Here is a 144,179-nt window from a genome sequence, read left to right as displayed (position 1 = left end):
TTTAATAAATAAATAAATAGATATATTAATTAAGTAATTAGTTAATTAATTAATTAAGTAATTAGAATAATTAGAGTATGACACGTGGGTCCCCAACTAAATTAATTTGATTAATTACAATTTAATCTTAATTAAAAACTTGTGTCTATGACGCATGGGACCCACTCGTCAGTTGACCAGTCAACTGCTGATGTCAGCATGACCTCATGCTGATGTCATAATTGCTTTTAATCAATTTATTTAAATCTGCTTTTAATTCCTGAATAATTAATAAAACTTTAAAAATTAATATAAATTAATCCGTAAGTCAAATCAAAATATTTTCAACATGAAAGTTGATCAGCAGAACGAGACGAACCCGGATACATGGTCCATTCGTTTGTCACGTGTCTGTAGCATAGCAAACATGGAACTTTTCCATCGTTTTCCGTCTGACCGGTAGTAGCCCGAGACCCGGAAATATCGTTAGATATTCTTCCGACCCGTTTATGACGGATGTTGCTGCGTTAGCTCATGTCTAGCCTGCATCTTGCCATGTCATGCATAGTGTTGCACCGTTGCTATTATTTATTGTTTATTCCCCCTCTTCTTACTGATACACCCCGAGACTGACGCTGCTGCCAGGTACATCTATGACCCTCCCAATCAGTCCTTTGCCGTAGAGCAGCAAGGCAAGCAAAACCCCCTTGATCATTCATATATCGCCTATGTCTTTCTTCCTACTGCTTGCATTAGTATTTTGCTACTATTTTAGTTAGCTCCTATATCTGATGCATAGCCTGTTTTTGATGAACTGCTACTTTCAGCACTGCACCTTTAAATCTGCTTAGTATAGGTGGAGCAGTCATCCCCTCTGACCCCGTAGTCCAGTTGCCCGCTTTGTTTTCAAATCTCGATTCCTGATCGACGAGCCACACCCGACACAGCACATACACCCCCCCTTAGTTGTACGACGCTACAGAGATACTATCGGGTACCGAGGTTGACACCTCGCTAAGTACTCCTGATGATATTTGTGTAGTATAGGTAGTCGGTCGTGGTTACCGAGGGTGATTCCTCTTTCACCATTCCCGACGATGCCTCTGTCGTGCAACCCCTCAAGTGTGGGACCCCCGAGGGTGATTCCTCTAAGCCCACCTTAACGGATACATCATTCGGAATCCAACGAGGGTGATACCTCAGATTCCCCCCAATGTTACAACCACACAGTTACTCGACCATGTTACTGGGATCATTGGTGATTAGTTGTTAAGACGGGTGGATTCCCGCGAGATTGTGTCGATGGCCTAATTAAAATGTTAATGGATTTGGGTATTTGATCTGGGTTGGTCAAAAGGCCTTATTACGCACTAACCGTCTGCATGGGAAGAATTATGGGTACTCGACATCGCAGTATCAGCCGAAGCTCTTCAGACGTCAGCGATGTAGCGGCGCGCGCCCGAGTGGTCCCGAGATGCATCGCTCTTGTATTAAGGGGTGCTAGGACTGACGCCGGCCGCCCTCGCATCGTGCAAGAGCGCGGAGGAGAACTGGGCCCACGAACCCTCTGTGCTTAGGATTTAGACCGACGGGTTGGCCTCTCTGCTGAACTTAGGTGGGGCTGGGACGTGTCGATATTCCGAGGCCGGGCAGGACCCAGAAAAGTGTGTCCGGCCAGAGTGTTATGGAGCGCGTCGGGGAATATGTTGTGTACCCCTGCACGGAAGAACTTATCTATTCGAATATCCGTGTCCACGGTTACAGGACGACTTGGAGTTGTGCCCTGATCTTATACAACTACAATTGTTACATAACTGGATTTAGTTGCCTCGGGATTGCTTCCTCGCACGGAGTCGAGGGAGGATCTTTGGGCGTGAGTTCACTTTAATATTGCTGCAACAATATGACTATTAATGGTGTTACCTGTTCTACTCTTATCTATTGCTGCAAGACCCTGAAGATGCTAGTCTTCGATAGGACTAGGCCTTCCCTCTCTATTCTCGCATTGCTGCAGTCAGTCCACATATAACCACCCCCTTCTTTGATACTGATGCATACTTAGAATAGTTCTGATGTAAGACTTGCGAGTACTTTGGATGAGTACTCACCGTTGCTTTGCTCCCCCCTTTGTCCCCTTGATCTGTGTTGCGACCAGATGATGGAGCCCAGAAGATGGAGGTCCCCGCCGACGACGACTGTTACCCCTACGGTGATTACTACTATGTGGAGGCCGCTGAAGACCAGGAGTAGTTAGGAGGTTCCTAGGCAGGAGGCCTCGCCTCGTTCGATCGTTGTATCTTTTGTGCTAGCCTTCTCTAAGGCACCCCATGTTTTATGTTTGTACTCAGATATTATTGCTTCCGCTGACTCGTGTGCTTATCGAGCTTCTGTATTCTAGCCCTCGAGGCCCCTGGCTTATAATATGAAGCTTGTATTATTTTATTTGTGTCTAGAGTTGTGTTGTGATATCTTCCCGTGAGTCCTTGAGTTTGATCATACACATTTGCGTGTGTGATTAGCATGCGATTAAACCAAGGGCGTCACAATATGATTAGCTTAGAGATGTTTACCACTGAAACAATACTCAAATCATGTGATGATCGGACTTGAGTTAGTGGATTTGGATCATGCGCCACTCTAATGACTAAAAGGGATGTATATTTTGAGTGGGAGTTCTTAAGTAATATGATTAATTGAACTAATTTTCATGAACATAGTCAAAAGGTCTTTGCGAATTATGTTGTAGATTGTGCAATAGCTCTACTGTTTTTATATGTTCCTAGAGAAATTTAGTTGAAAGAAGAAAGTAGCAACTTTGCGGACTGAGTCCTTAAACTGAGGGTTGTCCTCATTGCTGCGCATAAGGCTTATGTCCTTAATGCACCACTCGGTGTGCTCCACCTCGAGCGTCATTTGTGGATGTTGCGAACATCTGACATACACGTTTTTTGATGACTACGTGATAGTTCAGTGTGTAATACTTAACGGCTTAGAAGCAAGGCGCTGAAGATGTTTTGAACGTCACGGAACATAAGAGATGTTCCAAGAGATGAAATTGGGATTTCATGCTCATGCCCTTGTTAAGAGGTATGAGGCCTCCGACAAGATTCTTTGTCTACAAAGTAAAGGAGAAAAGCTCAATCGTTGAGCATGTGCTCAGATTATCTGAGTGCAACAATTGCTTGAATCAAGTGGGAGTTAATTTCTCAGATGAGATAGTGATGGTTCTACAAAGTCACCGCCACAAAGCTACTAGAGCTTTGTGATGAACTATAACATATCAAGGATAGATATGATAATCCTTGAAAGATTCGCAATGTTTGACACCGCGAAAGTAGAAATCAAGTAGGAGCATCAATTGTTGATGGTTAGTAAAACCACTAGTTTCAAGAAGGGCAAGGGCTAGAAGAGATACTTCATGGAATGGCAAACCAGTTGCTGCTCTAATGAAGAAACCCAAGGTTGAACCCAAACCCGAGACTAAGTGCTTCTGTTATGAGGGGAGCGGTCACTGAGGCGGAACTACCTTAGATACTTGGTAGATAAGAAGGTTGGCGAAGTCGACAGAAGTATATTTGATATACATGATATTGATGTGTACTTTACTAGTACTCCTAGTAGCACGAGGGTATTAGATACCGGTTCGGTTGCTAAGTGATTAGTAACTCGAAATAAAAGCTACGGAATAAACGGAGACTGGCTAAAGGCGAGGTGACGATATTTGTTGGAAGTGTTTCCAAGATTGATGTGATCAAACATCGCACACTCCCTCTACCATCGGGATTGGTGTTAAACTGAAATAATTGTTATTTGGTGTTTGCGTTGAGCATAAACATGATTGGATCGTGTATATTGCAGTACGATTATTCATTTAAAGAGAATAATGGTTATTCTATTTGCTTGAGTAAATACCTTCAATGGTTTATTGAATCTCGATTGTAGTGATACACATGTTCATAATATTGATGCCAAAAGATACAAAGTACTAATGGTAGTACCACTTACTTGTGGAACTGCCACTTGAGTCATGTTGGTGTAAAATGCATAAAGAAGCTCCATGCTGATGGATCCTTGTACTCACTCATTTTTGAAATGTTTGAGGAGTGCAAACCATAACTATTGTTATAAACGCATGAAGAAACTCCATGCAGATGGATCATTTGGACTCACTTGATTTTGAATCACTTGAGACATGCAAATCATACCACATGGGCAAGATGACTGAAGGCCTCGTTTTCCAGTGAGATGGAACAAGAAAGTAACTTGTTGGAAATAATACATTTTTGATGTGTGCAGTCCAATGAGTGTTGAGGCACGCAGTGGATATTGTTATGTTCTTACTTCACTAACGATTTGAGTAGATACAGGAGTATTTACTTGATGAGTCACAAGTCTGAAATGTTGAAAAGTTCGAAGCTATTTCAGAGTGAAGATCGTCGTGACAACAGGATATATTGTCTACGATATGATCATAGAGATGAATATCTGAGTTGCGAGTTTTGGTACACAATTAAGACAATGTGGAATTTGTTTCGCAATTCATGCCACCTAGAACACCATAGTGTGATGGTGTGTCCGAACGTCATAGTTGCGCCCTATTGGATATATCGCATACTATGATGTCTCTTATCGAAATACCACTATCATTTTTATTTAGGCATTAGAGACAACCGTATTCACTTTGAATAGGGCACCGCAGATTTCCGTTGAGATGACACAGTATGAACTATGGTTTGGAGAAACCTGAGCTGTCGTTTCTTGAAAGTTTGGGGCTACGACGCTTATGTGAAAAAGTTTCAGTCTGATAAGCTCGAACCCAAAGCGGATAAATGCATCTTCATAGGATATCCAAAACAGTTGGGTACATCTCCTATCTCAGATCCGGAAGCAAAGTGTTTGTTGCTAGAAACGGGTCCTTTCTCGAGGAAAGGTTTCTCTCGAAAGAATTGAGTGGGAGGGTGGTGGAACTTGATGAGGCTAATTGAACCGTCACTTCAACCAGTGTGTAGCAGGGCGCAAGAAGTTGTTCCTGTGCCGCCTACACCAATTGAAGTAGAAAATGATGATGGTGATCATTAAGCTTCTGATCAAGTTACTACAAACCTCATAGGTCGACAAGGTCACATAATACTACAAAGTGGTATGGTAACCCTGTCTTGGAGGTCATGTTGTTGAACAACGATGAACCTACGAGCTATGGAGAAGTGATGGTGGGCCCGGATTCCGACAAATGGCTGGAGGCCATAAAATCCGAGAGAGGATCCATGTATGAAAACAAAGTGTGGACTTTGGAAGAACTACTTGATGGTCGTAAGACTATTAAGTACAATTGGATATTTAAAAGGAAGACAGACGATGATGGTGAAAAGTCACCATTAAGAAAAGCTCGACTTGTCGCAAAGATGTTTCTGACAAGATCAAGGAGTTGACTATGATGAGACTTTCTCAATCGTAGAGATGTTAAAAGTGTGTTGGAATTATGTTATCAGTTGTTGCATAATTTATGAGATATTGCACATAGGATGTCAAAACATTGTTTCCTCGACGGTTTCCTTGAGGAAAGGTTGTATGTGATACAACTAGAAGGTTTTGTCGATCCTAAAGGATGTTAACAAGTATGCAAGCTCCAGCGATCCTTCTATGGACTGGTGCAAGCATCTCGGAGTTGGAATATACGCTTTGATAAGATGATCAAAGCTTTTGGGTTTATACAAGGTTTATGAGAAACTTGTATTTCCAAAAGGGTGAGTGGGAGCACTATAGAATTTCTGATAAGTATATGTGGTTGACATATTGTTGATCAGAAGTAATTTAGAACTTATGTAAAGCGTAAAGGGTTGTTTGAAAGAAGTTTTTCAAAGGAAGACCTGGATAGAGCTACTTGAACATTGAGCATCAAGATCTATAGAGATGGATCAAAACGCTAAATAGAACTTTCAATGAAGTGCATGCCTTGACAGGTTTTTGAAAGAGTTCAAAATAGATCAGCAAAGAAGAAGTTCTTGGCTGTGTTGTAAGGTGTGAATTTGAGTAAGACTCAAAGCCCGACCACGGCAGAAGAAAGAGAAAGGACGAAAGTCGTCCCCTATGCCTTAGCCGTAGGCTCTAAAGTATGACATGCTGTGTACCGCACCTGATGTCTGCCTTGCCATGAGTCTGTCAAGGGGTACAAAGAGTAATCCAGGATTGAATCACTATATAGCGGTCAAAGTTATCCTTAGTAACTAGTGGACTAAGGATTTTTTTTCTTGATTATGGAGGTGATTAAAGAGTTCGTCGTAAAGGGTTACGTCGATGCAAGCTTTGACACTAATCCGAATAACTCTAAGTAGTAAAATGGATTCGTACAGTAGAGTGGATGTTTGGAATATTTCCGAATAGCACGTAGTAGCAGCATCTATAAGATGACATAAAGATTTGTAAAGCACACATGGATCTGAAAGGTTTAAAACCGTTGACTAAAACCTCTCTCACAAGCAAGACATGATCGAACCCCAGAACTGTATGGGTGTTAGATTCATTACAATCACATAGTGATGTGAACTAGATTATTGACTCTAGTGCAAGTGGGAGACTCTTGGAAACATGCCCTAGAGGCAATAATAAATTAGTTATTATTATATTTCCTTGTTCATAATAATCGTTTATTATTCATTCTAGAATTGTATTGATTGGAAACTCAAATACATGTGTGGATACATAGACAACACACTGTCCCTAGTGAGGCTCTAGTTGACTAGTTCGTTGATCAAAGATGGTCAAGGTTTCCTGGCCATAGGCAAGTGTTGTCACTTGATAACGGGATCACATCATTAGGAGAATGATGTGATGGACAAGACCCAAATTATAAACGTAGTATATGATCGTGTCAATTTATAGCAACTGTTTTCTGCATGTCAATGTATCTGTTCCTATGACCATGAGATCATGCAACTCCCGGACACCGGAGGAATGCCTTGTGGGTTATCAAACTTCGCAACGTAACTAGGTGTCTATAAATATGCTTTACAGGTATCTCCAAAGGTGTCTGTTGGGTTGGCATGGATCACGACTGGGATTTGTCACTCTGTGTGACGGAGAGGTATCTCGGGGCCCACTCGGTAATACAACATCACAACAAGCGTTGCAAGCAATGTGACTAAGGAGTTAGTTACGGGATCTTGTATTACAAAACGAGGAAAGAGACTTGCCGGTAACGAGATTGAACTAGGTATAGAGATACCGACGATCAAATCTCGGGTAAGTAACATACCGAAGGACAAAGGGAAAAGTATACGGGATTATATGAATCCTTGACATAGAAGTTCAACCGATAAGATCTTCATAGAATGTGTAGGATCCAATATGGACATCCAGGTCTCGCTATTGGATATTGACCGAGGAGTATCTCGGGTCATGTCTACATAGTTCTCGAACCCGCAGGGTCTGCACACTTAAGGTTTGATGATGTTTTAGTATAGTTGAGTTATATGTGTTCGCGACCGAAGATTGTTCGGAGTGCCGGATGAGATCTCGGATGTCACGAGGGTTTCTGGAATGGTCCGGAAATGAAGATTGATATATAGGATGGTTTCATTTGGTCACCGAAAAGTTTTCTGGCATTACCGATAGTGTACCGGGAGCGACGAATGGGTTTCGGGTATTCATCGGGAGGGGCCCACCCACCCGGGAGTGAGCCCAGTAACCCTAGGGTGGCGCACCAGCCCTTAGTGGGCTGGTGAGGCCAGCCTAAGAGGGCTATGGTGCCACAAGAGAAAAATACCAGAGGAAAGAAAAAAAGGAAAGAGGGAGGTGGGGAGGAGGGAGTGGACTCCTTCCCCCAAACCGAATTGGGGTGGGAGTCAACCTCCTCCCAGTCGGTCGGCTCCCTTGGGGATCCCTTGATCCACAAGGCTATCCCCTCCCCTCCTCCTATATATATTGGTGGTTTTAGGGCTTTTGAGACACAACTTTTCCACGTGCAACTCAAACCTATACCACGTAGTTCTTCCTCTAGATCGGATTTCTGCAGAGCTCGGGCGGAGCCATGTACGAGTAGATCATCACCACCACCGGCGTGCCGTCACGCTGCCGGAGAACTCATCTACTTCTCCATCTGTCTCGATGGATCCAGAAGGCCGAGATCGTCATCGATTTGTACGTGTGCTAAACACGGAGGTGTCGTCCGTTCGGCGCTAGATCGGAATGGATCGTGGGACGAAGGTGATTTGAATCACGAAGTTGTACCACTACATCAACTGCGTTTCTTAACACTTCCCACTTAGCAATCTACAAGGGTATGTGGATCCAATCTCCCTCTCGTAGGTGAACATCACCATGATAGGTCTTCATGTGTGTAGGAAATTTTTTGTTTCCCATGCAACGTTTCCCAACAAGAACCCATTCATCACTCCCGATACTTTACTGGTAATGCCCGAAATCTTTCCGGAAGCCAAATGCAACAACCATATATATCAATCTTCGTTTCCGGACCATTCCAGAGACACTCGTGACGTCCAGGATCGCATCCGCGACTCCGAACAACATTCGGTTACCAACATCAGTAATTCAACTATACCTAAAATGTCACTGATCCTTAAGTGTGCAAACCCTGCGAGTTCGATAACTATGTAGACATGACCGAGACACTCTCTGGTCAACATCCAATATCGGGACCTGGACATCCATATTGGATCCTACATATTCTACGAAGATCTTATCGGCTGAACCTCTATGTCAAGGATTCATATAATCCTGTATATCATTCCCTTTGTCCTTCGATATGTTACTTGCCCGAGATTCGATCGTCGGTATAGACATACCTATTTCAATCTCGTTACCATCAAGTCTCTTTACTCATTCTGTAATACAAGATCTCGTGGCTAACTCTTTAGTCACATTGCTTGCAAGGCTTATTTGTGATATTGTATTACCGAGTGGGCCCCGAGATACCTCTCCATCACACGGAGTGACAAATCCCAGTCTTGATCCATGCTATCTCAATGGACACCTTCGGAGATACCTGTAGAGCACCTTTATAGTCACCCAATAACGTTGCGATGTTTGATACACACAAGGCATTCCTCCTGTGTGAGTGAGTTACATGATCTCATGGTCATAGGAATGTATACTTGACATGCAGAAAATAATAGCAATAAAATGACACGATCATCTGCTACGTTTATAGTTTGGGTCTTGTCCATCACATCATTCCCCTAATGATTTGATCTCGTTATCTCGTGACAACACTTGTCTATGTCTAGTAAACCTTAACCATCCTTGATCAACGAGCTAGTCAACTAGAGGCTCACTAGGGACATTGTTTTGTCTATATATCCACACATGCATTTATGTTTCCATTCAATACAATTATAGCATGGATAATAAACGATTATCTTGAAATAGGAAATATAACAATAACTATTTTATTATTGCCTCTAGAGCATATTTCAATATTATTTGAGGTGGTGATACGTCTCCAACGTATCTATAATTTTTTCTGGTTCCATGCAATTATCTTGTCAAACTTTGGATGTTTTGTATGCCTTTTATATCTTTTTTGGGACTAACTTATTAACTCAGTGCCAAGTGCCAGTTCCTTTTTTTCGTGTTTTTGACCCTTCTCAGAGCAGAATTTTGAACGGAGTCCAAATGGAATAAAACCTGCGGAATGATTTTTTCCATAACAGAAGACACGCAGGAGACTTGAGAACCAAGGCAGGGGACCTCGGAGGAGGTCACAAGCCCACCAGGCCCGGCCTAGGGGGCGGGCCTAGCAGGCTTGTGAGCTCCCCGTGGCTCCCCTGTCCTACTTCTTCCGCCTATATATTCCCTAAAATCTGAAACCACGGGAGAGATCCACGTAAATACTTTTCCGCCGCCGCAAGCTTCTATCTCCGCAAGATCCCATCTGGGGCACGTTCTGGTGCCCTACAGGAGGGGGGATTCGGATACGGAGGGCTTCTTCATCAACACCATGACCTCTCCGATGATGCGTGAGTAGTTCACCATAGACCTACGGGTCCATAGCTACTAGCTAGATGGCTTCTTCTCTCTCTTGGATCTTCAATACAAAGTTCTCCATGATCTTCATGGAGATCTATCCGATGTAATCTTCTTTTGCGGTGTGTTTGTTGAGATCTGATGAATTGTGGATTTATGATCAGATTATCTATGAATCTTATTTGAGTCTCCTCTGATCTCTTATATGCATGATTTCGTATCCTTGTAATTCTCTTCGAGTTGTGGGTTTTGTTTGGCCAACTTGAACTATGATTCTTGCAATGGGAGAAGTGCTTGGTTTTGGGTTCATACCGTGCGGTGACCTCACCCAGTGATAGAAGGGGTAGCGAGGCACGCATCGTGTTGTTGCCATCAAGGGTAAAAAAGATGGGGTTTACATCATTGGTGTGAGTTTATCCCTCTACATCATGTCATATTGCTTAAGGCGTTACTCTGTTCGTCATGAACTCAATACACTAGATGCATGATGTATAGCGGTCAATGTGTGGAGTAATAGTAGTAGATGCAGAAAGTATCAGTCTACTTGTCTCGGACGTGATGCCTATATGTATGATCATTGCCTTAGATATCGTCATGACTTTGCGTGGTTCTATCAATTGCTCGACAGTAATTTGTTCACCAACCGTAATATTTGCTATTTTGAGAGAAGCCTCTAGTGAACACTATGGCCCGGGGGTCTACTTCACTTCATATTTTCAACCTTACACTTTTACTTCGTTGCACTTTCCGCCTTCAGATCTCACTTTGCAATCAATCTTGAAGGGATTGACAACCCCTTTATAGCGTTGGGTGCAAGCTCGTTTGTGTTTGCGCAGGTACTCTGGACATTTGGCTTGATTCTCCTACTGGATTCATACCTTGGTTCTCAACTGAGGAAAATACTTACTGCTCCTGTGCCGCATCACCCTTTCCTCTTCAAGGGAAAAATCAACGCAAGCTCAAGAGGCCGTCGGGGATTTTTGGCGTCGTTGCCGGGGAGTATCGAGTCAAGAATAGTCTCCCTTCAACGTGCCGATTTCTGGCTCCGTAGCAGGTGGCTACCTTACGGGTACAAGAATAAAAGGGGGCTGATCTATGCATAATGGGACGGGAACTAATGATGATCAAATGAATGATCCTGAACACCTACTTACGTCAGACATAACCCCACCGTGTCCTGTGTCGGAGAAGGAGCTCACAAAAGAGATGGTCACACTTACGCGCACAGTTGGCATATTTTCATTAAGTTTACTTCGATTTTTCTAGAACCAGATGTTAAACAAAGTTTCCAAGTTGCCACATAACCGCGGGCACGACTTTCCGAAAGATTTAACCCTAGAGGTGTGCTCCAACTAGTCCACCATAAATTACCACAAGCCGCATAGAAAGCCTCGATCACGAAACTCATGATCTCCTCGGATTCCTTAATGGAAAACCTCAACTCTGAGATAACCCAAAGCACCACCGAAACCCCGATGCATAAGATATTTCGTCGAAGTTAAAACTAATCCAGCGAGGCCACCCGGCGTGCCGACAGACCTGATAGCAACCGATAGAAGTCCCTATGCAATTTTATTAGGTTATTACACAAATGTAGTACCAAAGTTGGACCTTTCCAGACTAGTTTAAACTAAGGAGAATTATCAAGGGAGTCCCCAAAACAACCCCGATCGTGTTAGGCACGCTCAATTATGGAATATAACACTAGTAGCCGAAACTAGGACGGAAAATATGGAAGAAAACACCAGGCTAGAAAGCCGAGCCTTCCACCTTTTACCAAGTATATAGATCCATTATATTAATTAGCGATTATATGGTGATATAACAAGGAACCCATGTTATCACATGGAAGCAACAACACCTGCAACTAGCAAAGCTAACACATGGTTAAGCAAGCAGTAACATAGCCAATCAGTGGTTTGCTAGGTTGTAGAAGGTTGAAGGTTTCATGGCAATGTTGAGAGGCTGACATTTAATAGCTGGTAGGCAACGAGACATAACGAAAGAAACGAGACAACTAGCATGGCATTGATAGTAATGGTATCTAGGGAAATGGTCATCTTGCTTGAGATCCCGCTTGGAAGAAGAACGACTCCGTGAAACAGACAAGCCGACGTAGTCGAACAGATCCTTACATTCCGACATGCTTGTGGAACTCTATCGAGAAAAAGCAAACTAGCAACAAGAATCAACACGCAATATTCACCACGGAACATGCATGATATGATGCACAACGTAATATGATGCATGTCAATTTTAATTATACAAGGCATGGCATAGCAATTCACAACAATCAAACACTACACCTTAAGTGAATCTCAATATGCAATGAGTTGCATATTGACGAAACTCCGCATAATTATTTAGTTCACTCTCGTTTAGGTACACGTCAATATTAAATATTGTTTAAACATGGCACGTGGTCAAGCATGTGATTTACACATCATACTACTCGGTTACACAAATAGAACAATTGAACGAAGCTACGGTTAAAAGATACGTGCACCACAAGATATTATGCCAGGAATTCAACATGCATGCAATTTTATGAAAACACTAGCAATAAGGATATGAAGCATGTGTCGCCACGGTGAATGAAAGGGAACCATGGCGATAAAACTGAAACGATGCCACAACAACATTCCGGTCTCCGTAACTCGATGAGGTACCGGTGCCAACGAATTGGGAGCGTGTGCGTGTCATGCCAAGAATGATGGCGTGATCCCAGTTACTGGCTTCCCATGTGTTGGGGGCACGGAAAAAGGGGACAACGTGCAGCTAACATGGCATCTATGAAACGGACAACATAGCCTCTCATACAACAATGTATTCGGTCCACGGGTGATTGTCTTGGTGATTATACCTTCGAAGCGTGCAATTCAGAACGGATCGAGTCGTTGCGGTGTAGATGTACATGGGTCATCATGGACGTATTGGAAATAGTCATTCCCGCTACGGTAGTTGGAGTAGTGGTACATGGGTCTTCGACGATGGTAGTCGTACACGGTTCGGCGAAGAACTTGACGAATCTAATGTCCTTTTGAATCGTAGTGGAAGTAGTTGTACTTGCAACCGTAGTCGTACACCGGAAGTAGTCGTCCAAGGCGTCGATATTGGAGGTTTCAAGTGCGGTCGAACTCAAGGTGGTCTTGGACTTGGGTCTTGGGTCTCCACGATTTAGACGCGTTCGGGGACATCATGGTCAACGGAGGAGCCGAACGAGGCACGCGGCCCAGGCGCACGACATGGCACCAGTCCATGATGGCGAAGGATCGGGTCAACACAACGCTGGATCGACCCAAATGCTCCTGGGTCAATGCAGCGTTGGGGGGGCTCGATGCGGTCGGCAGCCATGGGCAGCAGCGAGCTGTGACAATGCTGGAGTGCATATGGCGATGGAGATAGACATATCCGGCCGGTAGGTGCTGGACCTAGACAAGGAAGGTAGGCGGCGCAGCGGGGCGAGGGCGGAGGACCCTATGGTGGCGCTACACGGACGGCTTCGGCGCGGGGCCGCGAGCAGAGGCAGCTAAGCACCGACAGCGGAGGCTGAGGTGCTCGGGGAGCTGCAGAGATGGCCGGAACAGCGACATATCCAAAGAGGGGAGGTCAGATCCCCTCGACCTCGTGGAGGAGGCGGCTGGCACGGGCCACCGGTGGATAGTCGCGTGCACGTGGAGCAACGGCCCTCGGACGGGTCATGGCGGGGGGAGCACGAGGCACGGGTGTAGCTCGAGTGGGCGCGCGGGGCAGGTGACTGGGCAGCGCGGGGCGGCTAACTGGGTGCGACGGGCTGGCTCTGGTGGTTTCCGGCACGGGGAGGACAGAGGGGTTCCTTCTCTGGTAGCACACGAGGAGGGATCGGGCTAGATCCCGTGGCACTCGCTCGTGCATGGGGATGGGTGCGCGGTGAGTGAGTGCAGGTGGCGGCGGGTCGGGAGGAAACGAGGATGGTTGGGAGCAGGCTAGGGTTAGGGTAGGATTTGACCCGCATTCGTATATAAATAGCCACTATTTTTTCTAAATGGGGTCTAATTGGCCCTCCGATCTAAATCGAACTGTCATGGTAAAAATAGGTTAGGGGGCTGATTGAAAAACCGATGACGGTTGAGGGTATTACGGGGTTGATCCGAACCCAACGGTCATGACCACCCGGTTCGGGTCCGGGAGGATTTTCGGACTAGGTTGCGGGTAGGTCGGTGCATTGTGGAGAGAGGCTAGGCGGAGATGAGAGTGAAAACGGGCAGCCCCGCGACAGAGTTTTTAAATACCGAAAAACGTTAGATAAATAAACCGATGATGGTGCCGCTACACTCGACCGTTCGGGTATCAAACGGACTCCGATTGCGACGTAATTTGGCAGGCGGCCTACCTACATTAAAATAAGACCGCACGCCTAGTTTAAACCCAAACCGAGAATATTTTATATGCACTTTTAAAACAACATTTTAATGATGCTGCGGGCGCGGGCATGTGTGGTTGGTCTTGAAATGGTCAGTGCTAATAACAAAGAGAACCGACAACTAATACGGATGCAAGTTTTGAAAACTGGAGGCAACAGAGTGCCGATGCAATGTAGATGATGTGAATGATGCGATCATGAATGCGACAACCAAATAAAACACATGGCGACAGTGGAAGAAAAGGGGAATCTTCTCGTGTGTCGGTCTCGGGTTGTGACAACTCTCCTACACTAACAACAGATCTCGCCCCGAGATCTAAGAATGAAAAGGGGAAGAGCAAGAGAAAGAGCAATAGGTAAACTTAGTTTCTTCTTGACAAATGAGTGAAACTAATGAATCTTGAAGGTTGCGTAGATATGAATAATGACATGAGGAACAATCATTAATTCAAACAAAATTTTGGCAGCACTTTGGTATGAAATTGAGGCAAAATTGATAAGATGGAAAGATCTTGAAAACAAAACACAACAAACCAACTAAAATGATAAGCAAGGAAAGAACAAGATCTTGAAACCCGAGATGATTGATATAAAAAGAGCAACATCCCAACATCTCTGAACAAAAGAATAGAAACTTGAGCATTGGAAAGAAAAGAATGGAGAAGAAAATGACACATTCTACCACAACTGAACTAGAAAGAGCACCCTGAGAATGAATTGAATCTTGATGGGGCCACCATGAAGAACCTCTTGGAGAACACCGGAGTGAAAGGATGATAGAAAATAATTAAGGTTGAAAAGAATAAGATTAAATCCTTGCAAAGATTTAGATGAAGCTTCACAAAGAGATACTTGAGAAAACTTGGAACTCCGGAAAAGAAAGATGAAGCACTTGAGATAATAATTTGATATCATGAGCCACTCCGGAAGAAGAATTAAAATCACCTTAATGAACAAGAATAAGAATTGTGTTATGTTTATCCTTCATCAAGTTAAATTGTTGACAAGCAACGGATTTAGCATAGCTCATATTCTTCTTAAAATATTGAGGAGAGATACGATCACAAACTTGAAGAAGTCTTGGAAGCAACCCTGGTAAGAATTTGGAATGAAAGAGGATAGCACAAATGAACTAGGCTACGAGGACAAAGAGAGCACGATTCAATTAGAGCATGCTTGAACAAGGCACCGATAAGAATTCACAAATAAATAACGATACCAAGAATGAATGACGATACCAAGAGTGGATGAAGATACATGAGAATGAAGAGATCATGATCAACCTGAAGAATTTATAACACATGGGGATATTAGGAATGGATGGAATACATGAGAATGAAGAGATCTTGAGTCGCCTAACAGAAAACTTTGAATGGGGCACCAAAATACTTGAGAGACGAATGAAGAGACAACAGTTGAGAAGAATTTCAGAAAGAAAGCTCGAAGCTGAGAATGAAGAAATCTTCTGAAATTATGGCCTTTGAAGGATCAAGAAATAAAAACAACTCTGAAATGCACCGGTTAGATATGGAGGAATTACTCATGAACGAAACCAATTGAGAGAGACACACAAGCTGCGATGAAAATCTTCAAAAGAATGGAGAAAGATTTAAGAGAACCACTTCTTCGGTCTTCCAAGCTCAGAATGAAGACGAGAACACCATCAAGAATTGCCGAGACACTCCCGAATAATGAGCAAGGAAAGGTTGAGCCAACAAATAAAATTGATTTAGCGATCTTGGAGAGGGAATATGAATGATGGAATTCATACTTGCATCACAATTGAAAAGATTTAGAGATCTCCGGAATAGGTCAGAAGAGCCACGTAAGATCCTCGGAAAGAACCTGTGGGTTATGGGCCCACTCGAAGAAGCCATCGTTGAAACAATTGATTAGACAAGAGAGATTGCACCGGTACAAAAGAAAACTTGATGAGGCGAGTACCTCGAAATAACTGAAAGGATTGAAAACAAGAAACTTCTGAGATATCATTAGCACTTTGGATAGAAGAGAGAGAGATGAAAAACAAGAAAGACTTGATAGAATTTCCAACATGGGAAAGAATTTAAATGATGAAAAGGATATGATGAACACCTACTTGAATTGAATCCACCGGAGAAGAAAACAAGAATGAAGAATGATGAACTCTTACTCCTTAGAAACTTGACAATGAAACACCGGATACCATACACAAGAGAAGATAGCGGAAGAAACAATGAAAAAAGGCACTTGGATGACAATTTAATAGCTGAAGAAAAAAAGGGCGGGAGGGTGGGGAAAAACAAAGATAACTTCGGACTGATGAGATGAACTCTGGAAAGAAATGAGGGATTTCTCTTGCAAATATTGGGGAAGATTGATTTAACTTCAAGAGAAGCACTTCGGTAGGAAAAAATTGACATGACGACTCCGATTTAAAAGAATTGATAAGACAACTTGAATGAGCAAAATAATTTGCATTCCCATAAAAATATGAGAACACCTCTTGGAAAGATATGAATTCACCACTTGACATCGAAGCAACTCGAATTACCATATTTCAACAGAATAAAGGATGAGGCTTCCGAAACAAGCCAGAACAAATATATGACAAAGATTTCGCTCGATATTTTTGTGGATAGGATCGCATGGGCTCGATCGTACATTGGATTTTCATATTGAAATGATGCTCGAATATGCTCCCTAGGCATAGCAAAATATAAGGCTTGTCGAAGTATACCAATGACATATATCGAGACTATCCTCTATAAAAACGACTGCGAACAAATGAATCCACTCAATGTCGAACCCCAACCTCACATCATGCATCTTTTGGAAGATTGTCCTATAATGACTACTTGAATTCCCACCTAAGAACTCCCAAAATTTTCTGGTCATGCAATCGGGTCCATGGATACAAGGAGTAAAATACATCACCCAACTCCTAGCAATAACACTAACCCTTCCAATGTATCACATCCATCAACACACAACCAGAGATCTTGGAAACTCATCTACCTCAGATCCTCGAAAACACAATGATACTAAGTATGGCAGTACATCTGAATGGTCTCCACCAGTACTGGGGATGCCGGACTCCACTCGCCACTACTAGTATTGAAGAAATTTCAAACATCCTTCGTCCTGCGATACTAAGAAATCTGAATGATAACTATGTGCTCAAGAATCCCCTCAAGCTCAACTCCCCGGAAGAAATCAAGTCAGACGGGAGGCACCAAGACAGAACTCTGTCACATCGACATCATATAGATTCCAAAAATATATGCGTGATCCTAAAAAAATATTTGAGTGAGAAGAGGAGCAGAATTAAAATTCTTACGCCGGGATTCCTCACCAAAGCATAGAAGAGGAGTAAAAAAGAATCCTACTCTCCGATATATAACTAGACTCAAAGCAGTTTTTCACTAGACTCGACTCGGCCAAGTTCGATTAATCAAGGGGGCTCCTAGGTCGGTACTACTCTCATACCAACTTGTAACACCCAAGATGTGATCCTATCCTTATTTTGGCATGAGGGCCTCACCAGGGATAGAAGCGCATCTCATCATTTTGCAAGAATGGATATCGTTACAAGTACATGTACTGAAGAGATGAGTATATGGAATTGGCTTACACTCGCCACAAGCTACATCAAGTTCACATCAGTACAACAACATAATCAATCATCATGAAGAAGATCAGGGTCTGACTATGGACGAAAACAAATGATAAAAGAACGACGTCCATCCTTGCTATCCCAGGTCGTCGGCTCGGGACCCATCCTAGATTGATGAAGAAGAAAAAGAATAAAATCCAAATAGAACAATCACCGCACTCACATCAAAGTATCCCTTTACCTGTACCTGCAACTGGTGTTGTGGTAATCTGTGAGCCACAGGGACTCGACAATCTCATTTCCAAAGGTATCAAGACTAGCAAAGATTAATGGGTGAGGTATGGTTAAGTGGTGAGGCTGCAGCAAGCAACTAAGCATTTATTTGAGGTGGCTGCCGTATGAGTACAAGAATAAAAGGGGGTGATCTAAGTATAATCGGACGGGAACTAATGATGATCAAATGAATGATCCTGAACACCTACTCACGTCATACATAACCCCACCGTGTACTCTGCAAAAGAAGGAGCTCACAAAAGAGACGGTCAGGGTTACACACACAATTGTCATATTTTAATTAAGTTTACTTTGAGTTTTCTAGAAGCGGATGTTAAACAAAGTTTCCAAGTTGCCACATAACCACGGGCACGACTTTCCGAAAGATTTAACACTGCAGGGGTGCTCCAACTAGTCCATCGCAAATTACCACAAGCCGCATAGAAAGCCTCGATCACGAAACTCGTGATCTCCTCAATTTCCTTAGTGGAAAACTTCAACTATGAGATAACCCAAAGCATCACCGGAATCCCGATGCACAAGATATTTCGTCGAAGGTAAATCTAATCCAGCAAGGGTGCCCGACGTGCCGACAGACCCGATAGGAGCCACGTATCTCGTTCTCAGGGCACGACCGGATGGGCAAGACGTTAGGTTGGCTGAAACCTCGGGTGACCAGGGGGTGTCGTACATCGCTCGGTTTGTACCAACACTCATGCGGAGCACTGGCCCGGCGGTTCAATTATCCACGGGGTCCGGAAAGTCCTATGCAATTTTTTAGGTTGTTGGGCAAATGCAGTACCAAAGTTGGGCCTTGCCAGACCAGTTTTAAACTAAGGTGAATTATCAAGGGGGCCCCCATAACAACCTCGATCGTGTTAGGAGCGCTCGATAATGGAATATAACACCGGTAGCCGAAACTAGGGCGACAAAGATGGAACAAAACACCAGGATAGAAAGTTGAGCCTTCCACCTTTTACCAAGTATATAGATCCATTAAATTAATTAGCAATTATACGGTGATATAACAAGGAACCTGCAACTAGCAATGCTAACACATGGTTAAGCAAGCAGTAACATTGCCAATCAGTGGTTTGCTAGGTTGTAGAAGGTTGAAGGTTTCATGGCAATGTTGACAGGCTGACATTTAACACATGGTAGGCAACGAGACATAATGAAAGAAACAAGAAAACTAGCATGCATTGATAGTAATGGTATCAAGGGAAATGGTCATCTTGACTGAGGTCCCGCTTGGAAGAAGAATGACTCCGTGAAGCAGACGAGCCAACGTAGTCGAACGGATCCTCACATTCCGACACGCTTGCGGAACTCTATCAAGAAGAACTAAACCGGCAACAAGAATCAACATGCAATATTCACCACAGCACATGCACGATATGATGCACAACCTAATATGATGCATGTCCATTTTGATTATGCAAGGCATGTCATGTCAATTCACAACAATCAAACACTACACCTTAAGTGAAGCTCAATATGCAACGAGTTGCATATTGACGAAACTCCACATACGATTTATTTAGTTCACTCTCGTTTAGGCACACGACAATATTAAATGTTGTTTAAACATGGCACGAGGTGAATCATGTGATTTACATGTCATACTACTCGGTTACACAAATAGAACATTTGAACGGAGCTACGGTTAAAAGATACGTGCAACACAAGATGTTATGCCATGAATGCAACATGCATGCAATTTTATGAGAACACTGGCAAGAAGGATATGAAGCATGTGTAGCCACGGCGAACAAAAGGAACCATGGCAGCAAAAGGGAAACGATGCCACGGCAACGTTCAGGTCTCGATAACTCAATGAGGTACCGGTGCCAAAGAATTGGGAGCGCGTGCGTGTCATGCCAAGAATGATGGGGTGATCCTGGTTACTGGGTTCCCATGTGTCGGGGCACGACAAAAGGGGGACAACGTGCAGCTAATATGACATCTACGAAACGGACAACATCGCCTCTCATACAACAATGCATTCGGTCCACGGGTGATTGATACGTCTCCAACATATCTATAATTTTTTATGGTTCCTTGCTATTATCTTGACAACTTTGGATGTTTTATATGCATGAATATGCTATTTTATATCTTTTTGGGACTAACCTATTAACTCAGTGCCAAGTGCCAGTTTCTGTTTTTTCCGTGTTTTTGGCCCATTTTCAGACGAAGTCCAAATGGAATGAAACTTTACGATGATTTTTTGGACCAAAAGATACCCCCAAAGCTTTGGAAGAAGGCCAGATGGGCCACTAGGGAGTCACAAGCCCTGACGCCGCCACCCCCCCCTGGTGGTGGCGAGCAGGCTTGTGACCTCCTCGTGGGCCCAACTGACGCAATTCCATCGCCATAAATTCCTATAAATTCAGAAACCCCCCAAAAGAAACCTAGATCGGGAGTTCCGCCGCCGCAAGCCTCTGTAGCCACCAAAAACCAATCTGGAGCCCGTTCTCGCACCCTGCCGGAGGGGGAATCCATCTCCGGTGGCCATCTTAATCATCTCGACGATCTCCATGACGAGGATGGAGTAGTTCTCCCTCGGGGCTGAGGGTATGTACCAGTAGCTATGTGTTTGATCTCTCTCTCTCGTGTTCTTGAGATGTCTTGATCTCGATGTACCATGGGCTTTGCTACTATAGTTGGATCTTATGATGTTCTTCCCCCTCTCCCTCTTGTAATGAATTGAGTTTCCCCTTTATGGTTATCTTATCGGATTGAGTCTTTGAGAACACTTGATGTATGTCTTGCACGTGTCTATCTGTTGTGATCAACTTGCGGGTTTGTGACAATTGGGAACCTATGCATATGGGTTGGCACACATGGATTCATTTGAGTACTTGATGTATGTTTTGGTGATCAACTTGCGAGTTCGTGACATTGGGAACCTATGCACAGGGGTTGGCACACGTTTTGACTCTCTGGTAGAAACTTTGGGGCACTCTTTGAAGTTTTATGTGTTGGTTGAATAGATGATTCTGAGATTGTGTGATGCATGTCGTATAATCATACCCACGGATACTTGAGGTGACAATGGAGTATCTAGGTGACATTAGTGTCTTGGTTTATATGTATCTTAAGGTGTTATTCTAGTACGAACTCTATGATAGATCGATCAGAAAGAATAACTTTGTGGTGGTTTCGTACCCGACAATAATATCTTCGTTTGTTCCCCGCTGTTAGTGACTTTGGAGTGACTCTTTGTTGCATGTTGAGGGCTAGTTATATGATCCAATTATGTTATCATTGTTGAGAGAACTTCACTAGTGAAATTATGAACCCTAGGCCTTGTTTCCACGCATTGCAATACCGTTCGTGCTCACTTTTACCTTTTGTTACCTTGCTGTTTTTTTAATTCAGATTACAAAAACCTATATCTACCATCCTTATTGCACTTGTTTCACCTTCTCTTCGCCGAACTAGTGCACCTATACAACTTACCATTGTATTGGGTGTGTTGGGGACACAAGAGACTCTTTGTTATTTGGTTGCAGGGTTGCTTGAGAGAGACCATCTTCATCCTGCGCCTCATGCGGATTGATAAACCTTAGGTCACCCACTTGAGGGAAAATTGCTACTGTCCTACAAACCTCTGCACTTGGAGGCCCAACAACGTCTACAAGGAGAAGGTTGCGTAGTAGAAATCAAGCTCTTTTCTGGCGCCGTTGCCGGGGAGGTTAGCGCTTGAAGGTATATCTTTAGATCTTGCAATCGAATCTTTTTGTTTCTTGTTCTTTTGCTAGAAAACTACAAAAAAATGGAATTGAGGATGCCTCATATGCTCCATCTTTTCAATGTCTTTCGTGAGCATGATGGGAAGGAAAATTGTGCTCAAGTGCTGAAAGAAGAATTACATAGAATGCTTGGCATAGAATATGTGAATGATGATCATGATTGCAATGTTGTTAGCATGAATTCTATGAATACCCATGATGCTAATGATATGCAAAGCCACAAGCTTGGGGATGCTATATTTGATGAAGATGATCTTTTTAGTTCTTCCACTTTGAATGATCAAAATTATTTTGATGAAAGCATGCCCCCTATCTATGATGATTATTGTGAGGATACTTATGCTTTGAAGAAGAGGGATGATAAAGTTTGTCATACTTTCTAAAACCCCTTTGCTAAACCTTGCTTTTTCATTGTCGACACAATTTGTAGTGCTCAAGTCTTTTACGATACTCCCACTACTATTCTTAAGAATATATTTCCTTATGTGGAGAGTAGTAAAATTTCTATGCTTGTAGATCATGAAAAGAAAGCTTTAGGTGCTGGTTATATTGTTGAATTCATTCATGATGCTACTGAAAATTACTATGAGAGAGGATCATATGCTTTTACTTATTGCAATAGTATCAAGCTTCCTCTCCATATGTTGAAATTTTTGAAGCTATGCTTGTTTTGCCTTCCTATGCTAGTTGATTCTTGCTCCAATAAATTGTTCGATCACAAAATCCCTATTCATAGGAAGTGGGTTAGACTCAAATGTGCTAGCCATTTCCTCCATGATGCTCTCGTTGTGTTTCAATCCTTACCTTTTATGTGAGCATCATTGAAATCAATGCCTAGCTAAGGGCGTTAAACGATAGCGCTTGTTGGGAGGCAACCCAATGAATAAATTTTTCTTTGCTTTTTGCTTCCTGTTTTGTTTTCTCCACACCATCATAGTTCTGTTATGATTGTGTCTTTTGTGTTTATTTTTGTGTTTGTGCCAAGCAAAACCGTTATGATTAGTCTTGGTGATGATTGTTTGATCATGATAGAAAAAGACAGAAACTTTCTGCTCACGAAAATAATTTTCATTTCTTTTTCTGTAAGAGCTTTTGAGTTGATTCTTTTTTCTGCTGATTGCTACGCAAATTACACAGACTGTCGTAATTTTTCAGAATTTTTGAAGTAGCAGAGGTATACGAAATATACAGATTGCTACAGACTGGTCTGCTGTTAACAGATTCTGTTTTTGTTGTGTTGGTAGCTTATTTTGATGAAACTATGGATAGTATCGGGGGGTATTAGCCATGGAAGATTGAAAATACAATAACCCAACATCAGCATAAGTAGAATTTAAGTTTGCTACAGTACCTAAGGAAGTGGTGGTTTGCTTTCTCATACTAATGTTATCACGAGTTTCTGTTTAAGTTTCGTGTTGTGAAGTTATCAAGTTTTGGGTAAAGTTCTTATGGACAAAGAGATAAAGAGTGGCAAGAGCACAAGCTTGGGGATGCCCAAGGCACCCCAAGAGATTCAAGGATGCCGTAAAAGCCTAAGCTTGGGGATGCCCCGGGAAGGCATCCCCTCTTTCGTCTTCAATCCATCGGTAACGTTACTTGGGGCTATGTTTTTATTCACCACTTGTTATGTGTTTTGCTTGGAGCGTCTTGTATCGTAGGAGTCTTTTTTTTTTTGTGTCACAATCATCCTTGCTGCACACCTAGAGAGAGACACATGCACTCACCGTGATTTTGTCGAGCTTCACTTATATCCTTTGGTAGACAATTCAGCTCACATGTGCTTCACTTATATCTTTTGAGCTAGATACTTTTGCTCTATGTGCTTCACTTATATCTTTTAGAGCGCAGCGGTGCGTGGCTTGGTAGTTGATCTATGCTTTGAAAGTAGTCTCAAAAGGGGTAGTTATCCAAAGGGATACGAAAACTTCCACCTTCATGTGCATTGAATAGTTAGAGAAGTTTGATTCATCTCAATTAGTTTTGAGTTGTGGTTATGGTAATACTGAAGTTATGCTAGTAAGGTGTTGTGGATCTAGAAATACTTGTGTTGAAGTTAGTGATTCCCGTAGCATGCACGTATGGTGAACCGCTATGTGATGAAGTCTGAGCATGATTAGTCTTTTGATTGTCATCCTTTGCGTGGCGGTCGGGATCGCGTGATGGTTTATACCTACCAACCCTTCCCCTAGGAGCATGCGTTGAATGCTTTGTTTCGATTACTAATAAAACTTTTGCAACAAGTATATGAGTTCTTCATGACTAATGTTGAGTCCACGGTTTAGATGCACTTTCACCTTCCACCATCACTATCTTCTTAGTGCCGTGCAACTTCCGCCGGTGCACAAAACCCACCATTAGCCTCCCTCAAAACAGCCACCATACCTACCTATTATGGCTTTTTCAAAGTTATTCTGTGATATATTGCCATGCAACTACACCATGACATGTGCCACCACGTCTACATTGCCATTGCATGATCGTAAGATAGCTAGCATGATGTTTCCATTAATGTCTATGACATGCTAGATCATTGTCACGGTACACTATCGAAGGCATTCCATATAGAGTCATCATTGCTCTAAGTTTTGAGTTGTAAGTATGATGATCATCATTGATGGAGCATTGTCCCATGTGAGGAAATAAAAGAGGCCAGCGAAGCCCATTTACAAAAGGAGGCCAAAGATGCCCACCAAAAAAAGAGGCCAAAGAGCCCACCAAAAAATGAGAGAAAAAGAGAGAAGGGACAATGCTACTATCTCCTTTCCACACTTGTGCTTCATATTAAGCACCATGATATTCATGATTGACAATCTCTCGTTTTGTCTACACCATATAGCTAGTGGGAAATTTTCATTATATAACTTGGCTTGTATATTCCAATGATGGGCTTCCTCAAAATTGCCTTAGGTCTTCGTGAGCAAGCAAGTTGGATACACACCCACTAGTTTTCTTTAAGAGCTTTCACATACTCCTAGATCTAGTGCATCATTTGTATGGCAATCCCTACTCATTCACATTGATATCTATTGATGAGAATCTCCATAGCTCATTGATATGCCTAGTCAATGTGACCATTTTCTCCTCGTTTGCCTTGCAACCTCCACCACACTCCATTCCACTTATACTGCTAAAACCATGGCTCACACTCATGTATTGCGTGAGAGTTGAAAAAGTTTGAGAAAGTAAAGGTGTGAAAACAATTACTTGGCCAATACCGAGGTTGTGCATGATTTAAATTCGTTGTGCAAGGATGATAGAGCATAGCCAGACTATATGATTTTGTAGGGATAACTTTCTTTTGGCCTTGTTATTTTGAAAGTTCATGATTACCTTGCTAGTTTGCTGGAAGTATTATTGTCTCCACATCAATAGAAAACTATTGTTTTGAATCTAACGGATCTGAACATTCATGTCACGTGAGAGAAGTTACAAAGGACAACTATGCTAGGTAGCATGCAACATCAAAAATTCATTCTTTACCACTTCCCTACTGGAGGACGAGCAGGAGTTAAGCTTGGGGATGCTTGATACGTCTCCAACGTATCTATAATTTTTGATGGTTCCATGCTATTATCTTGTCAACTTTGGATGTTTTATATGCATGAATATGCTATTTTATATCTTTTTTGGGACTAACCTATTAACTCAGTGCCAAGTGCCAGTTTCTGTTTTTTCCGTGTTTTTGGCCCATTTTCAGACGGAGTCCAAATGAATGAAACTTTACGATGATTTTTTTGGACCAAAAGAGACCCCTGAAGCTTTGGAAGAAGGCCAGATGGGCCACTAGGGAGTCACAAGCCCTGACGCCGCCCCCCCCCCCGTGGTGGCGAGCAGGCTTCTGACCTCCTCGTGGGCCCAACTGACGCAATTCCACCACCATAAATTCCTATAAATTCAGAAACCCCCCAAAAGAAACCTAGATCGGGAGTTCCGCCGCCGCAAGCCTCTGTAGCCACCAAAAACCAATCTGGAGCCCGTTCTCGCACCCTGCCGGAGGGGGAATCCATCTCCGGTGGCCATCTTAATCATCTCGACGATCTCCATGACGAGGATGGAGTAGTTCTCCCTCGGGGCTGAGGGTATGTACCAGTAGCTATGTGTTTGATCTCTCTCTCTCGTGTTCTTGAGATGTCTTGATCTCGATGTACCATGGGCTTTGCTACTATAGTTGGATCTTATGATGTTCTTCCCCCTCTCCCTCTTGTAATGAATTGAGTTTCCCCTTTATGGTTATCTTATCGGATTGAGTCTTTGAGAACACTTGATGTATGTCTTGCACGTGTCTATCTGTTGTGATGAACTTGCGGGTTTGTGACAATTGGGAACCTATGCATATGGGTTGGCACACGTGGATTCATTTGAGTACTTGATGTATATTTTGGTGATCAACTTGCGAGTTCGTGACATTGGGAACCTATGCACAGGGGTTGGCACACGTTTTGACTCTCTGGTAGAAACTTTGGGGCACTCTTTGAAGTTTTATGTGTTGGTTGAATAGATGATTCTGAGATTGTGTGATGCATGTCGTATAATCATACCCACGGATACTTGAGGTGACAATGGAGTATCTAGGTGACATTAGTGTCTTGGTTGATATGTATCTTAAGGTGTTATTCTAGTACGAACTCTATGATAGATCGATCAGAAAGAATAACTTTGTGGTGGTTTCGTACCCGACAATAATCTCTTCGTTTGTTCCCCGCTGTTAGTGACTTTGGAGTGACTCTTTGTTGCATGTTGAGGGATAGTTATATGATCCAATTATGTTATCATTGTTGAGAGAACTTCACTAGTGAAGTATGAACCCTAGGCCTTGTTTCCACGCATTGCAATACCGTTCGTGCTCACTTTTACCTTTTGTTACCTTGCTGTTTTTGTAATTTCAGATTACAAAAACCTATATCTACCATCCTTATTGCACTTGTTTCACCTTCTCTTCGCCGAACTAGTGCACCTATACAACTTACCATTGTATTGGGTGTGTTGGGTACACAAGAGACTCTTTGTTATTTGGTTGCAGGGTTGCTTGAGAGAGACCATCTTCATCGTACGCCTCCTGCGGATTGATAAACCTTAGGTCACCCACTTGAGGGAAAATTGCTACTGTCCTACAAACCTCTGCACTTGGAGGCCCAACAACGTCTACAAGGAGAAGGTTGCGTAGTAAATATCAGTGATTGTCTCGGTGGTTATACATTCGAAGCGTGTAATTCAGAGCGGATCGCGTTGTTGCGGTGTAGATGTACATGTGTCATTGTGGACGTAGTGGAAGTAGTCGTTCCCGCGACGGTAATTGGAGTAGTGGTACACGGGTCTTCGGCGACGGTAGTCGTACATGGTTCGGCGAAGAACTTGATGAATATGATGTCCTTTCGAGTCGTAGTGGAAGTAGTTGTACTCGCACCTATAGTCGTACACCAGAAGTAGTCGTCCAAGGCATCCGTCTTGGAGGTTACTAGTGCGGTCCAACTCAAGGTGACCTTGGACCTTGGTCTTGGGTCTCCACGGTTTAGACGCGTTCGGGACATCATTGTCAATAGAGAGGTTGAACGAGGCAGGCGGCCCAGGCGCACGACATGGCACCGGTCCATGCTGGCGAAGGATCGGGTCAACACAACACTCGATCAGCCCAAAGGCGCCTGGGTCAACACAGCGCTAGGGGGCTCGATGCGGTCAGCAACCATGGGCAGCAGCGAGCTCTAGCAACGCTGGAGCGCACATGGTGATGGAGACGGGCGGTTCTGGCTGGTAGGTGGTGGACCTAGACATAGGAGGTCGGCGACGCAGCGGGGCGAGGGCGGAGAACCCTATGGCGGCGCTACGCGGACGGCTCTGACGTGGGGCCACGAGCAGAGGCAGCTATGCATCGGCGGTGGAGGCTGAGGCGCTTGGAGAGTTGCGAAGATGATCAGAACGGCGACACATCCGAAGAGGGGAGGCCGGATCCCCTCGACCTCGAGGAGGAGGAGGCCGGCACGGGCCACCGATGGACGGTCACGCGCTGGTGGAGCAACGGCCCTCAGACGGGTCATGGCAGAGGGAGCATGGGGCACAGCTGCAAATCGAGTGGGCTCGCGGGGAAGGTGACTGCACGGTGCGAGGTGGCTGACTCGGCACGACGGGCTGGCTCTGGTGGTTATCGGCTTGGGGAGGTCGGAGGGGTTCCTTCCCTGGCGGCACATGAACGAGGGATCGGGCCAGATCCCGTGGCACTCACTCCTGCATGGAGATGGGTGCACGGTGAGTGAGTGCAGGTGGCGGCGGGTCCGGAGGAAATGAGGATGTTCGGGAGCAGGCTAGGGTTAGGGTAGGATTTGATCCGCATTCGTATATAAATAGCCACTTTTTTCTTAAATGGGGTCTAATTGTCCCTCCAATCTAAATCGAATGGTTGCGGTTAAAATAGGTTAGGGGGCTGATTGAAAAATGGATGACGGTTTAGGGTATTACGGGGTTGATCCGGACCCAACGGTCATGACCACCCTGTTCGGGTCCGAGGGGACTGTCGGATTTCGAGCTCCGCAAAACCCTAAAGATTCAAACTCAGGGGCATGTGCGAAGATCTCTCGCGGGCTCGCCTCACCTAACTTGCTACTCGTTGGGGATGGCACAGAACTCACACGATGGTGAGGAAGACATAGAACACGGCAATTTACCTAGGTTCGGGCCGCTAAGAAGCGTAATACCCTACTCCTGCTTTGGTGGATTGCCTATCGTGGAGGTTGGTGGATGAACTAGTACAGTGTTCGAGGGCCTCCGGAGGCTGGGTGGCCTTTGTGTGGTGCCAGTGGGCGAGTGAATGAATCCGCTCCCTATGAAGTAACATACTCTCTATATATATAGTGGCGGCCCCGGTCCACTTCCCTTATCATTTCAACGGGGAGGGATCCCACAATGGCCAATTTTGAAGGGGAACAGGGGAACATGCTTCCCCTGTCCAAAGGTAGTCTTCGCCTACAAAGTGGCTGTCAGCGCAGCAGGGACGGGGCCAAGGATGACATGCGTCCTTCTGGCGGGCGGCGATGGCCATGTTGCACCAAAAAGGAAACCTTTGTATGCCTTGGGAAGCCCGGTTCGTCCTTGCCCCCATTTGCACTAAAGGGGAAACTGCTTCGTCCTGTTGTCTGCTGCTCACCTGTCCTTCCTCTGTGTCATTCTTGACTCCTGAGGTCGGGTCTCGCCTCGGAATATCCGCCACTCCAGAGGGGTCCTGATGAGGCTCCCTGCGGGTCTTGATGCTACTCCTCCTTGCTAGGGCCTTGCCTTGAGTGGTGTCGGGCCTGTTGGTTTTTGGTCGATGAATTGGACCAACCCTGGGCCACGGGCACGCAGGTCTGGGTACCCCCATTCCCAGAACACCAACATAGATTTTCGGACTAAGTTGCGGGCAGGTTGGTGCATTGTGTAGAGAGTCTAGGTGGAGATGAGAGGGAAAACGGGCAGCCCAGTGATGACCCACAAGTATAGGGGATCTATCTTAGTCCTTTTGATAAGTAAGAGTGTCGAACCCAACGAGGAGCAGAAGGATCTGACAAGTGGTTTTCAGCAAGGTAATATCTGCAAGCACTGAAATTATCGGTAACAAGTAGTTGTGTGGTGAGATGATTCGTAGCAAGTAGCAAGTAACAAAAGTAGCAACGGTGCAGCAAAGTGGCCCAATCCCTTTTGTATCAAGGGACAGGCCTGGACAAAGTCTTACAAGAGGTAAAACGCTCCCGAGGACACATGGGAATTTCTGTCAAGCTAGTTTTCATCATGTTCATAGGATTCGCGTTCGTTACTTTGATAGTTTCATATGTGGGTGGACCGGCGCTTGGGTACTGCCCTTACTTGAACAAGCATCCCACTTATGATTAACCCCTCTCGCAGGCATCCGCAACTACGGAAGAAGAATTAAGACAAAGTCTAACCATAGCATTAAACTAGTGGATCCAAATCAGCCCCTTACGAAGCAACGCATAAACTAGGGTTTAAGCTTCTGTCACTCTAGCAACCCATCATCTACTTACTACTTCCCAATGCCTTCCTATAGGCCCAAATAATGGTGAAGTGTTATGTAGTCGACGTTCACATAACACCACTAGAGGAAAAACAACATACAACACATAAAAATATCGAACGAATACCAAATTCACATGACTACTTATAACAAAACTTATCCCATGTCTTCAGGAACAAAAGTAACTACTCACAGAGCATAATAATATTCATGACCAGAGAGGTAATGAGTAGCATCAAGGATCTGAACATAAACTCTTCCACCAAGTAATCCAACTAACATCAACTACAAAGAGTAATTAACACTACTAGCAACCTTACAAGTAACAATCGGAGTCGTGAGACGGAGATTGGTTACAAGAGATGAACTAGGGTTTGGAGATGAGATGGTGCTGATGAAGATGTTGATGGTGATGAGTCCCCTCCGATGAGAGGAGTGTTGGTGATGATGATGGCGACGATTTCCCCCTCCGGGAGGGAAGTTTCCCCGGCAGGATCGTCCTGCCGGAGCTCTAGATTGGTTCTGCTCAAGTTCCGCCTCGTGGCGGCGGCAAATCCTCCGAAAAGCCTCCTCTTATTTTTTCTAGACCAAAACCCTTCTTGTAGAAAAAGGGGGAGCCAGAGGGCCAGCTGGGAGCCCACAAGCCCCCTAGGCGCGGCCAGGGGGGTGGCCGCGCCTAGTAGGCTTGTGGCCCCCTGCTGGCGCCCCTCCGACACTTCTTAGGCCCAGTATTTTTTATAAATCCCAAAAAAATCCACGTTGATTTTCACGGCTTTTGGAGTTGCGCAGAATGGTATCTCAAACTTCCTCCCTTTTCAGGCCAGAATTCCAGCTGTCGGCATTCTCCCTCTTCATGTAAACCTTGCAAAATAAGAGAGAAAAGGCATAAGTATTGTACCGTGAAGTGTAATAACAGCCCAAAAAGCGATAAATATCAACATGAAAGCATGATGCAAAATGGACGTATCAACTCCCCCAAGCTTAGACCTCGTTTGTCCTCAAGCGAAAGCCGAGCTCAATAAATATGCCCACATGTTTAGGGAGAGAGGTGTCGACAAAACAAGATACGAACATGCAGGCATCATGATCATGATCAGAACAGCAATACCATCATATGAACTCTTATGCTAAAGTGACAATTCCTTCACAAAGTAAAGCATGGATCAAGAACTCTACCGAGAAATAACAACCGATAGCCTTTAGTCATTGAAGCAATTGTAATTTATCACAACATCGGAAAGAGTCAAATAAGAGCTTGGAATGCAAATCCACATACTCAATCATCTTTTCGTTCTCTACAATTGCTACAACTCACGTGGTACTCATGAGATCAAAGTTTCAGTCGGACACAGAGAAAGATAGGGGCTTATAGTTTCGCCTCCCAACCATTTACCTCAAGGGTAATGTCAACAATAATAATTCATGAACACTTACTTCCAAGTTGACATATGAATATAGATCTTTCCCTAGCATATGACGTTAGCCAAGATAAAGGCGAAATAAGGAATTGGTGAAGATCACCATGACTCTTTCAGGGAAAAAAAGTAAAGGTACAAGATAGGCCCTTCGCAGAGGGAAGCAGAGGTTGTCATGCGCTTTTGAGGTTTGGATGCGTTCGTACAAAGCTTATTTTCCACACACTAATAGATCATACATATTAGGGAGCAATTTTTATTGCTTGCACCGATGACAACTTACTTGAGGGATCTTATTCAATCCATTGGTAGGTATGATGGACTCTCATGGCAAAACTGGGTTGAAGGTTTGTGGATGCACAAGTAGTATCTCTACTTGGTGCCGAAGTTTTGGCTAATATGAGGTGGAAGCAATCGTCACATGCTAAGGGATCTCTAGTCATATAACATTGTTCGGAACCAGGCAAACACAATTCATTATGTTGTCTTCCTTGTCCAACATCTACTTCTAAGCATGTAATAGTGTAGTGAGTGTTCACAATCATAGATGGTGTCAAAGATGATATATTTATATGTGAACCTCTCCTTCTTTATTACTTTCTATTAATTGCAACAATGACCAAGGTCTACGTTTGTCTATCCTCAACAAGTTTCAATCAACATTCTTTTTATATGTGAAGCCATCACTTCCCATAAGATCATTACATGATCTTTCATGCTTTTGTTCTTTTCTCAATCTCTTGATCATGGCAAGAGGCAAAGCCCTCAACTAAGACACTCTTTATTATATGGATCACAATATCGAATACATCAGGGGTGACACAAAGCAAAACTCAAGACTAAAACACTAAGACTTTTATTCTAATAGAGAAAGAGAAAACTGAAAAGGAACAAACTAAAACAAAGGTAAAGGCAAAATATGTGATGGTGATACGATACCGGGGCAACTCCCCCAAGCTTGGCACAAGCCAAGGGGATTTCCCATACCCATGCTTAGTTGTCTTCCTTTGGCGGTGATGGTGGTGGAGTTGTTTTGTCATTTGATTCCAAGAGGGCCATCAATCTTTGATTTATACCTTGGAGATTTGTGATATGTTTATCCAGAAAAAAAACTTCACGAGTGAGATAAGTATTGTGAGCACGAGTTGTTTCACAAAACCTCAAGAGTTCAATCAAGGATGGAGACAGTAGGTGGAGGTAGGGTTGGAGGAAATCCACTTCTTCAACTTCTTCCTTGTTGAGCACAGATTGTACCTCGTCCCACGCCTGATTCTTCTCCTTAGTTTTGCCCTTGGTTTCTTTAGGTAGCCTTTCCCTGACCTCAATGACCTCCATTCTTTTAAGATCATCATTTACTTCTCCATAGACTTGAGGGAGATTGTTCTCCCCCACAGATTCCTGAGACGACATCTTGCTCTAAATCTGCGGCAGAAAACAAGCTCGAAACGAAAACAAAGGAAATTTGCGTGATACGAGGGTCAGACCTTACGGGAGAATACATAATGATTTTTTAAGACCAGAAGGAGTACTCCGCAAGAAAACGGAGTCCGGGAGGCACACGAGGTGGCCACAAGCCCCCCAGGCGCGGAAAGGGGGTGGCCCGCGCCTGGCAGGCTTATCGCCTCCTCGTGCGCTTTCCGGACTACTTTAATTTTTTTATTTTTCTAAATATTCCAAAACGGAGAAAAATTCCTACTCGAAAAGTTTTGGAGTCTGTTTACTTATCGGAACACATACCTCTTCGTTTTCGGAGTCTGAAACAGGCTGATAAATATCCCTTAGGTATTCCTCTGGAGTTATGGTATTGATAATATTGCTTTCAACATTTATGGGAGTACTTGAGATATAATTCTTGATTCTTTGCCCATTTACAACTCTCGGACAATTACCTTCCATTTTGTTGATCTTGATAGCACCGGAACGATATACTTCCTCAACAATATAGGGACCTTCCCATTTAGAGAGAAGCTTGCCTGCAAAAAATCTTAAACGAGAATTATATAGCAAGACATAATCACCTACATTGAACTCATGATTCTGTATCCTTTTATCATGCCACCTCTTAACCTTTTCTTTGAACAACTTGGCATTTTCATATGCCTGATTTCTCCATTCATCAAGAGAGCTAATATCAAATAACCTCTTCTCACCAGCATGTTTGAAATCAAAGTTGAGCTCTTTGATTGCCCAATAAGATTTATGCTCTAGCTCAAGAGGTAAATGACATGCTTTACCGTACACCATTTTGTACGGGGACATGCCCATGGGATTCTTATAGGCAGTTCTGTAAGCCCACAGTGCATCATCGAGCTTCTTAGACCAATTCTTACTAGACTTGTTGACAATCTTTTGCAAAATTAGTTTAATCTCTCTATTGCTTAGCTCTACTTGACCACTGGACTGAGGGTGATAGGGAGACGCAATTCTATGGTTGACATCGTACTTAGCAAGCATTTTACGGAAAGCACCATGAATGAAATGTGAACCACCGTCGGTCATTAGATATCTGGGGACTCCAAATCTAGGGAAAATAACTTCTTTAAGCATCCTGATAGAGGTGTTGTGATCAGCACTACTAGTGGGGATAGCTTCTACCCACTTAGTGACATAATCAACAACAACTAGGATATGAGTATACGCGTTGGATTTTGGAAAAGGTCCCATATAATCAAAGCCCCAAACATCAAATGGTTCAATGACAAGTGAATAGTTCATAGGCATTTCTTGACGTTTACCGATATTACCTATTCTTTGACATTCATCACAAGACAAGACAAACTTATGGGCATCCTTGAAGAGAGTGGGCCAATAGAAACCTGATTGCAATACCTTGTGTGCAGTTCTATCTCCTGCATGGTGTTCTCCGTAGGCCTCGGAGTGACACTTCTGTAGGATCTATACCTGTTCATGTTCAGGTACACAACGTCTAATAACACCATCTACTCCTTCCTTATAAAGGTGAGGATCATCCCAGAAGTAATGTCTCAAGTCAAAGAAGAATTTCTTCTTTTGCTGGTATGTGAAACTAGGTGGTATATATTTGGCAACGATATAGTTTGCATAATCAGCATACCACGGTGCACTACATGAAGTAATGATGACATTCAATTGCCCATCAAGAAAGCTATCATCAATAGGTCGTGGGTCATCAAGAACATTCTCCAACCTAGACAAGTTATCTGCTACTGGGTTATCAACACCCTTCCTGTCAACATCATGCAAATCAAATTCTTGTAGCAAGAGAACCCATCTAATAAGTCTAGGTTTAGCGTCTTTCTTCTCCATCAGGTACTTAATAGCAGCGTGATCAGTGTGAATAGTGACTTTGTAATCAACTATGTAAGATCTGAACTTTTGACATGCAAACACTACTGCTAAAAATTCCTTTTTCGTAGTGGCATAGTTTCTTTGGACAATGTCTAGAGTTTTACTAGCATAGTGAATAACATTCAACTTATTATCAACTCTTTTCCCTAGAACAGCACCAACAGCATAATGACTAGCATCACACATGATTTCAAAAGGTAAGTTCCAATCAGGTGGTTGAACAATAGGTGCAGTTATCAAAGCCTTCTTAAGTATTTCGAAGGCTTCCTCACAATCATCATCAAAAACAAAAGGAATATCCTTTTTCAAGAGATTGGTAAGAGGCCTAGAAATCTTAGAGAAGTCTTTAATGAACCTTCTATAGAAACCAGCATGACCAAGGAAACTTCTTATACCTTTTATATACGTGGGGTATGGCATTTTCTCGATTGCATCAACCTTAGCCTTATCGACTTCAATACCTCTTTCAGAAATTTTATGTCCTAAGACGATGCCTTCATTAACCATAAAGTGGCACTTCTCCCAATTCAAGACAAGATTGGTGTGTTTACATCTCTGCAAGACTCGATCAAGGTTGCTGAGGCAATCATCAAAAGAAGACCCGTAAACGGAGAAGTCATCCATGAAAACCTCAACAATCTTTTCATATTGCAAACACACATATTCCCATTATTGAAATGCACAACTATTTTACTCACCTATATCCCGAGAGAGATCGTGCACGGCTAAATAAATAGCTAGATCTAGCTAACTAGTGGAGAGGGAGAGAGATGATCTAGGTAGATCTATATGTATGGAAGGAGGGAAAGCCAAATAAATATGAAAGATAGAGTTAGAAGAGGTCATTTATGGAGGAGAATTAGGATGGAGGAGGCATTAATGGGGAGAAAAAAGAGGTAGAAGGAAGAGAGAAGAATGACAACAATGTTGAACAAGTAAGGGGAGAGGGCAAATGGGGGGAGGAAGGGGGAGAGAGGGGGTGTGTGGGTGAAAAGCTGCCAGCAGCCACGCGTAGCAGTAGCTCTGTTTTCCAAGGGGCACTACTGCTATTAGTCTTAGTAGTAGCGCTTTTCTGGAGCATCGCTACTGCTAAGTGGGGCCCAGTAGCATTAGCGTTGATTCTCACCGAGCGCTACTGCTATTCTACTTAGCAATACCGCTTTTTACAAGGGCGCGCTGCTACTACGGCTACCGTCGGTGGACTCGTTGGGTCTCGTTTAGCAATAACGTTTTTTACATTTCTAGCGCTACTGCTAAGGCCTTATCAGTAACGCTTGACATATCGACAGCGCTGTCGGGACCCCGATCCTAAGTCATAAGAACCCAACCTGTAACACATCACATCACTTTGCAGCCTCACGGACGGTGAACTCCACGGCTTCCACCTTACCTTGGCCGGGACCGTTTGCGTCTTTTGGCTCACGTATATGAATATGTTGCTAGTGTTCAAACGACAAAGAACCCGGGTCGACATGACTAGTTATAAACCCAAGCGGTACATCCATACAGGGACAGACATACATAACCCAGCAAGGCAGGTGTCGATCAACAGCGTGTGTAGACGAGTCGTAGCAAGCTACAAGGACTCAATTACACCGCGTGACATTTCCCCGAGGGGACGGACACAACAGCAAAGAAGGATACACGCCGGTCAATCAATGTCTCTAGAGCAGTAGCAAGCTACCAAGGCTCGATAGAAGCACAAAGAGGCATTTCCCTGTAAAGAGTACTACTAAAGGCACACAACTAGGTGTAGAATCCCACACATATAATGCATTTCATAACATACACACAATATGCATGATATGTGTAGATACAACATGGCATCACAACATAACTCTATGACCCAAGCTTTTATTAAGGACTCATAAGAATCAACATAGTGTGTTATTACAAACAGGAGTCCCGTGACCCGACACTCAAGTCATACAAACAACAAGCGGAAGCAAAACATGTCTGGGTACAGACATCTACTAAAAGTGGTTGGAAGAGCCTGAAAGCTACTACAACCCTACCAAAGGAGCCAGACCTCTGTCTGGGATTCCCAAGCTATTCCGGTCAACATCGAACACATCGCGTAGAACCTTTTAATGAGTCTAAGTCTTCTCTGCAAAAACATAAATAAAGCAACCGTGAGTACAAAGGTACTGAGCAAGACTTACATCAGAACTATCTACATATGCATCATGTTTCAATGAAAGATTTGTGGGGTTTGATTGCAGCAAGCCAGCTTTGACTCTTGGCTAACCTGTACTACGACTACAAGTTCTTTCTTTGAGGTGGGATAGCGCACACGAGTCCACATATTCACCAATGCAATACACCACTATGGATCCACTCTCGTCTCCCTATTAGAAAGCCTTCCATAGCACTCACACTTATCTTGCATGTTTTAGAGTATCCATTTAAATTGTCTATGTACCACGTAATGCTTCCAAGTAGTCCATATCCGAGGACGCAGCTATTCAAACAGATTGATTCACCTTGGAGGGGTATACTTCTTCACACATGCTCTCACCACTTAGCACCATATGCACGTCATGCATCTCGGCAACCTTCAAGCGGAAGCACTGGCGTGGGTGTCGGCCACGACCGTTAACCACACAAGACCCTAGTCCAGGTTTATCGCCTATTTGAGACTGAACCCGCAAGGAAGTCCGGCTGAGGTTTCCTCTACGACCCCAAACGATGTGCGCAGGGTTCCCAAGCCCACCATCCGGGTGCACTTGGTACACCGTGCCACTATGTATCTACCGTAGAGAAGCCTACCCCGTCGGGCAGAGCTAAACACGGCCACAAACACTTTTCCTACAAACACCAGAAACTAATTGCAACTCCTGGACAGGGATCTAGGCAATTAATAAGCCGAGCGGGGTCATATTTCAGGGCCCAATGCATGGTAGTATCTTGTCTTGGATAACATACACAGAACTCAGTTCTTAAGGACGGTCCCAATGAGACAACCCACCATGTACTCCTACATGGCCTCTCATCGCTACCTTTACCAAATCGGATTCACATCTTTACTCTCACGTTGTAGGACATGAACACAACCATTTCGATTCATCATCCAGATGGATCAGACCCGACACGACTCTAAGCATAGCAGGCATTGTAAGCAAGCATGGATGAGTAAGCACAACAAGGCTCAAGCAGTTGCTACTCATGCTAAGTGGTTTCAACTATTGACTGTGACAAAAATCAGGTCATGCACAGGAATGGGTTCAACTACCGATAACAGGTACAGTTGAATCGTGATTGTCCTAATGCAGTAAAAGAGAGCAGGAGCGAGCGAGTGGGTTTATATCAATATGCTCAAGGGGGTTTGCTTGCCTGACACGTCTGAAGATAGCAATGAGTCTTCATCAATGTCAACGATCACATCATCGGAACCATCGTCTACCGAGAGGGAACATCACCGGCAAACAAGAAAGGAACAACAATTACTTCACGGAAATGCAACACTATGATGCATGATCAAGAAATGGAGATGAAATGTGACAGGGCCAATATAGCTACCATTTCTTAGGTTGAAGCTGGATTTGAATCAGGATTCAAATACCACTTCAAGAAAGGTATTTTCCGGATACCCTTTTAATTGATTCGACCTGATGCTCAGGTATAACTTGTTTTTAACATGCATGAAGATGGCAATTTGAGGTACTTGTTTTGCTAGCTCAATGTTTGAACATAGTAATTGAAGTGGAATTCAAATAGGAATCAAATTCCAACTCCAAACTATTTATTAAATTTACCCTATTCATCATTTTGCCTATTTGGTGTTGTTAACTTTCTCAAACCAGCATGATAATGCCATGATCAGATTCTTTGGATTTTTCTGATCATTTTTCATATATAAATTATTTTCATTGGACTTACAGATTGTTTTCTATGATTTTTAGAAGTTTTAGGCATTTTCTACAATTAAATTAAATCAAAAAAGCTATTACTGCGTCACTGTGATGTCATCACTGCGTCAGCAGTCAACAGCGCCTGGGCCAAGTCAAACCTGACCAGTGGGGTCCACTGGTCAGTGACCAGGGGCTAATCCCCGAGTTGACCAGCCCCTAAGTGGGGTTTGACCCACCCTGGGGCCCACTGGCAGTGACTGGGGGGGGGCTAATTAGGCTCTAATCACCAGGCCACGTCAACGCTCACCAGAATATGGCCAGCGACGACCAAAACCGCGACGGAGGGTCGCCGGAGACGACCTAAACGGCGCTACAGAGGGCCATTTGCCGCGCGCTTTGCGTCTACGGTTTGCTGGGGAAGTGGCCGATCTGGTAGGGGTGACAGGAGAGAGTGGAGTCGCCGGAGAAGGTGCCGGCGACGAGCTCTAGCGGCGGTGGGGTTCGGCCGATGCGGGGAGCGGGCTACGGGGCACGGTAGAGCATGGGAGGAGAGGGGAAAGAGTCAGCGGCTCACGGGGGTTTCATTTTTGGCCTCGGGGAGGTTGGAGGGGCTCTCTGGCAGCGGATCGACGGCGGCGGATCTCGGTGATCGGAGGTGAAGACGACGACGGTGGCAGCGCCAGGGGGGCTCCGGCTTCGATTCCTGAGGCGGGGAGGACCGGAACGTCGCAGCTGATCTCCTGAGCTTCTCGGAGAGGCGAGGGGAGGTCGGGGCTGCGTGGACAGCGGCAGCCTGCTCGAGCCAAGCTCGGCCATGGCGAGGGGGAGACGATGCTGCGCGAGGGAAGAAGAGAGAGGGGGGGGGGAATGGTCCAGGGGCTCATCCATATCGTCTTCATACGCGGATAGGGACGGAGGAGGTGCCTCCAGCGCGAAGCAGGAGGTGGAGCGCATGCCACGCCTCTCCTCCCGGCGAGAGGAAGAGGACGACTCGCACTTGGGCCACATGGGCTCCAAGTGCTGGGCCACGGGGTGGGCGACAGGTAACAGGTTCGCTCTCTCTCTTTTCCTCCTCTGTTTCATTTCTTATTCTATTTTGTTTTATATTACCGACATTTGTTTTATTTTATATTTGGCTTCAGGCATAAGTAAAAATATTGAAATTGTTTTTAGGGTTTTGTTTGGAATATTTCCAACCCCATATAAAGTTTTCAACATTTTATAAAACTAGGAAGTATTTGAAATCAATTAATTGATTGATTTCAGTGGCTTTTGAGTTTAAAAATAAAATGCCAAAAGTATTTTTAAAAGAAAACTAACCCTGGATTGTGTTTTCCAAGATTTATCAGAAATGATGGACTTTTATGAAGGCCATTTTGGGTTCATTGATTTGTCACAAGTTTGAATTGTTTTTTTATTATAGAGTTATTGGAGTTTTGCTTTGATTTCACTTCTTTCTTAAGTTCAAATCATTTACTTAGAATGCAAAGAAAGAAAACATGAGCTCACACTTGCTAGGCTCTACTAGAGATTTCAGGGATGTGACAAGCGCGTGCTCTATTCGGGCGCTACTAATAGGGTCCTACCTATAAGATTTTTTTCTACTAGTGTGTGAGCATGTGTGCAACTCACATATGACAACTAACTTGTAAAATAAAAAAGACAACAATTCACTCAAGTTGTTGATTCACTTGAAGTTTGCCGAAAACATCAGGAGACTTCAAGTTCAACCTGGGCATTTTTTGAGCCGTGCCGGGTCAAAAAAAGCCCGGTGTTAAAAACCGAGGCCCGAGCCCAGCTCGGCCCGACCGCCAGGCCTGAATTTTGGGTCCAAACCCGGCCCGAGACGAAAAAACCCGACTGGTCCGGCCCGACTACGATTTTATTTTATTTTTTGATAGGCCCGAGCCCGGTCCGATGTGACCATCGGGCTCAACTTTTCGACCCGAACCCGGCCCGATGGGACAAATAGGCCCGGCTCGGTCCGAGATTTTCGGGCCGGCCGGACCGAGCTGCCCATGCCCACGTATACTTCAAGTCTTTGATGAACTTGCTAATCAGATTTGTATTGAATGCATTGGCTCGGATAGGGCATGAGCTTATTCGCTCATCAACAACAACCGCATCCAAATAGAGGATCTGTCACACATGCGAGCAATGCATTATTAAAAATCACTGGGAAGAATTTAAAACAACAAGAAAATGGCTCAGGAAAAACTCTTACATCAAGTTAGCAATTACGTTTACCTACCATAAGATGGTACATGCGGTAGCAGACTGTTTGCTTGTCCTCACGCATGTTGTGAAATGCTTCATTTATATCCTCAGCAACGAGCAAACAGATGTCGCTCTTCATAAGCATTTCAGGTTCAAGCACAACCGCGTAGCAGCGAGGGCTCAGGCCATCTAATAAAGAACATGTCGTCAATTGCTCCCTTCACTGTTTTCATCATTTTGTAGGATGCAGTGACATTGGGGTGTTTTGACCCAGTGTGGTTGAATAGCTCGTTGAATCTCCTGACTGACACCTCAACATTGTAATTGAGACGTTGGCCTCTGTCCGGTAAACCGAAAACCCTGTGCACACTAGCAACATCGATTGGAATTGTGCCCCTCTTCCAGACTGAGGCAGACTATCTGGGTCATATCTCCATCCAAACACATGATGCCTGGGCAGGCAGACAATCTTTCAACTTTCAGGCAGGGTACATGCGTTACTTTTTGCCCGGCAACTTGGCAAGCAAGCAGGTGCGCGGCGCTCGAATCGCGACGCAGTCCGTCCAGGTAACACCTGGCAACCTTCGACCGCACAATCTGGAGAGGTCGGACGGACGAGGCGCGGCCGCTCGCAACGGGGCGCGGGTTTTTCTAGCATTTGGGAAAGAAATATACGGAGTATGTGCTCGGGCTAGAGATGGGCTTTGTCCGACTCCTTATCCTCGTTGTTCTTTCACCGACCTCGTTCCATCATCCACGGCCACAACAACCTATCGCCCATAGCACGCGGCGCCGTGCATGCCATACTGCACTAGACCACAAGCGAAGCGGAGGAGCTGAAGCCGGCACCAAGCTCGCGGCGTGATGGCGATGGCACCTTCGTCCACCGCCACCTGCGCCACATCCCTCCACTTTCCCCACCCGTCTCCGCCCTGGAGTATCAGCAGTGGCGTCGGCCACGTCCAGTTCTCCCGCCGGCGCTGTCGCGGGCTGCAGAGGCGGGGATGCGGTGAGGCACAGCGCGCGGCGCTGGGGGGATTGCTGGGCGGCATGTTCGGCGGCGGCGGCGGTGACGACGGGGAGGTAGCGAGGAGGAGGTACAACGACAACGTCGCGCTAGTTAACAAGCTGGAGCCCGAGGTCTCCGCGCTCTCGGACGCTGACCTCCGCGCCCGCACCTCCGTGCTGCAGGAGCGCGCGCGCGCCGGGGAATCACTCGACTCCCTCCTCCCCGTACGTATTGGACAACATCCAGAATCACTTACAATCTCTTAATCACTCCAGATTTCTGTTCAGCTACGATTCGAGGCAGAGGAAATGGAAACAGAGTTTATAATTAAATTGCGCCTTTTTTTTCGAAATAAATACGTAGATCAACCTAAAGACACATTTCTGGCTAAAACTGTCGCCCTATCTATAAGATCTAAAATTGTCGTCCTGTCTACTCCCTCCGTTTCAAAATATAAGACCTTTTAGTGATTTCACTAGAAGACTACATACGGAACAAAATAAGTGAATCTATATTCTAAAATATGTCTATATACATCCGTATGTACTTTACAGTGCAATCTCTAAAAGTTTTTATATTTAGGAACGGAGGGAGTACAAGATTGATGATGTGCCTTGGCCTCGTGCCACGCACACCAAAGAAATCCAGTGACCATACCTAGCTGCCCGCCGGCTAGCCAGGAGCACCAACCGGTCTAGCAGACCCTTAATATGCACCGCATCACCGCATGCTGTAGAATCCGTCGCCGCCTTCTTCCGCAGTCCCATCTTCAGAAGCAAACAATGCAGTGATCTTGCCAGACGCCGGACAGCGCCAGCCTCCTATGTGCGCCTATCTAACAGTATCCAGCCCCGAGACCTCGCTGCACCTAGCCGCCAAGACTCGCCGACATTGATATTGTAGATGGCACACCGTTCCACCTTGGTCACCGCAAGAGAAGCATACAGAGACCTACGTCCAGCCACCAAGCCAAACACTCGTCCCTCCAACTGATCTACAAACCCAAAGATGGTTCCCCAATGAAGGGTGATGAAGCAGGAACCTCGCCATCATCCGATCCGGAAAAGCCCGAATCTGGGGTTTCCCCGTGGCATACAGGGAACGGAATCGCCCCACAACCAAGGCAAAAAGATAGGGGCTCAAAGCTGACCCCTGGTGCAGTCCTATTTTAATCAAGAAGTCATCAGTGTCGCCATCGCTTGTTCGAACACTTGTCACAACATTATCATACATATCCTTGTTGAGGGCAATGTACTTTGCTGGGACTTTGTGTTTCTCCAAGGCCCACCACATGACATTCCGTAGTATCTTATCATATGCCTTCTCCAAGTTGATGAACATCATATGCAGGTCCTTCTTTTGCTCCATATATCTCTTCATAAGTTGTCGTACCAAGAAAATGGCTTCCATGGTTGACCTCCCAGCCATGAAACCAAAATTGATTTTTGGTCACGCTTGTCATTATTCTTAAGCGATGTTCAATGACTCTCTCCCATAGCTTCATTCTATGGCTCATCAGCTTAATTCCACGCTAATTACCCCCCCCCCCCTTGTTCTTGAAGATTGGTACTAATACTAATATACTTCGTCTCCATTCTTCCGGCATCTTGTTTGCCCGAAAAAATGAGGTTAAAAAGTTTGGTTAGTCATACTATCGCTATGTCCCTGAGGCCTCTCCACACCTCAATGGGGATACAATTAGGGCCCATCGCCTTGCCTGCTTTCATCCTTTTTAAAATCTCCTTCACCTCCAACTCCTGGATTCACCGCACAAAACGCCTGCTAGTATCATTAAAGGAGTCGTCCAGTTTAATGACAGAGTTCCCACTCTCCCCATTGAACAACCTGTCAAAGTACTCCTGCCATCTATGCTTAATCTCCTCGTTCTTCACCAGGAGCTGATCTGCTTCGTCCTTGATGCATTTGATTTGGTCAACGTCCCTCGTCTTCCTCTCTCGGATCTTGGCCATCTTATAGATATCCCTGTTTCCTTCCTTCGTATCTAACCACTGGTAGAGGTCCTCATACGCCCGGCCCCTTGCTTCACTCACAGCTCGCTTTGCGGCCTTCTTTGCCATCTTGTATTTTTCTATGTTGTCCGCACTCCTATCCAGGTATAGGCGTTTGAAACAATCTTTCTTCCCCTTAATTGCCTTCTGGACATCATCGTTTCACCACCAGGTATCTTTAGTTTCGTTTCTACTTCCGTTGGAAACTCCAAACTCCTCTGGGCCACCTTACGAATGCAAGTTGCCATCTTCATCCACATGTTGTCTACATCACCTACTTCCTCCCAAGGGCTCTCCTTAATGACCCTCTCCTTGAACGCCTGAGCTACCTCCCCCTTGAGCTTCCACCACTTCGTTCTAGCGACTTTGGCATGCTTGTCGCGCTGGATACGGATCCAAAAGCGGAAGCCAGAACCACAAGCTTATGCTGATGGACAACACTCTCCAGGTATCACCTTACAATCTAGGCATGCACGCCTGTCTTCTCTTCTCGAGAGAATGAAATCAATCTGGCTAGAGTGTTGACCACTACTAAAAGTCACTAGATGTGATTCTCTCTTTTTATAGAGGGTGTTAGCTACAATCACGTCGTAGGCTAGCACAAAGCGTAAGACATCTTCTCATTCTTGATTCCTGATGCCATAGCCATAGCCTCCATGCACCCCTTCAAAACCTGCGTTAGATGTGCCCACATGGCCATTGAGATCTCCTCCTATGAAGAGCCTCTCGCCAATCGGTACACTCCTAACCATGTCCTCCATGCCTTTCCAGAACTCCCTCTTGGTGTTCTCATTTTGGCCTACTTGCAGGGCATATGCGCTGATAATGTTGAGAACTAAGTCCCCAACTACCAGCTTGACCAGGATAATCCGGTCCTCACGTCTCTTGACGTCTATCACTCCATACTTGAGGCTATTGTTGATCAAGATGCCTACTCCATTTTTGTTTGCCGTCGTCCCCGTGTACCACAGCTTGAAGCCGGTACCCTCCACCTCCTTCGCCTTCTTTCCCTGCCATTTGGTCTCTTGGACGCAAAGGATATCAATACCTCTCCTCACCGTTGTATCAACTACCTCCCGGAGCTTACCTGTCATTGACCTGACGTTCTAGCTACCTAAGCGGATCCTCCTTGGCTCGGCTAGCTTCCTTACACTTCGCACTAGTCGAGTCAAATGCGAAGACCCTTGCTCATTTTCATCTACACCCGGGTGCTGATGTAGCGCGCCACTAAGCACGCGACGACCCGATCCTTGCTCACTTGCCACCGTATCCAGATCACGATACGACGCACCACCAGGGGGTGACGGCCCGGCCCTTGCCTATTTGATGCCACACCCGGGCTCCGATGTGGCGCGTCGCTGAGAGGGTTACGCCCAACGAAAATCTTTTGGGTTTCATCTCCATAAGAGTGGCTGAGTTTTGACGTTGTCTCGCCAAGCCTATCACAACCCTCCTCCTTTACCCGGGCTTGGGACCGGCTATGTTGAGACAAGATAGGCGGAGTTATGTGCTACACAGAAAATCATTAGTAAAATATCTTGTAGGCACATTTAAAAATGTTCTTCAACAGTTGTAAACTAATTATTCATGTTATAATAAATCCGAGGTACACCGTCGATCATCCGAGGACCAAGCAATCACACGAGCACGACACCGAGATTTGTTAACGAGGTTCGGCGAACTCGCCTACATCCCCGGGGCATGACTACGGGCGCTCCTCCCCGTGACACCGTCACAATACCGCACCCCGGCCGCCTGGGCGCCGGCACACACCACCGGCTCCCCCTGCACGCCTGTGCTATTATGTTGGCATAGGTTACATCGTGTGTCTACCCCCGTTATATATAAGAGGCCTAGGATACAAGTGTCCTATTAGGACACGACTCCATATCCTGTCTAAACACAATACTACTACAAGTCCAACTGTAACCTACCTTGTATAATAATATTCGACACAACTCTAACAAACTCCACCTTGGCGAATATTCTCCACCACCTTGAATTCGTCCATGCGTCAAACTTCCATGTACTTTGGACTTGAGATTATCCCATGAGCACCGCTGCTACTCCAAAAAACTCCATGTGACTTCACCTGCAACTTGTAGTTCCTTCTTTTCCTGACCATAGTCAACGCTCGAACGAAATTAAGCTCAACATTACTCTACCTGCGCTCCCAACTTTCAGAGTATCCAACACCATCACACACCGATCACTGGCCTGCGTGAAAGTGAACAACTCATATTGAGTGTCGCACATAAGAGTTACCTGAACTCAACATCACCGCTCTTCCTTGACCGCCCGTCTGAAACTTGAAGAAATTTCATCATTGCTTGTAGTCATCCCGAGTCAAATTCGCAGTTGTCTCACCACATGTATGACCACCAGAGCCCTGGCCCGTCTCCATGCCCCGTGCGTGCCGCACGCCTCGCCGCTATTACCGCGTCGACCTCCGCTATCCCGGTCGAGTCTCAAGGGTCGCGAACCCACACCACTCAACCCCCACTGCAGAGTACCACCGGTCATCACCGACCGATGACGAGTATCACGTTTCCATCAGACCACCGAGCTCCAGTCCGAACCACGTGTCACTTGCTTTTTTCCCGAGTGAAGTCCTCCAGACTCCAGCTCCATCTTCAACATGACTCCATGGTAGATGATCAGTCCACCCCTGTGCCCCGTCGACTTCAAGCTCTCATGTGCACCATCCTGAATCAACCCCGCGCCATAGTCTTGTCGAAGCCACACAACCCCTTTGGGCCTGCGCCACGTGTTTTCACGCTCAGAAGTCGGTTACCATCAACATGACGCTCCTATGTCGTCGTCGCCGATCCAACCACCGTCTTTTGTATCAACCGACTTGCGTCGATCCGTCAGACTCTCCAGTCCGACCCAGTCGAATTTGTCGACTGTATGACACGCTCGAGGCTCCCAAATCGTTTTCCACGAATTTTCACCCATCACATGATAATTCCATCTTAGCTGACATGACTTTCTGCAACAACGCCTTCAAGCATCCCTGTCGTACCAACAAATCCTTCACCCCTGTCTGCCATAACCCAAGGTTCCAGTTCCATCGAACATCTTCACCTAAACCCTAATACGCGTTGGCGCTGTGGTTCTTTATATGCCCGACGTTGTAAAAGATTTATTCAAGCCTACAACACGTGGTCAAGTACACCTTGTACTCACGTGTAGTAGCTCTCGCACACTCAACCCTGATGCTGGCTAATGCTTTGTCAAATCCTTGCTTTCCTGATGAATGCTTCAACCAATGGATTTTTTTCCTTCCGCGGTATCGATCCACTGCTACCTCTCCGCATCGAACACACCTCTCCGCATCGAACACGAGGACCCAATCCTCTTTTGGTCCAAAACAAATCTACTTGGACTCGCCGCCTGCAGCCTTGCGGCTTCCGCCGGCTGGGCCGCTGCCTACGCACACCGGTAGCCGGTGCTGCCTTTAATTGCTTCGGTCGCCCTCTGCCGCTTCCCGATTAAACCGATCACGTTTCTTCTGTAGCAGCGTCTCGCCACGTTTTCCTCTAGATCAACTTCTTCCCGACCTTCGAACAACCTAGCTCATGATACCACTTGTTATAATAAATCCGAGGCACATCGTCGATCATCCGAGGACCAAGCAATCACACGAGCACGACACCGAGATTTGTTAACGAGGTTCGGCGAACTCGCCTACATCCCTGGGGAATGACTATGGGCGCTCCTCCCCGTGACACCGTCACAATACCGCACCCCGGCCGCCCGGGCGCCGGCACACACCACCGGCTCCCCCTGCATGCCTGTGCTATTATGTTGGCATAGGTTACATCGTGTGTCTACCCCCGTTATATATAAGAGGCCTAGGATACAAGTGTCCTATTAGGACACGACTCCATATCCTGTCTAAACACAATACTACTACAAGTCCAACTGTAACCTACCTTGTATAATAATATTCGACACAACTCTAACAATTCAACACATATGTAATACAGGTAAAAGTTAGAATCCAATGTTAAGTTGCATATTTGATTATTCATTTGTTCTGGCATCATTGATTATTTTAGTATTTTGTGCAACTCAAGACTTTGATCATGAAGTTTCATACATTATTTTTTTCTGTCAAATCTGCTTGGAAGGCAGTGTAGAATAAATAACACATCTAAATCTGAACACAAATATCATGGCTGCATAGTGCTTTAGAAGCTGGTAAACGTATGTTTAGATGTCTAGATAGATGGAAGCTTCTGGTGCTGATAGTGGGAACAGCATCCTAGAGTGATTTTGTAAATATCAGATTATTCCATAATGTGACATGCCATGATTCGGTCAAGGAAGTTGAACGTAAGGTGCAACAAACGGACATTGAAATAACCAACAGCAACAAATGAATATAGAAATAACCTAAAAAGTAGAGTCTGCTACTGGTAATATTCTTGTCGCACGAGCCCACAGAGCATATTTAGGATTGTGGGCAACCATCTCTAGCCTCAACCTCTTCACTTGCTTGCAGCTCCACCAAAAGAAGAGTGGCTGCCTGCCCCATGCCACTGCTTGCAGACGCCATTCCCTAGCTAGCAAGGCAGCAAGCAAGTAAGCAACAATAGCAGTCCAGCAGCAACTCAATTACTCGACAGAAACAGCTAGTATATGCAACAAGCCAACAACAGCACAAGGTATACAGTTATACAACAACATCGTGGGAGGTAGCATCAAGCCAGCAACAGCAGCGGCAGGCGGCAGCAAGTCAGCAGACAGCAAGCACTTGAGCATGGGAAGAGAGATGTCGGGAAAATTACCTTGCTTGCCGCTGGGAAATTCAGCGACGAGCAGCGGTGGCGCCGCGATCCCAGGCGGCGGTGGCGCACTCGTGCATGAGATTGCGGGAGTCGGGACTGGATCGACCTGCCCTGGTCGATTGAGGACTGGGACCTGTCTAGGGTTGGGCTTTACTAGGCTGCACTGATACTCGGGGATACACGTATTCCTGCATATCCGGGGATCCCCATATCTTCCACATGTAACAGTACATGTTAGGAAGTATTAGAGTCTAGGAGTCCTTATTAGTCTATTAGTATTAGTCTAGGAGTCCTTATTAGTCTATGTTTACTTTCCTTGCACCTCAAGTCTTGTGTAATATATATATGCCCCTTGGGCCTTTAATAAACATAAGTTGTTTTCCTAACATGGTATTAGAGCTAGGTCAATTTTTTTGCACACAGCGACTCGTGCTTGATTCTCTTCCCGTCACAGCCGCCGGCCGCTCCTCTCTGATCCAATCCCGCCGGATCCATCTCCCGCGGGATCCCGTTGCGCCGGATCCAGTCGCCCCCGTCCTCTGGTTCTTCTCTCTCGTCAGCTGGAGGTTCGCTCGTGGTGGCGTCGTGCAGGTCTAGTGCTGGAGTTTTCCCTCGTGGCTTGTCCTGCTCGCCGCTTGTGACTAGATCTCCTCCCGATCTCGTCCCGCTCGTGGCCTGATCCCTTGTCCCGATCTCATCCCGCTCGTGGCCTGATCCCTCGTCCCGATCTCATCCCGCTCGTGGTGGCGCCGGTTTCCCAGAAGCCCAGATCCCCGCTCGTGGCCTGATACCCGCTCGCCAGAAGCCCAGATCGAGGCGGCCCTAGATCGATCGAGGCGGCCCCAGATCGAGGCAGTCCTAGACGCGGACGCAGGTCCGGTGCTACTCCAGATCGCATCGACGCGGTCTCAGCTCGAGAGGTTGACTGAGATTTAAAAAAAGAAGAAGAAGAAGATGTCTACTGCATCGGGCTATGTTGTTGTCCCTCGTTGTTCGGTGATCTTCGATGGTAGTAACTACACTGAGTTCATTGGCTTTATGCGCATTCACATGCGTGGCATCCGTCTCTGGGGTGTTCTTTCTGGCGAGGTCTGCTGTCCGTCACGTCCGGTTCCTCCTGTGGCTCCCACTCCGCCGATCCCTCCGGCTCTTCCTGCGGATGCTCCTCAGACTACGAAGGATGCAGCTAAGGTTGCTGATGAGGCTGCTATCCGTGCTTATGATGCGAAGGTCTTGGCTTATGAGGAGGCTCTTCAGGTGTATCATGGTGCTCTGTCCGCTTACACCCAGTGGCTTGATGATGATGTTCGTGCTGTAGCTGTTCTCACTGCTAGTGTTCTGCCTCAGTTTGCCTCTGAGTTTTTGGACCTTCCTGCTGCCTTTGAGATGTGGACTCGCCTTCATCAGCACTATGCGCCCTCTGGTGATGCCTTATATCTCTCCGTGGTTCGTCAGGAGCATGCTCTTCAGCAGGGTGACTCTACTGTTGATGACGTCTATGCACAAAGTTCTGCTATCTGGCGCCAGCTTGATTCTCTCCGCACTACTGGTTGTCGTACTTGCCCCTGTTGCCAGGCTGTCCAGACCAACTTGGAGTTTCATCGTGTCTACGAGTTCCCGTCTCGGCTCCGTAAGGAGTTTGAGCCCCGGCGTGCTCAGTTGTTTGTTCGTGGCCGTATTTCTCTCATGGAGGCGCTTTCTGAGATTCGTGCCGGGGAGACTCGCTTACGTGGTGCTGGTTTGCTGGAGGTTCCCTCGGTGCTCGCTGCTCGCTGCTCGGGCTACTTCTACGCCCACTGCTGCACCGACCCCTTCTCACTCGAGTACTCCGCCGCTCTTGCCCACTCCTTCTGGAGGCTCAGGTCGCCCCCGTCCACATTGTGGCTACTGCAACAATGATGGTCATATCGAGTCCCACTGCTACACGAAGAAGAAACACTTGCGCCAGGCGCAATCATCATCTACAGAGACTTCGTCATCTACCTCGACAGCTTCAGCCATCGCTTTGACTGTGCAGGATATTCTGCGACTTAAGCGTCTGCTCGCTACTTCAGGTTCTTCCTCGACGGGTACTGCTGGTATTGTGACTCAGGCTTCCCGCACTGAGCAACCACCTTCTACACAGTTAGGACCATCTCACGCACACTCTGGTTGGAATTGGCCTTCGCCGCCATGATCTTATTTTTTCTCTTCCGCTGCCATCATCCCTAATCTACTGTGTGTTTTCTAGTTTTCTTTGTTTTCCGCTGCGTCCACCAAATCCGTTGATATTTTGTGTTTTCTCATGCCATGCGAGTCCACCATACCTTAGTCTGTCGGCCTTTTCATTGGCCCTGATCCTTTCTATGCAACTTTTGTGGCCTATTTGCCCTTGTTGTTTTCTATAGGATTTTCTGGACTTCTTTTGCATTGTGGATCTACGTCCATCGTGCCTTATCCGCCGAGCTTCTTTCGTCGAAGATCGTCGTGGACTATGATTTTCCGCGCAATGCTTTATTCTCTTGATGTGCCATCTTCTTTTGGCAACCCATCTTCTCTTGATACTTATGTTGTATCTTCAAGTGATGCGGTGTCTTCCTCTGATGTGTCATCTCTTCGGTGTCTTCCTCTTGATGTGCCATCTTCTTTTGACAACCCATCTTCTTTTGATACTTATCTTGTATCTTCAAGTGATGCGGTGTCTACCTCTGATGTGCCATCTCTTCGTTATCTCCTTCGGCGACTCGACAAGTTTTGAAGACTCTTCATGCTACGACGACACTCTCAAGACGCGGATTTGGATTATCATGTTTTTAGTATTACACTTCTTCAAATGCAATGCTATTGCATACGCTTTGCATTTGAAGGGGGGGGGGTAGGAAGTATTAGAGTCTAGGAGTCCTTATTAGTCTATTAGTATTAGTCTAGGAGTCCTTATTAGTCTATATTTACTTTCCTTGCACCTCAAGTCTTGTGTAATATATATATGCCCCTTGGGCCTTCAATAAACATAAGTTGCTTTCCTAACACATGTTATTTGATTTCATAACATACAAATAGTAGAATCTCAATTTAAAAATTGAAAAACTCGAGAACTATATGACTACTTTGCCACTTTATTATTGAAAAATGCGACGACTTGAAACATTTTCAACTTATGTTAGAAGAAAAAGGTAAATAACTTCAAAATAAACCAAATGTTTTTTTTAGCATTGTTGGATTAAAAAAGGTGGAATTGACAAAGATATAAGTTAATAACTAATCTGACAAGCTCACATTTGGAGACGTGGGAGAAGTTACTTTCATTTTAGGACTTGAGCTATTACATATTAGCCACCAACTATTTTCCTCAATAGCTACTAGCCTACTACAATGATTGTCTGAAAACTGCAAAGTAGTTCTGTTCTATGATATATTCAATATGTTAACTGCTGAAAAAGATATTTCAAGGTGGAAATATTTTGATGGTTTCTTGGCTATTGCAGGAAGCATTTGCTGTTGTGAGGGAGGCTTCCAATAGAGTTCTTGGTCTTCGCCCCTTTGATGTACAGCTGATTGGTGGGATGGTTCTGCATAAGGGGGAGATTGCAGAAATGAAGACTGGGGAGGGGAAGACACTCGTGGCTATCCTGCCAGCGTACTTAAATGCATTAAGTGGGAAAGGAGTCCATGTTGTCACCGTAAATGATTATCTTGCCAGACGTGACTGTGAGTGGGTTGGTCAAGTTCCCCGCTTTTTGGGGCTGCAGGTTGGACTAATTCAACGTATGTGATCACTCCACATTATTCATTATTATTTTTTGTGCCATCCCCAAATTGCACACTTTTTTTCAGTATCCACCTTAACACGCCAAACATAATTAAGGTACTAACATACCAACTGAACTCTTCTGAATGAAATGAGTTGCTCATGGAAGTACTTACTGATATGCGTGAGAAAAGAGAAGTACCCAATAATTTTACTTGCCTGGTCCAGGAAACGCATGACAGTTGAGATCGATTTTTACTCTTCTGTTTCAGAAAACGCATGCCAAACAAGATGGATGTTTAGCTGATTGTAGTATTACTCTGAGTTCGTTAGCCTGTCACTGCTGCTATGCAATAAATTCATGTGCCCATCAAGCTCTTACTTTTGAGTTTTCTCTTTTTTTGGCATCATTTATTGTTTTTCTTTATTTGTCATTGATGTTTGTTGAACAGTTGGTCTTTGTTTTGGCAGAGAACATGACACCGGAGCAAAGGAGGGAAAATTACTTGTGCGATATTACCTATGTCACAAATAGTGAGCTTGGATTTGATTATCTAAGAGATAACCTTGCGATGGTAAGTCTCTTCCTTTGCGGACAATGTTTATCAATGTTTGATTGTGCATGCTTGCCTTAAGTTTTCGTAAAATGTACCATAGGTCCTTACAATATTTCCTGTGTCAACTAGGCCGTGTAACTACAAAAATACACATTTGAGCCCTAAAAGAGGATAAATGGTTCACCACAGGTCCTACCCAAGTCTAACCTGCCTGCTTGGCGTGTTGTCGAATATGCTCCTCTCCCCCTTTGAATTGCCGCCTTATGGCTACTCTTTCCCGCCAATATTTCAAGGAAGAGGACCAGGCACTACAAGAGGAAGTATAACATCCGAGACTTTCCTCTCCCTCCCAAGCCTCCCAACCCTAGCCGCCCCCCGGCCTCACTCCCTCCCCCTCCCTTCCTCGCCGCCGCGTGAGGCAGCCGCCGGGCAAGCCAGGGGCGCCAAGGATCATGGCGGCGTGGCCTTGGCTGCCCTGTCGCTGCATGAGGAACCCCTTGGCTTGCTCTTCCTGGCCAGCGATGCGTCTTTGCAAGCACGTACCTCTCAAGTACTGACAGGTCAAGGAGCCAGCTGATGTTCATGGATTACCCCATCGTCACGGTCTGAGGCGCCGGGGAGTGTGGGGGAGGGGGGTGGGGGTGGGGGAGTGAGGAGTTCAATTGGCCTTCACTCTTGTGAGGCGGATTAAAGCGGAGGTACTGATAGTCGTGAGTTGGACGGCCGGAGACGACAACTCTTGGCGTCGTCGCTGTCGGCAGTCAGGGCGAAGCCCACCATGAGCGCCTTCGGGTCGAGCAGCGACATTGGGCTCCGCTCTGACTCGCCAGCATCGTCCAGCGAGCGTGCGTGCCGGTGGTGAGCCTGATGAACAGCCTCTGCACACCGAGCATCACGGCGCCGCTGCAGGGCCTGACCTTTCGATTGCATCTGAAGCTCGGGCCATGGTTAGGTACTATCCTCTGCAGCATCACCGCCCATCAGATCCCGCCAATGGCCTGAAATGGGGATAAAGAACACGAAGAAAGATCACATCCACAACAAGTTCTCGTATTTCAACGTCCATGCAGAGCATGTGCACCACCCACAACAAGTAGGTGACTGTGACATATAGCGATAGCGCACAACATTAGTACGGGACCACGGAATTATAATAGACTATTGTTAGTGCGATTTTGCAAAATATTTGCATCAATCAACACACCACGCGGGCAGGTCAGACCTGAGTAGGACCTGCGATGAATCACCTATCCTTTTCATGCCTTAAATGTGCACTCTCATACTTATAGAACTAAGCTGATACACCCAGAATACTTTTAGGACCTCTGGTGCATTTTACTCTTAAGTTTTAAGGACAACTATTTCATTTCTCCCTGTTCTCTCTATAGGTGAATGGAGACACAGTTTCACAGCTTCTGCACTTAACCGAATCTTTATTTGCAGACTGTGGATGAGCTTGTCTTGAGGAACTTCAATTACTGTGTGATAGATGAAGTTGATTCAATCCTTATTGATGAAGCACGGACACCTCTTATAATATCAGGCCTCGCTGAAAAGCCAAGTGACCGGTATTACAAAGCAGCAAAAATAGCTGAAGCTTTTGAACGAGATATTCATTACAGTGTGAGCACAATCAATTCTTACTCTTTTGTTAGTGCATATTTCTTATCCCCATAGAATCTCAGAATGAATGTTCTGTTCTAGATAGATCATGCAACAGCTCATTTTAACCGAACAATGTAAAATATAACAAGAACAAGAACAACAAAAACAAACAGCAACAGCCTTTTGTCCCAAGCAAGTTGGGGTATGCTATATATATGAAACCCAACAGGAACATATGGAAACCAAAAACCAAAATATAGAAAAAAGTAAATGAAGAATAAGAGAGTAAATTAAGGTTCCGGCACATGGATTGCTGATTGTTGGATATATGAGCAATTTACCATATGACTTTATTAACAGAAATAGTAGATAAATCATGACTATACTAACAGTTATAAGACAAGTCATGCAATCATACTGAGAATATGCAAATAGCATCTTAAGTGGTGAATATGAACAATTTGTGGTAAGAACTCAAAGAAAAAGAACACGAATACGTACTGAGTTGCAGCAGCAGCAACAGTGGGATTGGCGTTGACGTCGTCACCGGCCATGTTGTCGAAGAGATTGTTGATGATGGAGAAGAAGTTGTCGTCAGCGTTCGTGGCGTCCGTGATGAAGCCAGTAGTCGCGCAGGGCGCTCCCCAAAAACCTTATTACCCTTCTCCCTTACAGGACTCAAAGAGGCGGGGTTTCGGAGGCCTACTGTCCCGACCTGCGGTGCACGCCGCAAGCCGGGATGGGGAAGAACCTAGCAGCAGCTCAGAGATTGGAACTCGATGGCGTGAGGAAGATGATGTTTTGGTGTATCTCTCTAGAGAGGAGCGACCTCTCTTATATAGGCACAGGAGAAGGAGGCGAACATGCAACGACGGGAGGCTAAGCAAAAGAGGGAGACGAAACGAATAGGCAGCAACCGTAGGGTGCAGCGTTCATATTCAATCTCCACTACAGCAAAACCTTTCAGCTCCCGAGTGACCTTTTGTATACTAGTCGTGCATGGCAAAAAATTAGACATCAACTCGGCTCATTTCAGCAACCCGCGACGCGTCGTGACGAGGCATGGCGAGGCGGGCGGTGGAGGAGGATCACGTGTATGTCTCTTGTTCTCATGCTCATACATGTGGGAAAAGATCCTCCCTTATAAGGAGGTCCAACTCCTAGCAAACTAGCAATGTGGGACTAAACTTTAGTGCCACCTCTTGCCTTGCACGAATGGGCTTAGTGGGCCTCTAGGATTTATCAGGAATTCCGAAACTTGTTATTTGGCCCATATATGGATCAAATTCCAGCAATCCCCCACCAGATCCCAGAGGCACACATAATTTCCTTTGGTTCCAAAACACTGTTTATATACCAGTACTGCAGTGAAGACTGTTAAGTTGAACTTCCACCTAGAACTCTATGCTACACTAGTAAGCAACTTGAATAGTGGACTTGGTAGAGGCTAGGGTTCTACCAGGTCTCGGACGTAGGTTGTAGGGGTGGAAGTGCGGCCGGCGAGGCTGGGGGCGCAGGCGCCGTCGCTGCGAGAGAGAGAGAGGGAGAGAGGCGGCTAGGGTTTGGGCTCCCGTCTCCTGAGGGAGACGACAACAGAATACTGTTTATTGTCTGATTAATATCGACGGGGTACATGTGTTTATATAGGAGGACAGCCTCCACTAAACCCTAGATAACTTGGGCTAAGCCCCTAATAACTTGGGCTAAGCCCCTAATGCGCCCCACTATTGGGCCTCTTCTGTGCATACTGGAGCCCGACCATAACATCTCTCCCCGCCTTCTCAAACAGCTCGTCCTCGAGCTGAACATCTGGAAACTGTTGGCGGAAATCGTCGAGCTGCTCCCAAGTCGCTTCCTCCTCTGGCAGGCCGGCCCACTGTACCAAAACATGCCAGACGCCGCGACGCTGCTGCGCCTGCAACACCTTCGCCACCTGCGCGGGAGCTGGAAGGAGGCGGGCATCTGAAGTAGGAGGAAGGGCCGGTGTCGCTGCAGGAGGGTCCTCGTGGTAGGCCTTCAGTAAGCCGACATGGAAGATGTCGTGGAGGTGAGAACCAGCTGGTAGCTCCAAGCGGTATGCGAGTGTGCCGACACGCTCCAGCACACGAAAGGGACCGGCGTAGCGAGGTCCCAATTTGCGCTTGGAGCGCGGGTCCAGAGACTGCGTGGTCCTGTGGAGGAGGCGCAGCCACACCCAATCGCCCACCGCGAACTCCGCCTCGCGATGATGAGCATCATAGTACTTCTGGGCCAGTTGCTGTGCTTGGAGAAGACGCTGGCGCGCCTCAGCCAGAATGTCGTCGCGGGTGCGGAGTAAGTCGCCCCCCGTCTCGGACCGAGCCGTCCCAGGCTCGTAAGGGAGCATCGCCGGAGGTGGGCGCCCGGAGGGAGTAATTGCATCATTCCAAGCTTGCGCAGCACTGTGAGTGTCATTATCTTCAGGTACAATGCCATGCTGCACTGTCAGTCCTTGCGAAGCAAGTCATGCTTGATGGTTCATCAAGTATGGGGGAAGCATTGGGGCAGGAGCAGGAGGTTCTGGCCAAGCACCCCAACCAGCATGTACATGAGCATGAGGACCATGGCCAGCGGGCGGAGCATTGGGAGGTGCTGTGTTTCGGACCAGCCAATTATGAACTTGCTGTTGATAGAGCTGTTCTACGGTGAGCTCTGGACCAAATTGGGGATGTGGGTTGCCAGCAGGAGGTGGCTGTTCTTCTCCAGCTGGAGGGACTTCAGGCAGCAAGGCTTTCCAATGATTGCTTCTCAGGATCGTTGCTTGTACAGTCCAACAATCCCTTGCGCCTCCTAACTGCCAGACCACAAAACTTTTGGGAACAAGACGAAGACCAATCACTCTGGCCCGAAGTAGCACAAAGCGTCTGCCTTGTCTAGGATTATACCAAGAAACCAGAGCACCAAAACCTCCAAGAGATTTGCCAATGTAGTATTCAGTCTGATAGTCATACGGGAATCCAAAATACATTAGCCAAATTTCAGGTCCAAAGGTGGTGTTGTGGCGATTCAAAGCCTCATTATGCGGGACAAAAGTGATAAGCAGATCTCCATCTTCTAATTCGAGTGGGGTGGCTACATCAGTGTCTCGGAGAAAAGCGTCGGCAAATCCAAATATCCCAATACCAAATGGATGATCACTAACTTCAGTGGTGAAAAGTTGGGCCTCATGGAGCAAACCTTCGGTTGTGTTGTGGATGTCCGCGCGACGGTGCAAGGGGACGTAGTGGCTCGCCTCCGCAATGGCCAGGAAGTCGTGTCTGAGGGGCGGGAACGGTCCAACCACCATGCCGCTGCGCACCACGCAGTCCGCCAGTCCTGGCTCCATGGCGAAACCAGGCAGCAGGAATGGCACTAGGTTCAGAGGGTAGTTCGCCATGGGGACAAGCTGGAGCGAAGGTGGTGACTGTGATGGAACAGAGATGTGGCAGGGGGGCGACGATTGAGAAGTCGAGGCAGAAGAGGAAACATGAGGGGTAGTATAGGAACTATTGTTTTTCCTCGGGACCCATTTCCACCGCCCCTCCCTGAGTTTCCTAAGGCAGGATCGTGCCAGGTGTCCATAATAGCTACAACATGCACATCGGACGGTCGGCCTTGATTTTCGTTTGGCAACTGCAGGGGAAAAGGCCGCTGCTGTGTATCCGGCAGATTGAATGCACTTTCCAACAATTACAGATTTTATACCAGAGATAGGTTGATGACACAAAGAACGAGGGCAATCAATGGCCTTATGATCAGGAGTGGAGCAATTGATGCATATAATCCGACCCTGGCATGCAATCTTTTTATGGCTCCATTGTAGACAACGTGTACACAAATTTGCCCAATTATCAGCAATGCGATTTATTTCCTCATCTGGGTACTGGGCTTGGGCCAGGTCTACTTTGTGGCGGGCCGAGAGAATTGGCGGCCAATTATCACAATGAGGAGCATATTTGTAAGCCGATGCTAGGAAACCTTGCGGAAGGGAAGGGTAATCAGCTTTAATGGCACATTTGAAAGTGCCCAAAGAAAGATACTCAATTGATTGCTGATCCTCTAATGCCGCCTGGGCAAGATAATGCTCCATTAAAGATAGGTGAGAGACCTGGGGCGTAATCAACGGACTATCATTAATGGAAAAAGATCCAAGTTTAATATGAGTATTAGAATTCCTTATGCAAGGACCAAGAGTAGAACAAGAGGATTCAACCTCATTTTTGTTAGAGAAAGCCATATGATCAATCGGGGTGACTGTGAACTTGCTTAGTTCCCGTAAGGAGTCCATGTTCCCGGTATTGGACAAAGGTTGAAAACCCAATTTAGATTTGATAGCCATGGTGCAATGAGCAGACAAATCAGATAGTTGTTCATCCGCGTGCCAACATGAGTCATGAATAGAAATTCTCGAATAGCGACCACTATAGAGATGAAAATGGCAAACAAAGTCTGGCCAAATACGACCTTTAAGTCCATATATAAAATGTTCCACTTTGTTGTTGGCCACGGAGAAACGAAAAGATCGATCATTGATTTGAAATATGTTGTAAGCCGAGCTAGAACTACCAAGACAACATTGTAGAGCAACCCCAACCGATTCCACCGAAAGAGTAAATGAAGCCGAAGAAAAGGAGACAACTAGAAAGAACTCCTTGTTGTTTTTAGCGTTTGAGAAATTGATCGAAGTACCAAACCTATATCTCACCTGATCGGCCAGGGCAATGCCCGGCGAGAAATCCCAGTGTAGAAGCCCCTCCATTTAGATGAAAGGTGAAGATCGTCAGGGAGTTGGGTGGGGAGGTGAGAGGTGGGAGAGACTCATCATTGTCTCTTCAGCTCTATCCCTTCAGTACTGAGAAGATCTCCACTGGCACACTTAGATCCCTTGAAAACGGTGAAGTTGGGGATTAAGTTCAGCTTGGCTAGCCGCGTCATGCAACCAAAATTAACATGACAGAGACGTGAATGCCAGACAATTGATTCACTATTATTGCAAATATGATTAACAACTTTATTACAAACATCTGACAAGGATAGTCTGAACAAGCCTCCTGACTCATAACCTTTACCAACAAAAATTCCATACTTGGATATTACAAATTTATTGGACTCAAAGATAAGCTTGTAGCCATCTTTACACAGAAGAGATCCGCTAACAAGATTTTTATTGACGGAGGGGACATAATGCACGTTCTTCAGCTGCACGATCTTCCCCGAAGTAAGCTTCAGATCGACCGTGCCAACACCACGAACAGAAGCACTTAAACCGTTGCCCATCAGAACGTAAGTAGTCCCTGCGGCCTGATAAGAAGAAAACATGGAGCAACTTATCTGTTTGCATAGGCCAAGGGGCAAATATATAGTACAAGAGACGTGAGATACACAGAATAAATCTAGACTAACATGAATATGTATGGACACCTAGACCAATACTCCTTAACACTCTGTAAGAAGATCAATACTCCTTAACGCTCTGTAAGCATCCCGTCATCATGGTTCAGCCTCACAACTTTATTCTTTTTTGTTCTCCATGTCGCTTTCCCTGAAAGAAACTTGTATTTCTGTCCCCATCTTTCACCTGTTTCCTTGTTTGATACTATGTTATCGCACAAAATAGAAAATACTGGTACTAATGTTCACTTACTATTGTGTGTTGTTATGGGTGGCACTTGTTGCCTTGGCTCTTAACTCTTGTAACAATTGTGCTTCTCCTCTTAATGAAAAGAAGGGTAATTTTTTTTGTACGTTCTGTAAGAAGTATTCTATTGCGGTTGTCTTCAGAATAGTACATTTTTAAAATATATTGCTCGTACATCTTCTCTTTGACCCAGCCATAAATCTGTTCTTGTATTCATACTTATGTTTATTAGTTTATCAGCTACAATCCAATTCGTTCTCTTATAAATATTATTTTCAGGTTGATGAAAAGCAAAGAAATGTTCTACTAACAGAACAAGGCTACGCTGACGCTGAAGAAATACTGGACATAGATGATTTATATGATCCTCGTGAACAGTGGGCTTCATATGTTTTAAATGCAATCAAAGCCAAGGAGCTCTTCCTTAGAGATGTGAATTATATTGTTCGTAGCAAGGAAGTGCTTATTGTGGATGAGTTCACAGGTCGAGTAATGGCAGTAAGTATTGCATTATTATTCTCAGTGCTAAGATATTTTTTGTATATCCCAAAATTAAGTCAGTGACTAACTACTATGTTATATGTGTATATAATGGATCTACTTCGCATACATTTTTCCAAAGATCCGTGAATCATGTTAGATAAAACGAGATCAACGAGACACGAGAGACATGGATTTTTACGTGGGAACCCTTGCGGGAGAAAATCACGGACGCACGAAGGCGCAATCACTATGAGGGTGGAGTATTACAAGCATGAGACGACAAGCCGTCTTTAGGTGCGACTACATGGAGTATATATGAGTGGCAATACATGAGAGTCCTTGGAGGATAAGTAAACGAGTTGTACTCGTACGCGTCGGTACCAACGCAAAGGCCCACACCCTTTGTACTACGTCTACTCCAATACGGTAGAATTTGGATCACAATTTAACAATCTCCACCATGAGCCAAATTCCCTCCACTAGTCGAAGAAAGTGAATAACTCCATCCAAATCAGCATAAACACCTCGTGCGTCAAAGTCCATAGGACTAGTGAGAAATACCAACTAAGCCTGAGCAAAGCTCAAACTTATTGGTAGGAACTGGCTTTGTCATCATATCAGCAGGATTATCATGTGTACTTATCTTGCATACCTTCAAATCACCTTTAGCAACAACATCTCGAACATAGTGAAATCTGACATCAATGTGTCTCTCATGATATATTGAATTCTTTGTAAGATATATAACACTTTGACTGTCAGAAAATATGGTAGGGCAAGATGAGTCTCCACAAAGCTCAGTGTACAAACCTCTCAACCAGATAACTTTTTTGCATGCCTCAGAAATAACCATATACTCGGCATCAGTAGTGGAACAAGCCACAATAGACTGCAAAGTTGCTCTCCAACTCACAACACAACCACCAATGGTGAAAACATAACTTGTGAGCGATCTTCTCTTATCCAAATCACCAGCAAAATCAGAATCAACAAAACCAACAAGTCCATCTCCAGTTTTCCCAAACTGTAAATAAGCATTAGAAATACCTCACAGGTATCTGAAAATCCACTGAACTGCCTTCCAATGCTCTTTTCCAGGATTAGCCATGTATCTACTAACAACACTCAGTGCATAAGATAAATCCGGACGAGAACAAACCATGGCATACATAAGTGAACCAACTGCACTGGAATAGGGAACTCTAGACATGTACTCAATATCTGCATCTGACTCAGGACATAAGGCTGATGATAATTTGAAGTGTGCAGCTAACGGAGTACTTACTGGCTTGGCATTATGCATATTAAAACGATGAAGAACTTTATATCAATATATCCCTTTTGACTGAGATATAATTTTCTAGACGGTCTATCTCTGGATATTTCCATGCCAAGTATTTTCTTTGCTGCACCCAAATCCTTCATCTCAAATTCATTACTCAATTGCTTCTTTAGTTCATCAATCTCTGACATGCTCTTTGCAGCAATTAACATATCATCAACATAAAGGAGCAAATAAATAGCTGAACCATTGACAGTTTTCAAATAAACACATCTATCATAATTAGACCGATTGAAACCTTGAGAGAGCATAAAGATGTCAAATCTCTTGTACCACTGTCGAGGGGATTGCTTCAATTCATAAAGAGATTTCTTTAACTTACAGACAAGCTTTTCTTTTCCAGAAATAACAAAACCTTCAGGTTGTTCCATATAAATATCCTCTTCTAATTCTCCATGTAAGAATGCAGTTTTAACTGTTAGGAAGTATTAGTATTAGTCTAGGAGACCTTATTAGTCTATGTTTACTTTCCTTGCACCTCAAGTCATGTGTAATATATATATGTGCCCCTTCGGGCTTCAATAAAGATAAGTTGCTTTCCTAACATGGTATTAGAGCCTAGGTTTAGGTCTCCGGACGCTGCAACTCGTCCTTACGATCCAATTTTTTTTCTTCCTCTCGTTCGATCTGTTCTGGGTCGATCTCGTCTTCTCCCGTCGTTCCCAAGCTGTGTGGGCACCTACCGATCGCGCCCTCACATGCCCGCTCGCTGGCTCTAGATCTTGCGGAGGGAGGCGAGAGGCTTCTTCTTCCTGCTCCTGCCGGACCGCTGCAGTCCCTGCCATCGGTCTTCAGGATCCCGCCGCAGGCCCGCTCTCTCCTGGATCCAGCCGCTCCAGTTCGCGCCGCCTCCACTCCAGGTCGCGCTGATCAATTCTTGGATCGGATAGTAAGGAGGCGGATCCACAACATGGCGGCGCCGTTGCAGATCGACACTCTCGCTGACCTGCTCTCTGCCGCCCGTCTCGAGCAGGCAGGTTCACCAACCGCCGTCCCGGATGTCTCACGTCCGAACGCTCGATCGATTTCTTTTTCGATCTTCACCACTCTTTGCCGGATCGCATCCGCCAGATCGAGATGGCACCTTCAACTACTGCTAGCGACTGGTTGCGTTTTGCTGCTGCAGGCATGCTGCTCCGTCTACTGTCGCAAGCTGGCCTGACTACGTGCTGCTGCTAGCTGCTTCCCTGCTACTACGTGGTGCTCATACGTGGTGATGTTCCCTGCTACTACGTGGTGCTCATGTACCCGTTGTTCCTAGTTCTTTTAGTTTCTATAATTCCGCTGCGTTCACCAAATCCGTTCATATTTTGTGTTTTCTCATGCCATGCGAGTCCACCATACCTTAGTCCGTTAGCCTTTCTTTGGTCCTGATCCTTTCTATGCAACTTTTGTGGCCTATTTGCCCTTGTTGTTTTCTACAGGATTTTCTGGACTTCTTTTGCATTGTCGATCTACGTCCATCGTGCCTTATCCGTCGAGTTTCTTTCGCCAACGGTTGTCGTGGACTATGATTTTTCGCGCAATGCTTTATTCTCTTGATGTGCCATCTTCTTTTGACAACCCATCTTCTCTTGATACTTATCTTGTATCTTCAAGTGATGCGGTGTCTACCTCTGATGTGCCATCTCTTCGTTATCTCCTTGGGCGTCTCGACAAGTTTTGAAGACTCTTCATGCTACGACGACACTCTCAAGACGCGGATTTGGATTTTCATTTTTTTAGTATTACACTTCTTCAAATGCAATGCTATTGCATACGCTTTGCATTTGAGGGGGGTGTTAGGAAGTATTAGTATTAGTCTAGGAGTCCTTATTAGTCTATGTTTACTTTCCTTGCACCTCAAGTCATGTGTAATATATATATGCCCCTTGGGCCTTCAATAAAGATAAGTTGCTTTCCTAACATTAACATCCAATTGTTCAAGCTCAAAATCATTCATGGCAACAATACTAAGTAAAGTGCGAATAGAGCTATGCTTCACAACAGGAGAAAAGACTTCGTTATAGTCAATACCTGGAATTTGGCTATAACCTTTAGCAACCAACCTTGCTTTATATCTTGTCTCATCATTGGGAGAAACACCTTCCTTTATTTTGAAAACTCAATTGCAACGAATAGGTTTCTTCTCTCTAGGTAATCTTACTAAATCCTAAGTGCCATTCTTTTCAAGTGATTCCATCTCATCATGCATAGCAGTCATCCACTTATCACTATCACCAGAAATAATAACCTCGGAATACGAAGAAGGCTCAGCATTACCTTCAATTTCTTCTGCAACAGATAAAGCAAAAGAAACAATATTGTACTCCTCAATTAACCTTTCAGGTGCATTAATACCCCGCCTAACTCTGTCACGTGCGAGATTCCAACCGGGTGGAACAATAGGCTGATTTGGAGTGACATGTTCATCATCAAAGACGGGTTCCTCATGTGCATCAACATTTTCCTTATCAGAAGTATCACCTGAATCGATAACAAGCTCCACCTGAACAGTAGGCTGCTGAACAGTAGACTGCTGTTCACTCTCAAGAGGAACATTAGTAGATGGAACATCATGTAACATAGCAGATTCATTAAAGTTAACGTTCCTGCTAATAACAATCTTTTGTGTTTCAGGGTTCCACAATTTAAAACCTTTAACATCAGTTTTATAACCAAGAAAGATGCACTTAACAGCCCTAGGCTCCAACTTTCCATTATCAATATGAGCATAAGCAGTGCAACCAAAAACTCTCAATTGTGAATAATCAGCAAGTGAACCAGACCATACCTCAATTGGAGTTTTTTAATTAAGAGGAATAGATGGTGAACGGTTGATGAGATAATAAGCAGTGGAAGCGGCTTCAACCCAAAAACGCCTATGCAAACCTGCATTGGACAACATGCAACGGGCTCTGGAAATAATTGTCCTGTTCATACGCTCAGCAACACCGTTTTGTTGAGGAGTATAAGGAACGGTGTGGTGTCTGACAATGCCTTCAGAATTGCAATAATTCCCAAATTGCTTAGAAGAGAATTCCATACCATTATCAGTGCGAAGTATTTTTACCTTCTTTTCAGTTTGTCTCTCAATCATAATCTTCTACTCCTTAAAAGCTGAGAAAGCTTGCCATTTATGCTTCAAGAAATAAGGCCAAACCTTTCTCGAATAATCATCAATAATAGTCAACATGTAACTAGCACCACCTAATGACTTTTTGCGAGATGGTCCCCACAAATCAGAATGCACATAATCAAGAATACCTTCAGTTGTATGAGTCGAAGTGTTGAACTTCACCCTCTTGTGCTTGCCGAAGATACAATAATCACAAAATTTCAATTTACCAGTTTGATATCCTTTAAGAAGACCTCTCTTATTTAACTCTGCCAAACCAAGTTCACTCATATGTCCAAGACGCATATGCCAAAGGTTAGAAGCATCACAACCAGAATTCTTTGAAATAACTGGAGTAGCGTTACCTGAAACGGTAGAACCTCGAAGGTAATAACGACCATTGGTCGAACTTAAGTCACCTTTCATCAGAATGAGAGAACCTTTGGTGACCTTCAAAACGTTATCTCCACCTCAATACTTGTATCCGTTTGCATCAAGGCACTCACAGAGATAAGATTTCTCTTCATCTTCAGAATATACTGAACATCTGTCAAAGTTTTGATTGTGCCATCAAACATCTTGATTCGAATGGAACCTATGCCTTCAATCTTGCATGGTGAATTATCAAAACCCAAAACGGAACCAACAACAGTAGTAGAATCAAAAGTAGTAAACCAATCTATATGCGGGCACATATGAAAAGTACACGCAGTGTCAAGTACCCACTCATCATTGGTCTCAGCACATCCAACAATAACAACAAGAGCATCATCGGAACTATCATCACGAGCAACATTAGCAGAATTTTCACCTTGTTTGTTACCTTTCGGTTTATACGTACCATTCCTCTTTCCCTTGTTCTGCAACTTGAAACTTGAAACATTCTGAGATGCCATGCCCGTCTCTCTTGCAATACCTGCAAGACTGCTTCTTGTCTCTGGATTGCGACCGACCCCTTTGGCCGTTCTTACTTTTGCCATGGTTTCCATTATGTGAGTTCTTCTCCTTTATCCTGCCACGAACAGATAATCCCTCGGCTTGGGATGAACTTGAACCATCATGAGGCACCATTAATTTCATCTTCTCCTTAGAGTTCAAAGCTTCATAAACTTCATTAAGCGTGAGAGTATCACGACTGTATAATATGGTGTCTCGAAAATTGGTATAAGAACTTGGCAGCGAACAAAGTAATATTAAAGTAGTATCTTCTTCATCATACGTAACCTCCATTGTAACTAGATTGGATATGATCTCTTTAAATTCTGAAATATGATTCAAAACATTCCTCCCTCGGGTAACCTCTGCATGAATAATTTTTGCTTCAAATGCATCTTGCTGGTGAGATCTTTTGTCATGCAAATCCCTTCCAGCTTTAACTATAGAGCGGCGGCAATTTTCTTGCTCAAAACTTCCTGCAAAATATTATTATGCAAATGGAGTTGAATTTGTGACAAAGCCTTACGGTCCCTTCTTTTCTCCTCAGTGGTCCAATCCTCAATTCTATTCTTCCCAAAACTATCCAGTGCATCATCATAGTCGGCCTGCGCCAACAACGCCCGCATCTTGACTTGTCATAGGGTAAACCTCGTGTCACAGTCCAGCAGCGGAAGGTCGTACTTCATGGATGCCATGAGTAGATAAATCTGATAGTATTGGGCAGTGGATGTAGCAATTGGAGAAAAAAGAAACAAATCTGAAATAGTAGCCTTCACGTGAGAGAGAGAGAGATCAGATCTCAGATTCCTGTGCGTACAAGCACAAGTAGTACCATGGATGGATTTGCTCTTCACGCGGTCAAATCTGCTGTTTACGTGAATGAAGTGGAGGAAGTGGGAAGTGGCTTCACGTGAACGACAGCAGCAGCAGCTCCTGTCGTGGGGTTCTGCAGCGGCAGCAGCAGCAGAAGCTCCTGCGGTGGTTTGTTTGCTCTGTGTTGATCCGGTCTTCACGTCCCGATCGGAAACAGCGGCAGAACTTGGCGGATCGGACGATGCAACGTACAGCAAAACAGCGGCGGCAACTGAGATACCACTTGTTAGATAAAACGAGATCAACGAGACATGAGAGACACGGATTTTTACGTGGAAACCCTTGCGGGAGAAAACCACGGACGCACGAAGGCGCAATCACTATGAGGGTGAAGTATTACAAGCACGAGACGACAAACCGTCTTTAGGTGCGACTACATGGAGTATATAGGAGTGGCAATGCATGAGTCCTTGGAGGACAAGTAAACGAGTTGTACTCGTACGCGTCGGTATCAACACAAAGGCCCACACTGTTTGTACTACGTCTACTCCAATATGGTAGAATTTGGATCACAATTTAACAAATCATCCTAAAGTGTGACAGGCGGGGAGTAGGAAAAATGTTAGGAGAGGGATTTCTGTTTTGTAAGTAAATGTTCTATTTATCAAACATATCCATCCCCAAAATTGATTCTTTCCAATGTCTCCTTGTTAGTGCATTTGCTATGTCAAATCATACTCAACTGATGTCTGGAGCAACTCTTTGACAGCCAAGGGATATATAGTTTTGGTTATTTGTTATATTGTCCCTGATATTGCGAATCCCTGTGCAATTGTGCTACTAGAAAATCGTCTGTTATCAGCATTTCGCTATGCATTTGCACCCTGACTAAGAACATAGTCATGAATATTGTTGTATGTGTGGTCCATCCGTGTTGGCTCATGTGGCCTAGGCCCATATCATTACTGGCCTAAAGAAGGATGAGCTTGTCCTTCTCTAGAGACTGTAAACTTGGCTGTAACGTCGTACCTCTCAGGAGGCGACGGCTTCGTGTTATATAGCAGGGGCATATCCACCTGAGGAGAAAGCACATGATTTTCTTTCTGCAGAACACCACCTTGAGCCGATGCATTATCACCCTCTTCTACTTGGCCCGGTTCCGGATCCAGCAATAGACGCCTGGAATTTTCGTGGATCTTATCGAAGTTTTTTTGCATAGTGATGAAATTCTTGTTTACCGTAGCTTGGAACTGATGGAACTCCTTTCGATCTTCCTCTCGCTCTTGCCTCAGTGTTTTCATGTCCAGCTCGAGCGATTCCAGCTGCAGATCAGCTGTAGTCGCTGACTCTGCTGCTCCTGTCATGGTGTTTTCCACAGAGCACGATCACCCAGGGAGGGAAGGGAGGGATTTGTCAACTTGTCGTTAACTCGCCGCCGCCGCCACCGCCACCGGCGTCCGCCTCCGATGATACACGATCAGATCCCTGGCGCTGGAATTTTACCTCTCAAGCAATGAGCTTGAGCAACCAGACTGGGTTTCTGATTGTACCCGAATAGTGCCACTCCGGACGCCTCCTTGACGCCGCCCCCAACTACCTGCGTGGAGAGGGATTTTACAGCCGAAACTAACCTCTACGCTGCTCCACTCTACGCCAATCTCCGAGGATGGACTGGCTCTGATACCAATTGTCAGGAACTAGCCTAATAATTCAGAGAACAAACAGGAATTTACTCCAATTTCAGAGGGCTTAAACAACCTGAGCTAGGGTTTGTATTGTGAATGGAAGGGGAAAATGAGTTTAGCTCGCCACCGGCGGCTAGGATTTACAACCCGATTACATTACATATATGCCAAAAAAGAGAAAGATCGCTGGCTTTATAGCCATTACAGCGAGGCAGCCAGCTCCAGCTGTGCCTAAAAAGTGAATAGGTGAAGAAGACGCGTATCCACCGTCCGATTAAGGATCGACGCTCACGCGCGACGCTGACTGGCGAACCGGTACTTGTCTGGTGTAGCCGTTGGATGCGCGATCGACGGTCGAAGTCACTAATACAGCTTAACTACAGATACTGAATCATAGGCGGCCTGACACATTCTCCCCACTAAACAGCTTGTCGAAGTATTCTCGCTGTCTATGTCCTTCACTGTGGCTTACAGATATTCATCCGCACAATGTCTCAAGAAAACAAGAGGGCAAAAGACACAAGCTTCAAGTGATGACTTATTTGTGAAAATAATTTTATCATATTATTTTGATGTTTGGCAAATGTCTTTATTTTGATTTGAAGCAGTTATTGTATCTCATTATCTCAGAGATAGGGCCAAAATCTAGTGTAATCGTAAAATCCAAGCCATGGGTGATGGTATAAACATAAATAGTTTGTAGATTAGTTTCTTTGTTTTAGATATTTTTATTTTGGCAGGGCAGAAGATGGAGTGATGGACTCCACCAAGCAATTGAGGCAAAAGAAGGTGTGCAAATACAGAATGAAACCATAACCCTCGCATCTATAAGTTACCAGAACTTCTTTCTTCAGGCAAGTGACAATCCTTTTGTTCTAATCCTTAAATGTTATTGACCTTTGCAAAATGGTAAGTGCCAATAAGCCAATAATCATTGACTGGCTATATCATCTTCGACACTAATTGAGCTTTAACAGCCACTAACATTGTTGAGCATTCATCTAAAAAGCCCATTGTTGAGCATTTCCATTGATGGTGGTAAATTGTAAATGTGAAGAAGAATGTATTTCTCACTGTGCTGGATTGATCACTCTCTTTCTTTTACTTTTGGAGATGTTCACTGGGTTATGTGGCAGGAAACTGATACGTTTTATGACAGTTTCCAAAACTCTGTGGCATGACTGGAACTGCAGCTACAGAAAAACAGGAGTTCGAGAGCATATACAAACTAAAAGTTACAGTTGTTCCAACGAATAAGTCTATGATACGGAAGGTGATTGCCATCCTGTTTTAGTGGAAATTTTGTTTGTAGTAATTGTAGGTCTCTCAATTCAATTTTCCAAGTTCCCCCTTTCTGAGAATGTTCAACTATGCTTCTTCCTTTGCAGGACGATTCAGATGTTGTTTTCAGAACGACAAGTGGAAAATGGCGTGCTGCTGTTGTGGAGATATCAAGAATGAATAAAGCTTCCCGTCCTGTGCTTGTTGGTACAACTAGTGTTGAGCAAAGTGAAACTTTGTCTGAACAACTACGTGAAGCGGGGATTCCTCACGAGGTATGCTTGTTAGCTTCATAAACAGTACCTAGTTTTGTCTTCCCCGTTCAGCGCAACATCGTCACTGCTATGTTAATGGAAACTGCATAGTAGTACAAAATAAAGTTTTTGGCTTTCTGCCTTCTCGCACTACACATAGTTAACTAGTTCTTTTTTTCTTCCAAAATTTAGTTTGTTAGCAACTTTCTGTTAAATAGTCTTTGTAAGTTTATTTAGAATTGGGTCCGGAATGATGATACACGTGATAAGAATTGGGGTAGCACTGATTGAAGAGAAGCTTGTCCAACATTGTCTGAAATGGTTTGGGCATAAATAACGAAGCCCCCCAGAAGCACCGGTGCATAGCGGACGGATAAACCGTGCTTATAATGTCAAGACAGGTCGGGGTAGACTAAACTTGACATGGGAGGAGTCCGTTAAGTTGGAATATCATCAAGGAGATAGCCATGGACAGGGGTGAGTGGAAGTTAGCTATCCACTTGCCAAAACCATGACTTGGTTTTCGAGATCTTATGGGTTTCAACTCTAGGCTTTGCTTTTGTTGTATAGACTTTGTAAGTTTATCAAATGCTCTCCAGTTTACATCTTCTCACCCTCTAGCTTGTGCCAGCTGTTATATTTCCCAAGATCTCTAAAGCAATATGAAGTGTTTTATTTTGAACTTTCTGTTGAAGGTCCTTAATGCTAAACCAGAGAATGTGGAGAGGGAGGCAGAGATTGTAGCTCAGAGTGGACGCCTTGGTGCAGTGACAATTGCCACCAACATGGCAGGACGTGGCACTGATATTATCCTTGGAGGCAATGCAGAATTCATGGCCAGGCTGAAGTTGCGTGAGGTGCTTATGCCAAGGTATTTAATCCTTGTCAGCAGAATTCCCAAATAGTATCAGAGACACTGTATCTGATTATTTCCCTCTGCTGGTGCTCAACATTGCTTATATCTTTTTTTGATTATGAAATCATGTTGCAGAATTGTCAATCCAGTTGATGGTGTCATTGTGTCCAAAAAGCAGCTTCCACCAAGAAAAACATGGAAGGTAAATAATGAACTATATGTTCAGTAGTACTTGAATATACATATGATGACTAGTTATGCAGAGGCCGGGAGTGATCTCAGCAATTGTATCGCAATGATCTGAGTTCAATAAAAGCTTTCTTTATCAAAATAAATAAATGTGATGACTAGTGGCCTTCAAGATTCTGTGAATTATTCTTCAGATGGCTGCATTATGATTTAATATGTGATGAAGTTCAGTTCCCAATGGCTTATTGCACCATCCCCTCTTCCAGACAAATGAAAGCTTGTTCCCTTGTGAACTTTCAGAAGACACACTATCATGTGTCAAGGATGCAGTTGACGTGGCTGTCAAAGAATGGGGAGAAAAGTCATTACCTGAGCTAGAAGCTGAAGAGCGTCTCTCCTACTCATGTGAAAAGGTAGGCCTTTTGAAGTTATCACAAAATTTTGTATGCTCTTTTAGGAGATATTTGGGTTACTTCAGTATCGATCATGAAATGATTATTTCACACATATTTTTAGTTGAGTAAAGTAGAAGTGTTAAAATATGTGTCAAATATGTGTACAAGTTGTGCAACAGAGTTTGGACTTACAATTAGCAGAGGGTTAGGTGGAGGATTAGGTGTTCGAGTCGAACAGGTGTAACCCGGACCTATTATATAAGGGCACCGCGATTGAGAACAACCAGTTTCATGATGGCTCCGCTGCCACCCCCTAGCTCCGCTCCGCGCTGCCTAGCCCTTCCCAAACCAACCGCCGGCGCCGCCCCTTGCCGGCAGCCCCACCTCCCAGCCCCCTCCCCAGCCCGCCCGACCATCGGCCATGGGGACTCCCGACACTGACCTTGTCAATCGCTGAATGATCCTCTCCGGCGAGCGTTGGCTCAGCTCGGGGAGCGAGTCTTCGACGCGCTCGTACAAAGATGTCGCCTGCACCTCCCGCCCCCCGCCACGCCGTCGGCTGTGGCTGCTCCTGGACGCGCCACACCTCCGGCCCACCAGCCTGCAAGGGACCGCCTTGGTCCTCGCTCCAAAGGTTCATCGTGTCTCGGGCGGCGCCGTGCTTGACGCCGACGGCTTCCAACAACCACGGCACATGAATCGACACCACTGCCCGCGGTAGGTCAATACCCCCAGCCCGCCGCCGCACCGCCGTCGTAGCCTGTCGCCTGAGGAGATTGTTCGGTTGTGCTGTCGCTGCTTCGACCATCGCCACCGGGTGCGTGACTGAACCAACGACGTCCGGTGCAGGCGTTGTCTCACCTCTGGCCATGACTTGTGCGACTGCGACACCCGACACGATGACAACGCGCGACTGCCTTGCGACCCCACGGACCGCGTTGGCCAAGCCCGCCACGGCTTCAGCACGCCAACAACCTGCTCCTCCGCCACCCCTGCCCTCCCTCTGATAGCCCATGCTCGGACGCACTTCGACGAGCCCGTGCGGGTCATCATCGCGCAGTCCATGGAGATGGATCAGGATGAGCTTGTTCTGGCCCGCGCGATGGTTGCTTCCATAACCGGCAACAAACCGCAGGTGACCACAGACGAGGTCGCCGAGCTGCTCCTCAGTTCTCTCGACTTGGCCGTGTCGGAATCGGGGCTCTGTAGACCCAAGAAAAGGTTCAAACTCTGGGGTGCGCTCGCTCCCCTACCCTGCTCTACCTCTCAACTTCACGGCGACCCTTCAGAGGCAAGAGCTAAGGAAGACGAACTAGGACACGCCCAACAGTTTACCTAGGTTCAGGTCACCTTGTGGTGTAAAACCCTACTCTTGCTTGAATGGATTGCTCGAGGTTCTTTCCCTAGTTCAACACCTTGAGCCTTGGACCCCCTTCTACAGGGGCTGGGTCTCTCTTTTATGCTGGCCTTGGTCCTCTTCCCCGAAAACACACTTGGCGGGAAGGGCAGCCACAACGACCGTTTTGATAGGGGACAGGACTGCAGCTCGCCCTGACAAAGATGGTCTTAGCCTGCAAAAGCCCTTCTTCATGACGCGTTGGTGGGCTCGGTGGTGACCTCTGTCCTGCCGAGCCCTAGCCTTAGCCCTTTTCCACTGATCGGGAAACCTTTGGGGGGTTGCTTTGGGAACCCACAACTGGCTTGGCTCCCTTAACACCAAAAGAGGGAAGGCCTCTCTGTCCGTACCCGCTGGCACCGTCCCTGGTACCGCGCAGCGTGGCTCACGTCATCCACGTGAGAAGGTTGGACCGCGCGACCCTGGCGGGTCGCCCACGGTAAGTCCGCTCCTCTGGGGGGAGGATCATCAGGAGGCGCCTCCTCCCCATGAGCCTTGCGTGAGACGTCCTGGGAAGAACCACACGATCGGTCCCTCACGAGTAAAGGTCCTCATGAGGGTCGAACCCCTGGGCCTCAGCGGGGGCGTCCCGAGGCCCGCAGCACGCACTGCGCCCTAGGTCGCAGGCAGGCAGGCCTGGGTACCCCCGGTCCCAGAACCCGACAGTAGCCCCTGAGCCCGCGGCGTTTACGGCCCAGCAATCTGGGGCAAGACGGTGTGGGCTCTTACCGCCTGCGGGCCAGGCCCAACGCGTGGCGCGCGGCGGGACGCGGGGCACCCCGCCTTGTCACGGTGCTTTGGTATCCACCCCGGCTGACATAAAGCAGGCACGCGGGGTGGTGTTGTCAGTACTCTCTTCCACGCCATCCCCATCTTTCTGCAACTTCCTCCTCCGCACAAGGACGCACTAGATCTAATTTTTGAGCGAGTTGCCTTATTGCCTCCTTCGCGTCTTCGGTTAACGGATGGTGCCCGCCGGTAAGAAAGGGAAGGCTGCGGCGCCCGTCGTGAGTGCCGTCGCCGCGGGGCCTGCTCTCATGCCTTCCCGCGTCTCCAAGGCGGAGGACCTTGGCCCGACGCTCCCGTTCGTGGCCGGTGACACGAACGAGTGGGGAGCGACTGCCATCTGGCCTGGCTCAGCGGCGCCGAGCAGCCTGGTGAAGACTGCTTACCCCTTCTTCCTCCATAGCATTTACGCCGGGCTGGTCCCGCCGTTCTTCGACCTCTTCTACGCCATCCTCTCCCACTACCAGATTCAGGCTCTGCACTTTCAGCCCAACTCTGTCTTCCTCCTGGCCATCTTCGCTTTTTACTGCGAGGCCTGCGTGGGCGTGAGGCCCTCGGTGGTGCTCGTCGCCACTTCTTCAACCTGCGGTTCACTGCCCAGGGCCAGCACCCACCTGGCTGGGATGAAGGTTGAGGGCTATCGGAACCATTGGGTCTTCATGGACGCGCGCTGGGAGAGCCCGCTCCTGGCGACTCCCTTGAGCCCGCCCAAGCAGATCCCTGAGTGGAGCGACAAGAAGCTCGCCGGCCCGAGGGCGGGTTCCTCCGTCAACTGCCCCTATGGGGCCTGCCGACGTGAGCGAGGGTCTTTCTGCTCCTTTTTTCTAGAGTAAAATTACCCAAGAATCAATTTTCCATTCACCAGTACATTCCGTTTTGTTTCCCATCCTACCAGTTCGAATAGCCGGTTTCCTCCCCTTCCGCTCAAGCTAAAGGTTCTAGGCTACGGCTTCCGGTTCCGTATTTCGATTCGTCTTCGGATAGCATTAGAAAATCCCCGAGCTGTTCCAACCACTGCTGGATGTGATTCCAAGAGCCGAACGAGAATGAATACCACACAGAAGAGTCAAGACCGGGCTCCCTAATGGAATGTTTAACCGATCCATTCCGGATCGATCGAATTGGTACGGAAGTTGTAACATGGTGTGGAAGTTCTGTTTCCTTGCCTTGTCAAGCATTTATCTGACACTCTATCTATACTAGCAAGGTACGACCGCGGTCAGATGTATGAGTGAAAAGTGCAGGGTCATGCTCACTAGAAGAGAAACTAGCAGCTTGAACCACAGAGCTGAACCGCTCAAACCAAGCACGAGGTGGTTGCTTTTTTCCCAAACCAAGCACAGGGTCCTGGAGCGAATCGCCTTCCTCGCGGAGGCCCGTCTGACGGTGGTGATGATTATCAAGGAGTTCTTGGGGCATCGCATCACGCCGCTCCGGGCAAGCTCGCGCCCCTTGTGGGAGCTTGCCGACAGTGGAGATCCGATGCGCCTGCACGTCAGCGGCCTGACGTCAGACGAGCTGGATGGGGTCTTGGGGGCTCTGCTTGGTCCCTGCCTGGAGGACCTCCCGCGGGCCATGCCGCCGCTGTATGCCCGCGACGACATGGAGGGGATGGCCGTGGAAATGCTTGCCTTCGACGAGTGGGGGCTCGTCGGGCTGCACAAGGACTCCCCCCTCACGATCTTGTCCTCAGGCGAAGACAGCAGCCACCAAGACTCGGAGGCGATGGAAGGGGACGAAGACGCCCGCCGGATTCCGCTGCGCAACCTCCATCCGTCCTTACACAACCTTGGGGACGCTGTTGTTGCGGACGAGCGGCGCCGGGCGACCCCCCTAAGCCCGCGGCCTCAAGGGACAGAGCGGGGCTGGGCCCCGCGACGATCAAGGCGTTGGGGGCGTGAGCCCCCGATGACGGTGCTGCGCCTCCCTCGTCGGCGGCCGTGCCTCCCCCGGGGGCCCCTCAGGCTCCCAGGGAGGAGGGAGCCCGGGATGAGCTCGCCGGGGACCGCATCGAACGCCCCTCCGATGGCGACGGGGGGCGCGCGAGGGTGGCAAAGATGCGCCACCCGCCGTCGAGAAGAAAAGGAAGTGGGCCGCCGGGGACAAGAAGTACCTTAGCCCATCGTCATGCCATTTATCCGCGATTAATTTGCTTAGGCCGTCTCTCCTCCTGTCCAGGCTCCTTGGCGGCGGCGAGGAAAAGAGGAAGAAGGCCGCCGCTGGGGCGAAGGTGACGCAGGTCTTAAGGCTGCCTTCATCCCTTGGTAGGGGTATCAGCGGGCGCGGAGGTAGCCCGCACAAGTCGGGTGCCGTGCTCGAGTGCACAGGCGCTGTTGCACCTTCGGGTGTCTCCACCATACGTCGAGGAGACGCGATCGTCGAAGCCGCGGCGGTCCAGCCCCCGGCGCCAACTGTCGGGGCCGCGATCTTCGCCGGGGCCACAAAGGCGGGGGATGTGGTCCTCGCAAGCGCGCCGCGGACACCCGGACCGGGGAGGGACCCAGAGCCCCCAGCGCCCCTTGCGGAGGGTGTCGAGGCCGCTCTAGTTGCTGCAGCGGGTAGCGTCGGGGCGACAACACCTTCGGAGGCCTTCGCCCTGACGGGCCCGGACGCCTTGCTCCGGCGCGGGGCTCTGACCGACGCCTTGGGCCTGCTCCCCCGTCTCGAGGCGGATTTCTGAGACGCCGAGGCGCGTCTAGCCGCGGAGCGCGAGAGGTTGGCCACGGGGTGGCGCCAACTCAATGTCTCTGTGAAGGAAGTCAGAGGTGAGGCCGAGGCCGTGCGCGTAGAGGGCCGGCGGGAGGCCGCCGAGGCAAAGGCTGCCTGCGCGAGCGCCCTTGCTGAGAAGGAAGCGCTCACCAGGCGCTGCGAAGAGGCAGAGGCTGGCTTGAAGGCGTTTCAGGAGGCCACCAAAGCCCGCGAGGCGAAGCTAGCCAACCGCGACTCCGAGCTAGAGAGGGCGACAGCCGAGCAGGTCGTGGAGCGCGGGCGCTTGGAGGTGCTCGAGCGCGAGGTTGCTGAGGCTCGGGACACCCACACGAAGCAAGTCACCGAGGCCAACGCCGAGCTGACCGCCCGGGAAGAGGAGGCCCGGGCTGGGGTCGACGAGAAGGCGGCAGGGGTCTCTGCTGCGCTTTCTTCTCTGGATCTCAGGGCCCGCTAGGCTCTGAGCTCCATCTGTAGGTTGGGGCGGGGCTTGAGGCTCCCCTCGTTCCTCAGGACGCCGGTTATGCCGAGTTTTCTTCCGAGCTCGTGAAGGAGCTCGAGGGCGCGACCAAGAAGGTGGACAACATCCTGGAGGAAGAGTGTCGCGACCTTTTCTCCATGGCCGCGACCCACGTCTTCAGCCATCTCCTCCTTCGCGATCCCCACTTCAAGTTCGAAGGGGTGATGGGCCCTGGCCTGAGGAGTCCCGCGGCGACTTGGTGACCTCCTTGGAGGGCCACGTGCGTATGCTGCTCGAGAAGTTCTCTTGCGACGACGACGAGGAGTCCGGTGAGGAGCCCCCTGCCTTACCCTGAAACAGATTATCCTTGCCTCGAGGAGGCGTCAGGCATCACCCTTTATTGTAGGAACAACTTAAATTCTGTTATAACTGCTGGTGATTTGTAATGTCTTTCTCTGTGCTAGGTTTTTCTCTTACTTGTTTTTGTGCTCTGCGTCGGCAGGGCCCAACCCTGCGTGTATCTCAGCCGCCACTGGATTACCAGGGGGTATGAGGCTACAGGGCCAGTGAAGGATCTCGTGGCCAACTCATGGTTCTGGCACATGGATAGCAAGCTTCCACGCATCCCTATCCATGGCTAGTTCTTTGGTGATGCTCGAATCCTTCAGTTCTCTCTTTACGTACTCTCCCCATGTCAAGTTTGGTCTACCCCGACCTCTTTTGACATTATCAACACGCTTTAGCCGTCCGCTATGCACTGGGGCTTCTGGAGGCCTGCGCTGAATATGCCCAAACCATCTCAGACGATGTTGGACAAGCTTCTCTTCAGTCGACGCTATCCCAATTATCTCGTATATCATCATTCCGGATTCGGTCCTTCCTTGTGTGGCACACATCCATCTCAACATGCGCATCTCCGCCACACCTAATTGTTGCACATGTTGCCTTTTAGTCGGCCAACACTCAGCGCCATACAACATTGCGGGTTGAACAGCCGTCCTATAAAACTTGCTTTTAGCTTTTGTGGCACTCTCTTGTCACAGAGAATGCCAGAAGCTTTGCGCTACTTCATCCATCCGGCTTTAATTCGATGGTTCATATTTTCATCGATATCTCCATCATTCTGCAACATTCACCCCATATATCAAAAGGTGTCCTTCTGAGGCACCACCTGCCCATCAAAGGCTAACATCCTCCTCTTCCTCGTCCTATTAAGTCTAAAACCTTTTGATTCCAAGGTTTGTCTCCATAACTCCAACTTCCTGTTGACCATCGTCCGACTATCATCGATTATAACCACATCGTCCGCAAAGAGCATACACCATGGGATATCTCCTTGTATATCCCTTGTGACCTCATTCATCACCAAGGCAAAAAAGATAAGGGCTCAAAGCTGACCCCTGATGCAGTCCTATCTTAATCGGGAAGTCATCAGTGTTGCCATCACTTGTTCGAACACTTGTCACAACATTATCGTGCATGTCCTTGATGATGGTAATATACTTTGCTGGGACTTTGTATTTCTTCGAGGCCCACCACATAACATTCCGCGGTATCTTATCATAGGCCTTCTCCAAGTCAATGAACACCATATGCAGGTCCTTCTTTTGCTTCCTATATCTCTCCATAAGTTGTCATACCAAGAAAATGGCTTCCATGGTCGACCTCCCAGGCATGAAGCCAAACTGATTATTGGTCACGCTTGTCATTCTTCTTAAGCGGTGCTCGATGACTCTCTTCCATAGCTTCATTGTATGGCTCATCAGTTTAATTCCACGGTAATTAGTACAACTCTAAACATCCCCCTTGTTCTTGAAGATTGGTACTAATATACTTCGTCTCCATTCTTCTGGTATCTTGTTTGCCTCAAAAATGAGGTTGAAAAGTTTGGTTAGCCATACTATCGCTATGTTCCCAAGGTCTCTCCACGCCTCAATGGGGATACAATCAGGGCCCATCGCCTTGCCTCCTTTCATCCTCTTTAAAGCCTCCTTGACCCCCGACTCCTGGATTCGCCGCACAAAACGCCTGCTAGTATCATCAAAGGAGTCTTCCAGTTCAACGGTAGAGCTCTCACTCTACCCATTAAACAACTTGTCAAAGTACTCCCGCCATCTATGCTTAATGTCCTCATTCTTCACCAGGAGTTGATCTGCTTCGTCCTTCATGCACTTGATTTGGTCAACATCCCTCGTCTTCTCTCGGATCTTGGCCATCTTATAGATGTCCCTTTCGCCTTCCTTCGTGTCTAACCGCTGGTAGAGGTCCACATACGCCTGACCCCTTGCTTCACTCACAACTCGCTTTGCGGCCTTCTTTGCCACCTTATACTTTTCTATGTTGTTTGCACTCCTATCCAAATATAGGCGTCTGAAACAATCTTTCTTTTCCTTAATTGCCTTCTGTACATCATCGTTACACCACCAGGTATCTTTAGCTTCTCTTCTACTTCCCCTAGACACTCGAAACTCCTTGAGGCCACCGTACGGATGCAAGTCGCCATCTTCATCCACATGTTGTTTGCATCACCTCCTCCCTCCCAAGGCCCCTCCTTAATGGCCCTCTCCTTGAAAGCCCGAGCTACCTCCTCCTTGAGCTTCCACCACTTTGTTCTAGCGACTTTGGCATGCTTGTCCCACTGGACACGAATCCAAAAGCGGAAGTCATTAACTAGAACCTTAGGCTGAGGAACAACACTCTCTCCAGGTATCACCTTACAGTCTACGCACGCACGTCTGTCTTCTTTTCTCGAGAGGATGAAATCAATCTTTAAAGAGGGTGTTAGCTACGATCATGTCGTCGGCTAGCGCAAAGCTTAAAACATCTTCTCCTTAATTCTTGATGCCATATCCAAATCCCCCATGCACCCCTTTAAAACCTGTGTTAGACGTGCCCACGTGGCCATTGAGGTCTCCACCTATGAAGAGTCTCTCGCCAATCGGTACACTCCTAACTATGTCCTCCAGGCCTTCCCAGACTCCCTCTTGGTGTTCTAATTGTGACCTACTTGCGGGGCATACGCGCTGATAACGTTGAGAACTAAGTCCCTAACTACCAACTTGACCAGGATAATCTGGTCCCCACGTATCTTGACGACTACCACTCAATTCTTGAGGCTTTTGCTGATCAAGATGTCTACTCCATTTCTGTTTGCAACCATCCCCGTGTACCACAGCTTGAAGCCGGTACCCTTCACCTCCTTCGCCTTCTGTCCCCTCCATTTGGTCTCTTGAATGCAAAGGATATCAACTCCTCTTCTCTACCCCCTGAATCTTACTTGTTAGAGACCCTACGTTCCATCTACCTAAGCGAATCCTCCTAGGCTCAGCTAGCTTCCTTACCCTTCGCACTCGTCGAGTCAAATGCGAAGACCCTTGCTCATTTTCCACTACACCCGGACGCTGATGTAGCACGCCACTAAGGATGCGACGACCCGATCCTCGCTCACTTGCCACCGTATCCATATCACGATACGGCGCGCCACCTGGGGGTGACGGCCCGGCCCTTGCCCGTTTGACACCACACCCGGGATCTGATGTGGCGCGTCGCTGAGAGGGTTACGCCCAATGAAAATGTTTTGGGTTTCATCTCCATAAGATTGGCTGAGTTTTGACGTTGGCTCGCCAAGCCTATCACAACCCTCCTTCTTTACCCGAGTTTGGGACCGGCTATGTTGAGACAACATAGGCGGAGTTTGGGAACACAAAACAAAAGCGCCGAAGAACTTAATTTTCATGGGAGCATTGACTATATTGGAGAAAAATATGGAACTACAGTTGCTGGAGGAGTCATGTGAAGTCAAGGGAGTGGTGGCTTCGAGATAGCGAGGTAATATTCGCCATGGTGGAGTGTTAAAATATGTGTCGAATATTATGTGTATGAGTTGTACTACAATTGGATTTGTATTGAGCAGAGGGTTAGATGTTTGAGTTGAACACGTGTAACGCGGGTCTATTATGTAAGGGCACCGCGGGGTAGCTAAATAGACTAGACATAAGTTGATAGGCTAGATAGAGATCACGGGAGGGACGGTCCGACACCCATGGCAGGGGTGGCTGGACCGGCTGTGGCGCATTGGTCGGAGCGCTGTCTGACGGCCTCGGCATGCTTATCATCGACTGTATCATATGATTTGGTACATGGGGAGGAGCGCCTGTAGTCATGCCTCGGGGATGTAGCCATGTTGGTGAATCTTAGTTAACAAATCTTGGTGTCGTGCTCGTGCTTGTGTGATTGCTTGTCCTCGAAGGATCGATGTACGCCTCAAATTACGTATCGCTTGAAAATCTGGCATTATGGGTCAGTTCTTTTGGTGGCTTGTTTGGGCTTCTAGAATAAGCTGCCCCGAGCCAATTTCTTTTTAGAAGCCTGCTAGTCAAATCTTAATTAGTAGGCTTCTAAAAGAATAAATTTGGTTGGGCTTGTAGAATAAGCTGGAATAGGGCCAGCAAAAGAACTGGCCCTATATTATTAATTGGTTGATACATAGCAGTACCGAAGCAGTTCATTCAAATCCAAAAATGTGATAATTGTTTTTTTTTTGTAATTCTATCTTGAGTGCCTTGTGGTTATTACTACATCCGTCCGGAATTACTTGTCGCTCAAACGGATGTATCTTGCACTAATTCCGGACGGAGGGATTAGTTACCAGTACTGTTATAACAAAGCAGTTTGATTCCTCAGTTAGTAGCTGGTTGTTCCCCACAGGCTTACTGGATTTCTTTCTGGGGAATCGATATTCATATGATCAACCAATTTATTATCAGCAAGATGAGTTGATTACTTCAAACTACCCTCATGGTGGATTTAAATCGTGGCTTGGTTAATATTTTATGATATGACTCAGTTTTTTTTCTTACACACTACCTGAAAGCTAGGTACTCCCTCCGTTCCTAAATATAGGTCTTTTTAGAGATTTCACTACGGACTACATACGGATGTATATAGATATACTTTAGAATGAGATTTACTCATTTTACTCCGTAAGTAGTCTGTAGTGGGATCTCTAAAAAGACTTGCATTTAGGAACGGAGGGAGTAGTTTTTTTGTCTTTTTTTCTTAGTTTTTGTTCTTAGAATTTGTGTACCTACCACTAACCATTTGTAACCGCCCACACACTTGCACTGTTTGAGCCTGTAAAGTTGTATATCAGCCTGTAAAGTTGTATATCACCATCAGAAACTGCTATTCTGATCTCTGGATATTCTGTTAAGACCCCCCTCCACAGGCATAGGAATCCAGACTCACCTATGCTTTTTTACATGTCAGGGACCGACACGTGATGAAGTAATTGCAACTCTGAGAACCGCATTCATGAAGATAGTAGATGAATTTAAGATTTACACAGAGGAGGAAAAGAAGAAGGTTTGCACATAGAAAGGACATTTTATTAGTTTATCTTTGCTGTTGAAGACCATCGTGATGAACTGATTATGGCATCATTGTAATTTATTCAGGTCATTGCGACAGGTGGGCTTCATGTGGTAGGAACTGAACGACATGAATCCCGCAGAATTGACAATCAAGTATTCCCTCAGTTTCAGAATAGATGCCTTTTCAGCCTCTCCAGTTTTTTTTTCAAAATACTTGTCATTCTACACTTCCGATGTAGTTTTAGTTATTTATTCCTATTTTTCCTTCATCAGTGACATGATAAAAAATATCTAAATACTCATATGCCGGCTTGCACTTCCCTATTTTTGTAATTCCCCTGCCTGCTGTGACTGTTTGAACTCTTCCATAATTTTTAATGCACTTGCATGGAACATCCATTTCTACTTTAGCAATCAAAGATCTCATACTCCAAAACTGTCAGAACTTTACTGCCTTTGGAGGATAAAGAGATGTGGCAACATTGACATTTTACTCAAACCCTTAATCCTTGAGCCAAACTCTAAAAGAAAACCGATTCTGAAATGGAGGGAGTACTGTTCAAGGTATTTTCATTAGTATGCAAAAGTTGGCTTTCCTCAAAATGAATATATACAAAAGTCGGCTTTCCGCAAAGAAAATCCGAAAATTGACCTTGCAGCCTTCCGCAAATCCGAAATGGAGGGAGTACCCATTCAAGCTATTGTCATCAATACGCAAAATTCGGTTTCCTGCCAAAAGAAATGCATGCCAAAGATCGGCCATATAGTCTTACAAAAATCATATGAGATGGAGTACTATGATTTTTGGAGACTTGTCATGATTTTGGAGTCTTTACGATCGTGATAATTTTTGGGAATGGATGGAGTTCTATGTTTTTTTGGCTTCTCGTCATGATTTTGTAGTCCCATCTGTGCCAAGTTTTGGGTGCAATAAATGTTGGAGTCTCCGTCTGTGCATAGATTGCAATACTATGTTGTCATGTGCAAATGGAGTGATGTAGTGTTTCTTGGGATTACTCTTTTATTTCAAAGATGTGAAGCATCATAACACATGTTTCACATGATGTTGAGTTTCAGAAAAATCGTAGCCATCAAAGAGTTTTGACAAGTAATGCATATTATCCTACATCAACATAAATTTGTCCTTGTTAGGGATATTTTTTCAGAATAAATAGTACTAAAATTATTGGTAGTTGAGCAAGTAGCAGGCCAGCTATTTTCTTGCTTGAATTGCATTAGAGGATTAGTGAGGGAGTAATAATTGTAATAACGAGTTAACTAAGGTAATTCAATATTCTTTTGGCCATCAAATATGGTCAACATGCAATGACGGGCTTGACTCTAGTATGAACCATTAGATTTAGCTAGTACAACAAAAAAAAAGATCATTTGGGGTTAACTTCGCAAAGAACAGATCTGTTAGGAATAAGCTACTTGTATTCCCATGAGGCCATAGGCCGGTATATATACATGTACAGGTGGTGGACTATATGCAGGAAACCCCTTAATATATTGGGATAAATACCAAAGGATTCATGACTTATATTATAACTCTAACACCCCCCTCAAACTCATGGTGGATGAATAACACTGAGTTTGGAGAGATAAAAGCCATGTTGTGCTCTAGTCTGGGCCTTCGTCAGGAAATCCGCCAACTGTAACTCGGAAGGCACATACTGAAGAGCAATAACCTGATCCTGCACAACAGCGCGCACATAGAAAGCATCAACGCCAATATGCTTGGTGAGCTCATGCTTCACAGGGTCGCGCGCAATGCTAATAGCACCTGTACTGTCAGATAAGAGCAGGGTGTAGTGACAGAAACACCAAAATCCTGAAGTAACCACCGTAACCAAGTCACCTCTGCCGTCAAAAGAGCCATCGCTCGCAACTCAGCCTCTGCACTCGAACGGGAAACTGAATTATGTTTCTTCGTCTTCCAGGCAATGAGAGAACCACCAAGAAAACATAGTAAGCAGAAAGTGAATGGCGATATGAAGGATCATTAGCCCACGTAGCATCTGAATAGGCCTGAAGCTGTAAAGAACTGGAGCGAGGAAAGAATAGATGGTGAGAGATCGTGCCCCGAAGATATCGGAGAACACGGAGGAGATGACTATAGTGAACCGATGTGGGAGCAGAGACGAACTGACTCGGAATATGAACCGGATAAGAGATATCCGGACAAGTGACAGCTAGGTAAACAAGACTGCCAACAAGATAATGATAACGCGTCGGGTCAGGCAGAGGATCACCATCAGTAGCACAGAGGTGAACATTGAGCTCCATAGGAGTCTCAACAATGCGCTCATCAGTAAGAGCAGCACGAGCAAGAAGATCCTGGATATACTTTTGCTGGGATATAAAGAAGCCATCAGAGGTAGAAGAAACTTAAATCCCAAGAAAGTAGCGAAGAGGTCCAAGATCAGACATAAGGAACTGCTCACTAAGACGTGCCTTAACAAAGGCAATATACTTGGGGTCATCCCCAGTGATGACCATTTCATCAACATAGAGAAGAAGAAGAATCCGACCACGAGGAGAAAGGTGAATAAACAATGCTGGATCATGAACACTGGCTGAAAAACCAGCGACAGTCACCACAGAGGCAAAACGCTCAAACCAGGCGCGGGGGGCTTGCTTAAGGCCATAGAGAGAGCGACGAAGACGACATACCATGCCATCAGGAACAGAATACCCAGGTGGTGGTTGCATGTACACCTCCTCACGCAACTGACCATTAAGAGAAGCATTCTTAACATCAAGCTGAGAGATAGACCAATAGCGTGTAGAGGCCACGGCAAGAAGTGTACGAACAGTGGTCATATGAGCCACAGGAGCAAAAGTCTCGTCATAATCACGACCATGCTCCTGCTGAAAACCACGAGCCACAAGACGAGCTTTGTGACGCTCAAGAGAACCATCGGAGCGAGTCTTAACCTTGTAGACCCACTTACAAGTGATGGGACGGACTCCGGGAGGAAGGGAAACAAAATCCCACGTACCAGTGCGTTCAAGAGCAGCAATCTCCTCTGCCATCGCAAACTGCCATTGATGATGAACAACAGCCTGATGATAAGTAGTCGGCTCAAGAACAGCAGCACCAGCGGTGGAAAATCCAAAGCGATCAACAGGCGGACGAGGACGAGAACGCAAGCCATAAGTAGGCTGAGACGAGGATGACGACACATCCACAGAGGCATCCACAGAACGTGAACGACGAGTGTAACACTGAGGAAAAGATGAAACAATGGAAGGAGGAATCGCTAATGTAGAATCGGGGAGTGGTGACGAAGAAGTCACCGGAGATGAAGGTGTAGAAGCCGGTGACATGCTAGACGAGGAGACCGTGGAAGATGGTGGCGACAAATCGACTGGAGGTGGAGAAGCAGAGGGAGCGGAACGAATAGGCAAAGGCTCGACGGGTGTGATAGGTGTGTCAGGAAAAGTGAGGAAAGAGATATCCTCCACTGAAAAAGTCGAGGAAGATGGGCGTGGGTAGAAGGGACGAGACTCATTGAAAGTCACATCCCGAGAGATACGCATCCGACGACCGATAAGATCCCAACAACAATAGTCCTTATGCTCATCACTATAGCCTAAGAAGACACACTCAACAGACTGAGCGGTCAGTTTGGTGCGTTCGCGGGGGGCAAGAAGAACATAGCAAACACAACCAAACAAGCGAAGCATCGAATAATCGGGAGAATGATCAAAAAGACGCTCGAAAGGAACACCACCCTGTAGAGCAGCGGAAGGCTGGAAATTGATGAGATAGGTGGAGGTGGAGACGGCCTCAGCCCAAAAATGAGGCAGGAGAGAGGCAGCAATCATCAATGCACGAGCTGTCTCAAGAAGATGACGATGCTTGCGCTCAGCCACGCCATTCTGAGCGTGAGCACCAGGGCAAGAGAATTGAGAGAGAGTCCCTTGCTCAGGAAGAACACCACGCAACATCTTAGAGATATACTCGCCAGCGGAGTCAGCACGGAACACACGAATGGGAGAAGAGAACTGAGCATGAACCATGGCAGCAAAACGATTATAAATGGACAACCCTCACTACGAGAAGTCATGAAATAAAGCCATGTGTAACGAGAGAAGTCATCTATGAAAATAATATAGTATTTATGACCCCCTTTCGAAGCGAAGGGAGCCGGACCCCATACATCGGAATGAACTAAATCAAAAGGACGCTTAGACACTGACTCACTATGTGGATATGGTAACTGAATCTGCTTGCCAAGACGACAACCCTGACACTCTAAAGAGGCATCTCCTGAGACAGACCCCAGAAGACCTCGACGAACAAACGACGACAAACGAGAACCACACAGATGACCAAGTCGATGCTGCCACTGCTGGAAGGAACCAGTAGCCGAGGCAACCAAAGCAGAAGAACTGGCGATAGAGTGGGCAGCGGAAGGAACATAAAGCCAGTCCAACTCCCTAAGACCCTCAGAATCACGGCGGCGAGGACCAGCCCCAACCAGAGTGTGCGTGCGACGGTCCTGAACAAAACAAGAGTCAAGGTCAAGGATGACACGACAACCAGTCAGCAAGTTGACCAGCGAAAAACAGATTGATGGTAACTCGAGGAACATGAGCAACATCAGGAACAGAATAAGGAGTGGTAAGATTGCCTCTACTAATGACAGAAAGGGGAGTACCATCAGCGGTGAGTACATGAACAGGAGAATCAAGCGATCGAAGAGAGGACAGAGTGGAAGAATTAGAAGACATATGAAAGGAAGCTCCCGAGTCCAGAAACCATGGGGATGTACCTCACTGTGTAGAAGGTGGTTGCTCAGTGCGGGACATATGAAAGGACGCTTAAGTCTTAGAATATCCTGCTCAGTCAAAGCGATGGCTGAAGCTGTCGAGGTAGATGACGAGGTCTCTGTAGATGATGATCGCGCCTTGCGCAAGTGTTTCTTCTTCGTGTAGCAGTGGGACTCAATATGACCATCATTGTTGCAGTAGCCACAATGTGGACGGGGGCGACCTGAGCCTCCAGAAGGAGTGGGCAAGAGCGGCGGAGCACTCTCGCGAGAAGGGGTCGGTGCAACAGGTGGCGGAGAAAAAGTCCGAGCAGCGAGCACCGAGGGAACCTCCAGCAAACCAGCACCACGTAAGCGAGTCTCCTCAGCACGAATCTCAGAAAGCGCCTCCATGAGAGAAATACGGCCACGAGCAAACAGCTGAGCACGCCGGGTTCAAACTCCTTACGGAGCCGAGACAGGAACTTGTAGACGCGATGAAACTCCAAGTCGGCCTGGACAACCTGGCAACTGGGGCAAGTACGACAACTAGCACTGCGGAGAGAATCAAGCTGGCGCCAGATAGCAGAACTCTGTGCATAGAAGTCATCGAAGTAGAGTCACCTTGCTGAAGAGCATGCTCCTGACGGACCATAGAGAGGTATAAGGCATCACCAGAGGGCTCATACCGCTGACGAAGGCGAGTCCACATCTCAAACACAGTAGGAAGGCCCAGAAACTCAGAGGTAAACTGAGGCAGAACACTGGCAGTGAGAACAGCTGCAGCACGGGCATCATCATCAAACCACTGGGTGTAAACAGACATAGCACCACGATACACCTGAAGAGCCTCCTCATAAGCCAAAACCTTCTCATCATAAGCACGAATAGCAGCCTCATTAGCAACCTTAGCCGCATCCTTCGTAGCCTGAGGAGCATCCGCGGGAAGAACCGGTGGAGTCGGAGGAGTGAGAGCCATAGGAGGAACCAGACATGGCGGACAGCAGACCTCGCCAGAAAGAAAACCCCAGAGGCGGATGCCACGCATGTGAATGCGCATGAAGCCAATGAACACGGTGTAGTTAGTGTCATCAAAGATCACCGGACAACGAGGAACAACAACGTAGCCGGATATAGCAGACATGTTTTTTTAATATATATATTTTTTGAACTCAGTCAACGAAATGCGTTCGCGTCTGACAACAGGATTGGAGCGTCAGATCTGGCGAGGAATCGTCTGATGGGAGGATATCGATCTGGTCTTCTGGTGGGAGCCGCGTCCAAGTACTGGCTGATGGATCCGTCCACGTACTGATGGGATCCAGGAGAACCACGATGCGATCTGGCTGATGGAGTTGAGCCACGACGCGATTGGAGTTGAGCTGCCAGATGCGAGCCGCCTCGATTGGATCCGAGGCAGAGACCGGCGCGAGCTGCAGCAACGGGTCCTAGACCAGCGACGGGAGGGCGGCAGCGGCAGGATCCGAGGCAGACCAGCGACGGGAGACGAGGCAGCGTGAGACGGCGGGGCAAGGAGGAGCCAACGCGGCCGGGGTGAGGGAGCACGACGGGGGGCTGGAAGATCCGACGGGATTGGGTAGAAGCACGAGTTGCGCGTGCGGAAAAAGAACCTAGGGCTCTAATACCATGTTAGGAATAAGCAACTTGTATTCCATGAGGCCATAGGCCGGTATATATACATGTACAGGTGGTGGACTATATGCAGGAAACCCCTTATATATTGGGATAAATACAAAAGGGTACATGACTTATATTATAACTCTAACAAGATCTACCTATTATATGTTGAATACACCAAAATGTTTACCAACTTCCCAGTAGGGGCATGATCACTTCAAACTTGGCTGGGCATTATACCACCATTGTATCTTTTTATAGATCCATCATTACCTTTGATTGGTTTGCTTTTATCTGGTGTAGCTTCGTGGTCGAAGTGGCAGGCAAGGGGATCCGGGAAGCTCTCGCTTCTTTCTTAGTCTTGAGGATAATATCTTCCGAATCTTCGGAGGTGACCGGATACAGGTATATTTTGTTTTCTTTATTTTATATTTATTTATTCCCTTAGGGTAACATGGCAGTATTAAAGGCTGCACAAAGTGCATTGTTGCATTCAAAACCCTGTCATTTCGCATTTCCCACCTTTTCTGTTGTACTGCACAACTTACTTGATTCCACTTAAAGCTTCTGATGAGGAGAATGTTTGGTCAACTTAAGTCTCTATTATTCGATAATCTGTATATTCCTCGTTCATGAAGGTGGAATGCAACGTATTGGAATCCATTCGCTGCTGAACAAAGCACCTTGTGCCTTTGTAATCTAGTTCACCTACCACTCGCAACCACTAGGTGTCATAAAAAGTTCAGAATAGGCTATCAGAATATTATGGAAGACATTGGTCCATGTGCAGGTCTCCCTCGACGGCTCTTACTCCGCGCGCTCCTACAGCGAGGTCGCCGCCTCCCCGAGCTCCCCGGCCCCAACGGCGCGCAAGCAGGCTTCCACGCCGCCCCGCGCCAACCCACCCGCCCCCCTGCGGCCGGTGTGCGCAGGGTGCCGGCCACGGCTCGCCTTGCGCCGCGGCTAGAGCAGCAGGTGGAGCACGCTGGAGCCGCGGCCAAGGTCGACCAGGAGGGGTTCGAACTCCCTCGACGCCGGGACCGACGCCGCCGCCCTCGACGCGCCGCTGAGCTAGGCCCCGCTCCGTCTCGTCCCCGCAGCCCTTCGGCCGAGGAGGCGGCGGGCCTCTGCTTCCGCTGCCTGGACTCGCGCCACAGGGTGCGCGATTGCACCGGAGACGTCAGCTGCCGTCGATGCCTCGTGTCTGGCCACGAGTCATGGGAATGCTCAGACCGCCACCGCACCAGCACTCGAGCCCACTCCCCGCGCGCGGCTTCGACGAGGACCGCGCCGCCGGGGACGCCGCGTCCCGTGGTGCTCCGAACTCCAGCACCGCTGCCCCCCATGGAGGTCCAGGCACGCCCCGATGCCCCGTCTGTCTCGGTGCGGGTCATCCTCGCCCGCTCCGACGAGATGGAGGAGACGGAGGGCGTCTTGCGTCGGGCCATGGTGGCCACCATCACTGGGACGCGGCCCACCGTCTCCGCGGAGGAGGTGGCCGGGCTGCTGCACACCTCCCTCGCCCTACACCCCGGCGACTTCTCCGTGCACCTCCACCACCCGGAGGACTTCCTCATCGTCCTCGCCTCCCGCGAGCTCAAGGACCGCCTCGCCAGCGATCACTTCATCTCCGGCCCTCGCTTCTCCCTCTCGCTGCGCCAATGGTGCAAGCTCGCGCATGCCAGCTCCGGCAGGTTGGACTACCGTGTCGAGCTCGAGCTCCGCGGTATCCCCGCCCAGGCTTGGCATCTCTCCACGGCGGAGCACATCCTGGGCAGCAACTGCTGGATCGAGAGGCTACACCCGTGCACGCGCTCCCGTGCCGACCTCGCCACGTTCCGGCTCTCCGCTCGCACAGCCGACTCGGCCCGCATCCACCGCCACGCCACCTTGAAGATCGTCGAATCCCTCCCCTCGCGCCACTAGTCGGACGTACCCACCATCACCACCCTCTCATACCCAGTGGCCATCACGCTCGCCTGTGCTGAGCTCGACGCCCCTGCGCCGAGATATCACGCCCCCGCGGATGATCCCGACGACGGCCAGGACGGTGACCAGGAGCGCCGCGATGACGACCCTGCCAGGCGTGCCCGCTAGCGCCGCCGTGGTCGCAAGAGACGCCGCACAGGCTGCACCCCTGCTGGTCGCGCCGACGGCATGCAGATGGACGACCTCCCCTGGCCGCGCAACCCGCGCCCGCAGCGCGCCGACGACATCGCCGGAGTTGCTGGCTGGTCTTCGACCTGCGAAGTCCGGCGCGCAGTCACCCAGCCGGCGGCGCCCCTCCGGTTCCGCATCATCTGCCCTTGGCCTGGCCTACGCGGGGCCCGCGGTACCCGCCGGCCTCGTCAGCCGCCTGGAAAAGCGCCAGACAAAGCAGTCAAACCTTCCCTGCCTCTGATCCCGAGGCCGACAGGATCAGATACCGCAGAGGGGGCACCCACACCTGTGGCTCCGGATCGCTCGCAGACCACCAACTTTGGCGCGGGCCCCAGCTCTGATTCGACCACGCGGCCACCCGACGCGATCGTGGAGGGCATCGGGACACAGCTCCGCGCTGCATCAACCCCCCTGCCCAACCAGATCTGCTGCTTTTGGTGGGGTCCCTATCTCTGGCCGCAGCGATCCCTGCCGAGGCCGATCCCTGCACAGATGGCGAGACCCTGGCCCGGTCGATGGAGGGCGCGATGACGGCGGACCCTGCCAGCCCCGCCCCCACCACCTCGCCAGACGAGGACGCGCCCACCACTACCGCGGCTGATGCGGGTGCGCCCACCACTACCGCGCCCGCCACCACTGCGGCTGCCCCACCCCTTGCTGACGTGCATGGCATCCCCCCGTCTACCCCACCTCCTGCTGACGCGCATGGCACCCCCCCCCCCCCCCGTCTACCCCACCTCCTGCGAACGTGTCGATCAGCCCTGCAGACGTGCCATGCAGCCCCCTCGCCTCTCCCGCAGGCCGTTTCGCCTCCCCGCCAATCACCATGCAGCGTCCGCGTCATCGGCGTCCTACCGAGACATGGACTCTGGGCGAGTTCCTCTCGGCCGCCACAAAGCACATCAGCGCTGTCCTCCCCACCCCAGGGAAGCGCCTGCGTCGGCCGGCACTGAACTTTTCTCCACGGCGGGGCCTATCTGCATCTTCTTCAGCCTCCAAGACCGCTGCTCCTCCCACAGCTGAGCATCGGGCGCAGGTGCAGGTCCTCCGCACCCTCGGCATCCTCGGCGTCAACCAGCAGATCACCGCCGCCGAGATGCGGGCCTACGACGGCATCTTCGCCGCGCCCATCCCCCGGTCCGTGCTCGCTGCGATAGCAGCGCTGGTCGATCGCGAGCTGCCTCCCCCCCAGGGGACGGCACCGACCGCGACCACGATGGACGGCGGCCCCATCGCGATCTAATCGCTGGGTGCTACTCCTGTCGAACATGTTACTATGAATTACGACCTCAAACTTGTAATTTGGAACGCCCGCGGCTTGAATGCGCGCGCTCGTCGCACGGCTATCCGCTCACTGATCTGTACCACCGAGGCATCCATTGTTTGCATCTGAGAAACTAAGATGGAGTTCATTTGCTCGTCGACCGTCCTCGAGACGCTTGGCTCCGAGTTCGACAAATACGTCTTCCTGCCGGCAGCCGGCACCCACGGCGGCATACTCTTGGCCTGGAAGAGCCGGCTCGTCACCCTCTCCAATCAGTCGCTCGCCACGCACTCTCTCTGCCCAAGTAGTCATGACTGGCGCCCCCGCTAGGTGGCTTACCGTGGTATACGGGCCCCAGGCCAACGCGGCAAAGATCGCCTTCCTACAAGAGCTCCGCGACGTGCGAGCTGCCTACCCTGGGCCATGGATGCTCTGCGGGGACTTCAACTTGATCTATCGCGAGGAGGACAAGAACAACCGCAACCTCAACCGCCGCATGATGGGCAAGTTTCGCCGCCTGATCGACGACCTCGCGCTCAAGGAAGTCTACCTCCACGGCCGCCGGTACACGTGGTCAAACGAGCAATCACCGCCGACGCTCGTGCGCCTCGACCGCGTCCTGTGCACCTCCGATTGGGAAGAGCTTCATGCGGAGTGCCACCTACGCTGCCCCGCGTCGGTCATCTCCGACCATTGCCCTCTGCTGCTGGACTGCTGCCCCCTGCCTCGCGCTCACCGACGTTTCCACTTCGAGCAGTTCTGGCTACGCCTAGATGGCTTCCAGGACGTGGTGACCATGGCTTGGGGCTCCGTCACTCACGGCGATCCATTCCAGCACATGGTGCTACGTCTCCAGGCCACCGCCCGCGCGCTCACCAGCTGGAGCGCCCGCTCGGTTGGTGGTGTCCGCCTCAAGCTTGCCGTCGCGTGGGAGTTGATCTCCCGGTTCGACAAGGCGCAAGAGGACCGGGCTCTCACCCCCGACGAGAGCTGGCTGCGCTCCTAGCTGAAGGTCTCCTACCTCGGGCTCGCCTCGCTCGAGCGCACCATCGCCCGCCAGCAAGCGCGGGTTACCTCGCTGAAGGACGGTGACGCCAACACCTCCTTCCACCGCCAGAGCACCTACCGTCGGCAGAAGAACAGAATCTTCAACATCAGCATCGACGGGCACACGATCTCCAGCCACGACGACATGGCGGACGCGGCCTTCGTACACTTCGATGGCCTGCTTGGCACCGCCGTCGACCGCGAGTGCTCGCTCCATCTTGACGAGCTCATCGAGCCCGCCGATGGCCTCCTCGCTCTCGAGGAACCGTTCGCTGCCGAGGAAATCTGGAACGCTATTCAGCGACTCCCCGCGCATAAGGCATCGGGCCCCGACGGCTTCACCGCAGAATAACTTATTCTGCGCGCTTGCTGGCCCACGGTGCGGCAAGACCTCGTGGACGTCTTCCAGCAGCTCTACGACATGCGCGGCCGAGGCTTCGACCGTCTCAACCAGGCGCTGCTCACCTTGCTCCCCAAGCGGGCCGACGCCGCCACCTTCGGGGATTACAGGCCGATCAGCCTCATCCACCTCGTCGCCAAGGTGTTCGCCAAAGTGCTCTCCCTCCGCCTCAGGCCTGAGCTGGATCGTCTCGTCAGCCCGAACCAAAACGCGTTCATCCCTGGGCGCAGCCTCCACGACAATTTCGTCCTCGTCAAGCAATCGGCGCGGCTTCTCCACCAGTTCAAAGCCCCGCGCGCCCTCCTCAAGCTGGACCTGACCAAAGCATTTGATTCGATGTCCTGGCCCTTCATCTTCGAGGTGTTGCACCGCTGCGGTTTCGGCACCCGCTTCCGAGCTTGGCTGGCCATCCTGCTATCCTCGGCGAGCACCCGGGTGCTGCTCAATGGCGACCCAGGCCCCCCGATATGGCATTGCCGAGGATTCCGGCAAGGCGACCCGCTGTCCCCGCAGCTCTTCGTGCTTGCCGTCGACGTGCTTGGCCGGCTCGTCAACCGGGCTACCTCGCTGGGCCTCCTGCAGCGACTACACCCGCGGCATACGGTACCGGCGATCTCGCTGTACGCCGACGATGTCGTGCTGTTTTGCCACCCTTCACCGGGCGAGATCACCGCGGTCAAGGGCATCCTGCGCCTGTTTGGCTGCGCCTCCGGACTTCACGTCAACTATGCCAAGAGCACAGCGACGCTCATCCGCTGTGACCAGGAGGCTGCGACCGCGGCAGTGCAGCTGCTCGGCTGCCCCGTCGCCGAGTTCCCGATCACCTATTTGGGGATCCCGCTCACGATCCGGCGACCGACGGCGGCGCAGCTACAGCCCCTGGTAGACAAGGTCAGGGGCCAATTGCCGTCATGGAAGGCTTGGCTTATGAACAAGGTTGGGCGCCTCGCAATGGTGAAATCTGTCCACTGCGCAGTCCCTATTCACCAGCTGCTTGTCTATGCTCCACCCAAGACGACCATCAAGCAACTAGAGAAGATCGAGCGTGGTTTCCTGTGGGCTGGCCGCGAGGCTGCCAATGGGGGTAACTGCCACGTGAACTGGCGGCGCACATGCCGCCCCATCGAGCTTGGAGGCCTTGGCATCCCAGACCTAGAACGCACCGGGCTGGCTCTCCGCCTGCGATGGCTTTGGCTCAGCCACACCGACCGAGACAGAGCCTGGAGCGGGCTCAACCTGCAATTCACGGCGGACGAACGCGCCCTATTCCTCGCCTGCACCATGATGTCCCTGGGGAACGGCCTCTTGGCCCTCTTCTGGGTCGATTGTTGGATCGGCGGCCGTTCCGTGGGTGAGATAGCTCGGCGGCTCCTCGCCTGCATCCCCATGCGGAGAAGAAAAGTGCGGACAGTTGCGGAAGGGCTCAATGCCAACGCATGGGCTCACGACATCGAGGGCGCTCTCGGTGTCCACGAGATCGGCCAGTACATCCACCTCTGGCACGTCATCAAGCACACTACCCTGCTCAACACGCCTAACCAGCTCTCCTGGAAGTGGACTACGAATGGCTCTTACTCCGCCAAGTCCTGTTACAAGATCACCTTCCAAGGATTCATCCCCAACGCCTCTTGGAAGCTCATCTGGAAGAGTTGGGCTCCACCCCGAGTACGGTTCTTCCACTGGCTCGCCGACCAGGACCGATGCTGGACCTCCGGCCGCCTAGCACGCCGCGGGCTGCAGCACCACGACCCCTGCATCTTGTGCAGCCAGGACCCCGAGACTATGGATCACTTGCTGCTACGCTGCCCCTTCTCCAGGCAGGTCTGGCAAAGCATCATCGTCTGGCTCCGCTTGCCCTGCGCCGCTCCCAGCAACGAGACTTCCCTTCTCGCCTGGTGGCACTGAGCCAAGCGGAGCATGCCACACCCCATGCGCAAAGGCTTCGCCTCCGTGACCCTGCTGACCCCGTGGATGATTTGGAAACACCGTAACAGCTGTGTGTTCGAGGGCATACAACCCTCGTTGCACGACCTGATCGTGAAGATCAAGGAGGAGGCGTCCCTCTGGACCAAGGCAGGAGCGGCCGGTCTCCATATCATCTACCCACAGACCTGGGATGTACACTAGTCTTAAGCTTTTCTATTCCCATCATTACCCCCCCTAGGAGGATTGTAACATAAACTCTTCCTTTTCAATACAAAGAAACGCACGCATCTCACTGCGTTTTCTCGAAAAAAAAAAATCTGAAAGTCCAGTACCTTCCTACAGCTTAGTGAATTAGGAGGGGACAGGTTCTGTTTGTTTAGAAAGAGAAAAGACGGGGCATTCTTTCAACTTGCATCCTTAATATGAAATGTTTATACTGTAAGAGTTTGTCTGGTACACTCGGAGTCTCAGACCACATCATTCAGCACATGTGGCTTTTACAGACTATTGTTTTAGCATTCCATGTGAGTTGAAAATATGTACATTCAATTTTCTGAAAACATTGCGAACTGTGTCATGTAGGGTCTGATGCAAGCTTTCAGAGTTGAAGATCTTCCTATTGAATCAAAGATGCTAACAAGGGCCCTAGATGAAGCTCAACGGAAAGTTGAGAACTACTTTTTTGATATCAGGAAGCAGCTATTTGAGTATGATGAGGTATTAAATAGCCAGCGGGATCGGGTATATGCAGAAAGAAGACGTGCCCTCACATCTGGTAGCCTGGAGTCACTTATTGTGGAGTATGCTGAATTAACAATGGACGACATATTAGAGGTTAGTACTCCCTCCATCCCAAAATAAGTGTCGCTGATTTAGTACAATGAAGTAGGTGCCACCATGTTCATAACAGATTTATTTTGGTAATTTCTTCTAATTATTTATTGCCAAAGTTTAAACTGCATTAGAAAGTTACAAACTAGTTACCCTGAAATGATGCTAGTTTTTGTTGGAGTATATATAGCCTCTGTATTTACCCCATTGTATAAGGGGTCTTCTGCATGTTTCCTGTGTTAAGAATAAGCAACTTGTATTCCCATGAGGCCATAGGCCGGTGGTATATACATGTACAGGTGGTGGACTATATGCAGGAAACCCCTTATATATTGGGATAAATAGAAAAGGTACATGACTTATATTATAACTCTAACACCCCCCCTCAAACTTATGGTGGATGAACAACACTGAGTTTGGAGAGATAAAAGCCATGTTGTGTTCTAGTCTGGGCCTTCGTCAGGAAATCCGTCAACTGTAACTCGGAAGACACATACTGAAGAGCAATGACCCGATCATGCATAGCAGCGCGCACATAGAAAACATCAACACCAATATGCTTGGTGCGCTCATGCTTCACAGGATCGCGCGCAATGCTAATAGCACCTGTACTGTCAGATAAGAGCAGAGTCGGTGTAGTGACAGAAACACCAAAATCCTGAAGTAACCACCGTAACCAAGTCACCTCGGCCGTCAAAAGAGCCATCGCTCGCAACTCAGCCTCTGCACTCGAACGGGAAACTGCAATCTGTTTCTTCGTCTTCCAGGCAATGAGAGAACCATCAAGAAAAACACAGTAAGCAGAAAGTGAACGGCGATCGGAGGGATCACTAGCCCACGTAGCATCCGAATAGGCCTGAAGCTGTAAAGAACTAGAGCGAGGAAAGAATAGACGGTAAGAGATCGTGCCCCGAAGATATCGAAGAAACACGGAGGAGATGACTATAGTGAACCGATGTGGGAGCAGAGACGAACTGACTCAGAATATGAACCGGATAAGAGATATCCGGACGAGTGACAGCTAGATAAACAAGACTGTCAACAAGATGACGATAACGCGTCGGGTCAGGCAGGGGATCACCATCAGTAGCAGAGAGGTGAACATTGAGCTCCATAAGAGTCTCAACAATGCGCTCATCAGTAAGAGCAGCACGAGCAAGAAGATCCTGGATATACTTTTCCTGGGATATAAAAAAGCCATCAGAGGTAGAAGAGACTTCAATCGCAATAAAGTAGCGAAGAGGTCCAAGATCAGACATAAGGAACTACTCACTAAGACGGGCCTTGACAAAGGCAATATATTCGGGGTCATCCCCAGTGATGACCATGTCATCAACATAGTGAAGAAGAAGAGTCCGACCACGAGGAAGGTGAATAAACAATGCTAGATCATGAACACTGGCTGAAAAACCAGCGGCAATCACCACAGAGGCAAAACACTCAAACCAGGCGCGGGGGGCTTGCTTAAGGCCATAGAGAGAGCGACGAAGACGACATACCATGCCATCAGGAACAGAATACATAGGTGGTGGCTGCATGTACACCTCCTCACGCGGCTCATCATTAAGAGAAGCATTCTTAACATCAAGCTGAGAGATAGACCAGTGGCGTGTAGAGGCCACGGCAAGAAGTGTACGAACAGTGATCATATGAGCCACAGGAGCAAAAGTCTCGTCATAATCACGACCATGCTCCTGTTGAAAACCACGAGCCACAAGACGAGCTTTGTGACGCTCAAGAGAACCATCGGAGCGAGTCTTAACCTTGTAGACCCACTTACAAGTGATGGGACGGACTCCGGGAGGAAGGGAAACAAGATCCCATGTACCAATGCGTTCAAGAGCAGCAGTCTCCTCTGCCATCGCAAACTGCCATTCAGGATGAACAACAGCCTGATTATAAGTAGTCAGCTCAAGAACAGCAGCATCAGCGGTGGAATATCCAAAGTGATCAACAGGCGGACGAGGACGAGAACGCAAGCCATAAGTAGGCTGAGACGAGGATGACGACACATCCACAGAGGCATCCACAGAACATGAACGACGAGTGTAACATTGAGGAAAAGATGGAACAATGGAAGGAGGAATCGCCAAGGTAGAATCGGGGAGTGGCGACGAAGAAGTCACCGGAGATGAAGGTGTAGAATCCGGTGACATGCTAGGCGAGGAGACCGTGGAAGATGGTGGCGACAAATCGACTGGAGGTGGAGAAGCTGAGGGAGCGAAACGAATAGGCAAAGGCTCGACGGGTATGATAGGTGTGTCAGGAAAAGTGAGGAAAGAAATATCCTCCACTGAAAAGGTCAAGGAAGATGGGCGTGGGTAGAAGGGACGAGACTCATCAAAAGTCACATCCTGAGAGATACGCATCCGACGACCGATAGGATCCCAACAACGATAGCCCTTATGCTCATCACTATAGCCTAAGAATATACACTCAACAGACTGAGCGGTCAGTTTGGTGCGTTTGCGGGGGACAAGAAGAACATTGCAAACACAGCCAAACAAGCGAGGCATCGAATAATCGGGAGAACGATCGAAAAGACGCTCGAAAGGAACACCACCCTGTAGAGCAGCAGAAGGCTGGAGATTGATGAGATAGGTGGAGGTGAAGACGGCCTCAGCCCAAAACTTAGGCGGGAGAGAGGCGGCAATCATCAATGCACGAGCCGTCTCAAGAAGATGACGATGCTTGCGCTCAGCTGCTGAAGAGTCACCCTGCTGAAGAGCATGCTCCTGACGGGCCATAGAGAGGTATAAGGCATCACCAGAGGGCTCATAGCGCTGACGAAGGCGAGTCCACATCTCAAACACAGTAGGATGGCCCAGAAACTCAGAGGCAAACCGAGGCAGAACGCTAGCAGTGAGAACAGCTGCAGCACGAGCATCATCATCAAGCCATTGGGTGTAAGCAGACAGAGCACCATGATACGTCTGAAGAGCCTCCTCATAAGCCAAAACCTTCTCATCATAAGCACGGATAGCGGCCTCATTAGCAAGCTTAGCCGCATCCTTTGCGGCCTGAGGAGCATCCGCAGGAAGAGCCGGTGGGGTCGGCGGAGTGGGAGCCACGGGAGGAACCGGACATGGCGGACAGCAGACCTCGCTAGAATGAAAACCCCATAGACGGATGCCACGCATGTGAATGCGCATGAAGCCAATGAACTAGGTGTAGTTAGTGCCCTCAAAGATCACCGGACAATGAGGAACAACAACGTAGCCGGATGCAGCAGACATTTTTATTTTATTTTTTTTTACTCGCAGTCACCTAAACGCGTATCGCGTCTGAAACCGCGTCCATGTCTGGGGCCGCCTCGATCTGGAGCAGCATCGGAGCTGCGTCCGCGTCTGGGGCCGCCTCGATCTGGAGCAGCATCGGACCTGCGTCCGCGTCTGGGGCCGCCTCGATCTGGGCTTCTGGCGAGCGGGGATCCGGCCACGAGCGAACCTCCAAGCAGTACCTCCAAGCGGAACTCCACTCCACCACGAGCGGGACGAGATCGGGACGAGATCTGGCCACGAGCGAACCTTCGGCTGGCGAGATCCGGCCACGAGCGGGAGCGGCGAGCAGGACAAGCCACGAGGGAAACTCCAGCACTAGCGAGATCCTGCCACGAGCGGGAGCGGCGAGCAGGACGAGAGAAAAGAACCAGAGGACGGGGGCGGCTGGATCCGGCGGGAGACGGGGCAACTGGATCCGGCGGGATTGGATCAGAGAGGAGCGGCCGACGGCTGTGACGGGAAGAGAATCAAGCACGAGTTGCGCGTGCGAAAAAAGAACCTAGGGCTCTATTACCATGTTAGGAATAAGCAACTTGTATTCCCATGAGGCCATAGGCCGGTATATATACATGTACAGGTGGTGGACTATATGCAGGAAACCCCTTATATATTAGGATGACTACAAAAGGGTACATGACTTATATTATAACTCTAACATCCTGCACCTATACTGGCCTATGGCCTCACTGGAATACAAGTTGCATATTCCTAACATGGCAGTAGAGCCCTAGGGTTTTGTTCCGCACACGCAATTCGTGCTCTTCCGATCCAATTCCTGTGTCGGCTGCCGCTGCTATTTTCTCCAGCCGACTGTTGCTACCAATCCTGCGTCGATGCTCCTCTTCGGCCGACTGCTACTGCTATGTTCATGTTCGTCGATCGGATGAGATAATTGCACGTTTAGTCCTGGTACTTGCTGGCGCTGTCCAATTCAGTCCTTGTACTTGCGAAGTGCTTCAATACGGTTCCGGTACACGAAAATACGTCGTCAATACAGTCCCTAAGGTTGAAACCTTAGTCCCGGCAATACACGACCCGCACGTACCGCGTACTTCCCCCATATTCCACGTCATCCTGGCCCCGCGCGTCAGAGGGGACCCACCCGTCAGCTAGAGTGGCTGTTTTTTGGCATTCGCCCCCCTGTCTCTGCTGTCTCAGTCCTCTCCTCTTCCTCCCACCATTTGTATGTTTATTTGGCGGACGTGACGGTTGCTGCGGCGACTAAGCTTCAGCAGAGGCGCGTGGAGACATCGAGATGCCGGGCGGCCGTGCGATGCGGCGAGCATGGCGGGGTTCGGCTCCTCTGCAGTCATGTTATTACTGCATCGGTACAGTCACTTGTAAAATCTACCGTTCAATCTAATCGGAAGGTTCACATTTTTCCTCATCTGTCCCTGTCAAAACAACGCCTTCTTCCTTTCGCTGACGCGCCTCCGACCTCCACCTCCTCGACCTGCTTGTCGGGCACAAAGGTGCCGCTCCTGCAGGCCGCCATGCTCGCCTTCTTGCCGATAGATATAGCATCCGGTGCTTCTTATCAACGGCGTGCAGCAGATGCATCATGCAGCTCTCGCCGCCCGGTGCAGCAGCTCCCGCACTAATTATTATGACGGAATGGCCAAGTGCAAAGCAGATACAACATTATATAGATCCGGATGTTGAATGTATCTGCATGTGCAGCCTGCAGGCGCACTACATGCATATGTTTACCCCTAGACAATCAGAGGACATACAACATAACAGCAAGGCCGTCGAGTTATTCGATTTGGTCGGTGGTCGCAGGTGAACAGCACGAACGGCCGCACCACAGTGTAACATTGCCCTCCCGCTGGTCGACGACGGAGGCTTGCTCTGCAGCGCCGACGAGAAGGAGCCCGCGACAGCCTGCTACATGAGCAGCAGGGCGACAACATTATTTGCGAGGCCATTGGGCAGCATGCCCTTGTAGACGGCGTCGAAGCCGCCGGCGCCGAGCCGGGCAGAGTAGCTGTTGGTGAAGCCCGATAGCTGCTGCTGGCCGACCTCGAGCTGGCCATCGAGAGCATCGAGCGCCTCGCCGACGCCTCCCCGTCCCCGCGGGACTCCAAGATCCGCTCGCTGCGCAACTCCATCCGCCTCCTCGGCGTCGTCGCCGCGCTCCACATGCCACCAGGCCCCGCCGATTTTGGCAAGGGCGACGCCCGCGGGGTGCCCAGCTCCCACCTCTGGGCCCACGTCTTCCTTCCCCATCTGCTCCATCTCGAGGTCTGGCTCGCCAATGAGTCCGAGCTCGTCGCTACAGTTCTTTACAGCTTCAGGCCTATTCGGATGCTACGTGGGCTAGTGATCCTTCAGATCGCCGTTCACTTTCTGCTTACTGTGTTTTTCTTGTTGGTTCTCTCATTGCCTGGAAGACGAAGAAACAGATTGCAGTTTCCCGTTCGAGTGCAGATGCTGAGTTGCGAGCAATGGCTCTTTTGACGGCAGAGGTGACTTGGTTACGGTGGTTACTTCAGGATTTTGGTGTTCCTGTCACTACACCGACTCTGCTCTTATCTGAAAGTACATGTGCTATTAGCATTGCGCGCGATCCTGTGAAGCATGAGCTCACCAAGCATATTGGTGTTGATGCTTTCTATGTGCGCGCTGGTGTGCAGGATCAGGTTATTGCTCTTCAGTATGTGCTTTCCAAGTTACAGTTGGCGGATTTCCTGACGAAGGCCCAGACTAGAGCACAACATGACTTTTATCTCTCCAAACTCAGTGTTGTTCATCCACCATGAGTTTGAGGGGGGGGGGGGGTGTACCCATTTGTATTTATCCTGTTGTATAAGGGGTTTCTTGCATATGTTCCACACCTGTACATGTATATATATCGGCCTATGGCCTCATGGGAATACAAGTTGCATATTCCTAACAGTTGTCACTCATCCGGATATCTCTTATCCGTTCATATAGCGAGTCAGTTTGTCTGGTTCCACTTCGGTTCACTATAGTTACCTTCTTCGAGTCCTCCGATATCTTCATGGCATGATCTTTCATCGTCTATTCTTTCCTCGCTCTAGTTCTTTAGAACTTCAAGCTTATTCGGATGCTAAGTGGGCTAGTGATCCCTCGGATCGTCGTTCACTTTCTGCTTAATATGTTTTTCTTGATGGTTCTCTCATTGCTTGGAAGACAAAGAAACAAACAGCAGTTTCCCGTTCGAGTGCAGAGGCTAAGTTGCTAGCTACGACTCTTTTGAAGGCAGAGGTGACTTGGTTACGGTGGTTAGTTCAGAACTTTGGTGTTCCGTTCACTACACCTACTCTGCTATTTTCACCTACTCTGCTATTGTCTGACAATACAAGTGCTACTAGCATTGTGCGTGACCCTGTGAAACATGAGCTCACCAAGCATATTGATGTTGATGCTTTTTAGGTGTTCGGTGGTATGCAAATCATGTTATTGCTCTTCAGTATGTGCCTTCTGAGTTACAGTTGACGGACTTCTTTGCGAAAGCCTAGACTAGAGCACAACATGGCTTGTGTCTGGCCAAATTCAATGTTGTTGATCCACCATGAGTTTGATGGTTTTGTTAGAGTATATATATAGCCTTTGTATGGCAACATATCCTGTGAATCCGATGGGTACATGTACCCCTGTATCCCTTTGTTTCTCAGCCTGCCAATCAAAATCCATCGCCCCACGTGCAGCCAAGTGAAAATTTGCAGTCACCCGCCCGCTTCCTAACTTAACAAATATTGTTTTATGGAAACCCCACTAAAGCCTCCGATCCATGATCCCAAACCCAAGCCCCAAGTCGTCCTACGACTCCTGCCCCAAACTCTCGGTTGCCTGATCTCTCGCATCGGCTCCCAAGTCAAGTCCCAATCCCAAGGCCTCCTACGACGACAACCTTCTCTCGAGAAGGCAAGCAAGTAGCGAAAGCAACGGCTCGATGGTCACATAGATCCACCCAGCCGGTCGGTCGTCTCGACGGGGAAGCCATGACAACTGATGACGTTCTGTGGCGGTGAAGACGACTCTGAGGAGGCGCCAATGCCGCCCTGGATAGCCTCCACTGACCGCGACGATTCCTTCATAGGAAGATGCAATCTCTCGTGATCCATAGGAAGCTGTAGTGCTGTAGCCTGTAGCCTGTAGCAGATGTACTATTGCACTCATATGAGTAAACTGTAGTATTTGCCCCTAATGGATGGCATGGTGTAAGATGCTTTCACATGTTTCCATTCATTTCTAAATTGCTTACTAATACGTGATATGCCTTGTTCAGATCAGAGGCTTTGGCTGTTGCCACAAAATTCAGTGACTAGTTCAGTTATGTACTTATGTGTTGACAAAAACCAGTGATTTTTTCAGTCATGTGGTCAAAGCATATATTGTTCAGTATAAAGCATTTGAGTTCCTGAAGGGGACTGGGATGGCTTTCTCCACTTTTGATATGCAAGCTATATAAGCAGCAAGTCAGTATCCAAAAGTTCCTGAACATTCACAAAGTTCAGTGACTAGCTCCCGTATGTGTTGAACAAAATCAGTGACTTATTAACAAAATCTTCTGAACTACCAGAAGTGGCCTGGGATGGCCTCACTAGTTTTGAGGTTAAAAAAAATCTATAAGCAACAAGTCACTATCCAGAAGTGGCCTGGGAGGGCCTTAACCAGTTTTATGGTAAAAAAAGCTATAAGCAAAAAGACACTATCCAAAGTTTCCTGAAACTGTAGTTTTTAATGTAACATTTACTGTAGTTTTTTATGTATCATGTAGCGAAAGCAACAGCTAGAGGTATGTCTGCATTCTCCATGGGTGTGCCAAACTCTTCCTCATTCATATGCCTTTGCAAGTAATTTGTTGGCTTCAGTGACTGCAAACACACGTATAGGATCAAGCTTTCACACATGGCAATGACACATGATGCAATATGCGCAAGGACTGAATTTATTGGGGGGTTGTGTTACCTGAAACATGTGGTGTCGTAGTGTTCCTGATTGCTTCTTGTCCCATGGTTGTCCATTCAAGAAACGACTGATGTAGTGTGTAACAGCTTCTTGGACCATGGATCTGCAGAAGAAAGATACAGGGATCAGGATTTTCTTTCATGCATAGGCCAGCGGCTACCGATGAATGCCAAGATCAAGTCAACTGGAAAAATCAGCACTTGTACGGGGCGTCTGTCTGTAGATGCCGCCGAGAGCAGAGGAGTGCGGACGTTTGGCCTAGGGTTCCACACCACCGCGGGAGAGAGGTATACCGACAGTAGTCAATATCGGCGCACGAGGCAGTCCTACGTCCAGGGTTATTTTTGCAAAGCAAAACTGCTGGTATGGGCTAGAAGCGGGTGTGTAAATGTAAATTTGCTGCAAATTAATCTAGAGCAAAGGATTTTGATCGGGAGGCTGAGAGCAGAGGGATACAGGGATACATGCAGCCATCGGATTCACAAGATATGTTGCCCCTTTGTATTTACCCCATTGTATAAGGGGTTTTCTGCATGTTTCCTGCACCTGTACATGTATATATACTGGCCTATGGCCTCATAGGAATACAAGTTGCATATTCCTAACAGTTTTTTCATCCTGTTTGCAGGCAAACATAGGGCCTGGTACCCCAAGGGAAAGTTGGGATCTTGGCAAGCTGATAGCTAAAGTTCAACAGTGAGTTTTCTGATAATATGCATATTTCAGGCGATCTACCAAGTGATTTACTATCTCCTTCGTTATGTTTCTATCTTTTTTCTAGGTATTGTTACCTATTAAATGACTTGGCACCAGAACTGTTGGAGAGTAAATGCTCAAGCTACGAGGATTTACAGGAGTACCTTCGAACCCGAGGGCGTGAAGCATACTTCCAAAAAGCTGTTAGTTGCTCTTTCTGGTCTCATGTGTAGAGTTTTCTTGCATGATACATACTCAAAAATTATAAAATACTTAGATCAATGCAACAGATGTTTAACCATTGAAAAGAAGAATCGAAGTTTCACCTTGCAAATACTGGTGAATATATTTTACTATTATAATATGGCCAATTGAATCTCAGCAGAAAAATTAAGCAATAGCTTTCTTAGTTCAGACTTAAATTCAGAGATCAAAGGTGCTTTCTTCAAATGACACATGATAAAACAAGATCTTCAAATTAGTTTTGGCCTAATTATATCAGGAACTTTGGCAAAAACAAGCTGTAATTCCACATTTGCATCTTTCCTAACTTATTTATTTATATGGCAGGAAATTGTGGAGAAGCAAGCTCCAGGTTTGATGAAGGAAGCCGAGCGATTCCTAATCCTAAGCAATATTGATAAGCTCTGGAAAGAACACTTGCAAGCTTTAAAGTTTGTGCAACAAGCTGTTGGGTTAAGGGGCTATGCTCAACGAGACCCCCTTATCGAATATAAACTTGAGGGATATAATCTTTTCTTGGATATGATGGCTCAAATCCGGAGAAATGTTATTTATTCAGTATATCAGGTTTGTCCATCCCTAATGTCCAACTCATCCTTCCTTTATTTCCCTTAAATAATATATTAGGTTATCATATTTATTACCTTTTACTAACACTTCAAAAAATAATCTAAGAGTGTTGCGATTGCAATCTGATTAACTCATTTGTTGCTTTGATAATCTCACAAGACTCCTGTGCAGCATTATGCAATTCGGAATGAAAAGTTAGTTTGTCAATAGTGGTATTGTGAGACTAACTACATCTCTACTGTGATATCCTGCTAGTAGTAGGCGTTAAGAAATATGGAACTCGTATTTCCATGAGGCCAAAACCCAGTATATACACATGTGCAGGTGTGGGTTATGCAGAAAGCCCCTTATAGGATACATGACTATATAAGTCTTTGTACTAGGGTCTTTGTGGGGCTGCAGCACATGGTCCTTGTGGCTGTTAGGATAGAATCCTTGACCATCAAGGACTGGCAGTTAGGATAGCATCTTAGACTAGCATCTTAGCATATGCTTGGCTGGCTAGCAGCCTATAAATATGTATCCCCAACCCGTCAGGTTGGCATGACATTGTGTGGGAAATAAACCAACGAAAATTGTCCCAACTCTTCTAGTGTCATCTACAACTATCAATGCTCAGGCTGAAAGGTCTAACAAGTGGTATCAGAGCCTCGTTGTCTTGTACCCTGGGCATTTCCTGCTCACCTCTCTCACCGGGAGTTGAGCAGCCCAAGCCGGTAGCAGCAGTTGCTCCGACTGCCCCTGGTTACCTCCCTCCCTTCGGACTGTCGAGCAGCAGCTCGTCAGAAGAAGCTTCTTCTTCACGCAACAGCCCCCCCTGCAGCAAGCCATGTCTGCAGGTCGCTCTCAGCACGCGGCGCCGGCAGGAGGCCGATCGCGCCGTGGCAGAGGAGCGTGAGCGAGCGGCTACAGCAGCCGCTGCTGCGGCAGCAAGGGCGTCGAGGCTGGCTGCGGCGGAGCTGGCAGCCGCCAGAGCGGAGGTAGAAGCAGCAGCAGCAGCGGAGGCAGCACGTGAGGCTACGACGGATGCCAAGGCACTCCGTGGCGGCTCCGGCAGCTCCAACGGCTCCACGCCTGTGGACGACGGCGCCGACGCGGACTTGCCAATGTAGCGCGAGAGCGGACGACGGAGTGGGCAGCCAAGCACGCTCGCGCACATCGCGAGGCGCTCCAGGTGGAGGTGCGCATGGCGACGGCGGCTGTGACGACCAGGACCACGGCCTCTACGAGGTCCGGACTGTGGTCAGGGATGTTGGTCCCGGTGTTGGGTGGCCTACCCTCACCAAAACAAACTATGTCGAGTGGGCCGCGATCATGAAGATCAGGCTCCAGGTGCGGCACCTGTGGGAGGCAATCCAGGACAACAACGTCGACCACCAAGAGGATCGACGGACGCTGGACGCCCTCATCGCCGCAGTCCCGCCCAAGATGCAGTTCTCGCTTTTCAACAAGCGGACTGCCAAGGAGGCTTGGGACGCCATCGCCGCAGCACGAATCGGCAGCGACCGTGCTCGCAAGTCCACACTACAGGCACTTCGTAAGGAGTGGGAGAGCCTGGCCTTCAAGCCAGGTGAGGACGTTGATGACATTGCTCTCCGTCTCAACACTCTGCTGCAGAAGATGGTGAAGTTCGGCGATGCCACCTACACCGAGGAGAGAGCTGTTGAGAAGCTTTTTCGGTGCATCCCCGAGAAGTACAAGCAGATGGCTCGCTCGATCGAGTCTTTGTTGGACCTCTCCACGATGACGATCGAGGAGGCGATAGGCCGCCTCAAGGTCGTCGACACCAATGAGCCACAGCCTCTCTCGGGGCCCATCACCACCAGCGGAAAGCTGCTCCTATCTCGGGAGCAGTAGGACGCCTGCCTTGGTGACAGGAAGAAGGGGGAGCCTTCTTCCACGATGGCGGCCGCAGGCGCGGCAAGCAGCGCAAGGCGCGAAGAGGCCCCCCGGGCAAGGCACAAGGACGTGTCGAAGGTAACGCTCGCGGAGGCGCCAAGGACGGCACCGCTGGCAAGCCCAAGCCGGCACAGGACAACAGTTGCCACAACTATGGCCGGCTTGGCCATTGGGCCAATGAGTGTCGACAGCCACGACACGGCCAGGCTCACGTCGCACAGGCAGAGGAGGAGGAGACGGCTTTGTTCATGGCGCATGCCAGCATCGAGCTACCTTCAGCGACACCAGCTGCAAAAGCTCTCCTCCACCTTGACGAGCCAAAAGCGCACGCTCTTCTTGGCGATGGCTCCGGGAAGGACAAGACTGTGGGGTGGTGCCTCGATACCGCCGCCACCCACCACATGACCGGTCGAAGGGAATTCTTCGCCGAGCTCGACTCCGACGCGCGAGGCTCCGTCAAGTTTGGGGATGCCTCTGCCGTGGAAATTAAGGGCGTCAACTCTGTCATCTTCACCACCAAGACAGGAGAGCATCGGCTGTTCATCGGTGTCTACTACATCCCCGCGCTAAGGAACTCCATCAGCTTGGTACAGCTGGATGAGAACGGCTCACGCGTGCTGATTGAGCATGGGGTCCTACGCATCTGGGATCGCCAGCGTCGCCTTCTCGCCAAGGTACCCAGAGGTGAAAATCGACTCTGCGTCCTTGATGTGGAGGTGGCAGAACCGGTCTGTCTCGCTGTCCGTCGGGACGACGAGGCGTGGCAATCGCATGAGCGCTTTGGGCACCTTCATTTCGAGGCCCTGAAGCGTCTAAGTGCCAAGGAGATGGTGCGAGGCCTGCCATGCCTCGACCATGTGGAGCAGTTCTGCGACATCTGCGTGTTGACGAAGCAGAGACGACTCCCCTTTCCCCAGCAGGCGAGTTTCCGGGCCAAGGAGAGGCTGGAGCTCGTGCACGGAGATCTATGCGGCCCGGTGACGCCAGCCACACCAGGAGGTCGACGCTACTTCCTGCTGCTCATGGATGACCTCTCTCGCTACATGTGGGTGATGGTCCTCAGCAGCAAGGGAGAGGCGGCGGACGCCATCAGGCGCGCAGGTTGCTGCGCATGCGGAGAGCGGCCGCAAACTGCGCGTGCTGCGCAGTGACAATGGCAGCGAATTCACGGCGGCTGAATTCGCGTCGTACTACGCTGATGAGGGCATCGAGCGCCACTACTACGCGTCGTACAACCCGTAGCAAAACGGCGTCGTCGAGCGGCGCAACCAGACGGTTGTGAGGATGGCTCGGGCTCTCCTCAAGCAGAGAGGGATGCCGGCTGTTTTCTGGGGAGAGGCGGTGCTGACGGCCGTCTACATCCTCAACCGCTCACCTACTAAGGCACTCGACGGCAGGACGCCGTACGAGGCCTGGCATGGGCGGAAGCCGGCGGTCTCCCACTTGCGGGTCTTTGGCTGCCTTGCGTACGCCAAGGAGTTCGGCCACATCGGCAAGCTCGACGACAGGAGTACTCCGGGAGTTTTCATCGGCTACGCGAAGGGCTCAAAGACCTACTGAATCCTCGACCCGAAGACACAGCGTGTGCGCACGACGCGAAACGTCGTGTTCAACGAAGGGCGAGGGTGGAAATGGGACAAGGCGGTGGACGATGGCTCGACGCCGACATATGGGGACTTCATTGTCGAGTACGTCTACCCCCGCCCCCAAACTCCATCGACCCCGGTGCCTGCTACGCCGATGACACCACAACCGGCGACGCCACATACTCCAGCCCCGGCAGTCACCCCTCTGGGCTCGTCTTCATCAGCACCAGCTCATGCTGAGCACAACCCGGTGAAGTTCGCTTCCCCGCTCACTCACGACGAGGAGCGCATCGACGCGTATCAAGGAGGCGAACCGCTGCAGTATCGTACGATGGATAATCTACTCGGCGACCAGCCGGTGTCGGGACTAGTGCCACGCTACCTGGAGGCGCAGCTACAACTCGCGTGTGAGGACGGCGAACCTCGGTCCTTTGCAAAGGCCGAGAGAGACGCGGCATGGCGTGCCGCGATGCAGTTGGAGATGGATGCGGTCGAGCAGAACCGCACCTGGGAGCTCGCTGACCTCCCTCGTGATCACCGCGCAATCACCCTTAAGTGGGTGTTCAAGCTGAAGAGGAATGGAGCCGGCGCCATCATCAAGCACAAGGCTAGCTTGGTGGCCCGAGGCTTCTTGCAACAGGAAGGAGTCGACTTCGACGACGCTTTCGCTCCCGTGGCACGGATGGAGTCCGTGCGACTTCTCCTTGCGCTAGCTGCCCAGGAGGACTGGCGTGTCCATCACATGGATGTCAAGTCGGCATTCCTCAAAGGCGACTTGAAGGAGGAAGTACGTGCATCAGCCGCCGGGATTTGCGATCCCCGGCCAGGAGGGCAAGGTACTCCGCCTGCGTAAGGCTCTCTATGGCCTACGGCAAGCACGTAGGGCGTGGAATGCCAAGCTGGACTCCACGCTAAAGAAGATGGGCTTCGAGCAAAGCCCGCATGAGGCGGCCGTCTACCGACGGGGCAGTGGAGGAAATGCCCTGCTAGTGGAAGTTGACGACCGGCATCAAGGATGCAGAGGTGGCAGCGTTCAAGGAAGAAATGAAGGCCACCTTCCAGACGAGTGATCTGGGGCTCCTCTCCTTCTATCTAGGGATCGAGGTGCGGCAGGATCACTCCGGGATCGCGCTTCGACAGTCCGACTACGCCAAGCGCATCGTCGAGCTAGCTGGGCTCACCAAGTGCCACCCAGCCCTCACTCCGATGGAGGGGAGGCTGAAACTGAGCCGCGACAGCACAACGGAAGAAGTGGACGCTACGCAGTACCAGCGCCTTGTGGGGAGCCTTCGCTACCTCGCCCACACACGGTCGGACTTAGCATTCTCCGTCGGCTACGTTAGTCAGCTCTTGGAGCGATCGACGACGGAGCACCAACAGACAGTGAAGAGGATCATCCGCTACGTGGCGGGCCTCGACCACGGCCTCCACTACCCTAGGTGTCCGGGGGGCGGCACACTTCGTCGGGTACAGCGACAGCGACCACGCCGGCGACATCGACACCAGCAAGAGCACGAGCAGGATCCTCTTCTTCCTTGGCAAGTGTCTCGTGAGCTGGCAATCGGTCAAGCAACAGGTGGTGGCCCTGTCCAGCTGTGAGGCCGAGTACATAGCGGCCTCCACCGCCTGCACTCAGGCACTCTGGCTTGCTCGACTGCTTGGTGATCTCGTCTAAGACACCAGAACGGTGCAGCTCCTGGTGGACAACAAGTCCGCCCTGGCCCTGGCAAAGAACCCACGAACGGTGCAAGCACATCCGACTGAGGTATCACTTCATCCAAAGCTGTTTGGATGAAGGGAGCATCAAGGCGAGCTACATCAACACCGCGGACTAGCTCGCAGACCTGCTTACCAAGCCTCTTGGGAGGATCAAGTTCCTCGAACTCTGCTCCAGGATCGGGATGATTCGACTCTCCCACAAGACGGCGTACAAGACTTGGGGGGAGAATGATGGATAAGTCTCTGTACTAGGGTCTTTGTGGGGCTGGAGCACATGGTCCTTGTGACTGTTAGGATAGAATCCTTGAATACTAAGGACTGGCTGTTAGGATAGCTTCTTAGACTAGCATCTTAGCATATGTTTGGCTGGCTAGCAGCCTATAAATATGTATCTCCAACCCCTCAGGTTGGCATGACATTGTGTGAGAAATAAACCAACGAAAATTGTCCCAACTCTCCTAGTGTCATCTACAACTATCAATGCTCAGGCTGAAAGGTCTAACACAACAATCGTCAAGCTAGTCGGCATCTAGAGGAGCACCTTTCCTCGGAGGTCATCCCTTTGGCCAGGAAATGAGACGCTATTTCCACTTGTACGCTTTGAACCAGAAGAGCGGCATGACCGTCCAGGTAGTATGTGGCTATGCTGACCTGGTGGTGCGCCGAGACTATGTACATGTCGCGTTGAAGCGGGGTGAAAATCTTCATCCATCTTCTGCTACCGCATCCATCCTCTCAAAACAAAATTCGTCTATGCCGATGGTTTGCTTGACCTGGATGGCGCGGTTGCGTCTCCTCTGGATTGGTTCCAACTTAGCGGGCGGTTTTGCAACACCCTTCACAGTGGGATTTTACGATCCAGTCTTGAGGATTTGAGCTCAAGTGCAGCAAATCTGTGTGTTGTCTCCGATACCAATTTTTTATATCCCACGAGTAGTCGGGATGATCACAAGAGAGAATCAGGGTAAATTGGCGGCCGGAGGGTAAGGAATTGGAAAGCGAGATGGGAAGTTCAGAGTTCTCATTTCAATGACATGTTTTTACAGAGATGAGCACTTGGCCTTTGACTCTGGTCCATGTTCTTCTCCTTTCTTCTTTGTACTCCCCTTGTACCTAAATAATTGTAGTTGGGGAGAACTACTAGTTCTCCCCAACTAGAATTATTCAGGGACGGAGGGAGTAGAAGCAATGCTCGTACCTCATTTAGCTTTCAACATGTCTGTATTTAGTCTGACTAGCACTTGTATCATCATTTGTGGCTGCTGAATGTGCTTTAGCCCAGTTGTCTAGTGACCTTATGCTTTGTTTTGGAACAGTTCCAACCTGTGATGAAGAAGCAAGAGGAAAATTCTGGAAAGAACGATTCAAAAAAGAATCTGCACAAGGGTGCCAAGAAACTTGGTGCAGCCCAAGCTGCATCTTGAGTTTGATATGAGATTTTGTTTTTCTGTAGCTATGGCTTGCTGATTTTGAGAATTCTCAGGTGTATATGTTCTCTTTACAGTTTACGATGGCTGAAGTGTGGGAGGACAGAAGTACAAATGACGCGGTGACTTTTTGTATAACTATATCATACTCCCTCCGTTTCTAAATATAAGTCTTTTAAGATATTTCATTATGAGTCTACATACAGAGCATAATGAGTGAATCTACACTCTAAAATATGTCTATATACATCCGTATGTAGTCCACTAGTGAAATCTCTTTAAAGACTTATATTTAGGAACGGAGGGAGTACCTCGGTTGCGGCGGAAATTGAAGCAAAACAATCAACATGAAAACGTCATCAATTTAGAAGAGGTCTCTCGTAAATTGATTTACTTGAACATGTCTTTTAGTCCTTGGATGTTGCCTACCCTTTCTTTTGCGTTCCTGATTCCATATAATCTTGAGTGATATCCTATGGTTGTTATCATGACATATAGATACATGTATGTGGTCCTCTTTATGTCTCCTCTCAATACTGTATGACCAATAAGTAACGGGAATTAAAATCGGAAACTACTATGATAATTAGTTATGGGTTGAATTTGGCATTCTGATAACATGAGAAATGTGTAAAATGTCATTGATCATAAAGGGGGCGTAAAATGCATGTATAACAAAGAACAAAGGGAAAAATAAGAACATAATCTGACAGAAATCATGATGTCTGCAAGTACCACTTGTCTTTGAAGCCAATTATCGTTATATTGTTTTGTGCGCACCTATTTCCAAATGCTTGGAGAACAAAACTATCTTAGCACTCAAGAACTAAGACTGAAAGAGGCTCACAAGGCATAAAAATCATAAAGCTCTGCTTTGACGATTGCATGTCCTACTAACTTCCTATGTATAAAACACCTTTATAATGAGAAAGTAGGACATCACTAACATTTTATGAACAACATCTATGGTTACAAAAATCATGCTACCAAAATAAAATTTGGCTTCCTTACGTGATCAATAATAGTCTTTAAATCAGTGATTTAGAAGTAAATCACTAATAAATAACACATGTAGAAACAATATGAAGGACATGCCCGGGGTTATCTTTTGACTATAATACGAAACATTTTTTTTAAAAGGAGGTTAAACCCCCGGCCTCTACATCAATGGACGCATACAACCATCTTTATTAATTATTCAACATAGGTCTAACAAAAACATACATCAAACCATCCGAAGCCACCACTCACATCTACAAAACTCGATAATGTGGAGTGCTCTCACTCCCCATATTTAAAATTGGAGCCGTCACCGATCCATTCACATAATATATCGGCACCCATAGCCGATGCAGCAGACCTAAATCGTACACCACATGCACTCGTTTTAGACGTCGCAATCATCATCGGACCGCTGACCCATCTTCAAGAAAGAGATCTGTATCATCCTTGTCAATCCGTCCATCCGTTGATGCCACCACGGCGCCCAACGGCGCCACTGCCCCGCGCTCATCAGTTCAAACGCAAAGATTCTGAAAAATCTCTCGTGCGTAGCACCTGCCGATCAGGCATGACACAACGTAGCACCTGTCGACCAGGCATGACTTGACATCTTCATCGAAAGCTCCATGCAAGATGAACCCGCTCCATCTCCTGCCTCTGTCTTCCAGCTCTGCTCCACCAAGGTTCACCACAGTTGCAGTTTGACAACATGGCAAAACAAAGATGCACAAACAACATGAGAGTGAGTGTTAATTTTAGCAGGCTAATGTAGTCCAAGATATTTTAATTGCTGCGTCAAATAAGAAATAGTAATAAGAAAGGTAAAAGGACAATCAGTCCAAATGAACTGATAACAACACAAACTATCAAACCAAATTGATATCCAATCAGTAGAGAATTTTACTTTGACAACACCTGCGACTACGAGGACCATGATTTAAATCTTTCATATGGTAAATATGTAGAGAAGAGAATGGTGCCGAGGTTGTGACGAAATGAGAAGGGAAGTCAAGGAGGAGACTACAAAACGAGGGAGTTCGAACCTGCAGAATAATCACATATCATCTGCTTAGTGCAAATTTATTTTATGATTGGCAGATGGCCTCCTTACCATTAATTTAGCAATAGGAAGAGGCTGAATGTCTTGAGCATCTCACAGGAATAGGATCCCTACCAGGTCTAGGTCTTAGGTTATATGGGTGGAAGAAAGGTTGGTGGGGCGAAGCGCGTGGCCGGCGGCGGAGGGGCGTGGTGATCGCGCGCGAGAGAGAGACTCGAGGCGGCTAGGGTTTAGGGTGCCGGCTCCTGTTGGGAGCCGAGCAAATATGATTGCTTCTGCTTAAACAAAATTGAGTCGTTACATGAGTATATACAATTTCCCTAGCGCTAACCAATGATAAACTGGGCTAAGCCTCTAACAACTATAAGATAAGTTGGGTCGGGCCCTTAAGTGGCTGCACCCTTGGGCCCTTTCCTCTTATAATGTATACCGGTCATAACATCTCTCCCCGCCCGCGCAAACAACTCCTCCTCGAGCTGGAAGTCGGGGAAATGCTTTCGGAACTCATCAAGGGGCTTCCAAGTAGCGCCTCCTCCGGAAGGCCTTGCTGCTGGATCAAGAGGCGCCATACACTGCGGCTCTGTTGGGCATGCAACACCTTCGCTGGACCAAGGGGAGACGACCATCGGAGGTTGGTGGAAGATCCGGCGCAACCGCCGGTCCACTGTGGAAGGGCTTCAACAGGCCCACATGAAAGACGTCGTGGATGCGCGCGCCCGGCGGTAGCTGCAGGCGGTAGGCGACGGTGCCGATGTGTTCCAACACCTGAAACGGACCAGCATAGCAAGGACCCATCTTGCGGTTGGCGCGGGGGTCGAGTGACTGCATAGAGCGGTGGAGAAGCCGCAACCACACCCAATCGCCCACTGTAAACTCCGCCTCTCGGGGGTGGGCGTCATAGTATTTCTTAGACAGCTGTTCGGCCTGGAGAAGAAGCTGGTGCACCTCGGCAAGGATCTCATCGCGGCTGCGAAGAGGGCGCTCGTCGCCTCAGTCCGAGCCGTCTCAGGTTGGAACAGTAGCATGGGAGGTGGAGGACGATCGTAGACCACCTCGAAGGGGTGGCACGCAGGGCGGAGTGGTAGGAGGCGTTGTAGCAGTACTCCGCCCAAGAGAGCCAGTCGGCCCAAGCCCGGGGGCGATCACCTGTAACACGACGTAAGTACATAGCAATCACCTTGTTGACCATCTTGGACTGACCGTTGGTCTGCGGATGAAATGTCATGCTGAGGCGTAATTTGACGCCTACCATCCGAAAAAGATCCCGCCAAACATGGCCGGTGAACACCGGGTCACAGTCGCTGACAATCGAGGACGGAAACCCGTGAAGGTGGACGATGTCATCGAAGAAGACAGGCGCGATTGAGGTCGCGGTGTAGGGGCGGACGAGGGTGATGAAGTGCGCGTACTTAGAGAAACGGTCCATCACCGTGAGGATGACGGACTTGCCGCCCACCTTGGGAAGGCCCTCGATGAAGTCCATGGAGATGTCGGCCCAGACCTGGGAAGGCACATCAAGGTGATGTAGCAGGTCCGTCGGTTGTAGTGTCTTCGTCTTGTTGCGTTGGCACGTTACGCAAGACCGCACCCATTCTCTTACGAGCGCACGATCACCCGGGATGTAGAAATCCGCATGTAGGCGGTGGAGAGTCTTTTGCACACCCTCATGGCTGGTCGAGTGTGCCAGCATGATAACCTGGTGACGGAGATCGTTGTGATCCGGCATGAAAAGGCACCGACCATGAAGGAGTAATCCATCGTCCAGGTGCCACGGTGCCGGCAAGTCGCCCTCAGCGAGGCGTTGCCGAAGGAGCTGCGCATCCGCGGCCGTTGAAGTGGCGCGGCTGATGTCGTCGAAGAAGGCGAAAGATGGCCCAGAGTTGATGCAGAGGGCAGCGCCCGCGGTGTCGGCGACGTCCGAGTCATGGTCGGTGTCGTGGCGAGATAGAGCGTCCGCCACGATGTTGAGGTGGCCTGGCCGGTACTTAATCATGAAGTCGAACCCGAAGAGTTTGCTAATCCACTGGTGTTTTGCACGATGGATAAGCGCTGGTTGAGTAGAAACTTCAGGCTGTAGTGACCGGTGCGAATTAGAAAGTGGCGTCCCCAAAGATAAGGCCGCCAATGTCGCACAGCGGCCGCGAGATTGTGATGACGTATGGCGAACGACCGGCTAAAGAATGCAAGCGGCCCGTCGCCCTGGTGAAGGATGTCGCCGAACCCCACTCCCGAGGCATCACAGTCGACCATGAACTGTGATCGAAGTCCGACATCTCGAGGATCGGGCCTGTGGTGAGAGCCTGCTTAAGGGACTGGAAGGCTACGGTCGCCTCACTGATCCAGGCGAAGGCATCGCGGCGCAACAAGCGAGTGGCGCGGCAATAAGACCAAACTCCCGGATGAACTTCCTGTAGTAGCCTGCAAGGCCCAGGAAACCATAGAGGGCCCATGCCGAGTGGGGCGTCGGCCAGGCCGCGGCAGCCGCTACCTTATCGACATCCATGGCGAGACTCCCTTTGCCGAGATGACATGCTCAAGATAGGCGACGGATGGCATGGAAAACGAGCACTTCGAGCGCATGAGGTGCAGCTGGTGCGCCCGAAGCTCGTTGAAGATGATGGCGACGTGTTGCAGGTGCTCTGCCCAAGAGGAACTGTAGATGAGGATGTCGCCGGAGAACACGAGCACAAACCGCCGTAAGTAGGGGTGGAGGACGTCGTTCATCAAGGCCTGAAATATCGCCGGGGCATTGGAGAGGCCGAAAGGCATCGCCAAAAACTCGAAGTGGTCGTGATGGGTACGAAAGGCCGTCTTCACGACGTTGTCCGAGTGCATCCAAAGCTGGTGGTAGCCGGGACGAAGGTCGAGCTTAGTCAAGAAGCGAGCCCCATGTAGCTCGTCCATGAGTTCATCGACCACAGGTATGGGAAATTTTTCCTTGGATGTCTTGGCATTAAGAGCACGATAGTCAATGCAAAAACACCACGTGTCATTTGGCTTGCGAACGAGGAGCACCGGCACCGAGAACGGGAAGGTCAAAATCCGGATGATCCCCAACACAAGCATGAGCACGCACTGCCGCTCCAGCTCATCCTTCTGAAGCTGTGGATAGCAGTACAGCCGCACGGCGACTAGAGCTGTGCCCGGGAGAATATGAATGCGGTGGTCGTAGGCCCGGGCGGGCGGCAGGCCTTGAGGCTCGTCGAAGAGGTCACCGTGTTGTTGCAAGAGATGAGCCAGCAGGGGCGGCTCAGGCTCAGCGGTGGTCGCCGCCAGTTGTGGTTGGGGTGCCTCCAATGCAGCGCCCCCTCGCCCTTCCACCGAACACGGTGACCTAGGCACCAGAAGGTCATCGACATGGCGTAGAAGTCCCAAAGGATGGGACCCAGGGTCTGCAAGAAGTCGATGTCGAGGATGACGTCAAAACCGCCCAAGTGATGCTGACGCACGTGATAGCGAAGTGCTTGTCGCCGATGACGATGGGGACCTATCGCATAATCCCGTGGCAGTGGAGGCGATCACCATTCGCCACGGTAACCCGAAGCTGCTCCACGGCTGTCGGCTGAAATGCCAACCGATGCATGGTCGACTCGGGCAGGAAGTTATGAGTGGAGCCCGTATCCAGGAGTGCTAGGAGATGCTCCCCGTTGATCGTCACTGGCGACAACATAGTCTTTTCCGTTCGTATACCCGCGAGAGCATGGAAGGAAACCACGAGAGCGGTGGCAAGAGCGGGTGCCGGCACGACCGCCGCCTTGATAGGGTCGGGCAGGTCACCGACCCCGGCTACAACAGGATCTTCCTCGATGTAGTTCGCAACTACCAAGTAGAATAGGTGCAGGCAGACGTGACCCGACACGTAGGCCTCGTCGCAGTTATAGCAAAGCCCTTGGCAACGATGCTCAAGTTCCTCTGCCGGGGTGAGCTGGCGAAACGGGCACGCCGTTGTCGTGGCGGGGTCTGGTGCGGGAGCTTTGGGAGGCCGGTCTGATGCGGAGGATGCCGCCCGAGGGGCCGACCGAGGGGCACGGGATGCCGGCACCTGCCGCATGGCCATCGCACGGCGCTCGAATGCGCGGGCGTAATACATGGCTGTCTGGAGGTCATGTGGCCCGCGCATCTCGACGTCCACGTGGATGTGGTCAGGTACGACCCCTACGAAGAGCTCGGCCCGCTGGAAGGTGGAGACGCTGGGAGCATGGCATGCCAGGGCCTGGAAGTGATCGACAAAGTTTTGCACCGTGGATAGGAACAGGAGGCGTCCAAGCTCCGCGAGTCGGTTCCCGCGTATGGGGGGGGTGGGGAAAGCGCAAGAGGCACGAATCGTGGAATCGTTCCCATGATGGTATCATGCCCTCGTCCTGCTCGAGGGTGTAGGACCGCGAAGATGGTATGAAGCGATCCAGGTGCGATCGGACCGGAGGGTGCGCTACACCCTGAAAAATTGGTCACATTGATTGAGACAATTCACGGGGTCCTCGGTGCCGTCGTAGGTTGCTAACTCCAGCTTGGAGAAGCGCGGCAGTGGATAGCCGTAGCCCACGGCCGTCGGTGTCTCATCTGCATGGAGCAACGAAGACGACGGAGCCGGGAAGGAGGGCCGCAGGGTACCGTCGTGGAACAAGGGGCCGTCCACACTGGCGTAGAGGCGCGCAATCCCGGAGGGTCCGTGGAGCGGCTCGGCGGGGTGCGCTGCGGCTGGTGGCGGGAAGGATGGTTGGCCCGGGTGTAACGCCAAAGATGCGATCCTATCCTTATTTTGGCACGAGGGACTCGACACGGATAGAAGCGCATCTCGTCGTTTCAAAAGAATGGATATCATTACAAGTACATGTAGAAAAGAGATGAGTATATGGAATTGGCTTACACTCGCCACAAGCTACATCAAGGTCACTTCAATAAAACATGTTCAATCACCATGTAGAAGAGCAGGGTTTGACTACAGACGGAAACAAACAATAAAAGAACGACGTCCATCCTTGCTATCCCAGGCTGCCAGCTTGGAACCCATCCTAGATCGATGATGAAGAAGAAGAAACTCCAAATAGAACAATCATCACGCTCACTTCAACATATCACTTTACCTGCACCTGCAACTGTTGTTATAGTAATCTGTGAGCCACAGCGACTCAACAATCGAATTTCCAAAGGTATCAAGACTAGCAAAGCTTAATGGGTGAGGTATGGTTAAGTGGTGAGACTGCAGCAAGCGACTAAGCATTTATTTGGGTGGCTAACTTACGAGTACAAGAATAAAAGAGGGGGATGATCTACGCATAGCGGACGTGAACTAACGATGATCAAATGAATGATCCCGAACACCTACTTACGTCAGACATAACCCCATCGTGTGCTCTTCTGAATACAGAACTGACGAGAAGAGACAAACACGGTTACGCACACAGTAGGCATCTTTTAATTAAGATTGCTTCAAGTTATCTAGAACCGGATGTTAAACAAAATTTGCAAGTTTGCCACATAACCGCGGGCACGGCTTTCCAAAATATTTAACCCTCCAGGGGTGCTCCAACTAGTCCATCACAAATTACCACAAGGTGCATAGAAAGCCTCGATCACGAAACTCGTGATCTCCTCAGATTCCTTAGTGGGAAGCCTCAACTTTCAGATAACCCAAAGCATCACCGAAATCCCGACGCACAAGCTATTTCGTAAAAGGTAAAACAAAGTCCAGCAAGACCGCCCGACGTGTCGACAAACTAGATAGGAGCCGCGTATCTTGTTCTCAGGACACGACCATATAAGCTAGTGTACAGGTCCTGATAGACATCGCCCGAGTTGCCCCGGGGTGGCCCAGCACAGTGCTCTAGTTTGGACGAACACTCATGAGGATCACAGTCCCTATATATTTGTATTAGTTATTAGGCAAATGTAGTACCAAAGTTGGGCCTTGCCAGACCTGGTTTAAACTAAGATGAAATATCAAGGAGGTCCCCATAAGAACCCCGAGCGTGTTAGGAGCGCTCATTTATGGAATATAACACCGGTAGCCGAAACTAAGGCGACAAAGATGGAACAAAACACCAGGCTAGAAGGCCAAACCTTCCACCTTTTACCAAGTATATAGGTGAATTAAATTAAATAGCAATTATATGGTGATATAACAAAGAACCCATGTTTTCATATGGAAACAACTACACCTGCAACTAGCAACGCTATCAAATGGTTAAACAAGCGGTAACATAGCTAGATTGTAGTTTGCTAGGTCGTAGAAAGGTTAAAGGTTTTCATGGCAATGTTGGAAGGCTAACATTTAAGTGGTAGGCAGCGAGACATAGCGATAGAAACAAGACAGCTAGCATGATAATGATAGGTATGGTATCTAGGGAAATGATCATCTTGCATGTGACCCCGCTTGTAAGAAGAACACACCCGTGAAGCAGACGAACCAACGTAGTCGAACGTATCCTCACACTCCGAAGCGGTTCGAAAATCTATCGAGAAGAAACAATCCAAAACGACATTAACCACACGATTACACCACAACAAATGCAAGATATCATGCACAATCAAATATGATCCATGTCCATTTCAATTACGCAAGGTATTGCATGGCAATTCACAACATTCAAATACTACACATTAAGTGAAGCTCAATATGCAACGAGTTGTATATTGACGAAACTCCACTTTCGTATTATTTAGTTCACTCCCATTTAGGTACACGACAATTTTAAAATGTTGTTAACATGGCAAGAGGTGAAGCATGTGATTCTACATGTTAATCTAGTCGGTTTACATATATAGATCATTTCTAACGGAGTTACGGTTTAAAAGATATGGTCGCCACACATAATATGCATGCATGAAAAATACTAAATCCGAGAGAAGGAAAAAACATACGTGGGCCGGATTCTAGTACACTAGAGCGGCCTAGGAAGGTGTAGGCCCAAGCAGCCATGTGTGTGTGCAAAAAAATAAAAACAATGCGGCAAAATTCGAACACAAGATCCCCTGGATTGAATCCACAACACTAACAGTTGGGTTGTCTACTGGTATGTGAACAAACAGGGCCTCGATGTCAAGTGAATCGAAGCAAAAGCTGATCCGTTGGAGAGGGAAAACATGCGTCAAAAGAATGCATCTGTGGAGACTCGAACAAACGATATCCAGTGTATTGGCGTGTTGGGTTGACCAGTCAAGCTGGCCAGTGCTTGTGCTATGGGTAACTCAATCACTTCTAAATAAATAGTAACATGTGCATACCAATGAGGCAACAAAATCAAATGAAAAGGTGTGCCCGCTGGGATTTGATCCTAGGTCTCCCGGGTGGAAGGAGAGGTGCTAGCCACGGCGGTAATCATGTGCTCGTGCAAAAATCCATTTGCGAAATAATAAATGACAACTACATGGAAAAACGAATCTAAAAAAAGAACATCGCTAAGGCCCTGTTTGGAACCACACAGATTATATATTCCAGTTTTTATAATCTATTTTGTCTCCAAACATGACAGATTATGGTGTAGATTATAAAAACTAGATGGACAGATTATTAAAAACTTATAATCTACTCTACACCAGCTAAAATCAGATTATGGATTGCTAATGACCCATTACCCTTGTAAAGTTGGAGATAATTACATTCCTACCACCGCCACCCTCCTCTTTTTTAAAAAAAAGAGAGGGCGGACAGGTCATTATGCAATGTAAAACCTGGATTATAGTTTATATAATCTGACATCCAAACATGCCCACGTAGATTATTTTTATAAACCAGATTATATAATCTATCTTCATAATCCAGATTATCATAATCTATTGTGGTTCCAAATAGGGCCTAAGCCACGACGGAAGTTGCTCACAACGTACAAACAAGAAGGCCCACGATGGTTGGCTGGCTTGGGGACACGGTCAACGCGAGTGGGACGACAGGAGGCAGAGAAACGGCTCCACCGTGATGTAAAGGATGCGACCGCTGGGGTGGGCTTTCGGGGGCGACGGTGGTAGCACCTGGCGTCGGAAACAGGACGGGCTATGGAAGATCCGTGCGGGCAAGCAAGGGCAGCGCGAAGCTCGTGGAACCAGCAATCAGAAGTGGCCTACAAACCATCCATGGCGATGCCCTGTTGCGTACCTGCTGTAGAACGAGAGATGAGAGCAGGGCAAGGGAGAGACTTTTAAAGGACGTGGATGTCGCCTAGAGGGGGGGGGTGAATATGCGCTTTAAAATAATTATGTTTTAGGCTTGAACAAATCCAGAATAAAACTAACATTTAATTTGTCAAGCACAAGACCTAAAACAACTAGGCTCACCTATGTGCACCAACAACTTATGCTAAGCAAGATAAACAACTAAGTGATAGCGAGATATATGACAAGAAACAATATGACTATCACAAAGTAAAGTGCATATGTAAAAGGTTCGGGTAAGAGATAACCGAGGCACACAGAGACGACGATGTATCCCGAAGTTCACACCCTTGCGGATGCTAATATCCATTTGGAGCGGTGCGGAGGCACAATGCTCCCCAAGATGCTACTAAGGCCACCGTAATCTCCTCACGCCCTCACACAATGCAAGATGTCGTGATTCTACTAAGGGACCCTTGAGGGCGGTCACTGAACCTGTACAAACAAGGTTGGGGCAATCTCCACAACTTAATTGGAGGCTCCCGACAACACCACGAAGCTTCACCACAATGGCATATGACTTCGAGGTGACCTCAAATGCTTGGGGCACTCTCCTCAACTTAATTGGAGACCTCGACGCTTTCCCGGAGCTTTGCACCGCAATGATTGAGCTCCGAGGCACCACCAAGCTTCTAGGATGCCAAAGCATCCACGAAGAACAATCTCTAGGGGTACCAAGTACCCCAAGGGTAATAAGCTTGTCACTTCCACATATCACCGTGGAAAACTCAAACCGATGCAACTAATGCAATGACAAGAACACACGAAGTGGTCAAGTCACTCACACTCAAATCCCTCCACAATAGCAAAAGCTATGGAGAAATATGAGAGGAAGAACAAGGAGCTCAGAAAGAACTCCAAGATCGAGATCCAAGGGGTACCCCTCACATAGAGGCGAAAGTGATTGGTGGAGATGAGGATCTAGATCTCCTCTCTCTTTTCCCTCAAGAACGAGCAAGAATCATTGGATGGATTGAGAGTTAGCAAGCTCTAAGAAGGTCAACAATGAGGGAAGAACACGAGCTCAATAGATGGATAAGATCCAATGGGGAAGAAGGTCCCGTTTATATAGTGGGGGAAAGAATCCAACCGTTACCCCCACTCACAGCCCGAGCGGAGCGGTACTACCGCACGGTAGTAAGATATTACTACCGTGACTACCATCGTTGAGGCTGTAGATGCAAAAAAAGTACGAGGGAGCGGTACTACCGCCCGAGAGCGGTAGTAAAAAACTACTACCGCTCCAGGAGCGGTACTACCGCTGGATACTGAAACTGCCATAACTTTCGCATACGAACTCCAAATCGAGCAAACTCAAGCTTGTTGAATTCAGGACGACAAGAGCTATCTAACAATGACCTCTATGAATGATATGAAAATGCCAATGATATAGAGATGTGAGACCTCTATGAATGAAGAACCGGCAAAAAACTTCCAACATCGGAAACATCATAGAAGATGCATATGGACTCCGTTGTCGATGAACTCGAGCTTGTCATGAAGATGGCCATAAGCTATAAAATTCACAAAGAGAAACACCAAACAAGAACCAAGAAATATGATGCAAGGATGCATATGGTTTGATCTCTCAACGAACGATACGATCAAGCTACTCACTTGAGAGGCCCCCTTGACAGTAGGACAATCTATCCTAAAATAGAAAACCTATCAAGGGCAAACTTATACCTTGCACCTAGTCCTCTTGAGCTAGATGATGATGATCTTTGCTTCCTCAAGATGGACCACCTTTCTTGATTGCGTTGGTTTGATGAATACCAGTTGATTGCTCCCCCATACTCACTATGGGTGAACCACTCTTTAGCACATCTTCACAAGTCCATTGCCACTACAATGGACGACAAGCTTTAAGCATGATATCTTCGTGATGCTTCACTTGAACTTGCACACCGCAATCTTGATGACGATCACCACTTGATGCCATCCTTCAAAGGTTGAATGAGATCTTCCTCTTGACGCGAACTCATGGAGACACACCTAACCCCACATAGAGCTCTCACGAAGACCATGGGTTAGTACACAAAAGCGTTATGGACAATGCTTACCATACCATGGGATCACTTGATCCCTCTCGGTACATCTTGTACACTTTATGTGTTGATCATCTTGATTTACTCTCTTCTTAATCTTGATAAACCTTGTGTCTTTATGACCAATCTTTGGATAATACTTTGAATACCACCTTGGTCATCATATAAACTCCTTGAAACCAACAGATGGACTTCAAGAAGTGCCTATGGACAAATCCTTCGAATATAACTTAAGGCAACCATTAGTCCATAGGGATTATCATCAATTACCAAAACCATATATGGATAAATATGCTCTAACAAACTTCGTGAGAGAAGAGAGGCATGGAAGGAAATGGAAGAGGGAAAGGGGCGACACTCATCTGCAGTGGCACGATGTCGTCCTCGGCGTCATTGGTCGACTTGAGGACGCGACAACGGATGCTCTCTGGATGGGTCGCCGGTGGCGCTTCGTCCGACGTCACCGAAGAGCTCGAGGACGGGGGAAAGAGGACCAGGGACGCGACCTAGCGACCTGGTCCTGGTCGACCGCGACGGATGCGCCGGTGGCTTCGGCGGTTGCCGGACCGAGGAGGCAACGCGGCGAGGCCATGGTTGCATAGGGCAGAGCTCGGTCTCCTCACGATCTAGAGCTGACGGGGCTGCTGGATGCACTCTCGGCCGTCAGATCTCGGAGCCGATGGTCAAGATCGAAGGTGGGCTGGATCAGATCTGGTGGCTCGGTTTGGATGGTTTGGTGGTGGAGGTGGTTGGGTGTGCATGGAAACTGAGGAACGGTGGCAGCTAGGGATGGGACAACTTGCTTAAATTTTAGGGTTTGGATAGGTTTGGCTAGGGTTGCACTGTTATATACAGCAGGTGGGTAATAGGAGGGGGTTTCACACCGTTTTCGAGCCCTACGATCGTGATCGGACGGCTCCGGACACGGGGAAGGTTTAATTGGGCTGCACTGGGCTGTGTAGAGTTGGTTGGGCCAAGGAGAGAGGGAAGTGGCAGCCTGTGGCAAAGTTGTAAAACACCACAAATGTTCGATAATCAACAGACGACGGTGCCGCTACGGTCGACCGTTCGGATATCAAACGGACTCACATAGTGATGAAATTAAGTAGGCGGCCTACCTCCACTATATTAAGACTGCATGCTAACTTTCAAACCAATCCGAGAAAGTTTTACACGCACTTTTGTTAACAAATATTTTAACGATGCTGCGGGCGCGTGCATGTGTGGTTGATCTCGAAACGGCCAGCGACAAAAATCGAGAGAACCGGCAACTAACAACAGATGCAAGTTTTGAAAACTGACGGCAACGGAGTGCCGATGCAATGCGGATTATGCACATGATGCGATGATGAATGCGACAAACAAATAATCACACGGCGACAACGGAATAAAAGGGGAATCTTCTGGAGCGTCGGTTTCGGGCTGTTACAACTCTCCTACACTAACAAGATACCTCGCCCCGAGATCTAAGAATGAAAAGGGAAGATAATGAGAAAAGAAGAGGTAAAACTTAGCTGCTTCTTTGAAAAATGAGTGAAACCAACGATCCTTAGAGGTTGCAAGGAGATGAAGAATGACATGAGAAATAAGCAAGAATTCAAACAAAATTTCGGCAGCACTTCGATTAGAAATTGAGGCAAAATTGATAAGATGGAAACATCTTGACAAGATTCACAACAAACCAACTAAATTGATAGGCAAGGAAAGAACATGTAAGAAGACACAACACTCGGGTAAATGAATAAGAAAGGAAAGCACACGATCTTGACAAAACTAGGTAATGGATAAAAGAGAGCAACATCACAACAACTCCGGAACAAGAGAATAGAAACTAGATCATTGGGAAGAAAGAATGAAGAAGAAAAGGAAACTTCTACCACAATTGAATTTGATGAGCATCCTAACAAGAAGAATTGAACAGAGTTGTTGGCAAACCAACAACGAAAAGAACAAGCTTGTTGTGGGCTTACAGAAACCATTTCAAAATAACGAGGTGACATCCAGCCACTAACAAAAACAAAGATTCCTTGGGAACAACAAGATATGCAAAACTTCTTTCACCAAGAGGAAGCATAGAGAACTTGGATCATGATAACCACCATAGCAATAATCCTTAGGAAATACTTTAGGTGAAATCCAATCCAAGATAACTCCAATGAAGAAATCATGGGTTAAAAATATCTCATGATTGAAGGAATTGGTGGACTTAAATATCTCATTCTTGAAACAAAATTTCTTCGAGACTCCTCCACCAACAAAAATGCTATAATACCACCTCAAAGGGTATAGGAGGAACAATTGCACTTAAAAAAGCAAGACAAAGAACACTTGATGTCTCCAACAAAAATCTTGAAGAACACCTTGAGAAAGAATTATATACTCAGCGAACCACCATGAAGAACCACTTGAAGAACACCGGAATGAAAGGATGATGAAAAGAATGAAGGTTGAAAGAATAATATTAAAGCTTTGCAAGATTTAGATGAAGCTTCACGAAGAGGACATATTGAGAAAACTTGGAACTCCGGAAAAGAAAATATAAGAACACTTAGGATAAAGAATTTGATATCATGAACAACTCTGGAAGAAGGATTGAAATCACCTGAAGAATAGAACAGACGGGGATATTAGAAATGAATGGAATACATGAGAACGGAGAGATCTTGAGGCGCCTAACAGAAAACTTGAATGAGGCATCGGAATAATTGAGATACGAACGAAGAGACAACAATTGAGAAGAATTTGAGAATGAAAGCTGAAAGCTGAGAATGAAGAAATCTTCTGAAATGACGGCCTTCGGAGGATCGAGAAATGAAACAACTGTGAAATGCACCGGATAGATATGGAAGGAGTTACTCATGAGTGGAAACAATTGATACGAAAGCACGAAGCTGAGATAAAAACTTCCAAAAGAATGGACAAGATCTACGAGAAACTCTTTCTCGATCTTCATTGCAGAGAAGGATGGCAAGAATCACCATCGAGAATTACCGAGACACTCCGGAAAATGAAGAATGAAAGGTTGAGACAATGATGAAAATAAATTTGAAATGATCTTGGAGAAGGAATATGACTTATGCAATACATTCTGACGTCATATATGAAAAAGACTATAGATCTCCGACAAAGATTAGAAGAGCCAGGAAAGATCCCGGGGAAACATGTGGGTTATGGGCCCACTCAAAGAGAACACCGTTGAAACAATTGATTACAAAAGAAAGATTGCACCAGTACAAATGAAAACTTGATGAGGTGAGAACCTCAAAATAATTGAAAGGATTTTGAATGAAAACACGAATCTTCTAAGATATTTTCAGCTCTCCGGCTAGAATAGAGAGAGATGAATAAACAAGAGATGCTTGAACAAGAATTTCCACACGGGAAAGCATTTAAGAATGACACAATATGATGAACACTAAAATCTTGAATTGAATCCACCGGATAAGAAAACAAAAATAAGAAATGATGAAATTGAAACTCCTGAGAATCTTCACAAAGAATCAGTAGATACAACATAGAAGAGAAGATAGCGGAAGAAAGAATGAAAAGAAAGGCACTTGGATGGTAATTGAATACCCGAAGAAAAAGGGCGAGAGGGAGGGGGAAAACAAAGACAATTTGGACAAATGATATAAACTCCACAAGTGTGACAGCCCGATGCCGACGTTCCAGAAGATTCCCCTTTTCTTTCCGTTTTCGTCGTGTGTCTATTTTATTTTGTGCATCATCATCGCGTCATGCGCATCATCTGCATTGCATCGGCATCTCCGTTGCCGCTAGTTTTCAAAACTTGCATCCGTTGTTAGCTGCCGGTTCTCGTCGTTGTCCGTCCTGAGCCCGACCGCTCACGCACGCGCGTGCGGCATCATCAAACCCTATTTTAAAAGTGTGCGTAAAACTTTCTCTGATTGGGTTGAGATTTGACGTGCGGTCTTAATTTAATATAGGTAGGCGGTCTGTCAAGTTTTGTCGCAATCGGAGTCCGTCTGGTAATCGAACGGTCGTCCGTAGCGGCACCGTCTCCGGTTATTCGTCGGACGTGTCCCGGTGTTTTAAATCGCGTTGCCGCGCCGCCCGTTTCCCCTCTCTTCCCCGCCTAGCCCCTCTGCACAGTGCGCCGACCCTACGCGTAGCCTAGTCCGGAAACCTCCCGAAACCCGAACCGGGTGCTCGTGACCGTTGGGTCCAGATCAACCCGGTTTTGCTACAAATCATCTTCGGTTTGTCCATTTGGCTCCCTATCCTAATTATGTAGACCACCCGATCTAAATCGAAAGGTCCATATGCCCCTAAAACCTACCACTAGGTAGATTTAGACCAACCCTAGACCTAAAGCTAGCCTAACCCCCACAAACTCGGAACCTTGTCCCATCCATTCCCTCCCCAATTTCCGCACCGCCGCCGTTCCACCAAATCTCCCTCGGGTTCCAACCCAGACCAACCGGCGCTTCCCCTCGTCCATTCTTCCATCCAGCAGCCACGAGGAGCTTTGGCCTCCCGCAGTCGCGCCTCCGAGAGCAGCAGCAGCAGTCCAAGCCCGCCGAGGTGGTGCCTCCTGCCATGGCGCCTCGGCCTCCCCGCGAGGCCCGCGTTTGAGGGCGCCGTCGCACGCGCGCTGCCCTGCCGCATGGAGCTGCCCCGCAGCAGCCTCGTGCCAGGTGCACCTCCTTTTGGGCTCCTGGCTCGACCACGAGGTCGCCCTCGAGCGCCACCCCTCGGCCAGCCTCGACAGGCCACCCTCCTCTCCTCCCGCTAGCTCCTCCATGCCGCTCGTAGGATCTCCAGAGTCAGCATCTCTCGTTGCTTCTCCCCCCTGTTTTCCTCTCTGAATTTTTCCCTTTGTCTCATATCTCTCCCTGAACCAGGAATAGGCAAACGGCCATGGACGCCAATGCCGCTCGAAGCCTCCTCCGCTCTGCCTCGTCCTCCCGCCGGGAACCGACCGTGGCCTTGGTGTCTCCACCAGGAGGAGCTCGTCGGCTGGCCGGATCGGCCCCTCCTCGACCGGATCTGGACTCCGGTGCTTGTCCCGAAGGAGCCCCACAACATCCCCTACCTCTGGCTTCGCCTAAGTGCCTCGCCCCAGTGCGATGTGTTGTTGGCCTGGCAACAGAGATGTTGTTTCAACAGTTTCAAATTCGTCAGGTTCGGCTCAGGATATGGTTCATCTTGCGGAACCCCTTTTTGCATCGCTGTCCGCTTGTAGCCCATTGGTCAGCGCTCGGTAGTAATCAGCAAGTGGACCGGGGTTCAAATCCCACGCGTCCCTATTTTATGTTGTTGTTGTTTTCCTTTTGATCTGTACTTCACCGCGAGCACAGCCAGCCAGTTGTTTTGTTTTTCGTCAGGTTCAGTTTAGCTCGGTTTCAGTTTCTGTGTCGTTTAGGTTCAGATTCAGCATGTGCGTGTGGTCATCTAGCGAAGGGAGCCAGCTTTTAACACTAGCGTGTCTTAGCCCAGCTGGTCATGACTTCGCATCTCCACCCAGTAGACCAGGGTTCAAATCCCATCAGGTCCAATATACTTTTTCTCTCGTTTTTGCTTGTCTTTTATCAGCCTGATTGTTATCTTCAATAACCGAATGCACAAAGCACAAGGGCACTTCGAGCCTTGCTGGTTAACCCAGCGCATTGGCATTGTGGAGATCTGGGGTTCAAATCCCAGTTGTTTCCCATATTATTTTTCCCTTGTCGTTTTTTTATACGCTAGGATTTTTGCTATACCAGGATATAAGTATATTTTAAACGCCCGTAGATTCTATTCCGTGTGTCGGATTTTGACGAGTTAGATTTGTAGCTTGACTAGATTTTCGCATAGGTTAATAATTTCCGACTCTCATGCATAATTAGAACTGTTTAGTGTGTTGTTTGCATCGGTTGCGTGTCGATGTGTTGACAACGGTTTAGGTCGTAACTAATTGTCCGTAGCTCCGTTGGAGTAGTGCCATATATGTAAATGGAGCAAAACGACGAGTAGAATCACGTGAACCACTTTGTTTTTCTGTTTTACAAACCTAAAAAAATGTGATTAGGACAAATCTGGACAGAATTAAGATTTAACACGTGGGGTCATTTCAGAGATGCTATATGTCGTTTCCGGCCTCATTTAAAATGCCTAGATAGGTAGTTTAATTTGTGCTTCACCCCTTGCCATGTTAACAACATTTTAATATTGCTGTGTAAATAAACGGGAGTGAATTAAATAATTAAACGTGGAGTTTCGTCAATATGCAACTCATTGCATATTGAACTTCACTTAATGTGTAGTGTTTGAGTGTTGTGAATTGCCATGTCATGCCTTGCATTAGACCGTTCATGCATCATATGTGTCTTGCACCGTGTGGTGAATTGCGTGTGTTGATTTGTGTTTTCGGTTTGCTTCGTCTCGATAGAGTTCCGCAGCGTGCCGGATTGTGAGGACCCGTTCGACTACGTCGGTTCGTCTGCTTCACGGAGGCATTCTTCTTCTAAGCGGGATCTCAGGCAAGATGACCATTTCCCCAGATACCATTACTATCATTGCCATGCTAGTTTATCGTTTCTATCGATTATGTCTCGTTGCCTACCACATGTTAAATATTAGCCTCTCAACAATGCCATGATAACCTTCAACCTGTTCGACCTAGCAAACCACTGATTGGCTATGTTACTGCTTGCTTATCCTCGTGTTAGCGTTGCTAGTTGCAGGTGCGGATGCTTCCATGTGATAACATGGGTTCCTTGTCATATCACCATATTTAAATGCTATTTAATTTTAGCACCTATATATTTGGTAAAAGGTGGAAGGCTCGGCCTTTCTAGCCTGGTGTTTTGTTCCACCTTTGCCCCCTTAGTTTCGGCTACTGGTGTTATGTTCCATAATTGAGCGCTCCTAACACGATCGGGGTTGTTATGGGGACCCCCTTGATAATTCGTTTTAGATTAAAGCTGGTCTGGCAAGGCCCAACTTTGGTTCTACATTTGCCCAACATAATAATTTTGATAACACTGAAATGCATAGGGACTTAGCGCTACCCGAGGAGTAATTTTACATAAATAGGGGGGGGGGCAGTGCTGATGGTGTTGGTCCCAAAAGGACAGACTGCGGGGCCACCACGGGGCAACTCGAGGTTTGGTACCTGTAGGCTTTTCCATCCGTCGTGTCCTGAGAACGAGATACGCGGCTCCTATCGGGTTCGTCGACACGTCGGGCGGCCTTGCTGGATTAGTTTTACATTTGACAAGATATCTTGTGCATCGGGATTCCGGTGATGCTCTGTGTAATCTCAGAGTTGAGGTTTTCCACTAGGGAATCCGACGAGATCGCGAGCTTCGTGATTGAGGATTTCTATGCGGCTTGTGGTAATTTGTGATGGACTAGTTGGAGCACCCGTGCAGGGTTAAATCTTTTTGGAAAGCCGTGCCCGCGATTATGTGGCAACGTGGAAACTTTTTTTAACACTGGTTCTAGATAACTTGAAGTTAACTTAATTAAAATATGCCAACTGTTGCAGAACGTCGCATGGGAAACAAAAATTTTCCTACGCGCACGAAGACCTATCATGGTGATGTCCATCTACGAGAGGGGATGTGTGATCTACGTACCCTTGTAGACCATATAGCAGAAGCGTTAGTGAACGCGGTTGATGTAGTGGAACGTCCTCATGTCCCTCGATCCGCCCCGCGAACCGTCCCGCGATCAGTCCCACGATCTAGTGCCAAACGGACGGCACCTCCGCGTTTAGCACACGTACAGCTCGACGATGATCTCGGCCTTCTTGATCCAGCAAGAGAGACGGAGAGGTAGAAGAGTTCTCCGGCAGCGTGACGGCGCTCCGGAGGTTGGTGATGATCTTGTCTCAGCAGGGCTCCGCCCAAGCTCCGCAGAAACGCGATCTAGAGGAAAAACCGTGGAGGTATGTGGTCGGGCTGCCGTGGAAAAGTCGTCTCAAATCAGCCCTAAAACCCCACTATATATAGGAGAGGGAGGGGGAGCCTTGCCTTGGGGTCCAAGAACTCTCAAGGAGTTGGCCGAGCCAAGGGGGGAAGGATTCCCCTCCCAAACCGAGTCCTACTTGGTTTGGAAGGTGGAGTCCTTCTTCCCTTTCCCACCTCCTCCTTTTTTCCCTTTCCTCTTTGATTTTCTTCCCAATGCGCATAGGCCTCTCTTGGGCTGTCCCACCAGCCCACTAAGGGCTGGTGCGGCACCCCAAACACCTATGGGCTTCCCCGGGGTGGGTGCCCCCCCGGTGAACTCCTGGAACCCATTCGTCATTCCCGGTAACTCCGAAAAACCTTCCGGTAATCAAATGAGGTCATCCTATATATCAATCATCGTTTCTGGACCATTCCGGAAACCCTCGTGACGTCCGTGATCTCATCCGGGACTCCGAACAACATTCGGTAACCAACCATATAACTCAAATACGCATAAAACAACGTCGAACCTTAAGTGTGCAGACCCTGCGGTTCGAGAACTATGTAGACATGACCCGAGAGACTCATCGGTCAATATCCAATAGCGGGACCTGAATGCCCATATTGGATCCTACATATTCTACGAAGAACTTATCGTTTGAACCTCATTGTCAAGGATTCATATAATCCCTTATGTCATTCCCTTTGTCCTTCGGTATGTTACTTGCCCGAGATTCGATCGTCTGTATCTGCATACCTATTTCAATCTCGTTTACCGGCAAGTCTCTTTACTCTTTCCGTAATACAAGATCCCGCAACTTACACTAAGTCATATTGCTTGCAAGGCTTGTGTGTGATGTTGTATTACCGAGTGGGCCCCGAGATACCTCTCCGTCACACGAGTGACAAATCCCAGTCTTGATCCATACTAACTCAACGAACACCTTCGGAGATACCTGTAGAGCATCTTTATAGTCACCCAGTTACGTTGCGACGTTTGATACACACAAAGTATTCCTCCGGTGTTAGTGAGTTATATGATCTCATGGTCATAGGAACAAATACTTGACACGGAGAAAATAGTAGCAACAAAATGACACGATCAACATGCTACGTCTATTAGTTTGGGTCTAGTCCATCACGTGATTCTCCTAATGACGTGATCCAGTTATCAAGCAACAACACCTTGTTCATAATCAGAAGACACTGACTATCTTTGATCAACCGGCTAGCCAACTAGAGGCTTGCTAGGGACAGTGTTTTGTCTATGTATCCACACATGTAAATGAGTCTTCATTCAATACAATTATAGCATGGACAATAAACGATTATCTTGATACAGGAATTATAATAATAACTATATTCATTATTGCCTCTAGGGCATAATTCCAACAGTCTCCCACTTGCACTAGAGTCAATAATCCAGTCCTCACATCATCATGCGAATTACATTGTAATAAATCTAACACCCATACAGTTCTGGTGTTGATCATGCTTTGCCCGTGGAAGAGGTTTAGTCAGCGGGTTTGCTACATTCAGATCCGTGTGCACTTTGCATATATTTACGTCCTCCCCTTCGACGTAGTCGCGGATGAGGTTGAAGCGTCGTTTGATGTGTCTGGACTTCTTGTGAAATCGTGGTTCCTTTGCTAGGGCAATGGCACCCGTGTTGTCAGAGAACAAGGTTATTGGATTCAGTGCGCTTGGCACCACTCCAAGATCCGTCATGAATTGCTTCATCCAGACACCCTCCTTAGCTGCCTCCGAGGCAGCCATGTACTCCGCTTCACATGTAGAATCTGCTATGACGCTCTGCTTGGAACTGCACCAGCTTACCGCACCCCCATTAAGAATAAATACGTATCCGGTTTGTGACTTAGAGTCGTCCGGATCTGTGTCAAAGCTTGCATCGACGTAACCTTTTACGGCGAGCTCTTCGTCACCTCCATATACGAGAAACATCTCCTTAGTCCTTTTCAGGTACTTCAGGATATTCTTGACCGCCGTCAAGTGATCCACTCCTGGATTACTCTGGAATCTACCTGCCATACTTATGGCCAGGCTAACATCCGGTCTAGTGCACAACATTGCATACATGATAGAACCTATGGCTGAAGCATAGGGGACGGAGCGCATATGCTCTCTACCTTCATCAGTTGCTGGGCACTGAGTCTTACTCAATCTCGTACCTTGTAAAACTGGCAAGAACCCTTTCTTGGACTGTTCCATTTTGAACCTCTTCAAAACTTTATCAAGGTATGTGCTTTGTGAAAGTCCTATCATGCGTTTTGATCTATCCCTATAGATCTTAATGCCTAGAATGTAAGCAGCTTCTCCTAGGTCCTTCATAGAGAAACTTTTATTCAAGTAATCCTTTATGCTCTCCAAAAACTCTACATTGTTTCCAATCAGCAATATGTCATCCACATATAATATTAGAAACGCCACAGAGCTCCCACTCACTTTCTTGTAAATACAAGATTCTCCAACCACTTGTATAAACCCAAATGCTTTGATCACCTCATCAAAGCGTTTGTTCCAACTCCGAGATGCTTGCACCAGTCCATAAATGGATCGCTGGAGCTTGCACACCTTGTTAGCATTCTTAGGATCGACAAAACCTTCGGGTTGCATCATATACAATTCTTCCTTAAGGAAACCGTCAAGGAACGCCGTTTTGACATCCATCTGCCAGATTTCATAATCGAAAAATGCAGCTATTGCTAACATGATTCTGACGGACTTAAGCATCGCTACGGGTGAGAATGTCTCATCGTAGTCAACTCCTTGAACTTGTGAAAAACCCTTTGCCACAAGTCGAGCTTTATAAACGGTCACATTGCCGTCAGCGTCCGTCTTCCTCTTAAAGATCCATTTGTTCTGAATAGCCTTGCGGCCCTCAGGGAGTACCTCCAAAGTCCACACTTTGTTCTCATACATGGATCCTATCTCGGACTTCATGGCTTCTAGCCATTTGTTGGAATCTGGGCCCACCATTGCTTCTTCATAATTTGCAGGTTCATTGTTGTCCAACAACATGATTGATAAGACGGGATTACCGTACCACTCTGGAGCAGCACGTGGTCTCATCGACCTGCGTGGTTCGACAGAAACTTGAACCGGAGTTTCATGATCATCATCATTAACTTACTCCTCAACCGACGTCGCAACGACAGAGGTTTCCCCTTGCCCTGCGCCACCATCCAGAGGGATGAGAGGTTCGACAACCTCGTCAAGTTCTATCTTCCACCCACTCAATTCTCTCGAGAGAAAATCCTTCTCGAGAAAAGCTCCATTTTTAGCAACAAACACTTTGCCCTCGGATTTGAGATAGAAGGTGTACCCAACTGTCTCTTTTGGGTAACCTATGAAGACGCACTTTTCCGCTTTGGGTTCCAGCTTTTCAGGCTGAAGCTTTTTGACATAAGCATCACATCCCCAAACTTTAAGAAACGACAACTTTGGCCTTTTGCCATACCACAGTTCGTATGGTGTCGTCTCAACGGATTTTGATGGTGCCCTATTTAAAGTGAATGCAACTGTTTCTAACGCATAACCCGAAAACGATAACGACAAATCAGTAAGAGACATCATAGATCGCACCATCTCTAATAAAGTACGATTACGATGTTCGGATATACCATTACGCTGTGGTGTTCCAGGCGGTGTCAACTGTGAAACAATTCCACATTGTCTTAAGTGAGCACCAAACTCGAAACTCAGATATTCACCCCCACGATCAGACCGTAGGAACTTGATCTTCTTGTTACGATGTTTTTCAGCTTCACTCTGAAATTGTTTGAACTTTTCAAATGTTTGAGACTTGTGCTTCATTAAGTAGAAATAACCATATCTACTCAAATCGTCAGTGAAGGTGAGAAAATAACGATATCCGCCGCGTGCCTCTACGCTCATCGGACCACACACATCGGTATGTATGATTTCCAACAAGTCACTTGCACGCTCCATTGTTCCGGAGAACGGAGTTTTAGTCATCTTGCCCATGAGGCATGGTTCGCACGTGTCAAGTGAATCAAAGTCAAGTGACTCCAAAAGTCCATCGGCATGGAGTTTCTTCATGCGCTTTACACCAATATGACCTAAGCGGCAGTGCCACAAAAATATGGCGCTATCATTGTTAACTCTAACTCTTTTGGTCTCATTGTTATGTATGTGTGTATCGCTATCAAGATTCAATATGAACAATCCTCTCACATTGGGTGCATGACCATAAAAGATGTTACTCATAGAAATAGAACAACCATTATTCTCTGACTTAAAGGAGTAACCGTCTCGCAATAAACAAGATCCAGATATAATATTCATGCTCAACGCAGTCACTAAATAACAATGATTCAAGTTCATAACTAATCCTGATGGTAACTGAAGTGAAACTGTGCCGACGGCGATTGCATCAACCTTGGAACCATTTCCCACGCGCATCGTCACTTCATCTTTCGCCAGCCTTCGTCTATTCCGCAGTTCCTGTTTCGAGTTGCAAATATGAGCAACAGAACCGGTATCGAATACCCAGGCACTACTACGAGAGCCGGTTAAGTACACATCAATAACATGTATATCAAATATACCTATTTTCTTTGGCCGCCTTCTTATCTGCCAGATACTTGGGGCAATTGCGCTTCCAGTGACCCATACCCTTGCAATAGCACTCTGTTTCAGGCTTAGGTCCAGCTTTGGGTTTCTTCGTCGGATTGGCAACAGGCTTGCTGCTCTTCTTTGAATTTCCCTTCTTGCCTTTGCCGTTTCTCTTGAAACTAGTGGTCTTATTCACCATCAACACTTGATGCTCTTTACGGAGTTCAGACTCTGCGACTTTCAGCATCACAAACAACTCGTCGGGAGACTTGTTCATCCCTTGCATGTTGTAGTTCAACACAAAGCCTTTATAGCTTGGCGGCAGTGATTGAAGGATTCTGTCAGTGATAGCCTCTTGCGGGAGTTCAATCCCCAGCTCAGCTAGACGGTTTGAGTACCCAGACATTTTGAGCACATGTTCACTGACAGACGAGTTCTCCTCCATCTTGCAAGCATAGAATTTATCGGAGGTCTCATACCTCTCGATCCGGGCGTTCTTCTGAAAGATAAACTTCAACTCCTGGAACATCTCAAATGATCCATGACGCTCAAAGCGACGTTGAAGTCCCGGTTCTAAGCCATACAAGACTGCACATTGAACTACTGAGTAGTCCACCTTACGTGCTAACCAAGCGTTCTTAACATCCTGATCAGCCGTAGCGGGTGGTTCATCTCCTAGCGCAGCATTAAGGACATAATCCTTCTTCCCAGCTTGTAATATTAGCTTAAGATTACGAGCCCAGTCTACAAAGTTGCTTCCATCATCTTTCAACTTAGCTTTCTCTAGGAACGTATTAAAATTCAGGGTGACTGTCGCGTGAGCCATGATCTACAACACAAATATATTCAAAGTGGACTTAGACTATGTTCAAGATAATTAGAGTTTAACTTAATCAAATTATTCGCTAAACTCCCACTCAAAAAGTACATCTCTCTAGTCATTTGAGTGGTTCATGATCCACTTACACTAGCTCAAGTCCGATCATCACGTGAGTTGAGCATAGTTTCAGTGGTAAGCATCCCTATGCTAATCATATCATCTATATGATTCATGATCGACCTTTCGGTCTCATGTGTTCTGAGGCCATGTCTGCACATGCTAGGCTCGTAAAGCTTAACCCGAGTGTTCCGCGTGCGCAACTGTTTTGCACCCGTTGTATGTGAACGTTGAGTCTATCACACCCGATCATCACATGGTGTCTCGAAACGATGAACTATAGCAACGGTGCACAGTCGGGGAGAACACAATTTCGTCTTGAAATTTTAGTGAGAGATCACCTCATAATGCTACCGTCGTTCTAAGCAAAATAAGGTGCATAAAAGGATTAACATCACATGCAATTCATAAGTGACATGATATGGCCATCATCACGTGCTCCTTGATCTCCATCACCAAAGCACCGACACAATCTTCTTGTCACCGGCGCCACACCATGATCTCCATCAACGTGTCGCCATCGGGGTTGTCGTGCTACTCATGCTATTACTACTAAAGCTACATCCTAGCAAAATAGTAAACGCATCTGCAAGCACAAACGTTAGTTTAAAGACAACCCTATGGCTCCTGTCGGTTGCCGTACCATCGACGTGCAAGTCGATATTATCTATTACAACATGATCATCTCATACATCCAATATATCACATCACATCGTTGGCCATATCACATCACAAGCATACCGTGCAAAAACAAGTTAGACGTCCTCTAATTTTGTTGTTGCATGTTTTACGTGGTGACCATGGGTATCTAGTAGGATCGCATCTTACTTATGCAAACACCACAACGGAGATATATGAGTTGCTATTTAACCTCATCCAAGGACCTCCTCGGTCAAATCCGATTCAACTAAAGTTGGAGAAACTGACACTTGCCAGTCATCTTTGAGCAACGGGGTTACTCGTAGCGATGAAACCAGTCTCTCGTAAGCGTACGAGTAATGTCGGTCCAAGCCGCTTCAATCCAACAATACCGCAGAATAAAGAAAAGACTAAGGAGGGCAGCAAAACGCACATCACCGCCCACAAAAACTTTTGTGTTCTACTCGAGAAGACATCTACGCATGAACCTAGCTCTGGTACCACTGTTGGAGAACGTCGCATGGGAAACAAAAATTTTCCTACGCGCACGAAGACCTATCATGGTGATGTCCATCTACGAGAGGGGATGTGTGATCTACGTACCCTTGTAGACCGTACAGCAGAAGCGTTAGTGAACGCGGTTGATGTAGTGGAACGTCCTCACGTCCCTCCATCCGCCCCGCGAACCGTCCCGCGATCAGTCCCACGATCTAGTGCCGAACGGACGGCACCTCCGCGTTCAGCACACGTACAGCTCGACGATGATCTCGGCCTTCTTGATCCAGCAAGAGAGACGGAGAGGTAGAAGAGTTCTCCAGCAGCGTGACGGCGCTCCAGAGGTTGGTGATGATCTTGTCTCAGCAGGGCTCCGCCCGAACTCCGCAGAAACGCGATCTAGAGGAAAAACCGTGGAGGTATGTGGTCGGGCTGCCGTGGAAAAGTCGTCTCAAATCAGCCCTAAAACCCCACTATATATAGGAGAGGGAGGGGGGAGCCTTGCCTTGGGGTCCAAGAACCCTCAAGGGGTCGGCCGAGCCAAGGGGGGAAGGATTCCCCTCCCAAACCGAGTCCTACTTGGTTTGGAAGGTGGAGTCCTTCTTCCCTTTCCCACCTCCTCCTTTTTTCCCTTTCCTCTTTGATTTTCTTCCCAATGCGCATAGGCCTCTCTTGGGCTGTCCCACCAGCCCACTAAGGGCTGGTGCGGCACCCCAAACACCTATGGGCTTCCCCGGGGTAGGTGGGCCCCCCCGGTGAACTCCCGGAACCCATTCGTCATTCCCGGTACATTCCCGGTAACTCCGAAAAATCTTCCGGTAATCAAATGAGGTCATCCTATATATCAGTCTTCGTTTCCGGACCATTCCGGAAACCCTCGTGACGTCCGTGATCTCATCCGGGACTCCGAACAACATTCAGTAACCAACCATATAACTCAATTACGCATAAAACAACGTTGAACCTTAAGTGTGCAGACCCTGCGGGTTCGAGAACTATGTAGACATGACCCGAGAGACTCCTCGGTCAATATCCAATAGCGGGACCTGGATGCCCATATTGGATCCTACATATTCTACGAAGAACTTATCGTTTGAACCTCAATGTCAAGGATTCATATAATCCCGTATGTCATTCCCTTTGTCCTTCGGTATGTTACTTGCCCGAGATTCGATCGTCAGTATCTGCGTACCTATTTCAATCTCGTTTACCGGCAAGTCTCTTTACTCGTTCTGTAATACAAGATCCCGCAACTTACACTAAGTCACATTGCTTGCAAGGCTTGTGTGTGATGTTGTATTACCGAGTGGGACCCGAGATACCTCTCCGTCACACGAGTGACAAATCCCAGTCTTGATCCATACAAACTCAACGAACACCTTCGGAGATACCTGTAGAGCATCTTTATAGTCACCCAGTTACGTTGCGACGTTTGATACACACAAAGTATTCCTCCGGTGTTAGTGAGTTATATGATCTCATGGTCATAGGAACAAATACTTGACACGGAGAAAATAGTAGCAACAAAATGACACGATCAACATGCTACCTCTATTAGTTTGGGTCTAGTCCATCACGTGATTCTCCTAATGACGTGATCCAGTTATCAAGCAACAACACCTTGTTCATAATCAGAAGACACTGACTATCTTTGATCAACTGGCTAGCCAACTAGAGGCTTGCTAGGGACAGTGTTTTGTCTATGTATCCACACATGTAAATGAGTCTTCATTCAATACAATTATAGCATGGATAATAAACGATTATCTTGATACAGGAATTATAATAATAACTATATTTATTATTGCCTCTAGGGCATAATTCTAACACCAACTGTGTGCGTAACCGTGACTGTCTCTTTCGTGAGTTGTTTCTCCGATCGAGGACACGGTGGGGTTATGTCTGACGTAGGTAGGTGTTCAGGATCATTCATTTGATCATCAGTAGTCACGTCCGCTATGCGTAGATCTTCCCCCTCTTATTTATTGTACTCGTAAGTTTAGCCACCAAATATATGCTTAGTCGCTGCTGCAACCTCACCACTTAACCATGCCTCACCCATTAAGCTTTGCTAGTCTTGATACCTTTGGAAATGAGATTGCTGAGTCCCTTGTGGCTCACAGATTACTACAACACTAGTTGCAGGTACAGGTAAAGGTTACTTGACGCAAGCGCGTTGATTGTACATTGGAGTTGCTTCTTCTTCTTCTTCTTCATCGATCTAGGATGGGTTCCAGGCCGGCAGCCTGGAATAGCAAGGATGGACGTCGTTCTTCTTTTCTCGTTTGTTTTCGTCCGTAGTCGGACCCTGCTCTTCTTCATGATGATTATATATTGTACTGATGTGACTCTGGTGTTGCTTGTGGCGAGTGTAAGCCAATTCTATATATCTCTTCTTTTCAGTACATGTACTTGTAACGATATCCGTTCTTGCGACACGACGAGATGCGCTTCTATCCCTGACGAGGCCTTCGTGCCAAATTAAGGATAGGGTCGCATCTTGGACGTGACAACAAGACATGAGAGATTGGTCTAGGAAATATAGGAAAATATTGAATTAACTGGAAGGGAAGCACACCAGTTGGAAAATAATTAACATGAAGACTCCGGTTGATAAGAATTGACAAGACAATTTGATTGAGCAAAATGATTAGCACTCTCATAGAAATACGAGAACACCTCTTGGAAAAGACGTGAAATCACCACTTGACATCGAAGCAACTCGAATTACCACACTCCAAGAAAACAAAGGATGATGCTTACGAAACAAGCCAGAAGAAATATATGACAGAGATTTCGTTCGATATTTTCATGGAAAGGTTCGCAAGGGATCGATCGTACATTGGATTGTCATATCGAAATGACGCTCGGATATGCTCCCTAGGCGTAGCGAACTACCATGCTTGATGAAGCATATCTATTGACATATATCGAGACTGTCCTCTATAAAAACGACCATGGACAAACGAATCCACTGGATGTCGAACCCCAACCTCACATCATGCATCTGTTGGAAGATTGTCCTGTAGGTAACTATTTGATTCCCACCTAAGAACCTTTGAAAACTTTCTTAATTGTGCAATCCGGTTGCGGGTCCGGGAACATACTCATCGTAATCAGCTACGTCTTTCCCGCAACTTTCCAAAACACAAGCGGGAAGATCCGCAAGTTCATCAATCTCGGACCCTCGAAACACAACAATACTAAGTATGGAAGTACCCCAAACTCTCTACACCAGTACTGGGGATGGCGAGGTTATCTCGCGACTACTAGTATTGAAGAATTTTGAACATCCTCCGTCCTGAGATACTAAGAAATCTGAACGACAACGATTTGCTCGAGAATCCCCTGGAGCTCAACTCCCCGGAAGAAATCAAGTCAGACAGTAGGCACTAACACAGAACTCCGTCACATCGACATCATATAGATTCCAAAATAACCGCGTGATCCGAAAAAAATCTGAGTGAGAAGAGGAATTGAATTAAAATTCCTAAGCTATAAACCTCACGAGATCATAGAAGAGGAGTAAAAATAATCCTACTCTCCGATATAACTAGACTAAAAGAAAATTTTCACTAGACTCGACTCGACGAAGTTCGATTAGTCAAGGGGGCTCCTAGGTCGGTACTGCTCTGATACCAACTTGTAACGCCAAAGATGCGATCCTTATTTTGGCACGAGGGCTTCGATAGGGATATAAGCGCATCTCGTCGTTTCGCAATAACGGATATCGTTACAAGTACATGAACAGAAGAGATGAGTATATGGAATTGACTTACACTTGCCACAAGCTACGTCAAGATCACTTCAATACAACATGTTCAATCACCATGTAGAAGAGCAGGTTCCAACTATGGACGAAAACAAACGGTAAATGTACGACGTGCATCCTTGCTATCATGTGTTGCCGGCCTGGAACCCATCCTAGATCGATGATGAAGAAGAAGAACTCCAAATAGAACAATCATCATGCTCACGTCAACATATCACTTTACCTGCACCTGCAATTGTTGTTGTAGTAATCTGTGAGCCATAGGGACTCAGCAATCCCATTCCAAAGGTATCAAGACTAGCAAAGCTTAATGGGTGAGGTATGGTTAAGTGGTGAGGTTGCAGCAAGCGACTAAACATTTATTTGAGTGGCTAACTTACGAGTACAAGAATAAACCAGGGGGATGATCTACGCATAGCGAACGTGAACTAATGATGATCAAATGAATGATCCTTAACACCTACTTACGTTAGACATAACCCCACCGTGTCCTCTTCCAGATATAGAACTCACGAGAAGAGACAGTCACGGTTACGCACACGGTAGACATATTTTATTTAAGTTTACTTCAAGTTATCTAGAACGGGTGTTAAACAAAGTTTCCAAGTTTGCCACATAACCGTGAGCACGACTTTTCGAAAGATTTAACCCTGCAAGGGTGCTCCAACTATTCCATCACAAATTACCCCAAGCTGCATAGAAAGACTTAATCACGAAACTTGTGATCGATTTAGATTCCTTAAAGGAAAACCTCAACTCTGAGATAGCCCAAAACATCACCTGAATCCCGCTGCACAAGACATTTCGTAAAAGGTAAAACAAGTCCAGCAAGGCTGCCCGACGTGTCGAGGAACCTGATAGGATCCGCGTATTGCGTTGTCAAGACACGACCAGATAAGCTAGTGTACAGAGCCTGATAGACATCGCCCGAGTTGCCCAGGGGTGGCCCCGCATAGTGCACTAGTTTGGAGCAACACTCATGAGGAGCACTGGCCCGGGTTGTTGATTAATTACTC

General features: G+C 47.8%; 1 protein-coding gene and 1 pseudogene across 4 annotated transcripts; one reads left to right on the top strand and one right to left on the bottom strand.

Moving 5' to 3' along the window:
• Positions 1 to 41,477: 41,477 nt before the first annotated feature.
• Positions 41,478 to 112,985, top strand: LOC123443566 (protein translocase subunit SECA1, chloroplastic). Of its 4 annotated transcripts, XM_045119993.1 has the most exons (20): positions 41,478 to 42,030; positions 52,076 to 52,355; positions 52,810 to 52,913; positions 54,339 to 54,518; positions 60,415 to 60,633; positions 69,232 to 69,345; positions 69,651 to 69,764; positions 69,880 to 70,047; positions 70,722 to 70,897; positions 71,018 to 71,084; positions 71,338 to 71,484; positions 82,083 to 82,178; positions 82,271 to 82,339; positions 88,888 to 88,989; positions 95,964 to 96,215; positions 104,518 to 104,718; positions 105,060 to 105,127; positions 105,213 to 105,330; positions 105,698 to 105,937; positions 112,461 to 112,985. In XM_045119993.1, exons 1-20 carry the CDS (start codon positions 41,662 to 41,664, stop codon positions 112,566 to 112,568), a joined length of 3,192 nt encoding a protein of 1,063 aa, XP_044975928.1. In that variant the 5' UTR covers positions 41,478 to 41,661; the 3' UTR covers positions 112,569 to 112,985. The 4 variants fall into 4 exon arrangements, 3 of the variants coding, with proteins under 3 accessions (XP_044975928.1, XP_044975930.1, XP_044975929.1); XM_045119994.1 differs by lacking the exon at positions 104,518 to 104,718 and having other exon boundaries at positions 41,480 to 42,030; XR_006630722.1 differs by lacking the exons at positions 104,518 to 104,718; positions 105,698 to 105,937; positions 112,461 to 112,985 and adding an exon at positions 102,650 to 102,741 and having other exon boundaries at positions 105,213 to 105,244.
• On the bottom strand, positions 89,010 to 90,884 carry LOC123443567 (annotated as a pseudogene).
• Positions 112,986 to 144,179: the final 31,194 nt, after the last annotated feature.

This window comes from Hordeum vulgare, chromosome 3H (genome assembly GCF_904849725.1).
Source record: "Hordeum vulgare subsp. vulgare chromosome 3H, MorexV3_pseudomolecules_assembly, whole genome shotgun sequence".
NCBI classification, from domain to species: Eukaryota; Viridiplantae; Streptophyta; class Magnoliopsida; order Poales; family Poaceae; genus Hordeum; species Hordeum vulgare.
The sequence above is the reverse complement of the archived record's forward strand: the minus strand, read 5'-3'. Positions and strand labels throughout refer to the sequence as shown.

What these genes read in the sequence shown, in the direction of transcription:
- LOC123443566 (XM_045119993.1), top strand. Translation starts at nt 41,662, where the DNA reads ATGGCGATGGCACCTTCGTCCACCGCCACCTGCGCCACATCCCTCCAC. An exon ending in AAGCGGGGATTCCTCACGAG is followed by an intron (nt 70,048 to 70,721) that starts GTATGCTTGTTA and finishes TTTCTGTTGAAG; the next exon opens with GTCCTTAATGCTAAACCAGA. An exon ending in TCTCCTACTCATGTGAAAAG is followed by an intron (nt 71,485 to 82,082) that starts GTAGGCCTTTTG and finishes TTTACATGTCAG; the next exon opens with GGACCGACACGTGATGAAGT.